The sequence below is a fragment of the Diadema antillarum genome, unplaced genomic scaffold (assembly GCF_040938485.1).
Source record: "Diadema antillarum isolate AM-2024a unplaced genomic scaffold, OU_Dant_1.0 seq00000263_RagTag, whole genome shotgun sequence".
NCBI lineage: Eukaryota > Metazoa > Echinodermata > Echinoidea > Diadematoida > Diadematidae > Diadema > Diadema antillarum.
The window spans coordinates 1,516,232-1,652,847 of NW_027271301.1; the positions used below are offsets into that span (position 1 = coordinate 1,516,232).

The 136,616-nt window shown below is 38.0% G+C and overlaps 3 protein-coding genes and 1 pseudogene across 3 annotated transcripts; 1 reads left to right on the forward strand and 3 right to left on the reverse strand.

Moving 5' to 3' along the window:
• Positions 1-368: 368 nt before the first annotated feature.
• LOC139729786 (b(0,+)-type amino acid transporter 1-like) lies at positions 369-21,388 on the reverse strand (annotated as a pseudogene).
• A 3,495-nt stretch (positions 21,389-24,883) lies between these two features.
• On the reverse strand, positions 24,884-51,896 carry LOC139729787 (b(0,+)-type amino acid transporter 1-like). Its single transcript, XM_071640719.1, has 12 exons — positions 51,515-51,896; positions 50,703-50,960; positions 42,633-42,758; positions 42,106-42,211; positions 38,155-38,199; positions 37,085-37,208; positions 36,311-36,414; positions 35,526-35,622; positions 34,594-34,746; positions 31,794-31,962; positions 31,213-31,359; positions 24,884-25,092 (listed from the first exon to the last, which is right to left on the reverse strand). Exons 1-12 carry the CDS (start codon positions 51,894-51,896, stop codon positions 24,884-24,886), a joined length of 1,920 nt encoding a protein of 639 aa, XP_071496820.1.
• Positions 51,897-74,217: 22,321 nt separating this feature from the next.
• Positions 74,218-113,303, reverse strand: LOC139729788 (b(0,+)-type amino acid transporter 1-like). The gene is made up of 13 exons (XM_071640720.1): positions 113,283-113,303; positions 110,641-110,782; positions 109,973-110,138; positions 102,377-102,622; positions 97,206-97,331; positions 93,031-93,136; positions 92,423-92,467; positions 90,933-91,056; positions 89,196-89,299; positions 76,986-77,082; positions 76,174-76,323; positions 75,305-75,473; positions 74,218-74,333 (listed from the first exon to the last, which is right to left on the reverse strand). The coding sequence occupies exons 2-13, from the start codon at positions 110,743-110,745 to the stop codon at positions 74,218-74,220; spliced, it is 1,554 nt and encodes a 517-aa protein (XP_071496821.1). The 5' UTR covers positions 110,746-110,782; positions 113,283-113,303.
• Positions 113,304-119,227: 5,924 nt separating this feature from the next.
• Positions 119,228-130,195, forward strand: LOC139729753 (regulation of nuclear pre-mRNA domain-containing protein 1B-like). The gene is made up of 7 exons (XM_071640686.1): positions 119,228-119,378; positions 123,940-124,069; positions 126,041-126,153; positions 127,285-127,478; positions 127,831-127,957; positions 128,747-128,922; positions 129,682-130,195. The coding sequence occupies exons 1-7, from the start codon at positions 119,228-119,230 to the stop codon at positions 129,832-129,834; spliced, it is 1,044 nt and encodes a 347-aa protein (XP_071496787.1). The 3' UTR covers positions 129,835-130,195.
• The last annotated feature ends 6,421 nt before the right edge of the window (positions 130,196-136,616 follow it).

Consider the following 136,616-nt stretch of genomic DNA (forward strand, 5'->3'; position numbering starts at 1 on the left):
TGCTTTTGTGTTGCGTGGTATTGCTAACTTCACGTAGATTTCTTTGTTACTACATTGTATTGATATTGTGTTATTTTGTGTATGAAAATGTTTTGCATTGTTGGAAATGAAATGAGAGAAAAGAATGCAAAAAGATTATCGCGAATAATCTCCATTGGTTCTCTGAAGTTGTCGATTTGGTATAGGAGTCTTATTCCAGAATAAGACAATTGACTCTTACTGGACACGTTTTGTCATAATAATACTTACACGTACTTATATATACTTCCATACATAGCATCAGTTAAATCAAATATATGGGTACAGCCGCAGTGTGAGTGATTCCAAGTGAATGTAGCAAATAATAATCAAACCCCAGAACAAAGGTTTTATTTTGCTTCCTTCTCATCAAGTATCTTTTGTTTTTCTTCACTCATTCTTCTCGAGCCGTCAATGGTGACCTTTTCTTTAATCTCTTCTTTGTCGACCTGAGAGCCATCCGATGTAGCCATATCAGGTGGTGGTTGGTACTCGGATGGAATGACGTTGAAAAATAGCTGGCAATATATCGTAACGGTATCTGTGGACAATTTCAAAACGAAAGAATTTAGTTAAAGTTTATGTGAAAGACGGCAAGGCGTTTCATAAACCTTGAGTGCTTAATGTAAATTCCTTGTAAACTCGAATTTGACCGGATACATAATGCTCTTTTCGCCACTACGTCAGATTTTTGGTGATAGTTCCCTCCTTTTTTCAAGTTACAACATTTTCCATCATCTTGCATCTTTATTCTAAAAGGGAAACGCCTTGCCAAATTACTCAGCTTTTTCTCCCACAACTCAAGCACTAACCATAACCTCAAAACTTATATTGATGGTCAATAAGACTAAAAGAAAAGTCAGATATTTAATAATTGTCATTGCTCTGTGTCTCATTCGTTTCAGCACTCTGAGCACGGTTGTATCCCTACTCAGCGGGACTCGGGCTAGAGCTGGAAATGCCAAATGTGTATGCTCTGCTCACCCATGAATGGTGGTCTGTATTCCCAGAAGATGAAGATGAAATAGGCCACCAGGCCGCTACCAATGACAATCACAACTCCCAAGACGTCCACCAGCCGAGATTCAACGAAGGGAGCGAGGATGAAGAAGATCCCAGCCACACACAACAGTACGGGGAGGGCTAGATTTACCTGCAGGGAATAGTATTAATAATTATTCAGATTCAATTCAGTGATACAAACATGATCCTTTTTACTCAGGGTAACCATAGCTCCGCCGTGCAAGCCCCTAGTGCACGATTCACTCAAGTCTTTATCATTACTCGAGCATTAGTCAGGTGGGGAAAACAAAAGATATATCGTACGAATATTTTTTGTACAGGCCTGTATACTATACTCACACATACATATTGGTGACAATATTCAAGCGCCTTAAACATTACCGTAAAGTTTGGAATACGTCGTATGAACGCATCAGTCCGAGGACCGTCTTCGCAAAGGGAATGGACATCCCATCGTCAAGAACACCCCTATAGCACGACAGTGAAGAACTTTTCTGCTATCTGATAAAATGTGTGAAAACTGAGCAGATCTCTGTTATTTAGAGCATTGCTTCGTTGTAGCGCAGATATTCAATTCATGACTTTAGATCATACTGATTTGCTGTGTTTTCACGTGACAGCCCAAGAAGCATTTCTTCTTTTTTTTTGCGAAAGGAGTAACTATGGGAAAGATAAAGGAAGGACTGTATCGCTTAATGAAATAAAAATCTTGTGAATTGACAAAAGAAAAACAAACATACAAACAGTCACAATTTATAATTGATGCAGCTCTGGTGTAATGATTGTGACAAATTACATTGTTCGTGTGTTGATCCCCTTTTTTAGCAGTTAAATTGTATCAACTGACTGCCTTTTTGTGTTCCGTTAGTAATAGGTAGAATGTTCTTACACAAGGCAAAGAAAAACAATCCCACTCGTCGAATCCGCTTTCGAATGAAAGCTTGACAGTTGCACAATGTGCAAAAGAATAGAAATTAGAAATGAAATGGAGCAATGCACATGTAATTCACAAATTTTACAAGCAATGCTTTTCGTGTGAATTCCTCTTTTCCATGTAGAGTTACAAAATAAGATTGTATTGTTTACTTGTTTATTTATCCAAACCAAAGTTGATATCAGTATAATTATTGTATTCACGTTCTGTTGAAGCTTATGAGATTCAAAGTTCCTTAAATATTATGTACTCATGTACGCGTTATGTATATTGCTTTTTATTACTTTAGATGGAAATAAAATCACTTGAATTGAATTGAATTGAATTGTATTGAATGCATTCGCACGGGATTCCATGAGCTGCGTAACTTTTACAACACTAAAATCTTCCATCATGCTTGTATTTTTGAACAACGCCCCCTCGAGCACTAGCTGTACAGTGATTCAGGAGGGAGTAACGTAATACCAAAGAAGTTCTATAATACTCAGTTCACTGGGCTATCGTTTTGAGTAAGCCACGTGGGACACACTCACCTTATACGGTCTAGGTATTTCTGGCTTGCGAACGCGAAGGACGATGACAGCCAGGGCGATGAGGGTGTACGAGATCCAAATGGCAAAGCTGAAGAATTCGATTTGGTGTTCGAGACTGAAAGGAAGCAGCAGCATGCCAAGGGACAGGGAGCACTGAGCCGGAAGTAAAGGGTCACAACGTGAACATGGGTCAGTAAAATATCACATAATCCAGGGATAATGGTGTAATCAATGTATATGAAGTCAGTTATCAAGTTGATTAGACGGTGTTTCCTATTTGAATAACATGCAAATTCTTACACATCTAATGCTTGTTATTCAAACAGAGCACACCATTTCCGCACTGAATTTACCCGACGACATATTCTACAATAACTGTAAGAGACGGAAGAAGGAACCGTAATAGGTCTATTTACCCATAGACTTGATCACAATCAACCTTTGCAATACGTAATTCTTATATAGAACATTGCATGTCTTTTAACAAAATTTACTGGAGGAAGGCTTACTACAAAAGAGATGAAATTTACGTCATCACGTCTCACAAACACGCGATGTCAACACGCCTAGAACGTTACTTCGGAGGTGAAACGTCAGTCGCGGTGCTTTTCTTTCCGATACATCTGTCTAGGCCCACTACATCATCACCGCCGTCAGTCACAATGATATATATTGTATGTGGAAGACAACTCTTCTTCATTCCTGTTACTTATGGCAAGCTTGGTACTCTACAAACAAAACAACATATACATATCTTCCTGACAGTGTGGAATTCGCTAATTCTTGCTCTTTAGAAGAGTTGGGGTGTTGCCAGCTAGCAGACGATGATGGGATCATGTAGGAAAATAGTTCGCAGACTAAAATGTGACCACGTCTTATAGTGGTGATCATTGCTATTTCATTTTATCATCATTATTCACATCATTCAAACATTTCTTACCATGAGAAAGAGCGCCGCATTAGGTGAGAGGGTGTCAGGACTCACCATACCCAACACTCCCGGCATGTGGCCTTCCCGTCCAAGGGCCACCGTCATCCTGTTTCAGAGTACCACACAATATCATTATCACGTGTGTTTTTGGCCCTTGTCTGGCCCCATTCGATTTTTAATGCTTCTAATTTTATTCATTATTGGATAACTTCATGACATCAAAATAATACAACTTATTGCCTTGGCCACACTACACAAGTCACATGTCATTGAATAGTCTTATTTTTTTTGAAAGGCGAATGTTAATACAGTAAATCTACGCAGTTTTGAGAAGAGTCCCGGCATTTTCATTAATAGGTTCGAATTCCCTTGCTTTTCATTTTGCTAGCATTGCTGATTGATCGTTACATAATACAACGTGTACAGATTGTTATCACATACTTTCAAGTGGAATGAGTGAGTAGTCTTATTGAGGAATGTCTGTAAGTAAGGTGTGTGACGACACCGTTGGAATTATGAAGCATGTGCATACTTCAAAATATACAAGGTATGCAACGCTCCGAGACAGATTCACTCCATGTACGTTCTGGCCACGTTCTCTGTCACTATCTCCAAGAGTCTTTTCACCTTCTATATACATCATGGTTCAGTCAGCATGAACTGGTTTCTATCCAGCTCCTTAATGTGATAACGTGATTACGGTGATGTCGAAACAAATATGAGGAGTGAGATGCCTGAGTGGGGTTAGGTAAGGCATGACCGGACAAAGACATACCTGGAAAATGTGTAGCATATCCCATTCGCCGTTCCAAAGGCTGCACAGCAAATGAGGAATGGTGTTAACCAGCCGAAGATCTGGCTGTGAAAGGCCGAGAAGCTCTGTTTGGAGAACGAGAAGGATTTCGAGTACACGTGAAATTTCAGGGACCTCTTTTTATATGACCACACTCCATCTCGACACTGGTAATCGTTCGGCTAGTAGGCCCATATCATAACCTTTTTGCAAAGGTCTTCACGCTGTCACTAGCACCGCTAGTCGAGAGCGTCCTTAGCCTCTGGACTATTGCTGGGTCTTGGCTTTAGCTAGGGCTTGACTAGTCTCAAGTAACTACCCTCTGCAACCACTAAAGCTGAAGGGCTTTGAAAAGGTTCGCGTCCCGTACTAGAGAAAAGGCTCTTCGCTTGGGTATAAAGGAGCCAGTGAAGCAGTAACAAAACAAACTGTCGAAAGCTGTTCAATTCTGTACTATACTTCACACGCCTAAAATGTGAAGTTGATGTAAATGTCCATACTTCGTGTACCTGGTTATCTGTACAATTTACCGAACACAAGGATTGGCAACATTAATAAACCCACCCAAAGTATTTGTTATTATCAAAGCTCATTTATTTGAGTCATTCATACTGCGATGACGTTCATGCACATCGAGGTACCAGTAATAGATGATACAAAAGATCTTGCAGTTAGACAAGATTCTAAAATCCCAACTGATTAAAAAGAAGCTCGTTCTCCGTTGCAGGCTCACCAGCGCCACAGCTTCTGACTGGAGGACAACATCTGGTGATAGCACACTATAGTAGGCGATGTTTGTCAGAATGTACAGAATCGTCACAGTCGGCATGGCGATAGCGATAGCACGAGGAAGGGTTCTGCAGATAATATTGGTTAGAATGGGTATATCAGTTTCGTTGCACAAATATGAAGCATCCTTCAACAAAGACAGTAATCTTCACGGTATTTCATAATTTCAAATAATTATGGCCGGAGTTTTAGCAGTCTATTGTGCTGTTAATTAAGCTGAACGTGTATGAATTTTAAAGAACGCTTAAACATAAACGTGTTTTATCTCTACTGAAATCTACATGGGATAGTTCTGGAATTGCAAAATTCGACATTTCTGGCGCAAAACGTCATTGTTAAAGAAGATGGCTAGTAACTGATCAGGGGGAATCAGTGGGAATGCAGGGGGATGATTGTACCAATCCTTGTGGGATTAATTTAAGAGTACATTATAGGTCTATTGTTGTGTGAAAATTATTTGCTTCAGAATGGTCTAATATTAAAGTAATGTGTAGTTTAATGTTTCCAGGTTAGCATTCCTGTACAGTGACGGGACATTGAACTGCACATTACTTGAAAATGAGACCGTTCTGAAGCAAATAATTTTCACAGAACAATAGATAAATAATGTACTCTTAAAGGGGATGGCTAGTAACTGATCAGTGGGAATCGGTGGGAATGCTGGGGGATGATTGTTCCAATCCTTGTGGTATTCATTTAAGAGTACATTATGTATCTATTGTTGTGTGAAAATTGTTTGCTTTAGAATGGTCTCATATTCAAGTAAAGTGCAGTTTAATGTTTCCATGTTGGCCTGCCTGTACAGTAACGGGGCATTAAACTGCACACTACTTGAATATGAGACCGTTCTGAAGCAAATAAAAGTTTCATACATCAATAGATATGTAATGTACTTGTACTCTTAAATGAATCCTACAAGGATTGGAACAATCATCCCCCTGCATTCCCACTGATTCCCACTGTTCAGTTACTATCCATCCCCTTTATAGGAAGCATTGATATATGTGCGGATAGGATGGTCACATTAATTACGTCTCTACTTCAACCTGCCTAAAATCTAAAAGCTACCTCAGATCCGTCGTATCGATTTTTATGGCGTGTATTGTAATGACCTCGCGATGATGACTTTAGTGGTAAGAGCTGTTTGTATAGTTGCTAGGTTAATGACAACTAACATGGTTTTAAAATCGTTTCTTTTTCCATAAACAATGGAACAGCTATGAGTTGATGACATGAACATCAGCTGAAATATTAAGCTGTAATAACAGTAATACCAAATCCGCACTTACGATATTTGAAGATAAACATGATAAATCAATCGTTTATTGCGTCCAATCGACACCACGAAATTTCAGTTCAGTGTGTTTCAATGAAATGTAGAAGAATAAAAGTTGGCATTACATGTACATCACGTCCTTTTTAAAAAAAAATTGTTTTAAACAAAAGTTAGATAAAGCCATAATGTTTATGTTACGAGAAAGCAACATCAGAACTCACTTAGCCGGCTCTTTCATCTCTTCCATTGAATAGGATAGAGTGTTCCTGAAAGAAACAAGGAATGACCGAGTAATTATTTCGTTAAGTTCTACTTATTGGATCGAAACATTTTGTATAGCTGTCCTGTATAGTGTCATGCTAAAGAAAAGTCAAAATAAGTTACTCTATATAGATTATCTTATAACTTTCATATATTGGTGTATGGTCTTCTCATATACGTCTTTGTAATTCAAAGGACTGTCTAACTGTGTCTGTTACCCAGTTTCTCGATACTGTCATGTTAGAATGAAAAACTGGAGATAGGAGTGAGAAATGAAAGAAAATGAATCATGATTGTATATCATCGTCAGCGTAATCATCACCGTCCTGGCGATTAACACCCTATCATTAAGCTAGCAATGCTTTGCTACGTATTATCAATCATCTCAAGGAATTAAACATGCAGCCACATTCGACACATTCCAAAGGAAACACACCAGCCAGGCTACCACTTCACAGCCGATACTAACTTGTTGACCCTCAAAGCAAAAGTGGTATTTGGCAATATCAATAGAAAGAAATGTTTATACATTTATTGAAAAATAATGAAATGGATACTTTCCCAAATGTTAATTGACGGATCATTTTTGTCATCTGGTCTACGAAAGTTCATTCTTTGTTTGATTTGAACAGGATTGATGAATCCCATAAACATACGTATGGCTTAAGGCCGTGTCACACCATTCCGGGCAAGCTACGCGGGCTTGTGGCGAGGAGGTAGTTTCCAGCACGTAGAAGATTTTCAGCGGGCGAACAAGAATGTTTGCAATTTTCATTCATGCCTTGTCATACCGTATCTGGGAAAGTTTTGCGGCTTGACTTGCGGGGAAACAAATTTACTCCCCGGAGCTCTCCGCAGTTGGTCCGCACTTGACAGTATCTAGCGCGTAGTTGCCCGGAGGTGCTCACCCAAGTCCAATTTAACCGCAGCCAAGTTTTGAGCATGACCAAAACTTTTTCCGGGTGAGTCGCGGGAATGCCCGTAGAGGTCCACGCAGAACGTCAGTAGGAGACCCTTAGCGGCAGCACTTCCCAGGCAATTCCCACGCAGGTACTTCGCAGTCCCGTATGCAGCCAAGATAATGAAATTCTGTGAGATTTCAGCCATTCCATTAGAGGAATTCCTTCACTAAGTTGTCAGCCCCCACGCGACTGGTACAAAGGTCACACAGTACACTCGCTAGTATAACGCGTCCAGCAAGAAAGACACATGCGCTGACTCGCACAACTCCTTTTCCGCCCTCAGGAATGTCCGGTATGCTAGAAAATCCCTACACGTAACAAGCCCGAGTAGCTTGCCCGGAAAGGTGTGACAGGGCCTAAACACGGTTGCGGGTAAAAAAAAAAAAAAAAGTATGCATGCGCACCTCCGGGCGACTACTTTTGAGATACATGCTAGGTACTGTCATGTGCGGATCATCTACGGGGACCTCCGGATAGTCAAAATTGTTCTTTGCAAGTCGCACGCAAGGTTGGTGTGACACGGCCTTTATGCATTACACGTATATCGCTCTGGAAACTAGTGAAGTGCCTCTAACCCACTTAGAAAAAAGAATGGTCATTTGTACCGATGTGCCCATGAGCTAACTCCAGATTGGCTTATTATGAAAATTGCCTGGACTTTCCCTTTATGAATTCATTAATGACATCAGAATAATCCCTTCATTTCCATACAAATGGCACTAGATATTATGCGGTACTGTACATGTTTGAGCACCGTATGACAATTAAAGTGACGACGAAAACATGAGTTTTGACAGTCATTGGCAAAAGCTCTATCATCCATGCTCTCTTTGCAAATAAAGAAATGAGATTGAGGAGTTTATAATTTAACTCGTGGAGAAATAAAAGAGGAAAACCGTTTAATGTATAGAGGGAATGATGTTTGCCATTTTGTTACAGGCATTGAAAAATTGGTGCTGTTCGTTATTCCGAAGGTTCGCTATTCAGAAGGATCGTTATTCCGCAGGGTCGTTAATCCGAAACAAACAAATTCCCTATACCTAGAGGTTCGTTAATCCGAAAATGAAAAAGGGTTCGTTAATCCTAACATTTGTGGAGTTATCCCGAAGGTTCGTTATTCCGAAGATTCGTTAATCCGAAAATGAAATTCGGAACAACGAACCTTCGGAATAACGAATCTTCGGACTAAAGAGCCTTCGGAATAACGAACCTTCGGAATAACGAGCTGTAACCGAAAAAATAATGAAAAGGAGATCAAAGTCCAAATACAAATATGTATTGAGCAAATAAAGCAATAACAGCGGAACATATCACTAACAGCTTGAGGAAAATCGGACAATCTGTTGGAAAGTTCCCAGCCCATGTAAGACCTTACAAATTCATAACTTATGAACCGAATGTCTGATTTTGTTCTTAAACTTCAATGATGTGTTCTGCCCAATCCAAACGTAGCCTACCTGTTTTGGGGGCAAGTTTCCATTTAACCTTGTTTGTTGGAAATGTTGTTGCTGTTGGGTTTTTTTTTTTGGGGGGGGGGGGTAGTATTCTTTTACTCAGTACTTGTAGGGTAATGAGATTGGTACTTGTGGTATATACACCGGTTATCATCTACTCTTCAAACTAACAGAAAGAAAGATTACGAGCAGTGCCGAGAGAAATCTATCACCCGCAGATCACTACGTTCGGCTGAGTTATTCACTGGTGGCGAGTTGCCTTGGCCGAGATCTTCACGTTAACCAAGGGTCAAAGGACAAGCCCACCCAAATAAACAACATGGATTGAGTGAATGCAGCAATATTAGTACAGTGTAGTACGCATTAGTGACACTTTGAGGGAAATTGGACAACCCGTTCAAAAGTTATGACGTTTTAAAGTTTTTGTGTTGCCATCGCTGGATGAGAAGACTATTGCAGTTTGTGACGTCACGTATTGAATGTGCGACTAGATAAAGAAATTATTCACGGAATTTACTACGACATACTAAAAGTATTGATTCACTTAATCCACATAAACAAGTGCATGTCTGTCAATACCAGTTCGTGTTGCCCGAGGTGTCTCATTGGTACCGTTTGCTAGTGACAACTGTCAGTAATTAGTTACCTGACAGAATTCACAACAGATGGGTATAATCAGAAGCCGATTTGCAAACAGCATCAAGAAGTTATGCCGCTTGACTGTTTACAAAACAAAAATGATACCAAGAATAATTCATTCAACTTGAAGTTCTGAATAAGGCTTCGAAACTTTGAACAGGTACATCGTGTCATTCCATTCCAGGTCAAAATGAAATGTAGTCTTTGCATTGATGACTTGGTGATGAGTTATTCATTACCATCCTTCAAAGGCAAACATTCCTTGATAGAAGGCCATCCCATACGAAAAGACATCAGTAGAAGATCCCTCAAAAGACTTATCGACAGCCAGATATCCCGGACCGTCTGCAAGATCAAAGCAGTGTGAAAATATCACAAAGATTATTCCAATCTCATAGGCGGGCGTCTGAAAGACAGAGTAATCTCTATACTATGAAAAACCGTCACCAAGACAAGGGTATCTGTAGTACATTACACAAAGACTTCACACAGATACATGATAGATCAGCTAGCTTATGCTTCATTTTTGCAATTAATATCTAAATTTTAGTAACTTTGATATTAATCACGCAATGCAAACCTGTATTTTGCTTTGTACTTTTTGTCTTTCATTTTTCTTAAAGCAGAAATTTCATTCTAGAATTTAAAAAAAAAATTGTCCTTGTGAATATTAGGCACAAAATTATGAGTGAAAAAAACACCCAGCACATCTTCCAAAACTTATACAACTGAACAGTGACTTCAAAAGCGAACTGATATAAAAACCTACCTACTGCAATGTCGTAAAGTCCCAAAGCTATGATGTGAAGGAGAGTCAGGATTTTGATGACGGTAGCGATATTTTGTGCCCTGGCTACCACTCGGAGATTAGAAGCTTGAAGAAGCATCACGAAAACTGGTAGAAAGAAAGGATTATTGAAAATGGACCTTGTTTATGTTTTATTACACTATTAGATAGGGTCCATGTAAGATAACAGGGTGTAACAGTAGTGAGAACATTAAATGCCTGTATTTTAACTAAAGAAAAACTGTAAACAGTAGGGAGTTCAGTAGTTATCTTGGCATCTTGCGATGGTTGGGTTCTTTCGTCTAGATCAGTAACTTCAATTTCCGCATTGGGTATAGATTTCTAGAGTACGGGGAAACAGAGGGGTCATCCCACGAGCTTGACACCCATGAGACATACAGTACACGAGAACAAGGTCTATGAGTCATAAAGCCCACGATCTTGACACTAGGCAAAATAAGATGTAATGTCGGGTTTGGTTTTTTGTTTGTTGTTGTTGTTTTTTTTTGGGGGGGGTGGGGCTGGTGTCAAGCTTGTGGACCTTGTTCTACTTATAATGTCGAGCTCATGGCCTTATTTGCCAATAGTGTCTGGATGGTTGACTGTACAACTCATGGGCTTATCTTACTTGATGACGAGCTCATGAGACTTGTTTACTTGGTGTCTAGCTCGTGGGCTGTATAACTCGTGGGCTGTATGACTCGTGGGCTGTATGACTCGTGGATGACATGCTCGTGACGGGTGTCTTAAACAGATCACTTTCGTCAGAAACGTAACAAAAATCCGAAACTTTCAGAATCTGCATTTTTTTTTTTCGTTTGTATACCCAATTTCGTTTATATACCCAATCATGTGTGTGTGTTGTGTGGTGAAGGTATGTATGGTGTTTATCCCTCCTTTCGTTCCTACTGTATCACTGTATCATTCTGTTTAGTATTTTCTGTGGTGTTCTTGTTTTGTCACGGGTCAATGAATCTCGACATGGCCGTCAGGGTGTCGGCAGTCTTCAGCCACTAACAGCCATGTCTGATAGCGTTCTGGACTTAGTTGCGACCATTCATTTACAACATGAATGATTCTTGCAATTTCCCATTAACCGCACTGGACGACAAGGATTTTATGCACCTTGTTTACAATCCTGAAACACATTTGACTGACCCCATAGATATAGCTGAAGTTCTTAATGATTTTTTTTGGTAAACATTGGGCCAAATCTGGCTGATAAACTTCCTGAAGCGCAGCGGGAATTTCACTCTTTCCTGGGTGGTAGGAATATGGAATCTTTATTTTTTGTCCCGATTGTCGAAGATGAAATAATAAAGATTGTTGATAAGTTAAACAATAAAAAAGTTCGGAATATGATGGAATCACAAACTTCTTGGTAAAAAATGTGATTCATGAAATAATTTCGCCTCTTACTTATATTTTCAATCAATCTTTATCTACTGGTAAAGTTCCTCAAAAAATGAAAGTAGCAAGAGTTGTTCCCGTTTTTAAAAAAGGGCGAAAAGACCTTGTCAATAATTATTGCCCCATTTCTCTTTTAACTTCCTTTTCAAAGATACTCGAAAGACTTGTGTATAAACGCACCCTTAGTTTTCTTCTTCAGTCAAAAATATTTACTGAATCTCAATTTGGATTTCGGAAAAAAACATAGTACAACTCACGCATTACTCAAGTTTATTGATAAGATAGCTCATGCTATAGATGATGTTTCTCACACTGTCGGTGTTTTCCTTGACTTCTCCAAGGCGTTTGATACAATAGACCATGACATTTTACTTTATAAGTTAAATCATTACGGAATTCGGGGAAGGGCGCTACAATGGTTCACTGAAATTTGTAAGTATCCACGGTCACGAGTCCCAACCAAAATGGATTTCTTGTGGTGTTCCACAGGGTTCCTTGTTAGGCCCACTTCTCTTTATTTTATATATTAACGATATCCAGAACTCCTCTCAGATTCTTTCCTTCGTTTGTTTTGCAGATGATACAAATTTGTTCTTCTCTCATCAAAATCCTGATGCGCTTATAAACATAATAAATAAAGAACTTGTTTCTCTTCAATCTTGGATTTTTGCGAACAAATTATCCTTAAACATCGATAAAACTCAGTATAAAATTATGTTATTCAGTAATTCGCCACCTGTGTTACCTCTCTCTGTCAAGATAAACAACATTGATCTGTCACAGGTCAACAGTACAAAATTTTTGGGTCTTTATATCGATAGTGATTTGTCTTGGAGAACCCATGTTAATTATGTAAGCAGAATTATTGCTAGAAATGCCGGGGTTCTTAACAAACTTAGCTATCATTTTCCATGTAATATTCTACAGAGCATATATTCAACTTTGATATTTCCCTATCTCAACTATGGGATTCCGGCGTGGAAATGCTTCTAAAAACCTTATTGATTCGTTATTTCTTGTACAAAAACGCGCTGTTAGATTATTGTTAACCACACTGGATATTTATCCCACACGAACGAACTTTTTGTTAGTAACAAAATTTTGAAAATTCCCGAGTTATTTTGTTACAACGTTGGCCTGTTTATGTTTCAATTTTCAACTGGCCAATTACCAGACGTATTTTCCCAAATGTTTACAAGAAATTATACAGTCCATGATTATCCAACTCGTCAACGTTACGCATATCACCTTCCACGTACCCGAACAATTTTCGCGAAAAAATACATTTTGTTCACTGGGCCCAAATATTGGAACGAACTCCCTACGGAACTTGTAAGTTGTACCACTGTAACCTCATTCAAACGAAAACTGAAGCAATATCTTCTTAGCAGCTACATTGTACGGCATGCATAGTGTATAGTTCTTGTTGCTCTTTATGTTACCCCTTGTCTATCCCTTATTAGTAGTCCGGCAGGTCCTAACCATGAACACTATTTTTGATCAGTCTGCCTGTTGCGCTCTTCATGCACCTATTGTTCCACTCGGTTCTCGAAATTCTCGTGCGTGACAGCTGTCGGTTAAGGCCGTGTCACACCTTTCCGGGCAAGCCTTGCGTGCGACTTGCAAAGAACAATTTTGACTACCCGGAGGTCCTCGTAGACGATCCGCACATGACAGTACCTAGCTCGTATCTCAACCGTAGTCGCCCGGAGGTGCGCACGCATATTTTTTTTACCCGCAACCGTAATTAGGCCCTGTCACACCTTTCCGGGCAAGCTACCCGGGCTTGTTACGTGTAGGGATTTTCTAGCATACCGGACATTCCTGAGGGCGAGATAGGATTTGAGCGAGTCAACGCGTGTGTCTTACTTGCTGGACGCGTTCTTCTTAAATTATACTTGCGAGTATACTGTCTGACCTTTGTACCAGTCGCGTGGGGGCTGACAACTCAGTGAAGGAATTCCTCTAATGGAATGGCTGAAATCTCACAGAATTTCATTATCTTGGCTGCATACGGGACTGCGAAGTACCTGCGTGGGAGTTGCCTGGGAAGTGCTGCCGCTAAGGGCCTCTTACTGGCGTTCTGCGTGGACCTCTCCGGGCATTTTCGCGACTCACCCGGAAAAAGTTTTGGTCATGCTCAAAACTTGGTTGCGGTTAAATCGGACTTGCGTGAGCACCTCCGGGCAACTACAGGCGAGATACGCGCTAGATACTGTCAGGTGCGGACCAACTGCGGAGAGCTCCGGGGAGTAAATTTGTTTCCCCGCAAGTCAAGCCGCAAAACTTTCCCAGATACGGTAATGACAAGGCATGAATGAAAATTGCAAACATTCTTGTTCGCCCGCTGAAAATCTTCTACGTGCTGGAAACCTCCTCGCCAGAAGCCCGCGTAGCTTGCCCGGAATGGTGTGACACGGCCTTAACTATGGTCACACGGAATGCTTGGTTTAGGACCCATGCTCGAATGTTACTCCTGAGCTTTATTTCCCTAGTACACGGTATTCTTTACATTCACGACAAATCTCATCATCATTCCACCTTCTACTTATGTATTTATGTCATACAGTTACGCCATTTTCTATACTCTGCAACACACCCCTTGAATCTCTGCAACCCCAGTTGTTGTTCTACCAATGCCCTTACTAAGTAGTAGGTTATACTGCTGCAACATGTGACCTTTCTGTATTTTCATTTAGTGACATATATTTAATTGGATTTTCGTTTTTGTTTATTTTAATCGGTTTCCCCATTCCAGTTATAGTTGGTCTTAAAAAAACATCCGCATTTTAAACTTCCCCTAATCTGATTACTCGCGGGACCTGCGGCTGTACAAGCTAATGCTTTTACGCAGGCCCCATCATATTTTTTCGCATCATGACCACAGTTTAATTCGCATGCATACAGACCTTGTGTTTATACCAAATCAAACTTCTGTACATTCCGATGAAGTCTCATCTAAATTATTTTTTGTATAATTTTCGTATTTATATACTTTATTGTGATATATGTGAGAAATATGAAAATAAATTGAAATGAAAATGAAAAAAAAACATTGATAACCATTTGTACAACGAATCAGATGTGAAAGAGATGAAATGAAATCTAATTATGATGTCAATGTTTTTACCAATCGGTTAAAATCTTCCACGTATTTTACTCAGAGTACACTAAAGTCCTACACTGATTTGTATAGGAAGGATGAGCTGTGTTTTCTTCAATTAAACATTAGATGCGCCCATAGTAATTTTGATAAGTTTCACTTTTTATTAGAGGATGTTAATTTTCCTAAGAATTCTTTAATTGGTCTGACTGAAACCTGGCTGTCTGACTCACCTAATGATATGTATTTTTTGCCAGATCATCATTTAATTGTTAAAAATAGGCCGGTTAAAAAGGGGGGCTGTGTTGCACTATATATCCCCAAATTTCTTAAATATTCTATTTTACATGATGTATCCATCATAAACGGCACTGTAGAATCACTTTTTGTAGAATTGCGTATCCCGAAACGTAAAAATATGATTGTAAGGGGTAATATACAGACCACCACAATCGAATTTTCATGAATTCAACGAAATAATTCAGAATATGTTGTTGAAGACAGGTACAGCATATAAAGACTGTGTGATAATGGGAGATTTCAATATCAACTTAATCGCATGTGATAAGAATAAGTTGGCACAAGAATTTTTAGATGTTTTTTGGTCTTCATTTTTAGTGCCCGTGGTAACAAAGCCCACAAGAATAACCGATTAATTTATGACACCTATTGATAATATTTTTACTAATTTACCATTGTCAGATATTAAAACAGATATTGTAATATCAGACATCTCTGATCATTATCCGATCTTTGCTCATTTGTCGACAGGTCAATTTTTTTTGGAAGTTTTAGAAATTATTATGTTTCTAAGTACAAATTCACTTATGATGATAACATTAATATTTTGAAAGATACCCTAAGTGATGTGGATTGGTCTCCGGTATATTTAAGCGCAGATATTAATTTGTCTTATGATATTTTCATTTAAAAACTGAAGTCATCTATTGATAGTATTATACCACGGAGGAAACAAAAGAGACCCCACCGTAAAATGGTCCCTAAATCCCCCTGGATTACGAAAACATTATTAAGACCTATAAACAGGAAAAATGATTTGTATTATAAATATATAATGGATACATTTAATATTGTATTAAAAAATAAACATATTAATTATAAGAACATCTTAACATCATTGTTGCATACTGGAAAGAAACAATATTATGCTGATCAGTTTATTTTATATGAAGGTGATATGAAAAATACATGGAAAGTAATTAATCATGCTTTGATTAAGAGTGAGAAATCTGCAATGATATCTCACTTGAAAGTTGCGGATGAGAATATGAGTGAACCCAGGCAAATGACTGAAACCTTTAATTCTTGCTTTTCTCAAATTTGTGAAGATTTAGCCCAATCTATCCCCGCCTCTAATAAATAGTTTTATGAGTTTTTACAGGATCCAAGTTCTATTTTTTTTCATACCAACAAACTCCAGTGAGGTACTAAGTAATTGATATCGTAAATGACTTGAAATTGCATAAAAGTTCTGACTTTGATGAAATAGATAATCATATTTTAAAGAATATCATTTATCAAATTGCTCTTGTTTATATTTTCAATTTGTCCTTAACAGCTGGCAAGTTTCCAGATGATATGAAGCTGGCTAAAGTTATTCCTATTTTTAAAAAAGATAACAATCAAATAGTGAGTAATTATAGGCCGATATCGTTACTTCTCTATCGAAAGTACTTGAAAAAATTGTATATAATAGGATTATCAATTTTCTTAATAAACATGGTATATTAAGTAATCAGCAGTTTGGTTTCCGCCAGAAACATAGTATATAGTACTTTTGACATTTATTGACCAAATTGCTCATTCAATTGACTCATCTCTGCATACTGTAGGAATCTTGCTGGACCTCTCCAAGACCTTCGATACCATAAACCATGAAATACTTCTCCACAAATTATGCCACTATGGGATTCGAGGAAGGGCCTTGGAGTGGTTCAGAAATTATCTATCAGACCGTAGGCAATATGTCAACGTAAACGGTTCCTCTTCTTCTATGCAGTTTATCTCTTGCGGTGTACTCCAAGGCAATTTACTTGGGCCACTCCTATTCCTTATTTACATCAACGATATTCAAATGTCCTCAAATGTATTGCAGATTATATTATTTGCTGATGACTCTAACATATTTATTTTACTCTCATTCTGACCCTTTTGAAATTTTTACCAAATTAAACAATGACCCAATTCATGTTATCGATTGGATGAAAGCTAACAAGTTATCCCTTAATTTGAAAAAGATTTCATATATGATTTTCAGTAACACTCTAACTGATCTTCCTAATCCTTTATTATTAGATGATATTCCAATAATGAAAGTTACTTCTACTAAATTTCTTGGTGTTTCTTTAGATAACAAACTTTCCTGGAATGTCCATATTGATACTATTTGCAAAGTGATTTTTCGTAATATAGGAATGATAGCTAAACTCAAATGTGTTTTGCCAACAGCAAATTTATTAATACTTTATTCTACGTTGATTTTTTCCGTATCTAAACTATGGTATTTTAGCCTAGGGAAATGCCTCATCAACATTACTCAACAGGATTTTATTATTGCAGAAAAAGGTTCTTAGAATAATTGACCATATGTCTATTTATGCACACACTCGTAATTTGTTCATTCAGAATAAAATCGTTAAAATCACTGATGTATATCAGATGCAACTTGGTCAATTCATGTACAAGCTCCATAACACTGATCCTCCATCAGTTTTTGATTCAATGTTTGTTCTTAATAACTCCGTACATAAGTATCCCACGAGACAATCTAGCTGTATCCATCTACCTTTAAAGCGAACATTCTTTGCCCAAAATACTTTTGTTTATTGTGGGCCCAAAATGTGGAAGTCCCTTCCTGCTGAAATGAAAAATTCAATCAGTATTGGCACATTTTAAATCAAATTAAAAAAAAACTTTTATTCAGTCGTTACTGAAATTTGATACAACAGACAACCTTCCTCTCAAATCAGTATTTGTTTCCAATTCTCATATGCCAATCTTATTACACAAGCTATACTGACATGCTGTATGCTCGCTGGCTTCCTCGTCTCGTGACCCTTTGTTGTTGTTTATTTGTTCGGGTTTGCATGGATGTTCCTGTATTAGCGTGTGTTTGTTTGAATGTGTGTGTGTGTCTGTGTGTGTCATCTGGTCCCATTGCTTTACTTGTACCTCTTCCTCTTATCTCTTCTGAATCGGAATGCCCACTCGTTTATTCTAATCTATACGCACATGTGCATAGACTCCCCCACCCTCTTTTTTTTACTCGGGAAACTTGCTAATTGTACAAGCTTTGCTTCATATGCAAGTTCCCTCCATATTCTTTACTAAAGCTAGTGCTGTTTCAAAAAAGTGATTTCATGAACATCAAATTATTTGAATAATACGTAGGTCATAATGTTTGTAGTTACAGGTGTGTATGTATCATACTTTTGTTACACTATTGTCTGTATTTGCTTTGTGACACTCCAACCTTGTACAAATTGTTAATGTCCTTACGTGACAATGAATTTGTATTATTTGCATACGGAATTAAATGAAATGAAATGAAATGAAAAATGAAATAGTACCGACGTAATACTTTCCAGGTCTTAGATCAGTGTCACATAATAAACCCAAGGAGACGTTAACGGTATGAGTGTACAACGCTTGAAGGCTTTGCACCCGTCTGATTTTCAATGTTTGGGAATGCGTGGTTTCATTAAAGACAAACTGACAGAACAAACCAATAACAAGAGTTGTATTTGGGTATGCTTTTTGGTAAAAGCACGAAAAATAAAGGAAGGGGTACAATGCACTATCTACCCGTGTTTGGAGCTTTCGGTAGAGCTATCATGGCGGAAAGTTTTGACCGACCCTGACGGTCATTATAGTAGGTCATGAACTTCTTATTCCTATAGGTTGCTTAAACACTCAGCATTCGACTTACTGATGAATGTGGCTGCGTGTAACTTGACTGCCGTTTCGTCTCGAAGGCACAAATGATCAGAGACCGAGTTGACATAAGGAAATATCATGTATTCTCCTACAACGATGCTGATGATGGCTAAACTCATTGGTCTAGCAATCAGCAAAGCGCCCCATCCGTGCAGAAAGGCCAAGACTTCACCATATCCCTCATGAAGGTAGGTGTGATCCCCACCAGCTTTAGGAAACATCAGGGCAAGCTCCATGAACACCACCGTCCCTGGAAAAAAACATGATAGAACAACACACTCAGTACAGCACATAGGTACTGAGTATTTACTCACTTTCAACCATTTATTTGACTTCTTGATCTTCTTCAACTGAGAAAAACATAGCTAGAATATTTTTTTCAGATTTCTATTGTTAGTCTTAGTCTTGATTTTTTGTCAAATCAAATCTTGGGTGAGCCATGATAACTAAGGATTTAAAACCATGGTGTATAAGTACACACTATTACACAGCAACCCAAGCACCCACGTATATAACCCCCCCCCCCCCCCCCCCCCATACACTTCATGAAGGCTACGTTCACAGCAACCAAAATCAGCCTGCTCGGCTACCGGTCGGTGAATTTTTAGCCAAAACCGGTCGGACAACGATCGGTGACCGATCAGTGACCGACCAGGCGCATCTGATTTAGGGCATCGGTCGGTCGCCGCTGAAGTTTTAACGCGGAGTTAAAATTTCAGCGGCGACCGACCAGTTTTCACTCGCTGTCCAAAATACGCTCGGTGTCCGAGCGGGAACCGCTCAGGCACTGACCTAATCGAGCGGTTGCTGCCGAGCGATTTAGGGAACAAAAATAAGAGAGACAAAAATGACAACAGCACAGAAGAAAACCAAGAGAATAGATCGAGCGGTCGCCGTCGAGCGATTTAGGGACTACAAAAAAAGTTAAGATAAAAATGACAGAAGCACTGAAGGAAACCAGGGACTAGATGGAGAAGATAATATAGCGCAATTTGGAAGAAGCAGGGGGAGGATAAGAGGCAAGGAAACCCCACCAACATCTCAGCATCTCAACATCTCGGCAACCAACATGAGGGACACGGAAGTCAGAGGCAACCACTTTAGGGCAAAAGAGATGAAAGCTAAAAGTTAGTGTTAATATGTTGACGTAGTAAAATATGGTTTGGTTACCTTATTATTCATTAAAGGCCTATTGATTGAAGAAGAAATAAATGACAAGAGATGGGGGAAATTAAAATATGAAATTAAAGAGGAATAGAAAAAAACTGTAAAATATAGAAAAAACAAGATATTTTGGAAAATTCAATCCATTCTAATCTTTGTTAAATCTTGGGTGTTCCTCCCTTTTGTTTTATTTCCTAATTTCTAGTTATCTGTGGTATCACATAGCTGAGGTTTGTTAGTTGATAATCTAACTCTTAGATCTTTTGCCTCGAGTTTTATCTTAATTAATTAGTTAATTAACACATACAAATCACATAGGTACATTAATAAACGCTGGTAGCTCGTGAGAAATTTCCTGCAGAGACCAGCGGGTGGCCGCCGTCGGTACGCCTACGGGTCACGGGTAGATGACCATTGATCACCCGTCGGTCGCTGAGCGATTTCGTAAAAATCGGCCGGTGGCCGTGGGAGATCGTCCAGTTGCCGATGGGGCATCGCTCGGTGACTGCTCGGACTCTGCGCGTTGCAGATCCCCATATTTCGCCAAAATTTTACTGAAAATCGATCGGTGACCGATGGGAAATCGACAGGGCACTGCTCGGCCATCGCTAGGGTTTTACAGCCTGCTCAGCATCTCCAAAAACTGCTGAGAGGTGCCAAAATTTCAGCAGCGACCGAGCAGACTACAAATCGGTCGGTCGCCGCTCTGAGTTGTGACCGTAGCCTAGCTCTGAATTCAGCTTCAAGGAGATAGTGTAGGTATTGTCAATTAAGTGTTGCCATCAGCTAAATTGATTGAATCGATAGATAGTCAAAATCGTTGCTAAACACAAATTTGTATCATTAATGTAGTATGATTTACCATGTGGTGGCTCCTTAACGTGAATCCAAAGATACATACATATACATATAATATTTACATGTACCGTGCATACAAGTATTAAAAGTGAGGAAAAGTTTTAGGAGTTTACCGATAAAAGAGATGACACCGCAGAAAAAACCAAACAAGTAGGCTGGCGCCGGGACTCCCGCTGTACCTCAATACCCCTCTCGGAGACACAAATATACCAGTCCCAATGACAACCCCAATCAGCAGCGAGACAGTTTCGACTATGCCGAGTTTTCGGCGTAGAACTACCGGTGAGTTTTGTGTGCTTTGGAAGGACAGGAGAGTGTCGGTGCGGCTTATATTTGACTTCATGCTGACCTTGCTCTCGGAGCGATCCAATCGGGGAGGTTGACCACCTTCCGGTCTGTCGACTGGATAGGAAGGTGCAGATTCATAGTTGCTGATGCCGCTGTCGTTGACCATCTTCTGAGAGTTATCCCCGCCTCTAGGAGTGGGAGGCGCCATTTAGCTTTCCGTGCTATGACCGCTGCAGGTAATACAATGTGTTTGTTGAACAATATATCGTCCAGCGTGGAGTAGGTCAGCCAAAGTGCTGCATAATATATTTATATTGAAAACAAAGAGGAAAACTATCACATAGATGCATGAAGGAGAAATCTAGTTGGGAGTCTCAAGCAATTAAATTTATGAAAAACAGACAAGTCTTGTTTGACATGCTATTGATCAAGCTGCATTCTTCAAACTGCCGTTATGAGCGGACTGGTGGTCTCTACATGTTGGGTCGCTCTACAGAATCCAAAGATCTGATGTTGATGTTTACTCTGTCTCTGAGAGATCATTAATTTATCTGATTGTGAATGTGGCCAGGCAGTGACTACCAGAAGTTCACTGAGATGACTTTTTTTGTGCGCTATTCGACCTCTCTCTCCCTCTCTCTCCCTCTCCTTCTCGCTCTCTCTCTCTCTCTTGACCGATAATGAAGTCTTGAAGGAAGATTAGTGCTTATCAGCTTAAGGAGAAATTCTACTCTATATCATGTTCCTTTGAATGAAAAAAGAAGCCTCAGAGAAGTTGATCAGTGAAAAATTGGGAAAAACAGATACATTAAAAGGTGTTGAGCATGTAAATATGACACATAAAGTCACCAATCTTTTCTCCGATATAAATTTCCCTCAGACCTGTTCTTGGTCTATGATAACAATATTTTTGTTTTTTTGCGTGTCTTCCTCAACGAATGATTTCTGTCATTGCCCATTTTTTTTTTTTTGGGGGGGGGGAGAATGAGAATTAGGCCTACTAACAAAAATTATTGTGTGTGTGTGTGTATGTATGTGTGTGTGTGTGTGTGTGCGTTTTGCTGTGCGTCCGAGTTTTGTCCCACACCTTCACTGACCTACTCTGATTTTTCTGCTTTCACACAAACAACACACTGTCAGGATAGAATTCCAAGTAAATTCAAAAAATGAAGTTCAAAACAAACCTACAGCTTGGCGGTAATAGGAAAATCCAACAAAAAAGGTAAGAAATATTCGTTTCTCCATTAAAACAATCAGCTACAATTCAAATGTTGCTTGCTCTGTTTTATCATATATTCCACTGTGTACTTGGTACCGTTACAGATAGGTGTAAACATTCTCTCCGTTGTCATTCTAATCATGATCCGAACCTGATACCGATATTTACCCAGTCATCTAGAAGTGGATATTTAACTAGCGATGATTAGAATGAAATGACTCGGGGTGATCACAATATCTATTCATATATGCTCTGCCACGCTAGTAAATAGTTCTTGTGAACCTATAATTGTATATTACAGGCTATTTTTTCTTATCAAAATGTCATCGTGTACATGACAACCAAAGGCGTAATGAGCAATCTCATCCCCCCCCCCCTTGTTGTTGGTGGGTTGTTTTTTTTCTTGGGGGGGGGGGGGGCAGAAAAATATGCATATAATGGTCAAGATGTGGGCCTACATAGGAATACTGTATTTGCTGTTCATTAGTCATGAATCTAGAGTAGCGTATATCTACCTACGAACAGTAAATAGATAAATGATAAAAAAAGAATACTCGACGGCATCCGTTAAAAAAGAAAAGAAAAGATGCCATGAGCAATGTCAGAGTACATCTAGGTGTAAGATTATGCGCGTCAGCGCAGAACAAGGAACGAAGTGACCGAGCGTGGCCATAGGGTGTGGGAGAGGAGTTTTCTCCATCCTTAGGCCCTAATGAGCCAAAATATTTCTAAGCTGTAAGTCATGCGATATGTTAGATATAATGTTTTGGCTTACTCTGATGAAAAATATTGTCTCAAAATGTGACTTTTTTGGTGGTTGGAAAGCCATGTTTGTTTGTTTGTTTGTTTGTTTGTTTGTTTGTTGTGATTATTTTTTAGAGGGGGATTCTGCATGTGAGGCGTGAAAAAAAAAGCTTGTCAGGATATGAGCGTGAGAAAGACCCCGAGACATGAGTCCCACATGAAATTTGGTAGGTCTGACATGAACGTTATTTACATTTTTTGTATTGAGATTTCCATTCCATCAGTTCGTCATTGTTCATTGATCAAAATTTAAAAGACAAAAGAAAAGACTACATTAACATGCGAACTAGGAAATCATTCTGTCATATCTCGACATTTATAATTATGGTCAACCAAACCGTGGTTAGCTTAAAACCTCCAAAATAATCTCAAAGAGAAGAGTGATAATGATTACACAATGTTCTCTGTGTAATGTTTAAAAGGGATGCCTTTTGAGGGTACCATAAATCAACACAAATCAACATGCATTTGGATTTCAGGGGGGGGGGCTTTAAGATGAAGGTACAGTATTGGTGGAGATGAGAAAAGGGCTTTTAACTTTTTGCGAGATACCAAGAAAACACATATGGTATAGTACAGAGCATACCATGTTAAGAGGAATTCAAAGTTTATTTGATAAAAATCGGTTTGGAATGACTGAAACATCCAAAAACAAAGTAAAACAAAGCGATCGTAATAAAGTGTGGGTCCCACACTTTATTACAATCGCTCTTTTTTGGATAACTCAGCCATTTCATAACCAATTTTCTTCAAATAAACGTTGAATTCCTGGTAGAATTACATGCTCTTTCATATTTCATAAGTTGTTACTCATTATCCTACCAACTAATGTTAGAAACCTGAAATTAGGTCTCAACCAAAACTATACGATCCCTTTAAGGACTTAGCATTGAACGAAAGTTGGAACCCGTACTGTAGTTCAACTTCTTTGCCATCTGATACATGATTGGTTACATTAAATGTGATATTGATTTGGTGCAATTTATGCAAATGTTTAGGGTTACATAAGCATTCAACTGCTTGCGATGATTTTGGTTATACGTATGACACGATCTTAGTTTGCAGGATGCTATATCTATCTTCGTAAGATGTACAGAGAAGGTAAGCTCCTGTTGCAGTGAAATGTAAAAGTAAAGAAAAAAAAAGGCCCACGAGCTCGATATTATACCACGATTCTTAACGTAGTTAGCGTCGAATTCGTGGACTTTTTGCTTTCCTACAGTATCAAGCTCGTGGGGATTATTTACCTAGTGTCTAGCTAGTAGGCCCGTTTTACTTGGTGTCCAGCTCGTGTGATATGACTCATGGACCTCTGTGCTTCCTGAGGCTGCTACCTCGGCGTCAATACCAAATAGCGGCCAGGTAAGTGAGTGCCCGGAAGACAATAGACAACGCCATGTCACTGAGTTACCAGATGTTGTCATCGTAGGGGACTCTGTGATAAAGCACATCGACGGCCGTCTTCTGAGCCGAAGACGCAAAGTGTTCTGCCATCCACACCCGGGTGCGAAGGTGGCAGATATCTCCGCTACGAAGGTTACCGAGGGTGTAAAGGCGAAAGGAGACGTCATTCTACATATCGGGTCAAACAACGTTTCGCATGGCAATGGAAGTACATCCACCGCAGATGACATCATAGCCTCAGCAGACGAGATTTCAAATGAAGGATGTGAAGTTGCCTTATCTAGTATCGTGCATCGTGGATGGGAAACAGCTCATCAGAGGCGCCTCGTCGATGGGGTGAATGAGCGTCTGCATACCGCTGCCCGTGAACGGAGCTGGGGTTTCATTGACAACAGCAGCATCGGTGATAGGCATCTTGGGCGAGATGGGGTTCACATCAACAAGGCTGGGCAAGCTGTTCTTGCTTCGAATATGCGAAATTTCATCTGGCGACCCAGAGAGCAACCCACTACATCTTCTCAACAGAGATCGTATGCTGAAGTGGTGGGATCCTCAACACGGAATTTCAGGATGATTCCACCTCGAGGGCGGCTGAAATCGACCCCCACCCACCCGTGGCTTCCACTGACAAAAGCTCAACAGGGGTGGCACGAGCATCTACGTCTCGTAACGGCGACATGATGTTAACCTCCCGCTCTAACTTCGGTGAACACTGTGCGGGTTCTCGTTTATTGAAGTCAAAATCACAACCAATTTCTAACAGTGCTTTGAAAGTTTGTACCGGAAATTTGAATTGCAATGATAATGTTAACACTGGCGAAGCACAAAATGCTCTTCAGGAGCGACCACATGAACTATCAAAAGTAAAATTAATAACTTGATGAATGGTTCAATTCCTCCGCTCAGAAAGAGGGGTCTAAAATTTGCCCATTTGAATATTCGTAGTTTAATTTCTAAAATTGATGAACTTAGATTACTTCTGAGACATACATCACTTGATGTCATTGGTTTGAATGAGACATTTTGTGATTCCATGATTGATGATTCTGAATTGCATATCGATGATTATGTCCTATTACGTAGAGACCGTACAAGACATGGTGGCGGTGTGGCTGTATATATTTCCAAAAGATTCAACTATAAAATAAGAGACGATTTGAATTCATCTACTTTAGAATGCCTTTGGTTTGAATTGCATTATCCAAATAAGCCTTCCATCCTTGTGGGGAAATTTTACAGACCTCCGAATTCTCACGTCGATTTCTTTGACGAATTAGACAGGACTTTGGACTCTGCTCTCTCGGAACATATGAGTTGTATTATATTAGGAGATTTCAATTGTAATTATATGCCACACCAATATGATGTGAATGACGAAAAAGTTATGTTTTATACAAATATGTACGGACTAAGTCAGTTAATTGACACTGCCACAAGAGTTACAAATACTGCTTCTACTTTAATTGATTTGATATTTGTATCAGACAAAGAACTTTACAGTGAATGGGGAATATTGGAGACTAGCATTAGTGATCATTATTTGGTATATGCTATTCGGGACTTCAGTGCAAAGATCCATCAAAAATCTGAATGTGCGGAATTTCGCTCATTCGAAAATCTTAATGAGGAGGAATTTTATAGTGATTTGAGAAGTGCTCCGTGGCAGGTCATAAAAGATATAGACGACGTTGATGATGCGTGGGATATGTGGTTGACTCTTTTCAATGATGTTATCAACAAGCACATGCCTTTGCGCAAAAAGCGGATAAGAAAACATGCATGTCCATGGATATCTGATGAGATTGTTAAGCTCATGACGGAACGTGATAAAGTTCTCAAAGCTGCTAAAACTAACAATAGTGATGATCTTTGGAATACCTATAAATATCTAAAAAAAAACAAAGTTACTCATCTCATGAGAATAAGAAAAAAACAGTATAACACTGACCAAATTTTGCAAAATCGTAACAACAGTGAGAAAATGTGGAAGAGCTTGAGGGAACTTACGCCTAAATCATCACCCATTTCTCCCAATACCGTAAAGGTTGATGACGCAGAAGTATCGGACAACGCAAGTATTGCTGAATCATTCAACAATTTTGTTCATATCTAATGCTACTAAACTTACAAAAGACCTGCAGAGGAATGCTTCTCAAATGATATTAGATGAGGACAAAGGCTTTGGTCCGTCTCATTCTCAATTTGATTTAAGTATGATAACGAGAGATTTTGTATTGAGACAGATCGAGCTTCTTGGCATAGATAAAGCAACCGGAGAAGATCACATCGGCTGCAAACTTTTAAAGATGACAAAGAATGTTATTGCAGAATCTCTTTGCGATATTATCAACAAATCCCTGTCTACGGGAGTTGTTCCACGTGAATGGAAAAAGGCTCGGGTAGTACCAATATTTAAAGCAGGAGATATTTCTTCGTTGAATAACTACCGCCCCATCTCAATCTTACCAACAGTGAGTAAAATTATCGAAAGGACCGTACATCAACAACTGAGCGAATTCATGAATGCGAATGATTTACTACACCCTAATCAATCTGGTTTTAGACCATTTCATTCCACATCAACTGCTCTTGCAAAACTTGTGAATCAGTGGTCTTTGAATATAGATAATAATCAAATTTCTGGAATTGCCTTCATAGATCTTCGGAAGGCATTTGACACTGTAGATCATGACCTACTTTTACATAAATTAAAGTGTATAGGGTGTAGCAAGACGACTGTAGATTGGTTCAAATCCTATTTAAGTGACAGACAGCAAGTGACGCAATTCAAAGGAGCCAAGTCCCACCCTTCAACTATTAAATTGGGTGTACCTCAAGGGTCAATTCTTGGTCCCCTTTTATTTTTAATTTATGTCAACAGTCTACCCGAGTGCACTTCAGAAGGTGTTGTAGATATGTACGCTGACGATACGACCCTCACTGTCAGTGCTAATGACGCAACAGTTTTAGAAGAAAAGATAACTGTTGCACTAAATAAAGTAATGGGGTGGATTAAGAAAAATCGGCTCGTCCTTAACACTGAAAAAACTTCTGTCATGATTATCGGCTCCCGTGCTAATCTCGGGAAAATTGAAAATTTCAGTATTTCATTAGATGGTAGTCGGATGAAAAGAGTTCAGTTCACTAAATGTTTAGGTGTTCTAATAGATGAAGAACTGAAATGGTCTAAACAAATCGAAAATGTATGTAAACGTACCCAAAAAAGTGTCTGCATGATAAAGAGAGCGAAGGCCTTTTTGCCCCAACAATCCCTAAAATTACTTTATAATAGTCTAGTGTTACCACAGTTTGATTACTGTTCTGTTGTTTGGTCAAACAGATTTCAATCCCATACAACTAAGCTAGAAAAAATTCAAAAGAGGGCAGCAAGAGTAATTTTGGACAAAACATATGACACACCGTCGGCTGATTTATTCAAAAGTCTTAAATGGATGACACTAGACAAACGTTTTGATTTCAGCCGCGTTATGATGATATATAAATGCGTCCATAACTTAGCACCTTCGTACCTTCAGGTGCACTTAGTTAAGCCTAGTGATGTGCATGAACATCATACAAGGCTAATAGACAGTGGAAATCTATGTGTGCCAAGATTTCGCTCTGATTGTCACAAGTGCAGCCCAATCGTATCCTCTGTACTTGAATGGAACAGGCTAGATCATTCAATTAGATCAGCTTCTTCCATATATTCATTTAAGAGATTGTTTAAGCAAAGTTGCTATTTGTAAGTAACACACGACATTCATTCTGGGCTTTATCATTCCTGTATAATAGCGTTTTAATTGTTATTTCGGCATTCTGCTGAACTCTTGCTGTGGCATGTACTTTTTTATGTTACTTTGCAATATACAGTATGCTGGTATGTATCTACACTGTATTATGTCATCTTCTGTATATATATACGTTTTGCTATTTAATGTACATATGTTCATCAATATTATTCAGGGCTCCATGGAAGACCACTATTTATTGGTGAATGGACTACCCTGACAAAAGATTGGAAATAAATAAATAAATAAATAAATGTAATTTCTAGCTCGTAGGCTGTATGACTCGTGGGTGTCGAGCTCGTGGGATGACCTCATGGTAGCTGTGGTCTTTGTCGGCCTCGTCAAAGTGGAATTCTGAAGTCTTCAGAATTCCTATACATCTGGAATTCATTTCATTTTTTTAATACTTTCAGTGTACTGTTTCACACTCAAAGTGCAAACAAACGAAGACAAACTCAATTCGAATGAAGACAATTTGTAATCTTCTGGTTACTACGACCTTGGGGTTCTGATGATTCCTAACTCGAATGATTTGAATGTTTCTATATAAATGCTGTTTCATCATCATTTTTACGTGGCGTTTGATATAATATGTTGAGGCATATCTCCGTCTTACCCTTTCTCTTTTCTCTCTCGGCCTTCTCTTTCTCTCTGTTCCTTTCTCTCTCCTCTTAACTATCTCCCTCTCCCTCTCTTTCTCTATCTCTCATTTACTCTGTTTCTGCCATTCGAAAAACTGTTGATCCAGGAAGGCGGATGGCTTTAGATTATACATTTTATTGAGTCTACCATCACCTGACCATACCAGTAGCAAGCGATGAAACACGCAAAAGAAGAAGACAAAAATAAAAAGCACAAAAAACCGTCTGGTAATATCAGTCTCTCCTTGTCTGAGTTGCTTGCATAACATACGCACATCAGCAAAACTTCACAAACTATGCAAACTTACACGTCAAAGTATCAACTCTATATAGGAGCACATGGTTATATGAATCGCAGTAACTCAGGACATAAATAGCACATCTCAAGAATACTAGTGCATTTTGTCATATACGGCGCACAGCATTTTCCGATGTTCGCTTCTATAATGATAATTATTCTTTGTTTCATATTCAGTACTTTCTTATTTTCTAAGACCTTAAGCTTGGCGAAGCGCTTTAACAAGCATTTTCCCCCTAAAAACCAATACATTAGCAAATACATTAAAGGGCCCCTGAAATCCAAATGCATGTTGATTTGTGTTGATTTATGATACCCTCAACATCACTTTTGCCGTGAAACTAATATCTAGAAATATCAAACATATTTTGAACGATTTTTTCTTCTATTTTTCTTCAGAGTACTTGGGAACGCCCGCAAAAAAAAATCCTTCCAAACCAATATTCCTCAGATGACCTCATCTGTTAATCATTGCTAAAGTACTGAAATGTTTAACAAAAGACATTGGAATGCACCTTCCCCTCGACTCAGCATAACTTGCATGTTTCTGTGATATTAATGTGACTAACAAAAGACATGGCGAGGGAATGCATGCATTTGGACTTCAGGGGCCCTTTAATGTATTTGCCGATGTATTGGTTTTTAGAAAAAAAAATGCTTGTTAAAGCGCTTGGCCAGTATTCCAACTTTAAAGGGCCCCTGCTTTTCATAAGCTAGAATGCGGGATGATAACGACAGAACTACTAATTTGACAAGAAAATATCTTACGAGAAAACTGATAAGAAAATATTGCTTCCGTAAAAAAAAAAAACATACACACATTACTTCAGTTAAGTTGTCGTATTTTTAGCTGGTCAATCTATCTCAAATATGAGGGGAATGTTTGCATAATAGGCCATCTGGTACATATTTAGACAGATTCATTCGAAGTATCGTCTGCAAAATAAAAACGCAAAGGAAGGATTAAACGGTCTGCACGTAAGAAATTGCACAGAAACAAATTACAAAATGTTGCTCTGACGTTCTATATAACAGTAAACTTCAAATCGAGATTACAGTCTTCTTCATGCATATGGCCTGTATCACATTTCTACACTATGTACAGCAGAGAGTAACACTAAAATGGTAAAATACACAATTCAAAAACTTCGTATGTTTTGAAGCTACTCCGATGTATGCTATTTCATACATTTTGATATTGCTACTCACGTTGGACAATGTTGGCATTACAGAAACGGTGAAATTCAAAAACGAACTTGAGAATAGATTAGTTATATTCTCATTATGTAGAACCAGCAGATATTCAGTTGGAAATTAAGTTGTCATGAAAACTACTACAAAACTTGTAACTTTTGGTTAGCCAGAATGCGGGATGGCAATACAGTGTTTATCAAATCCAGTTGACCATGTTCATCTCCAATCACTTGTTAGTTTGACCTCTGAATGGTCATCTTGAAGGGTCAAAGCGAATATGCAAATGGCATACAATTGTACTGAAATGTATTTGAACTGGATTAGCACTCTTTTTTATATAAAGAAAAGAAGCGACGACTAGGCCCGACGTAACATTTTCTCAGTGAGGCATAAAGTATGAAAGATTATCGTGACGAGAACAATCTCCATTGCTTTTCTGAAGCTGTTGATTTGGTACAAAGGAGTCTTATTCCAGAATAAGACATTCAACTGTTACAGTATTCGTTTTGTCATTATGCTTACGTATTTACATACTTACATATACATAGCATGACTTTAATCAAACATAATAATAACCGCAGTGCGAGTGATTTCAAATGAATACAGCAAATGATAACCAAACCCCTGAACAAAGGTTTTATTTTTCTTCCTTCTCATCAAGTATCTTTTGTTTTTCTTCACTCATTCTTCTCGAGCCGTCAATGGTGACCTTTTCTTTAATCTCTTCTTTGTCGACCTGAGAGCCATCCGATGTCGCCATATCAGGTGGTGGTTGGTACTCAGATGGAATGACGTTGAAAAATAGCTGGCAATATATCGTAACGGTATCTGTGGACAATTTCAAAACGAAAGAATTTAGTTAAAGTTTATGTGAAAGACGGCAAGGCGTTTCAAAAACCTTGAGTGCTTAATGTGAATTTCCTGTAAACTCGAATTTGACCGGAATACATAATGCTCTTTTCGCCACTACGTCAGATTTTTGATGATATTTCCCTCCTTTTTTTTTTCAAGTTACAACATTTTCTGTCATCTTGCATCTTTATTCTAAAAGGGAAACGCCTTGCCAAATTACTCAGCTTTTTCTTCCACTACTCAAGCAATTATAACCTCCAAACTTATATTGATGGTCGATATAATAAAATATAAATGATTGTCATTCATTGTTTTGCGTCTTATCCGTTTAAGCACAACATTCTCAGCACGGTTGAATCCCTACTCAGCGGGACTCGGGCTGGAAATGCCAAATGTGATGCTCTGCTCACCCATGAATGGCGGTCTGTATTCCCAGAAGATGAAGATGAAGTAGGCCGCCAGGCCGCTACCAATGAGAATCACAACTCCCAAGACGTCCACCAGCCGAGATTCAACGAAGGGAGCGAGGATGAAGAAGACCCCAGCCACACACAACAGTACGGGGAGGGCCAGATTTACCTGCAAGGAATATTATTAATAATGATTCAAATTCAATTCATTTCAAATTCATTTCAGTGATACAAACATGGCCCTATCTACGCAGGGTAACCTCCGTCGTAACGTGCAAGCCCCTATAGTGCAAGCACGATCCAAGGTCTTTACATTTACTCGAGCATTATAGTTAGGTGGGGAAAATAACAGATTGTATACTATACGTACACATACATATTGGTGACAATTCAAGTTTGGAATACGTCGTATGAACGCATCAGTCCGAAGCCCGTCTTCGCAAAGGAAATGGTCATCCCATCGCCCAGAACACCCCTATACAGTGGCGTATCTAGGGAAAACGGCGCCCGGGGCAAGCGCGAAAATTGCGCCCCTAATTTCTGAAAAAGACTAGTGTCCAACCCCAACCCGATCCCGGTAGGGACTTTAAGCAAACAATGATATGCTTTTCAAGCCCTTATTAAAAGGGGTCTTTTGAGGGTGATTTGAATGTAATGAATTTTGATAAATTTTGGCGAGCGAGCGCAGCGAGGGAGCCGAAAAGTTTTGTATTTCAGCTGACAAAACATGGAATTCTTGTCATTTTTTGCTTATCAAATCTTACAATAACTAATCAAGATAATGACGGCCTTATTAGATAACGATTTATCTATACCAAGAAACTGAGTACTTTAAAAAATATTCTAAATTAGGGGGGCATTTCAATGAAGCATTTCAGCCAATCAGAAGCAAGGATTTCAGTAGCTTTTAACAGTTTGTCAGACGAGATTTCTGACAAATTGCTTCATGAAATGCCCCCATATACGCGCGAGTGAGCCGAAATTTGTATATTTCCGCGTCATCATCACGTTTTGTTCTTATCTCCTTTTTATTTTGATAAATTTTGGCGAGCGAGCGCAGCGAGCGAGCCGAAAATTTTTGTATTTCAGCCTACAAAACATGGAACTCTTGTCAGTTTTTGCTTATCAAATCTTACAATTCTAATCAAGATATAGTGACGACCTTATAGATAACGATTTTTACCAACAAACTGAGGACTTGAAAAAATACTCTAAATTAGTACGAGCGAGTGAGCCGAAATTTGTATATTTCCGCGTCATCATCACGTTTTGTTCTTATCTCCTTTTTGTTTTGATAAATTTTGGCGAGCGAGCGCAGCGAGCGAGCTGAAAATTTTTGTATTTCAGCTTACAAAACATGGAACTCTTGTCATTTTTTGCCTATCAAATCTTACAATTCTAATCAAGATATAGTGACGGCCTTATAGATAACGATTTTTACCAACAAACTGAGGACTTGAAGAAATACTCTAAATTAGTACGTGCGATTGAGCCGAAATTTGTATATTTCCACGTCATCATCACGTTTTGTTCTTATCTTGTTTGATTTCTTTGGCGCCCCCCCCCCCCCCGTATTTTCGAAACCGTTGGCGCCTTGTTTTGATCCAATTGGCGATCGCTTCAGAACGAAAGAAATTGCAGCCGCTGCTCCGTGAAACATTTTGCCTGCTAAACATAAAATGAGACATGTGTGAACACAATAGACATTGTCATTTTGTCCGCGCCATCATCACATTTTGTTCTCACCTTCTTCTTCTATGTAAAATTTGGAGAGCGAGCGCAGCGAGCGAGCCGAAAATTTTTGTATTTCAGCTTACATAACATGGAATTCTTGTGTGAACACAATAAACATTGTCATTTTGTCCGAGTCATCATTATGTTTTGTTTTTATCTTTTTTGATTTGGTTTTCTGCCCCCCCCCCCCCAACCATTCTTCCTCCCCCCCCCCCCCCTTCGGTGAGTTATTTCTTCTTCTTCTTCTTCTTTCTTTCTTTTTTCCTTTTTTCTTTTGTTTTTTCTTCTTTTTTTTGCGCCCCCAAGGAGTGGCGCCCGGGGCACGTGCCCCCTTGCCCCCCCCCCCCCCCCCCTAGATACGCCACTGCCCCTATAGCACGTGAATAACGTTACTGTTATCTGATAAAATGTGTGAAAACTGAGCAGATCTCTGCCATTTAGAGCATCGCTTCGTTGTGGCGCAGATATTTTAACTGAGCATGATGGACTCGTGAAAGTGATTAGAAGTAGGTGGAATGTTTTTAGACAAGGCAAAGAAAAACAATCCCAGTCGTCAGATCCGCTTTCATGGAAGCTTGATAGTTGTACACTATGCAAAAGAATAGAAATTAGAAAATGTAATGTTGCAGTGCACATGTAATTCACAAATTTTACAAGCTATGTTGCGAATTCCTCTTTTCCATGAAGAGTTACAAAATAAGATTGCATTGCTTACTTGTTTATTTATCCAAACCAAAGTTGATATCAGTATAATTATTGTATTCATGTCTTGTTGAAACTTATGAGATTCAAAGATCCTTAAATATTATGTAGGGCCTACTCAAGTAAGCGTTATGTATATTGCTTTGTATTACTCTATGTGGAAATAAAATCGTTTGAATTGAATTAAATTGAATTGAATGCATTCGCACGGGATTCGATGAGCTGGATTTCACACCACTGAAATCTTCCCACCGTGCGTGTATTTTTGAACAGCGCCCTCTCTTAATAGTGATTCAGAACGGAGTAATGTAATACTCCGTACACTGGGCTATCGTTTTGTGTAAGCCACGTGGGACACACTCACCTTATACGGTCTAGGTATTTCTGGCTTGCGAACGCGAAGGACGATGACAGCCAGGGCGATGAGGGTGTACGAGATCCAAATGGCAAAGCTGAAGAATTCGATTTGGTGTTCGAGACTGAAAGGAAGCAGCAGCATGCCAAGGGACAGGGAGCACTAAGCCGGAAGTAAAGAGTCAAAACGTGAACATGGGTCAGGTAAAATATCACACAATCCCCGGAAATGGTGTAGTCATTGTATGAAGTCAATTAGCAAGTTAATTGCTGAGACGGTATTCTCTATTTGAATAACAAGCAAATTTCTACACATCTAGTGTTTGTTATTCAAACAGAGCACACCGTTCTCGGACTGAATTTACCCGAGGACATATTCGGCAATAACTGTAAGATATAGTACAAGGACCCGTAATAGGTCTACTGCGACAGTTATACCCATAAACCTGATCCCAATCAACCTTTGCAATATTAAACATTCTATTGCATGTCTTCTCACAAAATTTACTGGCGGAAGGCTTAAAATTTACGTCACCACGTCTCACAAACGTGCGATGTCCACACGCCTAGAACGTTATGTATATACTTCGGAGGTGAAACGTCAGCGATGCTTTTCTTTCCGATAGGCCTACTACGTCAGCACCACCGTCAGTCGCAATGAGATATATTGTATGTGGAAGACAAGTCATCTTCATTCCTGTTACTTATGGCAAGCTTGGTACTCTATAGAAACAAAACAACATCTGTTTAAATTATCTATATAATTTCCTAACAATGTGGAATTCGGTAATTCTTGCTCTTTACAAGGGTCTGGGTGTTGGTAGCAGACGATGCTGGGATCATGTAGGAAAATGGCGTACTAAAATGTGACCACGTCTTATACTGGTGATCGCTGTTACTTCATTTCATCATCATCACTCACATCATTCAAACATTTCTTACCATGAGAAAGAGCGCCGCATTAGGTGAGAGGGTGTCAGGACTCACCATGCCCAGCACTCCCGGCATGTGACCTTCCCGTCCAAGGGCTACCGTCATCCTATTCCAGAGTACCACACAATATCATTATCACCTGTGTTTTTGGCCCTTGTCTAACCCCATTCGATTTTTTTAACCCTTCTAATTTCATTCACTACGCAACTTATTACCTTTGCCACACCACACAAGTCACATGTCATTGAATAGTTTTCTTCTTTCTTTCTTTTTTTGAAAGGAAAATGTTAATGCAGTAAATCTACGCAGTTTTGAAGAAAAAAAAAACATGCAAAGAGTCCCGGTATTTTCATTAATAGCTTCGAATTTGCCTGCTTTTTATTTTGCTAGCATTGCTGATTGATCGTCACATAATACAATGATATACAAATTGTTATTTACTTTCAAGTGGAAAGAGTGAGTGTATAGTCTGATTGCGGGATGTCAGTAAGTAAGGTTTGTGACGATACCGTTGGAATTATGAAGCATGTGCATACTTCAAAATATACAAGGTATGCGACGCTCCCAGACAGATTCACTCCAGGTACGTTCTGGCCACATTCTCTGTCACTATCTCCTGAAGACTTTTCACATTCTATATATTTACATCATGGTTCAATCAGCATGAACTGGTTTCTATCCAGCTCCTTAATGTGATAACGTGATTACGGTGACGTCGAAACAACTATTAGGAGTGAGATGCCTGCAACCGCGTTGACTGGAGTTAGGTAAGGCATGGTCGAACTAAGACATACCTGGAGAATGTGTAGCATATCCCATTCGCCGTTCCAAAGGCTGCACAGCAAATGAGGAATGGTGTTAACCAGCCGAAGATCTGGCTGTGAAACGCCGAGAAGGTCTGTTTGGAGAACGAGAAGGATTTCGAGTACACGTGAAATTTCAGGGACCTCTTTTTCTACGGCCACACTCCATCTCGACACTGGTAATCGTTCGGCTAGTAGGCCCCTATATAACCTTTTTGCAAAGACCTTCACGCTGTCACTAGCACCGCTAGTCGAGAGCGAAGAGCTAGAGAGCATCTCGACTGTTGCTGGGTCTTGGCTTTCGCTTGGGCTTGACTAGTCTCAGGTATCCACCCTCTGCAACCACTAAAGCTGAAGGGCTTTGAAAAGGCTCGCGTCCCGTACTAGAGAAAAGGCTCTTCGCTTGGGTAAAGGAGCCAGTGAAGCAGTGACAAACAAACTGTCGAAAGCTGTTCAATTCTGTACTACACTTCACACGCCTAAAATGTGAAGTTGAAGTAATAATGTCCATACTTCATTTACCAGGTTATCTGACCGTGCGTCATCTGTACAACTTCCCCGAACACAATGATTGGCAACATGAATAAAGCCAACCCAAAATATTTGTGATTACTAAAGCTCATTTATTTGAGTTATTCATACTGCGATGACGTTCATGCACATCGAGGTATACCAGAAATAGATAATACAAAAGATCTTGCAGTTAGACAAGATTCTAAAATCCCAACTGATTAAAAAGAGGCTCGTTTTCCGTTGCAGACTCACAAGCGCCACAGCTTCTGACTGGAGGACAACATCTGGTGATAGCACACTATAGTAGGCGATGTTTGTCAGAATGTACAGAATCGTCACAGTCGGCATGGCGATAGCGATAGCACGAGGAAGCGTTCTGCAGATAGTATGGGGTAGAAGGGGCATATCAGTTTCGTTACACAATAGATGCTTCAATAAAGACAGTCATCTTCACGGTATTTTATATAACTTCAAATATGGCCGGAGTTTGTAGCGGTCTATTGTGCTGGGAATTAAGCTGAACATGTATGGATTTTTACGAACGCTTCAACACAACGGTGTTTTATCTCTACTGAAATCTACATGGGATAGTTCTGGAATTTCAAAATTCGACATTTGTGGCACAAAACGTCATTGTTAAAGAAAGCACTGACAATCAGATGGTCACATAGGTCTCTACTTCAACCTGGTTTAAATCTAAAAGCTAAACCTCCGATCCGTCGTATCGATTTTTATGGCATTGTAATGGCCTCGCGATGATGACTTTAGTGGTAAGAGCTGTTTGTATAGATGCTAAGTTGATGACAAACAGCATGGTTTTAAAATCGTTTCTTTTTGTTCACAAACAATGAAACAGCTGTGAGTTGATGACATCAACATCAGCTGAAGTAATTTACATATGCAATCTTGACCAATATCAATATTGAGAAAACGCGTGGAAACCTACAAATCCTTTACTTTTTCATTTGTACGATTTTAATGAATTTAATTTCTATCACTCAGTTCTTGTGGTTTCCCTAAATTCACTCTGTCTATAAATGTCAACTTGAAAAGGGATGAAATTCAGGAGGTTACCCGTATAAGTTTTAATAACAGTCATACCAAATCCACACTTACGATATTTGAAGATAAACATAACAAATCAATCGTTTATTGCGTCCAATCGACACCACGAAATTTCACTTCAGCAGGTTTCAATGAAATATTCAAGAATGAAAGTTGGCATTACATGAACAGTACTTACGGTTTTTTTAATTTGTTTAAAACAAAAGTTAGATAAAGCCATAATGTTTATGTTACGAGAAAGCAACATCAGAACTCACTTAGCCGGCTCTTTCATCTCTTCCATTGAATAGGATAGAGTGTTCCTGAAAGAAACAAGGAATGACCAAGTAATTATTTCATTAATTTCTATTTATTGAGTCAAAACATTTTGTAGCTGTCCTGTGTAGTGTTATGTGTATGAAGGTCAAAATGTCTTACTATAGATTATCTTATGATTTTCATATATTGGTTTATTGTCTTCTCCTGTACGTCTTTGTAATCCAAAGGACAGTCTAAGCGCATATAAGGGCAATTAACCCCAAGGGCAATTACCCCCCCCCCCCCCCCCCCCCCGCTTAATACTGGCTAGTGATAAGGTTAGAGTAAAGATTATGGTTAGGGTTAGTGTTACGGTACAGAGTTTGGGTTATTGTTAGGATTAGGTTCAGGATTAGGATTAGGATTAGGATTAGGGTCAGGGGAAGGGTCCGGGGGGTAATATGCCCTATAGACCCGTCTAAGCGTGTCTCTTACAATGTCTTAACCATATGTGTCTCGATACTGATATGAGAAAAAAAAAGTGAGAAATGGAAGAAACAGTAAAGGAATTCTAGTAACATCATTATAATCACAATCATCACCGTCCTGGCAATATTTACACCATATCTTGATGCTGGCAATGCTTTGCTATACGTATTATCAATCATCTCAAGACAATCAAACCTCCAGCCACATTACACATACTCCACACAAGCTATAGGCAACCACTTCACAGTCGACACTGTTGACCCTCACAGGGTACCTCCCTGAATTCCTAGTAAAAATTGTATATACACATGTTATCCATGGGACTGGATGAAATATTTCAAATTCACCTTGACAACGTTTGATACTCTTAGAGTACATCATTATTGCGATATCATTATTGCAATATTATAAAGGATGAGCGTCAAGAATGTATTATTATGTTACTGCAGGACTTCAATCATGCCACAAAACCCAAATGCCAACGGACTGGAATGACTGGTGTGAAACATGAATATCACTTAAGCTAATGAATCCGATTGCCCGTTGACACAGAAAAGAGTCATTAAGAACATATTTTTCTTCAAAATATCACCTGAGAAAAGTAATGTTAAAGGAGAACTCTGGCTGATCTTCAAACTTTTGCATTTGAACAACTATATATTAGTTATACCGGGTACAGAGTTTCAGAACTTACGGTGATTGGGATAAAGAATAGTAATAATTTCAAAATTTATAACAAATTACAATAAAAAAGGATGACGACATAGCAGCTTCACCATAAGAATACATGAGTGGAACCTCAAGAATACCTACCCAAAATATTTCACTCTTTATTTCACCATAACAGCAACGTACATAACTATCCCACGAGACAATCTAAAGAATATCATCTTCCTATAGTGAGAACTGCACACACTCAAATACATTTGTCTGTACATATAGTGGACCCAGATTTTGGAATAGCTTAGATAATAACTTTAAAGAATCTGTTAACTTAATACATTCCAGTATTTTTTTTTCTTTCCACATAATACCACTTAATTCTGTTTATAAAAAATCTCCCATGTTTCACTTGTCCTTGAGATTTTGTAGCGTGTCCACAGACCTTTTCCATTCTTTTCTTTTCTTTCTCCATTCTTCCCTGCTTCTCTTTCCTCGTTCTTCGCTGTCCAGTAACTGTGTACTGTATGTGCATTTTTCTTCATTTCTGTTATTACTGTGTTTTGTGTTGTTATTGTTGTTGTCTTATTGTTTTGTGTCGCCGCGTGTATATCTTCTCTTTTGGTCACATTTTCCTGGCAGGCACGGCCAAATTGTGTCTGTGCCATACATTTGCTGTGTTATATGTTTCATATGTTTGCATTCTAAAATAATAGCAAGTATTGTTTATAGTATCAGCATCATATGTCAAGGAGCAGATGTGCAATGGTATGAAGATGAAAATAATATGAATTTATTTTATTTGTACATAAAATTAATGCTGCCGTTGTTTTGTTTCCAGTGTTCCACGTCCTACAAGCTTTTTCCGTTGTTTTCCGTTGTTATGATTACTTACTTTTTTTGTTACCATGACAAAGTGTGCATTGTTTCTTTTTTGCGACACCATTCGTGCATATATCTTATATTGTATTCGAAAAAATGTCCTTGTCGGATGAATGAAAGACAAATCGACAACTTGTACCGCTTTGTTTTTTGTTGTTGTTTTTGATGATGGGAATAAACCGACTATTGAATTGAATTGAAAAAGAAAGTACGCATAAATTCAACAAAGGTGACCTTGTTAAGTAAGCTTTATTGCGATGTAATTACATCGCTAATTTTCTAAAATATAATGCGCCTCCTACTCATAACTGATGCATTTTTATGATGAGACCCCACTCAGCATTCTTATAAATTGGCGTCTCTGCTCAAGGACCACACTTAATTCCACAAATTTACACGTGGAGCTGTCGATTTAGGTACTACATCATGTGAAATTATGAAATCGCCTGGACTTTCCCTTCAAGAATTTATAACAGACATGAAAGATAATCCCTACCTTTCCATACGACAATCCATAGTTATTCTCCTGCAGTACTATCCGTTAATGTTCTGTTTGAGCGCAGTATGTCAATCAAAATGACGACGAAAACATGTGCATTGACAGTCATTGGCAAAAGCCATATCATTCACGCTCCCTTTCCAACTAAAGAAATGAGATTAAGGAGTTCATGATTTCAGTCGTGCAGAAATGAAAGTGGAAAAACATTTAATGTATATCTCATTACTAATGTCTTTAATGGAAATGATGTTTGCCATTTTGTCAGAGGCAATGAAAAAAAAAATAAAAGCAAACCAAAATCCAAATAAACACGTGGCCTGAAATAATGCAGCAATATTGGTATGACACATTACTGAAGTTTGCAGAAATCGGATGATCCGTTGAAAACTTATGTATTTTTAAACTTTTGGTGCCACCATCCTGGATGACAAGACTAACAACTGTTTCTGACAACACTGCAGAACAACGGTATAATGAAACTGTAAAGAAAATTCAACATCTTTCAATTTTCTAGCATAATGAAAGAGCAATTTTCTTACGTCTTTCAGAAAGTAAGATGAATTAAACTACCCTTAACATACATCAGTATCCATTCGAAGGAAGGTGTCATTTCCTTTAAAACACACACACACACACACACAAAATCTAATTTCGTGGAATTTTCTTTATGCTTTCTTTATGTCGTTGTTCTGCAGACTTTATAAAACTTCCTAACTTTTGGAAGGATTGTCCGATTTTCCGTAAACGTCAATGATGACATTGTGTTCAACCAATATAGCTGCCTTCACCCTTTCCAAGTAAATGGACCTATAATTTGGGAAAGTTTCCATTTAGCCTTGGGTCTTTTTTTTGGGGGGGGGGGGAGGCGGTGGTGGTATTCTTTTACTCAGTGTTTTCAAACAAATAATTCCTAAATCATGTAAGGCAACGAGATGGGTACTTGTGGTATATACACCAGTCATTATCTACTCAATCAGCCTACACACAGAGATGCGAGACACAGGAGAAATCACGGAATTACGATCAAATTTCTCTATCACCCGCAGCTCAATACGTTGTCCTGAGATATTCACCGGAGGCGAATTGCCTTGGCCAAGATGTTTGCATTCACAAAGGGTCAAAGAACAAGTTCACCCAAATATACAATGTGGATTGAGTGAATGCAGTGGAAGTTTGAGGATAATCGGACCATCCGTTCAAAAAGTGACAACTGTCTGTAGTTAGCAGACAGGAAATACAAAGGATCGGTTTAATCAGAAGACGATTTGCCAGCAGCATCAAGAAAGGAAAAAAGACAGAAGTTGATTCCAAGAAGACTTATTCAACGTGAAGTTCCGAATAAAGCTTTGAAACCTTTAACAGTTATACTGTGTCATTCCCTTCCCGTTTTAAATGACATGTAGTCTTTGAATTAATGACTTGGTGATGAGTTATTAATTACCATCCTTCGAAGGCAAACATTCCTTGATAGAAGGCCATCCCATACGAAAAGACATCAGTAGAAGATCCCTCAAAAGACTTATCGACAGCCAGATATCCCGGACCGTCTGCAAGATCAAAGCAGTGTGAAAATATCACAAAGATTATTGCAATCTCATAGGTGAGCGTCTGAAAGACAGAGTAATCTCTATACTATGAAAAACCGTCACCAAGACAAGGGTATCTGTAGTACATTACACAAAGACTCCACACAGATACATGATAGATCAGCCAGCTTAATATGCTTGATTTTTTTTTGCAATTCATCTAGATTTTAGTAACTTTGATATCAATTACGCAATGCCAACCTTTATTTTGTTTTTTATTTTGTGTCTTTCATTTTTCTTGAAGCAGAAATTTCATTAAAAAAAAAAAAAATGTTTTGCCTTCTGAATATTAGGAGCAAAAATCTGAGTGAGAAAAAAAAAACCAGCACAAACTTGCAGAACTGAACAGTAACTTCAAAAGCAAATTGGTATCAAAACCTACCTACTGCAATGTTGTAAAGTCCCAAAGCTATGATGTGGAGAAGAGTCAGGATTTTGATGATGGTAAAGAAATTTTGTACCCTGGCTACCACTCGGAGATTAGAAGCTTGAAGAAGCATCACGAAAACTGTGAGAAACATACAATCATTGAAAATGGACCTTGTTAATGTTTCTAATTATCAAATAGGTACATGTAGGGTAACAGAGGTAAAATGTCTGTATTTTAACTGAAGAAAAACTTGAAACAATTTCTGCAGTGGGGTAGATCCCTAGAAGGGACACGAGCTCGATATTGAAAAAAGGGTTTATGAGTTATAAAGCCCACGATCTCGACACTAGGCAAATAAGGCCCAAGAGACCGACACTGCGTACAATAAGCCCCATGATGACATGATAATGTCGTTTTCGTGGGCCTCTTTGGGCTGGTGTCAAGCTCTTGGGCTGTATGACTTGTGAACTTGTATGACTCGTGGGCTGTCGACTCGTGAGTTGTATGACTCGTGGATGTCGACTCGTGAGTTGTATGACGCGTGGATGTCGAGCTCATGACGAGGTGGACCTTAAACAGGTCACTTTCGTCGCCGGGAACGAAATAAAAACGCGAAACTGTCAGAATATACCCTTTTTCGTGTACCTGATAGTGCCGACATTATTTTAGAGGTTTTCCCGGCCAATTTTGCACTTTTGTCAATCCAATTCCTAATTGCTGCATTCAATTGAGCAAAATTTAGAGTAGATGACATGTTCGGTATTTCAATTTTATTATCTTTTCATTCAAATTCATTTTGGAGCATTCAAATTACCTTTAGCGTCATTCTAGTTAACACTTTTTCAATTGAAATTCGTAAAACAAGCACCATTTCGTTATTCGTTCATTCAATTTAGAATGATAAAGTTATATATGATCACGGACGTGCTGAACTCGTTCATTCGAATTCATTTTTTTTGCATCCAATTCAACATCTTTTGCAGTCAGTTTAGCATTTTGTTTAAGCTTTGGCTCTCTTTTTTTTTCAACATAGTTACTGTTTTGCAAGCGTCATTACATTTCATATTTTCGTATTCATTTTAGAGGTTTTGGCAGCATTTTTTTCTATGTGCTTATTGAGCCTTCCAGTCCGAAGATAGTGCATGTGGCCACAACTCTGGCCGTTGAGCGCTTAATTCCGAGTGTGTCGGCCAGTTCTAGGAAGTCAAGGTTATGATCATCAACTGTTCCTAAGAGGCCGAGACCACCTCCAGAGCGTGGCCAAATGCGCGGCCAATTTTGGCCCCGCATTTGGCCTTTTGCGCGTTTACACTGAAATGAAGGCGGGCTCGGCCGCGGCCGAGCCTCGCACTGTAAACGGGGTCTTCGTGAGAAATACGTCTGCATCTAACGTGTGCTCTCATGACTGTAAGAAGATATAAAGCCCCCTCACACCTGAGCGAATGTATAGGGGGACGAAGGGGGACGAATGGGAAAAACGCACGAAATGCGCGCGAATTCAACGATTTCAAATAAAATTGCCTTCAAATCATCCGATTATAAACTAAAGTCAAATATGATTAACGAACGGTAAGCGAAGGATAAATATGACATGCGAAGGATAGCGATTTTTCGGTTCACTTCTTTGAGTAAATTGCGGCCGAAGGCGAGCGAAGGGTTGATATGACCCGATAACACGAACGAACAATGAGCAATGGTTTGATATGGCTTGCGATTGGAAACGAAGACATAAGAATATAGATCAGGCGTTCTCGTACGTGTGTGTGCGCTCCTCGGGGAGTATAAAAGCGACCAGGTCAGTCCAGATTTCAGTGCGGCCAGAGAAATCATCTACGCAACATTAACATTTAAAGGACGTCAAAGTAAAATCAGCCGGAAGATTCCAATATTTTTGGCACTGTAAACATTAATGTTTTTTTTTTTCGCAAAAATTGTGCGAGTACGTGGAAGGTGATAGCCATCACGATGACGAGTTGGGTAGATATGAAAAGAGTTATTTCTTATGAACATAATATGTGCAATAATGTCAGGAAGCTCATCAATAAGTGGAAATGTATACATAAAAATACCAACATTATAATGAAACAAATTTTTATATAGTTTGTATTTTTTTTTTGCAAGAGATTCTAAAAAGTACAGTTATGAATATTTTATGATAATCAGTGGCACATAAAATCTTAAAGATTTTCGTGTTTTACAAGTGGACTTTGGTATTGATAGCAATGATTATCTGAGGTTACAAGGTATTTGGTCGGCTGTTAAAAAGAACACAGAATTACAGGTTTTATCAGTCGGTGCAGAATTTCACCAAGACGTAAAAGATATTGTCGTTCTTCCGAAACGCTTACGTCTGAGTGCCCGATTAAAGAGCAGACATTTTAATGATTTATTAGTAGAATTTAAATATGAAACGCCTGTTAGTACTTTTAGAATGCAGTCTAATTTTGATATGACAGAGCAGGATATAGGTAAAGCACGTAAACTTATAGTGCAAGCGTCAATTGATGCAAGAAGCAGAGAATTTCAGTTCAAGATACTTAATAACATATTACCATTAAACTATAAGTTATTTAAAATGAAGTTAGTATATTCCCCTTTGTGTTCATATAGATGTATTGAGAATGAAACGATTGAACATATTATGTGGAACTGTAAGGTGTCACAAACATTTTGGAGGGAAATAACATCTTTTCTTACGATTATAGATTCGTCATCCCTTAATATGAAGACGGTATTAATTGGAGTTATAGAGATTGACACAAACAAAACACTGGTAAACCATATTTTACTTATAGGAAAAAGATGTATCTATGCAAGCAGAAGTAACAACACTATTCCCTGTTTGTCCACTTTTAAGGCTATGTTATCAAAATCATATCGTGAAGAGTGTTATATTGCAAAGAGACAAGGAAAGATCAATGTGCATAACCGGAAATGGGAACCACTCAGCGGTGTAATCGAGCTGTAGATATTTTTTTTTCACTGAATGTTTACGCCATGGCACTTTTATGTTGTTTTTTTTTTCTCTCTCTCTGTCGATATGGCATAAATTTCAAATAATTAGACTGTGTATATGCGTTTACCACTCTGCATGTCGTTGGCAACCTTCCGGCTATGTCAGCTTTTAACATTCCTTTCCGTTATAAACTCACACAGACAATTAACATACCTCAAGAGAAAAATGTGCATGTATAATTAAGAAATTGAACAAAATGTATTTTTGTCATGTATCTCTCAGCTGCGATTGCCTCAAGAATGCTATATAATGAGTACCAAATAAAACAACACTTGGATATTAAAAAAAAAAGGGGGGCACATAAAATCTGTAACGCTGGATGCATCTGGAAGGGATATAGGTTAGGGCGGTCCGCCGACTACAGTTATTTAGTTAACTTGCCCAACGCCTGGCAGCCCTGTCAGGTGCATTCAGTGTTACGGTATTTTTGTGTTATTGTATTGATTGATTGTTTTGAGCTTTGTAATTGATTATGTATTGCATGTTTTCTGCCAAATGAAATAATAATAATAATGATAATAATTATGATAAAATCAATCGATCAGTTTCAGATTTTTGCTTCTACACAAAAGATCATTTGTGTGAAATAAATATCCAATATTATTAATTATTCTTAAAGCACGTTTTTGAAGAAGAAAAAGGGTATCAAGCAAAAACTGAAATGAATTGCCCCAATTGCTATCATTTTAGCAAAAAAAAATAAATATTGAAACAGTAACAATGGAGGTGAGGTGATAACAAATCTGACGTACCCCTAAATTGACTCGACCTACCCCCTTTCCCCTATTGTATCATACCTACCACCAACATCGCACCAGATAAATTTGTAGTCACTGTCCACTATAGCCAACAGGATTATACTAAAAAGCCCTTGTAGTTGCAGCATAGTGAGCCGGACAGAGGAGGCTTTCTGATGGCCACATGCTTGCCATCAATAGCTGCCACACAGTGGGGAAAATTCCACCGCTTGTAGAATCTACCTCCAGCAAGTTGTTTCCATCCATCAGGGGTTGAAGGGGCTGTCATGACTTCATCTGCATACTCGTCACATATGGCCTGACATACTTCCCTGGCCACTACAGATAGGGCGTTTTTCAGGCACCCTCCACCCATACTGCATGTCGGAGTACTTGGTGCCAGACACAAGATGACGGAGAGTAGCTGCCAACTTGAGACCTTCTTCCAGCGGCTCCCTGTACCAGGTGTACTGCCTCCTGATTCTTCCTCTGACCCTCTCCAGGATTTCATCGTAGAATTCAGGGGGCATGCAGAGAAATTTCTTGAAAGTCGAAGGGTCTTCTCTTCGGAGCTCAACCAACAGCTGGTCGTAGATTCCAAAAGCCCTTCTTCTGGCAGGGTTCAGCCACGTCCTTCTCCAGATACGACGTCGTCTGAAGCCTCGTCTCCATCTGAAGCGGCCTCTGATGAACTGGTGTAGGGTCAGCTGCTGATGTATAATATCATTCTTAGCCATTGCCAGTAAATACTGGACTCTGAGGCGGGCTGCATCTTCCATTTTTCTGAAGATACTTTGAAACTTTCAGGTGGAATGTTTATAAAGATATATGAGTTGCGTGGTGAGTGGCTGGTCACATAAAGCAGCTCAGCATTCGCCAATTTTTTCGTCAGGTCATTCGCTCGTATTCGTATCACTTCGCAATCCATAGTTTGTCATAGTATCTCTTAGACTTGCCTTCGTGTATGCATCGCCTTTCAAATTTAGTAAAAGTCAATCTTAGTTTCCCTTCGCATAGAAGATGGCAAGCGAAAATACGTTTGTCATAGTATCTTCGTTTCTATGCGCAAGTCATATTTAGTCGTCGTGTTGCTTCGTTAAAGGGGACCTCCGGATGATTTTCAGACTTCTACATTTGAACAACTATAAATTAGTCAAACTGAGTACGGAGTTTCAGAATTTATAGTGATTGGGATAAGTAATGAGAATGTTTCCAAAATTTATAATGAATTGCAATGAACAAGGAAGATGACATAGCAGCCTCACCATAAGAATTCATGAGTTGGGGCTCAAGGAAGCAGAACAAAAGAAAAAGGTATGCATGGATTTTTCACAGGTGAACTTGTTGAGCAAGCGGTATTGTAATGGAATTACACTGCTACATTTCTGAAATATATGAGGCTCTGATGTCATCATCACTGTTCAGTGTAATTTGTTTAAGATTTTCAATTTATTGGTTTCTCTGCTCAAGGACCACAATAAACTCCAAGGATCTATACATGGAACTGTTGATTTATGTACTACATGATGTGAAATTATGAAAATCGTCCGGAATGCCTCTTTAAGAGTTCTTTCGAGATCGGTCCACCTTGGCAAAAGCGCGATGAGGGACTATGCGTGACAATAGCACACGAACGATAAACGAACGATTACCGCAGACTAAATAAGAGATGCGAATGACAGATGATTTTTCAATTCGTCGGGAAATTTTAAACATGTTCAAAAATCCCGTGCGAATTTGAATAATCGCAACTGTTAGTTCAGAAGGTGTACGAACCCAAACACGAAGGGTAGATATGACTTACTATCAATTACCATTGAAAACGATTTTTCCAAAAATGCCTTTCGCCAGCCATCGCAAGTCATATTTCAGGCAATTCGCTCAGGTGTGAGGGGGCCTATAGGTAATCAGTATTATTGGTACATGTAGGCCTAAAATGACATATATGAAAGAAAAGGGGCGTTACAGAACAACAAACTCGAGTTACATGATAGGGTCAGAAATATGATACTTTTACTGCTTAACATTGCGTAGATGAAACAAAAAGTCACCAGCTGGTCACGTAGAAATATGCGTATAAATGTTCTCATCTTTTAAAAAAATAAAAGAAATAACATGACTTTAACTTGAATGAACATGTTTGGAATTGACTGCCCATACGCGAAATTGAATGACTGAAATACCTTTTCGACTAGTGCTGGCGAATTTGAATGACTGAAGAGCACGTGCCAATTTGAATGCCCGTTTTATGAATTCGAAAGGGACATGTGCAAATTTCATTGATCGAAATGCTTAATTGAAAGAAGAACTTGCAATTTTGAATGACAGAATGTGCAGTGACGAGGATTTTCGCTAATTTGAATGAACCTTCTATCAAATGGACTGACAAAAGAGCGAAATTGGCCGGGAAACCTATATTATCTAGCGAGGTCTTATATAATATCAGTGTAACATCTTAACACCAACGCTTGAAACCCGCGTGCCCGTCTGTTTCTCGATATTTGGGAGTGCGTGGCTTCCTTAAAGACAAACTGACAGGAGACAGAACAAACAAAAAAACAAGGAATTTTATTTGGGTATGCCTTTTCGGTAAAGGTGCGAGAATCAGCGGAAGGGATACAATGCACTACTTTTCGTGTTTGAAGCATTCGGTAAGGGTGGGATTTCACGGAGCACGCGAACGATGTGCGAAGGACGCGAATGACAAAATCTGGCATTTGTATTTTAGTCTGCAAAAGATCGCCAAACGAACGTGAGGGTTCGGAAGGGTCGTCAATTGTTCGCAAATGTCATTTTTACTTCGGCGAGAATTTCAAAAAAGTTTGAATTTTTTTGCGAACCTTTTCCGCACACTTGGTCGTGATTTGCTCGTGAATTGTTCTCGAAAGTGTCTTTAAAGCCTCGTCATATGCGCAAGACCTTCGCAAGACACGCGCGATGTTCGCAAAATGTTTGTGAAACCCTAAACAGACTCCGAAACTTTGGAGAATGTCTCGCGTATGTTAAGCGAAATCTGCGAAGTTTTTCCGATCATTTTACGACGTAATCGCAAACTGTTCGCGTACCTTCTGAGACATTCTTGCGAACGTTTAACACACATTTGGGGGATGTATGACCTATATGCTTTCTACAAATAAAAATCGTAGCTAAGCGTACATCTAAACATAAAATAATTATTAACAACTATAGTAACAAAAGAAATTAAAGACTAGCAAAGAGAAAAAAATGTTTAATAAACAAAAAAAAATTCGCAGAATACACTTAAAATAATTAATCTAAAGTATGTAAAATTTCATTTGAACTATAGAGATTATGTGTTAGAGGAACTGCAAAAAAAATCATATGCTTTACTAGTGGACATAGGTCCTAGGACAAAAAAAAAATCGACAAGCACACGATAGAGAAATGAGAGAAAAAGAAAGGAGAAATAGAGGATGTTCGCAAAATGTTCGTGAAACCCCAAACAGACTCCGAAACTTCGGAGAATGTCTCGCGTATGTTACGCGAAATCTGCGAAGTTTTTCCGATCATTTTACGACGTAATCGCAAACTGTTCGCGTACCTTTTGAGACATTCTCGCGAACGTTTACCGCACGTTTGGGGGATGTATGACCTATACGTTTTCTACTTATAAAAGTCTTACCATACATCTAAACATCAAACAATTATTAACAACTATAGTAACTAAAGAAATTAAAAACTAGCAAAGAGAAAGAAATGTTTGATATGATATACAAAAAAAAATAGCAGAATACACCTAAAATTATTCTCAAGTAGGTAAAATTTCGTTTGAACTATAGAGATTATGTGTTGGAGGAACTGCAAAAAAAAAATCAAATGCTTTACTAGCGGAGATAGGTCCTAGGGAAAAAAATATATGTAGGCACACCATAGACAAATGAGAGGAAAAGAAAGGAGAAATAGAGTAAAGAAAAAAATTCAACTCAAGACAGCTTCCACCTCTCCTTGGGTACATTTTCTCCCATGATTAATGAAAATTTTTCGTTGTTCGCATTTCCGTCGCGTGTTCTTCGTGTACGTAACATGCTGTACTTTAGCAATGATGCACACGACATTCGCACATACGTCGTGGAAACTTCGCACAAATTTCGCAAGAATAGTTTTCGGCTTCATTGTCGGAAAACATTCGGAGAAAAACTTTTCCGAATATTGGATTTTGTCATTCGCGTCCTTCGCAAATCGTTCGCGTGCTCCGTGAAATCCCACCCTAAAGCTAACATGGGTTACCCTGACGGTCCTTATAATAGTAAGTTATACTCAAGTTTATATTGCTAGGCTGCTTTAATATACACTTAACATTCGACGTACTGATGAATGTGGCGGCGTGTAACTTGACTGCCGTTTCGTCTCGAAGGCACAGCTGATCAGAGAACGAGTGGACATAAGGAAATACTATGTATTCTCCTACAACGATGCTGATGATGGCTAAACTCATTGGCCTAGCAATCAGCAAAGCGCCCCATCCATGCAAAAAGGCCAAGACTTCGCCATATCCCTCATGAAGGTAGGTGTGATCCCCACCAGCTTTAGGAAACATCAGGGCTAGTTCCATAAACACCATTGTCCCTGAAGAAAGCATGATAGAACAATACACTCAGTAGCCTACAGCATATAGGCATTTAATCATTTTCAACCATTTATATGACAACCGCAGAAAAAACATACACTGTCGTAGGTTAGAATGTCTTTCCAGATTTATGTTGTTACTCTTAATCTTAATTCTTTATGAAAGCAAATCTTGGGTTAGCCATAATAAATAAGGACTTAAAATTATGGTGTCTAAACATAGACAAATACACAGCAACCCAAGCACACACGTATACCCCCCCCCCCCCCAAACACACACACACTTATATTACATGTATTAACTCTGAATTCAGCTTGAAGGAGATAGTGTATGGAAATGTACATTAAGTGTTTTCATCAGGTACCTATTGATTGAATGGGATATAATACAGTCGAAATCGTCTCTAGACACAATTATTTGTCTCATTAATGTAGTAATAATTACCATGTAGTGGCTCCCTAACGTGAATCCAAAGATACATACATATACATATAATATTTACATGTACCGTGCATACAAATACTGCAAGTAAGGACATTTTTAATGAGTTTACCGATAAGGGCGATGACACCGCAGAAAAACCAAACAAGTAGACTGGCGCCGGGACTCCCGCTGTACCTCAATACCCCTCTCGGAGACACAAATATACCAGTCCCGATGACAACCCCAATCAGCAGCGAGACAGTTTCGACTATGCCGAGTTTTCGGCGTAGAACTACCGGTGAGTTTTGCGTGCTTTGGATGGAGAGGAGGGTGTCGGTGCGGCTGATATCGGACTTCATGCTGACCTTGCTCTGGGAGCGATCCAGTCTTGGAGGTTGACCACCTTCCGATCTGTAGACTGGATAGGAAGGTGCAGATTCATGGTTGCTGATGCTGCTGTCGTTGACCATCTTCTGAGAGTTATCCCCGCCTCTGGGAGTGGGAGGCGCCATTTAGCTTTTCCGTGCTATGACCGCTGCAGGTGACACAATGTGTTTGTTGAACAATTATCGTCCAGCGTGGAGTAGGTCAGCCAAAGTGCTGCATAATATATTTACATTGAAAACAAAGAGGAAAACTATCACATAGATGCATGAAGGAGAAATCTAGTTGGGAGTCTCAAGCAATCACAATCATGAAAACAGACAAATCTTGTTTTAAATGATATTGATCAAGCTGCCGTTATGAGCGGACTCGTGGTATCTACATGTTGGGTCGCTCTACAGAATCCAAAGATCTGATGTTGATATTTACTCTGTCTCTGAAGGTCGTTAATTTATCTGATTGTGACAGAGGTGCCGGGCAGTGACTACCAGAAGTTCACTGCGATGACTTTTGTTAACGTATTCGACCTCTCCCTCCCTCCCTCCCCTCTCTCTTTCTCTCTCTCTCTCTCCCTCTCTCTATCTATCTCTTGACCGATAATAAAGTCTTGGAGGAAGACCAGTGCTTATCACCTTTAAGGGAAATTCTATTCTATATCATGTTCCTTTGAATGAAAAAATAAAAAAGAAGCATTAACAAAGCTTTTTTTTTAGTTTTTGAGTATTTGATTTGAAATTTGGGATATGATATGATCTATGATATCATAGTTGTGTAGATTTTTGTTTCATGTTATACATTTTGTTACCATGGCAACAGCGTTTTCACTGACAAACACAGAAATTACCGATATATTTATTTTTCTCAGATTTTGGGCATTAGACAAGAGATATGATATACAGCTGTATATGTGAATGCCAGTGGGCATTGTATTCGTATTCTTATTCTATGTTGAGTAACATATTATCATGTTCATAAGTTTGTTATTAGTAAGAATATAATAAGATGGTTGCTGTTGGGTTCATTTCTTCCCGCTTTGGGTGGGGGTATTTATCACTCTCAGTGAAATTCTTAATGAAATTTATGGTTAATTGTTTGGTTATGATAGTTACGTAGGCCCATCAACACCATGTCATTATTGCTTGTTTGACTAGTAAGCGTGTAATTGTCAGTGTATATTTATTGTGTGACTATATGTAGGGGACTCAGTGGAAGAATTGTACCTGTCCACATACAGTGTGTTATATTTGATGTATATGTCTCTGTCTTGTCAACTGTAATGTTTGTTTGTGCAGGGCCCCCAGTAAGAACAGTACTTGCCTACTGATGGGGCTACCCTGTTGAAAAAAGACTGAATAAATAAATAAATAGATCAGGGAAAATTTGGGCGAAAACAGATACATGTACATTAAAATGTGTTGCACAGCTCTCCGTCATGTAGGTATGTACACACAAATTTACGAATTTTTTCCCTACAAAAATTTCCCTCAGACTTGTTCTTGGTTTATAATAAAGAGTATTATTGCTTTTGCGAGTCTTCCTCGAACAATTTCTGTTATTGCCCAATTTAAAAAAATTTCTATCAAAATCCGTTGTGTGTGTGTGTTTGTGTGAGTCCGAACATTTCCTCCACCTTCACTGACTTACTTCTCTGATTTTTCTGCTTTCACACAAACAACACACAAACAACACATTAATTTCCAAGTAAATTTTAACAAAATGAAATTACAAAATTCCAGTTTGGTAGTAAAAACAGAAAAAAATCCCAGAAATATTCGTCTCTCCGTCAAAGCAATCAGCTACAATGCTGTGGTTGCTCTGTTTTATCATATATTCCACCGTCTACTTGGCACCATTACAGCTGGGTGTAAACACTCCCTGCGTTTTCATTCTAATCACGATCCGAACCTGATACCGATATTTACTCAGTCATCTAAAAGTGGATATTTAACCAGCAATGATTAGAATGAAATGACTCGGATAATCACAATTTATAAATATACCAGTACTCTGCCACGATATATTAAACTGTTCTTGTGAACCTGTAATGGTATATTACAGGATATTTTTTCTTATCAAAATGTCATCATGTACATGACAACCAGAGGCGTAGTGAGCAATCTCATCCCCCCCTTTTTTTTTCGGGGTGGGGGGGAGCGCAGAAAAAAATATGCATATCACTTAGTGCCATAATGGGCAATTGTTTCACAGGGGGGGGGGCGAGGGAGTGAATGTTGATATTCACGATAATGGTCAAGATGTGGACCTACAACTATGTTTTATCTTAGGAATACTGTATTTGCTGTTATTAGCCACGAATCTAGAGTAGCGTGCACCTACCTACTAACAGTAAATAGATAAATAATAAAAAATCCACTCGACGGCGTCCGTTAAAAAAAGAAGAAAGATGTCAATGTCAGAGTATAGCTAGGTGTAAGATTTTGCGCGTCAGCGCAGAACGAGAAACGCAGCGACCGAACGTGGGTATAGGGTGTGGGAGAGGGGTTTTCTCCATCCTTTAACCCTAAAAGGGCCGGGGGGGGGAGGCGGAATCCGCCCCCCCCCCGACGGTTTCGCGCTATAAATCTGTAACGCGAGAAGGCCTCGTCGCGCGGCTTCTTGACTTTCTTCGTTCAAGTCTCGCGCAACTTTTGAGATCAAATTTGCAACGTCCGCGCATACTTTTGTGAAGCCACGCCCATTTTTGTACCGGAATGTCGCCCCAAAACGGGCACAATTTTGTGATTTTGTGTACATTTCCTATGGAAAACAGTGTTCTGTCATGAAAGTCATAAAAACTTGATTATTTTTACAATTATAATCACTCTCATTGATTAATTTTGTGCTAATTATGGTAGAAAAGTGGTCAGTGACAATTTCCAATGAAAAAACAAAGAAATACATAAGAAATTCTGAAAACAATACAATACATAAGAATTGAAATGAGTTTTGGAAGGTTTTTGTGATGTACAATTGTTGAATATGCTAAAACAGATTTGCAATTCAAAAATTAGACTCTCAATGCTTTTAATTAGGCTAGAATATCATCTTGAGCTTAATTTGCATAATTAATTAATTAAAATTAGAAATTGATAGTTTCAAAAAAATCTTATGACACAGTCTTGTAGATTATGACGTGGGTCTCACGCATGCAAAACTTCATCGCGATCGCACCACCGATGGCCGAGATCTCAGGGGGGAGGGGGGCGGAATCCACCCCCCCCCCCCGGTCTGAGCATTGGTATAGCCAAAAAAGCCCGGCCCCTTTAGGGTTAAGGGTATCTCATTGAGAGGCGAACGTTTGCGAACTTAGCGAATTTTGGATTTCGCCTGGGTTCGTAAAAGGTTGCAAAAGGTTCATTAACAGTTGCAAGAAAGTTTGCAAATGGTTTTTTAAAGCAGTTTCTTGTAGCAAAGAAATTTTGAACATGTTCAAAATGTCTTTGCGAATTTGTATTTTCGCTAACGGTTGCAAACATTCGCAAAATACTCGTAAGAATTCGCAAACGGTTGTTATACGGTGTCGCTAAACTTTTTTTTTAATGATTCGCCACTGCTAGCGAACAAGTATCAATATGGTTCCCATATAAGATTTACCAATTGAGAGAAATTTGTCGTATAGAAAGTTCTTGAAGCTCTTGACATCTCCATCATGTAATTGCTGCAAAAGCTTTTCGTATTGACCAAAGTTTTTCCTCTGCAACAACCACTCTCTGACCCAAAAAAATCTTTCTTTTCTTCTTCCTTTCTTGTTTTTCTTCATCTTCTTTCTTTCTCTTAAGCTGCACGATAGCAGTAGCAGCAGCCATGCAAAGCAACTCTTCGAGGATAGCAGCCTCTACTTGGCAGAAATTCATTTCCATATTCTGGAAATCTATCTTTGGTCACAAGAGATCTGATTCCAGTGGAAGGTTGTACGTTCGTTTTATGGGGCTGACTATACAATCATAATCGCCTAGTACTTTTCCAGGTCCCAAAACATTCGCAAACTGTCGCAAGGGATTGGTAAACAGTTGCTAATGTTTGCAAAACTGTCGCTAACATTTGCTAACAGTCACTAATAGTCACCACCTGTGTTTCGCAGACACTTTCGCAAATATTCGCTCAAGTGTTGCTAATCGTCGCTAAACATCGTTAAAAGTCGCTAACCGTCGGTAATGGCGGAAGCGAACCCTGACTTTTCGCAAACATTCGTCAGAAAAGTTGGCGAAGCTCAAATTCGGTACGTTCGCAAACGTTCGCCGCTCAGTGAGATACCTACTTAATGAGCCACAACATTTCTACGCTGCAAGTCATGCGATATACTAAATAGGCCTATAATGGTTTGGCTTATTCTGCTGAAAAATGCTGTCTCAAAATGTGGCTTTTTTGGTGGTTGGAAAGCCATGTTTGCTTGTTTGTTTGTCGTGATCTTTTTTGAGAGAGAGAGAGAGAGAGAGAGGGGGGGGGGATTCTGTGAGAGGTGAAAAAATAGTTTGTCAGGATATGAGCATGAGAAAGACCCCTAGGCCTGAGTCTCACGTGAAATTTGGTAGGTATGAAATTAACGTTATTTAAAGGGACATTCCAGACGAAATTCATAATTTCACATCATGTAGTACATAAATCGACAACTCCATGTATAGGTTAATGGAATTTATTGTGGTTCTTGAGCAGAGAAACAATACTTTAAAAATCTTAAACAAATTGCACTGAACAAGGATGATGACATAGGAGGTTCACATTATTTCAGAAATGTAGCACTGTAATTTCAGTACAATAACGTTTGCTTGCGAGTTCACCTGTGTATACTCTATGCATGCCTTCTTCTTTTGTTCTGCTTCCTTGAGCCCCAACTCATGCATTCTTATGGTGACTCTGCCATGTCATCATCCTTGTTCATTGCAATTTGTTCTAAATTTTGAAATATTCTTATTGTTCATCCCAATTATCACAAATTCTGAAACTCTGTCCTCAATATAACTAATTTATAGTTGTTCAAATGTATATCTGAAAATATCTGGAGGTCTCCTTTAAATTTTCTGTATTGAGAATACTATTCCATCAGTTCGTCATTGGTCATTGATCAAAATGTAAAAGACTAAAGAAAAGACTAAATTAACATGCAAACCAGGAAACTATTCCGGTTTATCTCGACATATTTTGTCAGCCAGACCGTGGTTTTCTTAAAGCCTCCAAAATAATCTCAAAGAGACGAGTGATAATGGTTACACTACGTTCTCTGTGTAGTTTAAAAGGGGTGACTTTCATAAGGCAATTCTTAAATTGATGATATTCGACATATTTACTATATTTTTCTATTTGTCCTCGAAAACAGAATAAAAAGCAATGGTACTTTTGTGATTCCTTTTAACAGCTCACTGATCCACCTCTGTAAGTAATAGTTGTATAGGTCTATCTTCAGACTCATCGTCTGAATTTGGCACAGGACCTTCGCTGTGATTTTCGGGTATATTGATGACTGCCCGACTAGCCTACAAAAAGTCGCAGATTAGAATTCCCTGTAATGGACTAAAACATGTAAAATTTGGGTTGACCGACTCATTTTTTTTTTAATGTTTGTCTTATCTGGGAGAGTAAATTCCCCCTACCTATTGTAAAAAATTAGCGAGTTTGATAAAACAAAAACGAGATCGAAATATTAGCAGTTCTTTCGAACCATCTTATATTTTTCTCTTTGATATGAAAGTAATTCTTCCTTATTTCAATCATTCTTTAAATGAGTTACGACCGTCGAGTTTTAACAAATTATACATTCCCACTTTTACTTTAGACCTACATATTTTTTCAAGCTATAATATAGAAGAGTGGAAATTAATTTTGGCTTACTTTTTGTGGGTTTTGAGTTGGACGGTGACATTGGGCGTCAGATTCAGGGGGTCAGAGATCCTCTGCCATTCACATTCTTCACTTTGTTTTGTCTCAATCTCTTTCATAAAGTAATGACGGTAGGCCTAACTTGCTGTTCATGGTGTTGTGCAGTTTTTGTCTGATCGGCTGATCCCTGGAAGTTTCCGCTTTTCGCCGAAATTCTAATCCGTTTGCCAGGTTCTGTTCTATAAAAACAGAAATTACCACTTTGCCACTGCCATCGCAATGCCGAACCTATATAAGCACAATATTTACGTCCTCATGGGCTCATGAGCGCTGTCATGATGCCAGAAAAGTCAAAATGATAAAGTGCTACTATAATCATAATAAAGTTTCTTTATATTGTTATCTTAGTGTGACATCACATATTTTTATGATTTTTTTAAAGATTTGATTTTCATGGTTTTTGGTCAAATTATCAAAATCCATAACTTCTGAAGGGATCCTCCGATTCCCACAAACTTCACTAAAATGTGTTCCAATTATTTCCCCATTCATTCAACACTCGTACATGCATATATTTATTGTAAATTTCCCTTAATTGAGACTAATACTATTACTTCGGTACCAATGAAGAAAAAGAAGACATACGAGGATATTCATTATTTTTACCGTTGTTACTATGATTTATGTAAGAACAGAAAACAAATCGTTTGAAAATAAATGAATACTGTTCATGCTTATCAAAACACTATAGAGTGACACCTCCATCTAAAGAAAAAATACATATTGGTAAATTAAAGATGCGAATGTTTCGAACAAAAAAAAGCAAAATAAACCAGGTAGCTTAGGCATGACTGGTTATTAGATATAATCACTGTTGTCTGAATCTAGCCACTTATTTTCTTCCATATTATGCGGCAACACCGAGTTAACATTTTTTCGACTTCAAAATGGTGATGCAATTCTTGAACTTAATACTCGTCATCCGACTTGACTGCCCACACCTTTTTGAACACGTGATTTGGTGCTTGCTCTCCTGTCTTCGCAGTTTTGTATAGATCCCGTTACAGTCTATGCCAGTGCCGTACAGTATATTTGGTATGTCCCCCCCCCCCCCCCCCCCAAAAAAAAGGCAATGAGATTTTCGCATTGACAACATCCAATATGATTAAACTGTCTAAATGCTACATCAGGGTCTTGAATTACAACGTCTTAGCTGTTATTTGCGGAAAACCCCATTCAATTTGGTTAAGCAGTCACAGAGAAATGTGGATTGTTGGAAAGCATGCCAGGCGTCTGATTCTACCAAGTTTAGCACCTCGATGCTCTCGTGTGTCGAAATAATGAACAGAACTTGGAGGGAAGCGATTCCTGACATGCTCTACAAATTTCCGTATTTCTTTTTGACCTTTGAATGGCTTTTCATTTACAGGGTAAAAATACAGAAAGTGTAATAGAGCTCATTATCAACAGATAGGTCTATTGTGTATAAACATATTGTTCAGTTCAACGACAATTTCATCTCACCTTTGCTTATAACAAATTAGAGAAACACTGTTAAAGTTGAAGGGAGTTATAATTGCATCATTGTTATGCAAGTTATTTTCTGTTCACATTTTCTGTTCACATTTAGTTGATTATTAAGCGTAATGGGCTTACCAGTACACACCCAGCAAACACATAAGGCTTTTAGAACGTTTCCTAAACGTTGTTGTTGTTTTTTTTTTTTTTGAGGTTCCGTACGTCTTCGTACAAAATGGACGTTTTTTACAAAACGTACATATGTCAAAGTTGGGACTTAGCATTTACCGCAAAGCACAAGTTTTTTGAAAACATTTTAAAAACGTCAATAGACGTTACAACACGTTTTTATTATGTCTGCTACGTCTTCGTCCTTTATAAACGTCCACAAAACGTTTTTAGGTGTGCTTCGTAAATTAATGAACGTTACAAAACGTTTTTATTTGGTCCGCTACGTGTTCGTCATTGGTTTCTTTATCATAGATATTAAAATAAGAAAATATAACATTTGAAAACCAGTGGAAATAGATAAAAGTACATTGAAATCTGAAGATATATGCTGTGTTCAAACAAATAAACATATCTACGTTATATGGTTCAGTTATTCACAATTTCAAATTGTGTTATGAAGAGGTATTTTCATATCAAGTGTTAATGGGCCTAATTAAGGTGTGTGTGATCTACTTTTAGTAACCATGTCTTCATGCATTACAACATTTTGCTGTTATACAAATGCATGTGATACAGATTCATCAATTGAGAATAAGTATAGGTATATGTATAGGTGGTAGGACATTAGGAACATGATAAGGGTAGGATTGTACAGGATTAGGTTACATCAATCCCAGATTGTGCCTGTATAATCTCATAACTATAATTTTCTTTTGAATACGGGCAATGAAAAAAAAAAATAGACGTCCTTAAAAGGTTTTCTGGACGTTCTAGACGGGTATGGAAAGTTCTCTAAACGTTCTGGAACGGGTCATAAGACTTTTAAGACGTTCTTAACACGATTCCTGAACGTTCTAGACGGTTTTCATTCTGGACGTCCGCAGAACGTCCACAGAACGTTTGGAATATTCTTAAAAGGTTTTACTGACGTCTATAACGTCCAAAAGGTTTTCTGCAGGTCCTTAAAAATTCTGAAAGGTTTTATTGTTTTTTTAATGTTTAAAAACTTTTTATAACGTCCATTTGAAACGTTTTAAATACGTCGAAAACGTTTTGACAAAACGTCCACATAACGAACTTGGAAAGTTTCAAGAACGTTCAGAAAACGTCCAAATGTTAGCTGGGTAGTGTCTATTTTCGAATCCCTGTTGTTGTTTGCCATCGCAGAAGTGTTCGAGTTCTAGACTAGTAGACTTTCCTCTGCCGATCGCATTAGGTCTGGGCGAGTACTCATGCATTCAATAAGGAAAAGTAAACTCACCAGTTGACAAGAGACAGTTTACATCATCTGTCAAGAGAAAACAAGAGAAGTCTGATGCACGATCTAACATTCGTGTGTGAGACGGGAAGAGAGACACGACCAACCTGGCACATGGACTGCTTTTTATACTGTGATCTGCGCACACTGCCCCATCTGGCACGAATGTTTCTTGCGGTCGTTGGGTCCCAACATGCGGCCCGTGTTGGACTATCTCCAAATCGCGGTCGACAACCTCGGGAGTGATAATGTATCAGGATCAATGTTTGAACATGTCTTTGATCAAATGAACCACACCTTAACAGCAAAAAGTGAATGTATGAACTTACAGTGATGTATTTCTAGTTATTGACTTCACTCATCAGGAAATGATATGTCTTGTCGATATGATACAAATATGTAAAAATAAAAGAAAATCAACCTTCCATACATGACGAAATGGAGGTTTTTGTTGGTCAATGGTTGTTTCGTGACGGAAGGATAAATCCTAATCAACAAATACATTTTCAACCAAAACATTTTTCCACAAAAACCGTAAATTCCTCGATTTGTCTTAATTTTTACAAGCATGTCATAATCCCTAATTTGATAGGAATGCAACGAAAAAAACTCAATACATGGTGTTTAGTTAGTAACAGCGAACATTTTTTTCTTCCTTTGTCACATTACTGTTTGTAGTATCATGCTACAACAACAAACTTCTTGAAAATGACCTTTCAAAGAAATCCTTCATTACTTGTTTGTATAATAATAATAATAATAGTGGCTGCTTGTATTATAGCGCACATGTCTACCTTTCAGTGTTCATGGCTCTTCTAAAATGAAAAGATAGATATACACATGTATTATACATGTTCAAACACGGCAACGGAGAAGAAAATGGCAAACAACAGGCAAACACATACCAGATAAAGAATACTATTGTAAGACTCAAAATTGTGTCCATCTCCCCACTCCTCACTTCCCCACTGTAGATGTCCTTGCAGTGCATTATAACGCATGACGCACTGATTTATTTGGAAACCTCCTCTCTGTGCCCCTTTGTTTAGACTTCTCCCTAAAACATTAGATTAGCACATTCCTTTGTGCTGACGACCACTACAACAGAGTAGTGAGTTCATTCATAAAATCTCATGACCAAATATGGTATAAGAACTTTCCCCTTCCCAAATTTGGTTTGCCTTCTAAGAAATATCCTGCATATGTATTAGTAAACAATAATCTCCCCTTTCATTTTATGTAAAGTATTAATAATAATGTGTTCACAAGTTTTAGTATAAATGTCCCTGCAAATCCATACTCTTGGTTCTTGTTCAGCCAAACTTACACTGGTTCGGCCAGGCCTCTTGCCACCCGGCAGAGGGTTATATTCGTGATACACTCCAGCCCCGATTGGGAGCATACCAGGGAGTGCCAAGTGTTCATATATTATTGAGATTGTACTTCACCAAAGTTCCTGTATTACAACAAATATTAAAAGTATACATTCTGGCTGAACTGTACTTTCCTTCGCGTCTCTTCGTCATCATTATCATTGTATCATCGTAAAGTCTACTGAACGGTTATACGTTTATAGTAACACTCAGTTATACAAGTGTTACAAGTGGTGACTTCGCATTATTGTCATCGTCGTGATACAACTAAATATATACTCCAGTGACACTCGCCTACAAGTCCACGCGTACCACAACAAACAAACTAAAAACATTAGAGTGTTACACTATTGTTCCGAACATTATAGACGGCAATTATGGTCCTCAGTGTGATAGGAACAGATACGTTTCAAGGATGACTTGCTTATGAAAGAGAATCAAACTTAAACATATTTTCCCACTCATACATTCTTCAAAATATTGTAGAGTTTTTAAATCTAAATGCCATATACTGATATCTGGGAAGATATCAGTAATTTTATTTTAAAGGGAATTATATATTCAATTGCTGACCCACTTTCATATATTTTCAAGAAATCCTTATCAAGTGGTGTTTTTCCTGATTTTATGAAAATAGCTAAGGTTTTCCCTTTATTCAAAAAAGGAGATGATTCTGATATATGTAATTATAGACCTATTTGCTTCCATCTTTATCTAAGATATTGGAAAAATTGATATTTACAAGAACAATTAATTTTCTGAATTTGCATAATGTTTTTTACAAATTCTCAATTTGGGTTCCGTCAGAAACATAGCACCATTCATGCTCTTTTAAAGTTTATTGACCACGCTGCGCACACTATTGATAATCATTCTCATCTTATTGGCATCTTCCTGGACTTCTCCAAGGCCTTCGATACAATTAATCATGAAATATTACTTTATAAACTGTCTCATTATGGAATACGCGGGAAGGCCTTGGAGTGGTTCAGGAGTTACCTACAAAACCGAAAACAATATGTATCTCTGAACGAGTACAACTCGAGTTTAGAATTCATTAAATGTGGCGTCCCAAAGGGTAGTTTATCAGGACCTTTACTTTTTATCATTTACATTAATGACTTTTGCAGATCATCTGACATACTCTCATTTATACTTTTTGCTGACGATTCTAATATTTTCTTTTCTCACCAAAATCCAAATACTCTTGTAAGAACTTGTACGCATCGTTAATTCCGAATTGAAAAAAGTAACTCTGTGGATAAGAGCTAATAAATTATCTCTTAATCTTCAGAAAACTAAGTATATGCTTTTTAGTAATTCTTTAGAAGATTTAGGCACAGGTATTGCTTTTGATGACACTTTGTTAGAACGAGTTTCTCATATAAAATTCCTTGATATCACAGTGGATGATAAACTTTCGTGGAGGCCGCATATTACAAACATTAGTACAATAATTTCCCGCAATATTGGTATTATTAATAGACTCAAGTTTCATATTCCATTGTCCTCTTTGTTGACGTTGTATTTTTCTCTGATTTTACCTTATCTTAATTACGGACTCCTAGCGTGGGGTAGTGCCCATCAAAACTTACTAGATAAATTACTTTTGTTACAAAAAAAAAGTTATTCGTATTATTTGTGGCGTCCCGCCACGTTCCCATACAGAGCCATTGTTTACTAAACATGAGATTTTGAAAATTAAAGATTTGTATTTTTTTTTCAACTTGGTCAGTTTATGTTTAATTACAATGTAAATGCACTTCCCAGTATTTTTAATTCAATGTTCCCACGGAACCAGTCTTTTCATGATTATCCCACTAGACAATCTAATGAGTTTCATTTACCCCTCCTGAGAACTTTAGTGACTCAGAATACATTTATACACACCGGTCCTAGATTTTGGAACTCACTGAGCTGTGAAATAAAAAATTCCCCATCTTTGTATTCTTTTAAGCGCAAGTTGAAACTTGTTTTTTATTAAATCCTCCCTGATATGTTTTTTTTCCTTAGCTATAAGTTTCGTTAACCTCATGATTCATCATCCACCCACCAATCATTCAATCACTGAATTCATTATTACGTAAAGAAGTAGCCATTACAATCCTTGCTCAGCTGCATGCAGTACCAACTCTATGAAGCACATTCTCTACCATCCCCTGTTCCATTTCCCTTGTTCAGCGTGTAGGCATTCTCTCATTCTCTCTTTTTTCTTTCTTTCCTTCCATACTTTTCATCTATTCTGGCAAGTTGTGTCATGTTGTTGTGTTTCTTCTGTTTTGTTCCGTCCTGTCGTATATCATATTTGTCACAAGTGTTTGTAAATAAGTAATTCATAAGTTTTATGAGTGGTTCACAATCTACAAGCTTTGCTTTTTAGTGGACCTCTCTATTCTTTCTTCCTTTTTTTTCAACTGAAGCATGACTTTGTATTATTTTTTTTTTGCCAGTATGCGCTCTTATGTTTATTGATACCATTTATTAATTACAAAGGCAAATGTTCTTTGTTTATGATGTAAAACCTGATTTATCTTGTGTTATGTTTTTGTTGAAAAAGAAAAAAAGAAGAATGAAAATAAATGAATTGAATTAAATTGAATTGAAAAGATATGCTAAAAATATTTGAAATCTGATGACGTCATAATAAACTTTCACATTTTCATTTCAGGCAGGAACTTAATAACATTAAATCATTTTGCCAGCCTTGAACACCCATTAACTGGCATTTATGACTCATCGGCTATCAGAATACGTCATTATGTAATACAATTTGAGGGTCATTATCCATCCTAACGATCTTAAACGGATTTAAAAATGCATTCTACGCATATTTAGGGCGGTGAATTAGCTCGGTCGGTAGCGCGTCTGCGTCACGATCCAAAGGACCCCGGTTCGATTCCCGGGTCCCGGTATCAATGGTCAGAATGAATTCTACAAAATGCATGGTACTATAGATTTACGTATAGGATTACATGATTTGAAATTATGGAAATCGTCTGGAATCCCTGTAAAAGGGTCCATTGACGAAACTATTCCATCTGCTACATGACGGTAACAACTTTGTATCTTTATCCACTAGCGTTTAGCCAGATGAGATTCAATTTGTTATGACAGTCTCCATTTTCCTCAACTACTCATTGCAATTAGTTTCAATGTTTGAATTGCATTTTGATGATGATGTAGGTGATTTGTATTGTGCAGTGATAGATAGCTTTTTATTTTATGGTGTACAATGTATTTTTTGATGTGAGAAACAAACTCAATTCAATTCAATTCTATCTCATTCACTATGCGAAAGTCAGTTTAATAGCACCCAAGAGCTGTATGGAAGGAAGACGATTTGTGCGCCATCTTCTCTGCGAAGTGACCTGCATTTTACAAAATAAAATCGAAACTCAGAAGCTTTTTTTTTTTGGTTGTTGTTTTTCCTCATTCGTTAGCCAGTTGTAGAGGAAGGAAGAGCTTGAAGCGGTATGATATCTGTGGCCTTTACTGGGTTTTTGTTTGCCCATAGTCTCTTTTTAATGACAATTTATATCATTTATCACTAATTCTTATTTCTTTTACGCCAGTTTCAATTCGTGATCTTTCGTGGATTGCACGTACATATATCAATAAACTGTTGGGTCACGCTTCCCATATAGATTTGAGCGACCTGTTCCGCGAAATGGTGCAAGACGTGACACATCTAACGTGACTGTTCGTTCCAAGCTGATCAAAACTCTATAAGGCTTCAGAGCACGAAAAGTTCTCCTCGTGGAAACTGCATTGACTATCTGTTCCACTGATATTTTCCCCGCCATCTATATTCATTTTTGGCTTGTAGAACTAAGCACCCCCATGCAGTATCACCCTATTTTCTTAGCCACGACAAGAGCGAATCTTGATGGACTGCTAAAAATAGCTATCTCTTCGATTATTACTACAATGGGCGCGCCTGATAGAGCTAATCAGTTTTCAAATGAATCAAGAGCCGCGACCTATATACGAGTGAACCAAATAATCGTCAAAAGGTTAAATCGATGCAGCAGGAATCGGCTTTCATACATTGAGTACATTACGAGCACTTATAAATATATAAGGTTTAACTTTCATGCCTATGCAACTTTTGCTAGGCTGTAGCTCGTCACATACTTTCATACTAACTGTAGCCCCTCTGTTTGACTGCAATTCTTCTCTTTGAGGAACATTTCATTTTGATATAGCCATGGAAACTATTATGTTTTTGTTGTTTCTTGTGTTTGTGATGGAATGTATTTTGTTAGGAAGCTCACCACAAGCTCTGCTTTTTGAGGTTCTGCCTTCCTTGTACAATCTTATGTATGTGATATAGAACATGAAAAATATGGAAAATAAATGTTTTACGAACTTGAACTTGAACTTGAGTGAATTCAAGATGATATTTCAAACAATGCTTAATGCTGATTTTATATCATGTCGGTTGTAAATTACAAGAACATAACATAAATCAAAACATAGTCCTTGAGGCTCCCAGCGCTGTTTCAAACAGACTAGATCAGTTTTAAGATCACATCAGCATGGTTACTATATCGCAGGTCTCAATGGTAAAACTACTCAAACTTGAATAACATTGCAATCATCGTCAAACTCTTTTAAACGTTTATTTCGTGTTAGATTAGTTGAACATCTGGTAAATTATTAACTTCATTTAAGTTATTGGGAATTTCCCGGAACAATTGCCATTCTCCACAGTTTTTTAAACATCGTAATGAATATAATGAGCTTTCACATACACGCACACATAAACACATACACTTAGTCTTAAGGAAGTTATCAGGCATAATGCTTTCAAACAGTTAAAGAGTGAAGAGTTCAATGGTAGACACGAGTTGTTGGCTATCGGTACAGTTTCAGGATGTGGTAATTCGGAAATGTTATCATGTTTGAAAAATATAAGTATTCATGAACTTATTGTTCTTGTTTTATATTTCTGAAGCAGCGAATTGCTGCGTGCTGAGTCATTCTCGCGCATGAATTGAACGAAGTTTAAATTTGAGGCTCTGAGAAACAAATACAGTCAAGTGGTGTTTGTTGTACGGGACCTTCTGTTGATATTTTTTTGTTTTACGTTACTCCTGTGAAAATGCACTATGGACTTTCGGCACGTGAGGTACTCAGTGCAACAGGCGAAGATTATGGCGATAAGCAAATATTATTATGATACAGAGATAAGACTATGAACACAAGACGTGATAACCCATAAACTTGCCTTTGGATAGTGCTTTCATCCATAGTGTGATTGCATAAGAAAGGTGTGTTGCGACGCTTCAATAAAAGAAATGATATGGAGCCTAATTATAGTAATCCTCCAGTAAGTTAACAAAAGATAAACCAAATAGTGGTCATCCACATGGGAATTGCAGTGAAGGGTAGTAGATTACTAATTACTAATTAAATTACCATTTTATTTTACCTTGGTTGTGTGCCGCTTCATGACATGTATAGTGATGTATTAAAGGGCATTTTGGACGAGTAACGTGGCATCTCCACATCTTGTTCCACGAATGTCTCTTCAATGTGTATAGGCCTGTTAAGTTTGAAATGGATAGGCCCTAGTGCTCTCTGGCAATGATAAAAAATAAGCGGCCTGAATGGAGCTGTGATGAATACTAGTCTTGTATACATGATATAATGTCATGAGTATTCTCACACTATAGGATAACAAACAGTTACTTGCATGCACGAGAAATGGCCAAACAATGTAATAACAACAAAATCCCACTGAATTGTGTGATTTTCTTCATTTACTGATCGAACGGTATACATTGTATATCCAAGTCTAAAGAACTAACAGCAATCGAGCTGTTCCCTATGTCGTCAGCCTACAATTAGCATGATTAGTGTAAAAATTTCAGGCAAATTTTGAATGTTACCCCCAATACAAACGACTATTTTGTCTCTCGTACTAGTTAAGAGCCCTGAGTTGGAAAGAATAATTTTTGCTACCCGGAGGTCCCCGCAGATGACCAGCACATGACAGTACCTAGCACGTCTCTAACCTGTAGTTACCCGGAGTTGCGCACGCAAGTCAAGTTTGAGGGGTATTACATTTCACAGATTCTTTATGTAATATGTAACGACGTGAATTAGTCATCATGGAAACAATAAATGCGTCTATCATGTCTGATAAAATGCAGAGGTGGATGGCGTAGAGCACATTTAATGCTCTCAACATTTCTTTACATGTATCGTGTTGGGTTCTCTCCACCCAAAAAGAATTTGTTTATGCAGGTGTCATGTTGCCTGCCCCGAAATGCAGCCAAGATAGGTACACGATAAGGGGAATGTTCAAATTCTGTTCTGATCGTATAAACTTTGGGCGATTCGTGAGGACATCACGATGGATTTCTCAGGCTTTGGCAACAAAATTTTTGGCAAGCCCCCAAATAGCGTGTGACCTCTGTAGGCATTGTATTTGCGTCGGCTGCCTCAAGCTAACATAAACATTTGAACACAATAATGTACTCTCTATCTATGTCCATACATAAGGCCTATCAGATAGTGTCATGCATATTATATTGTACTACGGATGCCGTCGCACTGTCCCGAAATAGCCTAAGATGGCCATACAAATATGGAATATCAATTTCGCACGAAATTACCCCCGAACTTGGCTAAAGCCAAAGCAGGTATACGATGTATAGTTGTTGTGTATGGTTATTTTTTTTAATCTTTCGAATAAAGACGTAATTACTCATGGGAATTAAGGATAGTAAAATTATGAAATTAAGTATGAAACAGAAAAGACAGTAAGCAGGTAGAAATATTTGGAACATATTCTAATCTGGAAGTGACGCCAAGGTTTCTACATCCTTTCTATTCGTTTGCCTATTTTGTTCTTAGTATTCATCTTTGATTTCAGAACCGAGGTTAACAGCTTGTAATTCAAGTCTTTAGTTTTGTTTATCTTTTCTCACTTTATGTATGTATATATATATATATATATATATATATATATATATATATGTATATATATATATGTATATATATATATATGTATATATATATATGTATATATATATACATATACATATAATTATATAAAGTGAGAAATATCAAAGAAAACTAAAGACTTAGATATATCTCTAAAGATATTTATCTTTATTACAAATTAGACTCTACTATACATTAAAAAATAAGGTTTAATGCAAGTTATTTGTTAATTCGCGTACAAGCTTTATTCACTTGATACATAATTTATGTCTTTCACATCTGAAAAACAAAATCTATTATACATGTACAAACACAAAAAAGATGTTCATCACAAAGTCCAGGCGATGCCTAACAAATGCCAGCGGAGGCCGAGCAGGCTGCAAATTTAGTCGAGCTTAAGACGCAATTTCAGCCTTATCATTCTTTGATCACCCGTCAGTAGATGGCGCGATCAGGATGAGAGCTGCTGGCTAGTGTAGTATGTCGAGGAAGAAACTGCGGTATAAAGGTGTAGAAAGACAGTAACCCGAAGTCAGATCTCGAAGTTTCATTGACTGAGCACCGATGTCAATCAAAAACAAATTGCAGAACCATCTAAGAAGTATACTGTATAGTCCATAAATTCCTGGGCCCGACGTATTTTGTTTTTCAACGAAAGTTTAGAAAAGTCCTTTCTGTTTCGCATGTTATTTTCGATAAACTTTGAGATGCACTTTGTCCCCTTTTCATTGATATCTTTATCAAGGAAAAACAAGAGAAAAGTAGAAAGAGAAATGCCTAGGATGGTGTAGTATTGGTTGAGGTGCGGGGGATTCAGCTTTTAACTTTTTGCGAAAATACTTTGAAACAACTCTATGAAATGTTAAAGAGCATACAATTCTAAGAAGAATTGAAAGTTTATTTGATGAAAATCGGTTTTGACATGGCTATGTTATCCAAAAACAAAGTTAAACAAAGCGACCCTAATAAAAGGTTGGTCCCACCTTTTAATACGATCGTTTTGTTTTGGATATCTTAGTCATTTCAAGACCCATTTTCATGAAATAAACTTTGAATTCCTCTTGGCTTTATATGCTCTTTCATATTTCTTAAGAGGTTTCTTATGATCTAAAATCACCATAGAAAAAAAAAAAACAACTGGAAACCTAAAGCCCCATCTCAACTGAAACTGTACCATCCCTTTAGCGTCTCCATTGCCGTTTTGCAGTCCCATAACTGCAGGAGCAAGACCCCATAGGCCTCTTTTCCGCTGCTATTTACAGATGTGAGAGGAAACCGCATTATGGCCTACAAACACAACTTGCCTTATCGGTGAGAAGACAGGCCTGTGATGGACACATACAATTTTGCCTTTGATCGATCTCACGAGCCATCTAAGCTTCATGTGAGAAAATTTGAGGAAAGACCAACAATTTTAACACTAATAAAAGCTGGGACAATGCTGTAATTGTTCGATCTACATCTCGACTCTCGATATATTGCAAAGGAAGTAACTGTTTTTGATGATCATCCAAATGCGGAACGATTTGGATTTCTCACAACGATGGCAGTACAATGTACATGTACAGCCTCCTCTCGTGATATGAAGTTCATCACTATCATTAAATACCATGACGATACGTTTAGCTCCTGTGAAGAGAGAAATCCATCTTCCTGACCGGTCTTGATCCTCTTTGCTTTGTTGTGTGTACGCCGAAAAAAAGGGGTCTTTATCGAAGACAGACTTGAAGATATCCCTTCTACTCGTTGATTCTACAATGTGTAACTTCCAGATTTCCCCGGTATCAGACTTAACGGTTATTGAGCGAGTGCAAGATGTTATGTGTGTTTTGTTTCTTTCTGTGCTTCCCACTTTCACTATTTTATAAGATTTATATTAGTGTTTTCCAGTACCTTTTTCTGATCGTGCAAACAGAACAGTTAAAAATTATCAGGGACTGCCAATCATACCTATTGGCGCCCATAATCACAATTTGGTAATCAAAGAAACATGAAGCAGTCTGCTTATGAGTTACGAGGTTAATGTATAAAATGTACTAGAAGTGGGGTTAAGTAATTCTACCAACCATACGAATGATGGGAGAGGGGTATCTGCCTTCCTCGTCACCCGTCGGTTCCAACATGCTTTCACAGCTTTCAAAATTTGTCACAACCTTCACCGCGAAGCCGATTATATACACTTACTTTTGCCTTAGAACATCTTGCATCGATCACTTTGCGAACATCATCGTCGACATACTCCTGATTTTATTTATGCATACAGGATGAATGCATCCTCTGAAAGTTCACTGATAATTGACCCCAAAATACGCTGAATAATCATTCTTCATGACAGCAGAGAGGGAATGCTTAACACTACAAGCGAGACATATAAACAAATGTATAACATAACGAAATAATGGTATGTTATAGGACAAGTTTAGAGTGACAAAACATGGCATATATCGCTCAGAACAATAATTCGCATGGAAGAGCAGCAGTGGCACATACTTGTATAACAACATCGTTAAAAGAAAGACAATCTCTATGATGGCAAAAAGTGATTATGATTCTAAATATATGACTGTGCAGCTATGTTTAGGTGTTGATACAAACACGATTACTTTTATCCACTCCGCATCGACGTGTGCTACAAACGCGATGGTAGGCAGGAATCTTGGATATGTGTTAAACTGTTGCTTGATTGTATACGTTTACATGTAATTGTACTTGACTTGAACATTGTATTTCACTGGTAGTGAAACCTAATCTGGCTGCTACACACACACACACACACACACACACACACACACACACACACACACACACACACACACACACACACACACACACACACACACACACACACACACACACACACAACAGTAACTTCAATTGTTTTCAACTAAAGTTGTTTTATCTGAAATGGCAAAACGAAGAAGCTGTTTGCAGAAATTAACATACCATATATACAATCTTACGTTTATTTGATTTCTATATACAGCTTCCTAGTTCTGCCTCCCCCCCCCCCCCCCAAAAAAAAAAATGGTTTTGTCGAAAGCAGCTTATGATCATCATTTTGAGGAGTCTTTGATGATACTGGTAAACTTCGTCATTATCTAGTACATACAATACCATGTTCTTTAAAGGGGAAGGCTAGTAACCGATCAGTGAGAATCAGTGGAAATGCTGGGAGATGATTGTTCCAATCCTTATGGGATTCATTCAAGAGTTCATTGTATATCTATTGTTGTGTGAAAATGATTTGCTTCAGAACGGTCTCATATTCACGTAATGTGCAGATTAATGCTCCGTCACTGACCAGGGACGCTAACCTGGAAGCATTAAACTGCACATTACTTGAATATGAGACCATTCTGAAGCAAATCATTTTCACACAACAATAGATATACAATGAACTCTTGAATGAATCCCATAAGGATTGGAACAATCATCTCCTAGCATTTCCACTGATTCCCACTCATCAGTTACTAGCCTTCCCCTTTAACACCGGATCTCTTTGAAAAAAAAAGTGCAATTATATACGTGAAGCCCAGTTCTTGAAAACGGTATGATAATCCACTCGAATCGATTTTCTTAATTTCAGTAGGTTCTATTCAGATGAGAAAATCATGACGTTAATGATGCGCACAAAGATCTGAACAGAAAAGACAAAACATCAGCTTTCTGAGTCATAAAATAACCTTTAATTTTTAAGAATATAGAATTTACAAAACATCTAATGAACATCATTTTTAGTCACTGCAGAGTGATATAATTCAGGAATCTGCAAATATAGATTTCTATGTATGCAAGAATACACAATATCAATTGGAGAGTTTTATCCCAAAATTGTCTAAGCGCCATTTTTAAACAGTTTAAAGTAAGTCCATCATTGCATAGAACAAAACTAAACTTTTCCAGTAATACCTCTTTTGTAATATAACAACGAATATTCTATACAGATAGAAGTTATGCTTACAAATATCCTGTTTTTTCTTATGGTTTTCTTTATTTTTTAGCAGCTTTAATCACAAATATCTCAATTCAACAAGAATGGACTTCGCTCATTTTGTGTTAAAACCCTTCAATTACAATCAAGTAGATACATAGATTGTAAGCACTCATTGCTACTTTCCCAAGTACGCCAATAGATATGCCCTTTGTTACCAAAACTACAAAATGGGGCAGGATCGATTCATACAGTATAAAATTGAAGGCAATTCCTGTGTAAATGACTGTTATTATGAATAAGACTGTAGAACATGACATACCGTGTAGTTACATAAATTATCGAGAGTTCCTGACGTAACCAGTAATTTGATGTCAAAGCCTTTCATCACATGAATTTATATGTTTGTTTTGGAGTTTGTTTTGTTTTTTCAACACAACAACAGCACAGACAAGAGCTGTCTGTTAAAGATAAGTCTTAATCCACATTACATCACCACACAGCCATACCAGGTGTAACATACATGTGCTGTCTAATTCGCAACAAATCAATCAAGGTAGATCTAGTTAGAGCAAAATCAAAAGCACTCTCGTGCTTTCATTAATGATGTGTATTGTTAAAAAAAAACCATCTAAGTTTTAAAGTGCAGTCTGATTCAGCTTGAAATGATGATAATGTGACACCACTATTAGAAAGACAACCAAGTATAATAGTGCCATCTCCTTCAGCTCATAATGATGATAATTCACATATCCCTTCACAGTTGTATACATTTCAAAGATAATACAATGTATGTAAAAGTAAGAAATCTGGTCAATGGCTACACAAAATTGATCATGGCATTGCTCATGTGCATTGACCAAAAAAACGTTTGTGCATTTACAGAATATTCCTTTATAACAAAAAAATGATGACCAAAAGGTGCTTAACCACAAAATGATGCTCACAGTGCCATATTTTAAGAGAGAAAATAGTTAAAGTGAAGTATGCATTGTGGTCGGACAGATTGCCTCACCTGATTGTGTGAAAATTTTGGTATAGTGTATGGCTGTACCATATACAGCTGATTTCAGACCAAAGAGAGAACAATGTTGCATGGTTTTATCAACATAATATTGTCATCTTTTTTTTTGGCAGACATCAGTTGTAGATCTAGTAGGGTCTAGACCTACAGAATTTCAAGTAGATTGAGTGGTCTATTTGTTATAACAATTTCTAATCGTGCATGTTTATTGATGCACCAGTACCAGACTATAGAACTCCACATAATAAATTATCCCTTGTGCAGTTCTGTTTCATCTCGACCTGCAGTGTAGGTGAAATAAATCGGCACTTGGGAAGATATCTTATTTGTCACTTTATAATCCAGTATGACGGATGATAGAGCATAACATGCATTTACTGTATAATAATGGATTCACTGTGCTATATTATGAAATGATAGCTTTCTCATCCTCCCTTGTAATCTCATTCTCATCCTCTTCAGGGGCAACATAGCGAGTTGGAGCAACCTCAAAGAGCATCTGGAAGAACACGGTGATGTGCTCTGGGGGAAAAAACAAAAACAAAGATTATAAAAATAAGTTTAAGCATGGGTGACCTCTCATTCTCAATCATTGCACATCAACTCATTTTTGTGTGCATGTTGGATTACTATATCAATTCAATTCATTGTTTTTAGCAGGTTTTGATAGATTGATAGATTTTTCAGGCAATATTTCAGGTTTGATCCAGGTGTCTAAGAGGAATATGTTGCAAATCTGCAGCAAATGTAAATCAATCTTCATCCATTTTAACATTCTTCTACTAATGCAAATCTGTAGGGCCTATATAAGCTTTGTATATGTGTACGTGTGGGGCCTTCTGTTAGCAAAACTGAACTGCAATATACAGAGTGTGAGTATGATCTCAGGATATTTCAGCAAACATCCATTCAAACTGACATGACAGTGACAAGCTGAATTCCTATGAATGTACGCTCTTCAAGACTTAAAACCCTTGCAAACACAGATTGCACAATACCATTTCATGAACAACTGAAAGCACATTATCTGATTTCAGTATAAAAGAAGTTGAAAGTAATTGTGTTGTTTTTGTTGAAATGTATGGTTAGAGTGGGAGATTGGACATAGGCCTAAATTACTGTCTATTATCAGAGATTATTTGCACTGCACTGCTAATGCAGGTAATGTTATGCAAAAATGTACTCATCAGCGTAATAAATATGATGTACGTTAACTCAGAAGGAGCCTCAGTAAATTGTTACAAGAGGAAGAAAGAAAGAAAGATAAAAAAAGAGAGAAATACAGACGTGGGTAATGAGTCAGAGTATACTGAAGAGATAAAAGGTGGGAAAAAATGTGAGAGAGGAAGAAAGCCTTGCTAAATCTGTATGAATATCACGACTGAAAACAAAAGGATTACATTCCTATAAAATCTATAAATGCAAGACATATAAACATGAAAATGTATCCTATTGTTTTGCACTAAGAAGCATACACTAAATTATACACTCACTCATGAAACTGAGTTCCTTCTTGTAGTACACAAAGGGAATATAAAAGATAAGACCCGACAAGATGAACAGAAAAGCGTAGAGAAATTCAAGGGCAGGTTCCTCAATGATGGGTGCGATGATCAGGTAGATCGAGGCAATCAGAACAATGATGGGTAGGATAAGAGGAACCTAAAAATCACACAAACAGGAAACATTCAACAAAATCAATGCAAATTTAGAATGTCAATCATGCACACGTTAAATTTTAGCATGTGTAGACTGGAAAATTCTCCAGAAAATTGTTTATTTTCTTGAAGCATATCTTCAACCATTCTACAAGGACAGAGATTTGGCATCTCCTCTATTTGGGAATGATAAATGATTATGATTGTAGTGCCAAAATGTTATTACATACTGAAAATAGAGTGTAGACAGTATTCACAAAGGACAGCCTCCTCCATATGCCTGCAACCACTGTTATACCAAATGGCCCTTTATCACTACCTCTGCACTGCCAGACAACATCTCATAAGCTTGCATAAAGAGAGATAGCATATGTCAATCAGTTTGTCCAAGACCAGATGCACTGAGCATCACTTAACCTCTCAAGAGTCAAGAACCTTTATATTGAAATGTTCTTCATGAAAGTGTCAAATTGAAATAGTCCATGATTTCTTCATGAATGCAACTCTTTATTCAAATGTAATATGGGTGCAGTATGGCCTGTGAATTTGACAGAAAGTGCACTAGACATAGTCAATATCATTTTGTTCTATGTCTCATCAACATTGTCAACTAAAACAACAAATACTAGATGAGCTCCCACATTACAAATGTGGCAAACCATAACCAGGTGATGGTGATTGCAAAACTGTGGTGAGAAGAGTACCTTGATAGGCCTCTTCCACTCGGGGTGCTTGTACCGGAGATAAAGCAAGGCAGAAACTGTCATCCCATAGAACATCCAGGCGGCAAAGCTGAAGTAGTTCACGAGGGTGTCAAAGTCACTTGGTATCAGCATGGCAATGGCCAGAATAGACTGAGGAATAACAAATGGCATGACACATAGTCTATTATCAGCAAAATATTGTGCGAGACAGACTTTTAGCCTTTCAAATGTCACCATACTTTGGTCCTAGAACTTTACTAGGACCTCAAAAACTGATAGCATATACACCTTTTATTGACAACAGCTACCATGGCAACAGATAGGCACCAAGTATTTCACTGAGAATGCTGAAGTTACTGCTGTGATAATGAAAAAGATTGCCAGTGTCTTTCTGAAACAGGTTCTAAATTGCCCTTTACCCATGCATATTACTTGAGTAATCAAATGAACAGCAGAACCATTTATGTTTGGTTTGTTACAAAACTGACTATATGATTTTTATGACTTTTAATATCTACTTACACCTAAATTAAAGTTTCTGCAATTCACGTCTGCTCTGATATTCTTAAACGTACTATACGAAGCATTCAAACAGTATAAGATGCAAGACAACAGAGATTCCAATTTTTGATTCACTACTGGTAGATTTGGCAGAAATACATACATAATAAAACAATAACAAAAACACTTATAAATAGATATGAGATCAGTTTCAAAATTTATGGACCCTAGAGAGAATGGGATTACAGCATCCAATGTGTAAATTGTTGTGGCCAGTCTGTGCAAAGAGGATCTAAGAGCAAGGTACTCACGGTGAATATCATTGCAGGAAATGGAGTCAAGCGCTTCACGTGTATCATGGACAGCACCTCTATCATGTGACCTTCTCTGGCAGCAACATACGTTAATCTGTCAAATAAATGGTCAGTGGTCATCATGAATGCATGTAGAAAATCTGTCTGAATATACAACAAAATGCCAATAGTTCTTAGGTACATGGGTGTAGCGATGCCATGCAGGCTATATGATAGCATTATTATAAACATAAATTTGCAGAGATCATATATACACCTTCCTACCTATGCAGATATATACATTCAGTACAAGTTTGCTGTCACTATTAATGCTAGTATAACTCTCTTCTATCTTATGTCACGATGATAATGATGATATCTCAGTAGCTGATGCCAACACAACCATGGCAGACTGAAAACCCTTTTCCACTAAAGATGATATCTACTGAGAAATCAGGTTGGTTTACTTTACTAACTTTGGAAATGATGTTTTATCATGCAAGCACACCATACGAATGCCAAACAGACTGACCATGTGATATTAAGTCGACGATGACACTTGGGATAGTTTTCAAGCACAAATTAGTACCATGAGTTCTTAAAACCAGGCCAATGTAAAATACTTATAGAGAGTTTTTATTGTCATATTCTGTAATGCATAGAAGACTTATGTAGGCCTTGTGACTCACTCTCACTAATGGAAACAAAAAAGGAATTGGTGTCCCTTCAGAATTCATTTACATTTTTGCAAAAGAACAAAATCACACTTACATTCCTCTTCGTGGTAAAGAGACTAAGAATAACATGCAATGCACACATCAGATAATGAATCTGGAGAAAAATGACCCAACTACAACGTGTTGGAAGCAATAATGTGAATGTATATTGCTTGAGCTAGCAAAGGACAGCTTTTTTCATTAATGTATAAAATGTAATGCATGACATGATTCCTTATCTTGTTTTGTTTTAAACTATTTCTTCCCTTTAATTTTTCTTCGGTAGAAACTTTACCTGCCAGCAGTGAAGACGGTGCCATTAGCAGACCCATAAGTGGAGCAACACACAAAGAATGGAATGAGCCATGACATGAAACCAAACTTTCGATCACCAAACGTCTGGGTGACATAGGTCACCATGCAATAGGGGATGAGAATGAAAATATGCATATATATATTTCATTCTAAATAAATACAGAATTGTGACTGATGACCACCAAAAACTGATATCTAAATTGCTTAAAGAACAGGAAAAGATGGAATGTCTATGCAGGTAAATGATAAAGGTATCGACATGATTCTCAAACTCATTTTCTTGGGTGGTGCATATACCCTGGCTTGCCATTTTCCATTTACTTTTTTGTCTTCATAAAGTTCGAAATTACATAAAATAAACAGACAGTCTCTTTCCTCACAAGGAAGTCTTATATATCACAGAACGTTCCCTACGATATAATATTATCAAATACATACATGCACACACAAAAACACACACACATTATATTATAGTGCTTTTGATGAAAGTTTGGGTGATGCAAAGAATGTTCACACAATTTGAGCAAAAGTATGATTTTATATGAAAAGTAAAATCAGTGGACATTCAAAGCTTTTACAGAAGCTATGACTTGCTTTATGCAATGACTAAAAGGCATGTTAGTGACTCAGGTCTAAAAACAAAAGAAACAGAAGTTGTGTTGGGTATTGAGATGTAAACATAAAGTTTAGTAGTATACTTGTGAGCATGTGGAAATGAGTGTTGAATAACATGCTAGGCAATATTTTCACCCACAGAGTGCAAAAGGGAATGCTGACATGAACTAACAAGGGAAAAAATTATATTCTTCCAAGCATTATGTTTGAAACATGATGATTGTAAATACAGGTAATGCATGTATACATGTGAATATATTCCAAAGATATATAATCATGCAAATGTATACGAATCATCAAACATATGTTAGTTATACTCATTTAGTTGCAGGCTGACATAAAGGAATCTAACTTCCCACATGGCTGTGATACATGAATGGTTATTTGATCTACAACCCTTTAGCTATGAATTATATACAGATAAATAAAACACAATGAAATGCATATGAATCGTAATAATACTTTACACTCTATTTCCTTACAAATCAATATTTTAAATGTAGCTTATCCTATCAATGTAGTGGTCAGAAAATGAGTTTTAGCTCATTTTTACAAGGCACTTAATAAGCAGGCCACTACGTCACTCACAGCAAATTTTGCAAAAATGCTATTATTAACTAAAAATATTATTAACTACTACAGACGCCCATTTGTCATGAGCAGACATATAAGTAAAAGAAAAGTGCTCAATAAAAGCAGAGCACAGATTCCATTCCATGGCAATTTCAAGATGCTAATAGTTAATTTACTCACAGATCATCTATTCATCATGTGGAAGAAATATTATCATCTAAACATCAACCATTTTCAAAATGAGTTGTATCTGAAATTGAATTGTTATTCAAAGTTATTTGAACAGTTCTCACACTGTTAGAAGCTCAACAAGTTCCATGTAGCAAAATATGTCATAACTAAGAATATTGCACATGTTACACAGCACCCTTGCAAAACCAACAACTTTGGAGTGTCAAAAAATATTTACAGCTTCTTTTGTGCAAGTATACCCATATAGGAAATCAGTGACTGCTTTGCCATGGAGAAAAGAAGAACATGAACCAAAAAAAAAATCACAATTTAATGATGAAAAGTTATCAACTGATACGATCCAAAAAGAATACAGAATAATACACAAGAGAGTATGCTACAAATGCCATATTGTCACAACCAAACACAAAAATCTAGAGTTTGAATCTGATTGGGACATCAACGTCTCTCAAAACGAGCACTTCATGTCTTTACTAAAATAACATGGGATGGAAGTTAATTGGATTTGTTACATAAAATATCACGAGCTCAATGTACATGAAATGTATAAGCTAAATTTTCTATTTGATAGAAGCACAGATTATGTAATGATACAACAGAGGGAAGAATGTTTGGAATATAAATGATAGCACAAACAACTCTCTGTCAAGGAACATAGTGAATTCACTACTCCTGCTGAAAAAGGAAAAAATGCTTAGGACTATTGCCAAATATGAAGAATGAAACTAGATTGCAGTTCAAATAATTGTAAGTATCTAAAATCATGCTTAGGGGCAAATTTAATTACAGCGTAAAGAAGTCTCAGAATTTAAGATAAGTTTTAAGGATACAAACCCTGAATTTGTATTTACTCCCTCCCAAGGGATTTATCATCAAATTTACATACAAATCATCAATATCAGACTAGTCCAGATCTCCTCCACTACACTATAACATCATTGAACATTATAGTGTGATTATGCTATAAGCATCCCCACTGGATTGAGGACTATCATATCCTTACTTCTAAACACTGAAAGTGTGCCATTTATCACATAATTGCATATAGGGGAGAGTTTAATTCACACCATGTGCAAGAAAACCTGGTAATGGTTATAATATAAGTAGTAGGCATTGGTTTTATGTAACATTTCACTCAATGTTCCAGTTCAAAAACTTTTGTTTTTTGTTGTGGTTGTTATTTTGCTACAGTAATTTTTTCAGTCTCAAGATTATTGCAAATTGTATTTCTGATCAGTTACATCTACGAGGACTCCCTCTGACCCGTCACAATTAAGACCCTTTATATAATATATAAAGATGGGTTTTAACCTTTGCAGGAATATTGGATATGATCATGCATACAAGGCAAAGTGTACGATGAAAAATATTGCTGCACAATACTTCTAATGTATACATCATAATACACCACTTCAAAATCAGGTGATACTATGGGAGAAAGACTTACTTTCAGTTTTATCCCCAATCAGAAAGATATGATTTGAATACAAACTCAGACAAATTCATAAATTTCAGTGAGGTCTGTTGATGATGGCTTGGTGAAAACTGAATCAGTGGATATGAAATAGGCATGAAATTGATTCTTTAACAATTTGGTTTGCTTTTCTTTTTCTTTTAGTTTAGACTTAAATTCTACCTTCCAGTGGCAAACAAACTCCCATTGGCTGCCCCAAATGTTGAGCAGGCTACAAAGAATGGTATGCACCATGCCATGACTCCCAATGTACGATCAGCAAAAGTCTACAAGCAAAAGCAAAGAGAAAGGCTTTTGACAGTGAGGCTAATTTTCTTAAATTTTTTCTGAAGGAAACAAAAATCCAAATGTACATGTGGATCAAATGAAAGCAGCAATATTAATTAAAGGTTCAGTTTACCTTTGGGAGTAGTGATTTCAAAAATGATCAAGATATCACATTTGATGCATATGTGTAGGTCTGATGTATCACAAAACATCCTACCATATAAAGTTTTCGCAATAAAGCCTAAAATATAAAGAAATACGAGTGTTTTTCTCAATAAACCGTAACTGTAGACGGCTTAGTCTGGAAACATTTTTATTATAACTATTGTTCACACTTTGTGTATTTAACAACACTAAACCCCGATTACATGGATTGAAATTTTTACAGTGGTTGTTTCTATCCCTAACTCACATTTTAGAACTATTTTAAAGCATTATTGCTGGTTTTTGTTTTGTCTGCAGATGGTAAATTATGCCTTTAAAAGTAAAACACATCAAAGAAAGTTTGAAGAAAACTGGACAATCAATAAAAAGTTATGAATTCTTAACATTCCAGTACCTTCATCGTTGGATAACAAGACTACCACAGTCCATGACATTATTATGGGCAACAATAAAGAAAATCTGCACTCCAGATACAGTCAGACCGCAGCACGTATGCTAATGAGCCGATCTGGCAAGATTTATTCAGCACTCTCGTTGACAATCTTTGCGTTCAAAAGATGTCTCGTCGTGCAAGATTTTGCGAGAGTTTGACAGGGCTATGGTTTTCACAGTGTAGCGACTTGTACATACATTCGTCATGGCTACAAGTCAGAATAAATTGTTCTGCAGACTTTGATCTTTATTTTGATACTAAATTTGTGTATAATATCAGATCTTATCATGACGAATTTGCGTGAATTTTACCTGCTTTTCATGGAAGATTTTGTCGTCTACAGTCATTTAAAAAACTGTTGTTTCTGACTTTGGCTTTTTCGTAGAGAGGAAGCTTAGATACTCACCATATATTGGAGTCAAGGAGACGCAAACATGATTTATACCCCTACTAGTTTTTCTATTTGAAATGTCTGTAAAATTCACTCCTAAGCCAGAATTATGCTCCACACAAAGCGTACAGTGGCGCGAAAGAGCTCTCTCATTGGACAATGCTTGCATCCAGCACTTGAACTAGGCTTGAACTACACGCGTGCCAAGAAACCGCAAGTGGCATCAAACCGTTATGTAGCAGCGTAATGACGTAATGCAAGCGCTGAATGCAAGCGCTGTCCAATGAGAGAGCTTACTCTTGAGATTGCACGGTTTCAAGCTGATCAGAACTGACATCGATGCATATTTTACTGGTGCCTGACCGGTTTAAGCAACAAATTGTCAAGATATTTACATGGATAGAAAGATTAAGAGATAGACTACCAAATAATGCATTTTCATTGAGATGCAAAGTGAATTTGGTATTCTTTTGACGTCTTGAACGTGTACTGCACGAATTACTTTTTTCATCAGTTTTCAAGGTCAAATTACGCTATGATATTTTCCATTTACAATAATTTGAGTAACATGTGATGATAGTTTACATACTTTCCTTGAATTTTATACCAAATTTGTGAATATAAGGTGTATTTTTGTTGCCGAAAGCCAAAGGACAAAATCCCCTTACTCAGCTCATTAGTATGCAAGCCTCGAGCGGGGCTTGCATACGAGTTGAATAAATACGAGCGAATTATCGGGTGCTGCGGTCTGACTGAGATAATTCCATAAATTTTATTGATCATAAAAAGTATACATTCCATCAACTTGTTACTGCAATATGTTAAGGTTCACATTAGTCCACCTGCTGTCTCAAAGAGGTAAGCAAAGTAGTGTTCTTTCACTATGATAGAAGAGTCACATAATGTTGTTTTCTAAAATATTTTCATTTAATTGTTGATCATAATGATGTTATGAACCTTAGTAGTCTTCTTATCCAGCAACAGCCCAAAAACTTGAGATATTCATGACTTTTGAATCAATTGTCCAATTTTCCTGAAACTTCCAATGATGTGTTCTACACCATTGCTGCTTTCACTCAATCCACATTTACGTTTGGATTTTAATTTCCCTTAATATGGCATTGACATTACCACAGCTACAAGGTTGGACAATAATTCTGCATCATAGCATTTTGAGACAGTGGTCCTGAAAGGGTCAAAGGGGAAACAGGAAGAGTTGTCCAGTTAGTAATGTCCATCGATAGCCAATCATATTTAATCACAGCTACATATGCCTCGAAACACTGAAGGGAAGGGAAAGAAGCATTTAGGAAAGGTTATGCATACCAGAAGGGAATCTACATAAGGCAACTACTTTCTATAAATTCTTAATTAGGACTGTTATGAGAACAGAAAGCTACAAGAGTTAGCAAAATACAAAACATAACAAAACAAAAAAGGTCTGATAAGCAAACCAAACCATATGTACTGAACTCTGTCAATCAGCTTTTAAAATTTTTCTTTCACTATCTCTCACACTAGCTAATATGGAAAAGCAGGTTTTGCTAACATTTTTGCAAATATTAAAAAAGCTGGTTAGAATACACTCACAAAAGATTAATAAATACTCTTAATAGATGTATACAATCAACAGTGACATGGCATTCATTGTCACAGACTGAACAAATCTAAAGAATTCTACATCCAGAAACAAGCAGCAGTACAAAGGTGTTTTGCTGTAGAAAAGACATTGCCATGGCAACACCATATATACCTTCCTGCTGTAAACATGGTACCATGATTGGAACCAAAGGTGGAACAGGCCACAGATAGAGGTACCAGCCACGACACACTGCCCAAGGTACGGTCTGCAAATGTCTTATCCCAAGCACATACAAATACATGTTAATTCATACTCGTGCTTGCAGCCGGTGCATACATTATAAGGAAAACGTAACTGCTAACTTGTGGGAAAAACACAAGCTAACAAATTCTCTATACCAGGCGTTACTAGCTATACCCTTAAAACAATGAAGAGTAAGGCTCGGAGGATGCAATTGAAGGATGAGTAAAGTAATTCCACTTTGATCTTGAATCAAAAAGCCAAAAGTTCTGCAATTAAGATTGGAATTATTAAGGCAGAATTTGATGGGAGGATATTATTGCTGTAAAATGACATATGAAACTCATCAAAACTGGGTGTTCCTACCATACTAATATAAGTGATAAACATCCCAGCCTTGAGATTATGACTTTAACAGAGAGAGGGAGAGAGAGGGGGGGGGGGGGGGGTGGTTGACGTCAGGGTCAATTGAAGTCCTGTGCCTGACTATCATGGGAACACAAAAAATTGATATCAAATCCATAAGAAAAATAACTGCTTTGAAAGAATTACAAGACTACCCTGATACATTGCATACTCCTAAATGATTACATTCTGTTCATAATCATTTACAAGTACCAATACTATACTGCTGACTATTCAGAAGAATTCCTCATAGTATTTGTTTTCTTGTCACATTTCCATGCACCTCATGACTTAAAAATGCAAAAAGACAGATTCTTATTCTTGAAACACAAAATCAGGCGATTACACAATATAAGGATGATCGATATCATCATCATCATGACAAGAGATTTAGTGTACTCTTTTTTTTATACAAGGAATACATACCGGTAATCTATTACAGGCTTAGCTTTGATTATGCAATTTTACCATTGACTTTAATTTTTGCATTATGGAAGAGAACAAAAGGGATCATAAATAATACACAAATACACTTTGCCCTGAGAGTTTCTGATTAAGACTATGGGCAGAGGTGACTCCAAAGTAGTACAGTACTCTCCGCATAATTGGGTATAGGCTCGGGCAGAGCGTTTCTTACCCGATTAAGCGGAGTACCCGATTACCAGAAGAACAGGTCTCATTCACAATTGACACACACAACGTGTATCTACATGCATTGTACACTGCACCAAACACCACTGTATGCTTAACACGTGTGCTTGCACTGCACATTATACATACCTTACATTTGCTCAGTCACGAGCACTAATTTACACTCTTTTTATGGACAAAAATATGTCTTCAGAAAACTTTGTCGTTTAACGTATAGACTCCTCGCTAACACGCAGGTGTTTTCCGAAATGAACACATCTCTTTGCGTGCACTAGTCACGTAGAACGTCGGGTTACTTTTTGAGAAGTGACTGGGGAAAAGCAAAATTATGCATGGAGCTGGTGCATGGCCTGATTTTTGTTTTAAACTTCTCTTATGATGAATGTTGTTGCGGAGCAAGGGAGGAGCGCAAGTGTGTTCAACTCCTGTCTGTCTATGCAATTGTGAGTGCCCAGCTACATGTGCAATGGCAAGTCGGTACGTGTTCATGTGTTTTCATGTTTAATCACTCCCCAAATGGTGGGTCTTCTTTGCAAATTAAGCAGAGAATGTGATTAGCCATGGAAAATTTGACATGCATGAATCCTTAAAGTGTTAGGCCAATATCTGCGATAAAATGTGGGTAAAAATGAGATTAGAAGAATATTATTTACCCATTTATGCGGAGAGGCAACCCGATTATCAGGTAATTTTATTGTGCATTGGAACTGACCTTGACATAACTACCCAATTAAACGGAGTACCCGTTTAAGCGATACCCAATTACGCGGAGAGTACTGTACTATTCAAGGATGGGTGCAGCCCCGAAGTAAATCTCCAGTACTTTTGGAGGCACTGAGGCCTGTGGTTGTAACCAGATACTCAAAATTAGGCAGAGCAAACTTGTTTCATAGTTGGGATAAAAAAAAATCAAACAAAAGAAAGGGAATCATGAGCTGAGGTCTGTGGTGGATGCGATGTTGTGAAGGATTCCTACAGTTACCATAAAGCAGGGCACAGTGCCACAATTGCGTTGTGCAATTTTACAAAGTGACTGTAGCAAGCAGCATGCAATGTCAGAATTGTCAGAATTTCTTTGTGATGTTACAATTGCTTTGTAACTTCATTACCTCCTCCAGGAGGTGAACCCTATGGGCGGTGGAGGTGATGTTTTTGGTTCTGTATGTTTGTTTGTTTGTCTGTCTGTGTACAATATAACTCAAGAACAAACGAATGAATTAAAAAAAAAAAAACCTGTTGGGTACCGTGTTCAAAATGAACTGAGAAAGAAACGATTGAATTTATGGGTCATGAGGACAATGATCTAAGGTCATAGGGGTCATTATCGCAAGAACATAAAAGAACTTTAAATTCCCAATTACTAAAGATTAGATGATTGGTTTTCACCAAACTTGCAGACTGGGTTCAAAATAAATTAAGAATTAAGAAACAAATTAATGTAGGGGTTGTGAGGTCAAAGGTCAAAGGTCAAAGGTCATAGGGTAAAAAATGACATCTATATAAGCTTGATCTCTCAACTCTAGAATGGATTATCAGATCTTTCACAAAACTTGCGGGACCTGTGTTTATAATAAAGTAAGAAAGAAATTATTTAATTTTGGGGTCATGAGTTTAAAGGTCAAAGTTCATAAGGGTTAACAAAAAATAAGCTTAGTCTCCTGATAACTCTAGAACAGACGATCAGATTTCCACCAAACTTGCAGGATGTCTTCATATCCAAATAAGAAAGTTAAACAATTAATTACTTTGGCATCATGAGGTCGAAGGTCAAAGGACCGTAAAAGACATAAAACAGGTTTACACAATGGCTGATCAGATTTTCACCAAATGTATGGTGTAGATGTCCCTATACCTCTGTGCTTGTGTTGAAGATACGTGTACTGCCTATGAAATGGCGATATTTAATCATGCAACTTTCACAATGACAGAAGCAACACATTAGCGTCATAATGAAGCCCATACCACAACCATGATTACAATGACAGTATGTGACAGATGACAGCATTTGAATAAGTACACTGCACATGGCAATTTAAATGTCTGTTGCTACAAATATGATTGTACCTTCCTCCAGTAAATAAAGTGCCATTAGCTGCCCCATATGTTGATAGTGCTACAGAAAAGGGCGTCAACCACGCCATTGGTCCCAAGGTTCTGTCCCCGAATGTCTTGTGAAAAATTCAGCACAAGAAAGTTGTAACTTTACAAACATCCACTTGGAACTTGCGTGCATGCATGGTTCTTTCATGTGAAAGCATGGCAAACGCCAAGTGTCTCACCTGCACATCGAATTTGTGAGCATAGTGTTGTACCTTTGACCTTTGACCTTGTTAGACTTCACCAATATTCAAACTTGACCGACATCTTTATGTTATGTACCTATGGTGTGAGCTTGGTGGTCATAGCTCATGAAAGGCTGTGGAGCATAATTTTGAGAGCACACCAAAATATTGTAAATAGGGCCAGTACATATATCAGGGAAAGTTCATTGACCTTTTGACCATTGACTATGTCAGATTTTACCAATATTTGAACTTGACTGGCACCTTTAGGTGATATACCCATAATGTGACTTTCGTGGTCATAGCTCAAAACTGTGAAAAATTTTTGAGTGTACACTACACTATATGAGTACATTGCTCATCAGATAAAATTAATTGGTCAACCTTTTGGGAGAATTTGTGACACATCAGGAAAGTTTTGAAAACCCCAGTAAAGGTTTGTTATCAAACATTATTTGGAGAACATGGCAAAATCAAGTTCTGACTATATGTGAAATGTTCTATAAAATACTTGATGAAAACGCATACAGAAAAAAAGAAACTAAAACTTCAACTGGCAAGAAAATTGAACATGAAAAAAAGCTCAAGTTTAATTGTTATAAGTCTGTGGGGATGGTACTCAACATTTTCAGAGAAATATACGGCAAGAAATGTATATCCTTAAAGCTTAATTTATGATGCAATACTAGATTCATTGCACACACATATGGTGACTTGAATATGTAATTATGAACAAAACAAAAAGTTAGTTTGACATTGTTCTTTCTTCCTGTTGATCTCCCCCCTATAAACAACAAAACAAAACAAAACAAATCAAAACAAAACAAAACAAAACAAAACAAAACAAAATAAAACAAAACAAAACAAAACCTGGGCTTCAAACGCAATGTATATCACAAGAGGAGTGTCATAAAGTATGCATGCTACTAAAGGGCTTTTTACACTTGTAAATTTTTGCTTAGCCCCGGACCAACGGTGGGGCTAAGGGGGGGCCTTAGCCCCACCGTTGGTACGGGACTATCCTTAGCCCACTTTCTGTTTACACTCATTTTTGCCAAAGTGGGCTAGCCCCACCGATAGTACGGTACTATCTGGCCCTGCAAAATAGCAGGGGTTAGCACCGCAATTGCGGTGCTAGCACCGCAATTGCGGTGCCAAGCAAGTGAGTGTAAACAGAACGAAAAAATAATCCTGGGCTAAGCGACGGAGACGAAGTCCGACCTTCACTGACCAATCAGAAACGAGGTAATCAAGTGCTGCCGGTGCGTGCGTGTACGTGTACAGTACACAGCGTAATTATGAATATTCATGTGGTTTGGAAAGTCCGGGGCTAAGAAATACAAGTGTAAAAAGGTCAGTTTTCTCCTTAGCCCCGGACAAGAGATAGTACGGGACTAATTGGCGAGTGTAAAAAGCTGAAAAAATTGGTACGGGACTAACGATAGTCCTGGGTCAGAGAAAGTCCGGGGTTAAGAAACACAAGTGTAAAAAGCCCTTAAGTTGATTTTGACTCTTTGGAAAAACTGGGGTTAATAGGGAAAAGACACAACCACCACAAAATACCTCTACTTACTGGTTTCTTGCACATGCAGATAATTGTGACCTACTAACACAGCTGTCTGCACTTTTTCTTGCAAAATTTCAAGTGACTTTATATCTGACGATTCATTTGACAGGGCATATTGTTACAGAATTTGCATAAGAGGAGTTTTTAGGGGCAAGTGGAACAATTTGTGAGCCACTTTCGTAGAGTGAGATTGAATGCAATTAATCAATTCACTGTCTTTGCAAACATAACACCACAAAATCAATGGTCAACAGTACACAACATGTCAGCAAAATGCAGACACTATATAGTGTTATCAGGGCACAAAATGCAAACAGTCACAAGTATGATATCCAGGCATCAAAACAGTCTTTGGACTACCTTCCAGCTGTAAAGAGTGTCCCATTGGCGGCCCCAAAGGTGGAGCTTGCTACAGCAGCCGGCATGATCCATGCCATTGCACCTAGTGTTCTCTCACTAAATGTCTGATATGACATTCATTTTTGATGTCATGATACAGTGACAGGAGAGAAGTATCCATCAAAATTGTTGGAGGCCATGGATTCACATAATTATCACCACGTGCAATGTTTATTTGTATCTCCCATTGAGTTCATATGTGTATTGGTGGAGCTCCTGGAAATCGGAACTTTACCAAACTCCACTACATTCGTTTCATCTTTGTGCACTCATGTTATAAGACATTCACATCTTCTTGATACATTTACTCCACGATAATTTCATATGTATAACATTCACTACATCAGGTTGAGTCAAGAAACTTCTTTCATATAAGTAACAAAGAAACACGCAGCTAGTGAGAGAAATTTGATTAACACAAATCCCATTATTTGGGGACATTTTGTGATCTGGCTCCAGGTAATGTCAAGCCCAGGGTAACATCATGCAAACGGGTCCTGTTATTAGGCACAAGGCACATTAAAGGTCCTGTTTACCTTTGGGAACAGCTATTTTAAAAAAAGTCTAGAAGCATTTTTACTATAACTATTGTTCACAATTTGTATATTTAACAATACTTAACATCAATTTTCTAGATTCAAATTTCTACAGTGGTCGTTTCTATCCCTAACTCGCATTTAGAACTATTTCAAAACACTGATACTGGGTTTTTGATTCATCTTCAAATGGTAGATTATGCCTTTAATACACCGAGTGCTGAGGGAATTTTGTTGCAGATATTGTAATTTCCTGATTGTCCAATATGCTACTCTGAATCTCACAGCATAACCTATCATGGAGAAAGATTAGGTGGGACTGTTGATATTTGCCATATCCCTAGAAACTCAGAAAGCAATTTAATAAAATTTGCCAGTTGTTAAAGAATTTAGAGATTAGGCATTCAGCAATAATGCAGTGAAACATATCAAACTACATATGATGACAGAGGGCTGGACAGAAAGAGAATGTGTCTATATTCTACCTTACAAACCACTATCAGTGAATAGTATATATCATAATAAAAGGACACAACACCAAATTATATACATTTTTGTCTCTGGGAGTTGATGAGTGAAGTAAACAAAGTGGGTGTGAATTAAACATAAGGTGGCCAGCATGTAACCATGGACAGGGGTTACCAATGCTACTTTCTCTTATCCCAACTCTGTTCAATAGAGATTGTTGATCAATAAGCATTCATATTTTTGTGTATGTTCATATTATATGTTCATATTATATGCTATGAGTATTTTGTGCTATTATAGGATTTTGTCAAGAACTGCTTTTCAGATGATCACAAAGACGGTTGTCAAAGATGACAAAATCAACCACGGGGAAAAAATTATCATCATTCACTACATCAATCTCATCTGTAAGATACTACAAGATAGTATAAAGGAGTAGCCGTAGCCAGCTATACGGTTTAGAGTACAAATACAGATTTTGCAGATGATGGACAGGCCCTACTGTCAACAAAGAGTCACAACAATGATGAAGTTCCTTTACTTATATTTCATCTTGCCACAAATGCAATCTCCTTACACCTTCAGTCAACTGAAAAACTTGTTTGATTTTTCCCGCAATTAAATTCTGGTGAATGATATGCTATGAATGTGCCGAAGAATGCTTTAATGTGTAAGAGAGGCAACCATGTCTTACCACTGCAACAGCTCCAGACTGAAGAAGTTCTTCTGGTGACATGACAGTGAAGTAAGAGATGTTTACCATCAAATACAGAATGGTTACCATGGGGATACCAATGATAATAGCCAGTGGAAGATTTCTGGGTAAAAATGTTAAGGAGAGGAGAAACAGATTATATTCATCAGTAGGAGTAATCATATCACATATAACATCCAAGCCACTAGATGCATGGCAGTTCGCCGTTAGGTTGAATGACTCAGCTTAATCATCACTTGAACAGAAACCATAAAAACTACTATGAAAAGACAGAAAATCTCAAAAGTTGGTCAGGAAGTCAACATTCATGAAGAAAAAAAAAATCTTGTTAGATTTGTTTAATGGCATGGCAGTGTTATTCTGTGACCTTGGATGGAATTGAATATTACTGAAGTACACTTCTCTATTTATAATGATCTGAAACACCAAGCCTTCAAAAATGTGATCTTTCATCCTAGCTTAATTACCTCCTTGTTCAATTATAGGAACATGCACATGAATGTCACGAACCATGCACAATAAACACATGAAAGGTATTTAAGGATTAAAGCATGCTCACACTGGCTTTCTCATTCAAAAAAGAAAAAGAAAAAAAGATGTGCATATCTTGATCCACATAACATACTTCTTTGATAAACAAGGCAGTTTCCCTCAGTTAATATACTTATTCGGGTATCTGAATAAATCAGATATATACAGTGTATCTATTTATTTGAATGACTGGCACCTTCAGCTCAGACAGATATCCTTTATACACTTGAAGAACAAATTTGGTTTATATTTTCTTATAAAATAATACACCGGTGTATAAATTGGTAAGCTCCAAAAGGAATCTACATAGGAAAATATGAGAGATAAATCATCATTCATGCAAATTAGCTAATTTCCTTTACAAAAGCAACTTGCAAACATTGATGCATTTGTAAACTCAATTATTCATTAAAATATATATGATATACAAAAAAAGAAAGAAAATATCCTGTTCATACTTTAATTTTTATTTCAACAAATATGAGCGAGAGCCAGATATCTCTTCGAGATGATGTTAAAGGCATACATTAACAAATTTTGGAAAGTGTATGATGCACATCCACATAATTATAATCATGACATCTTTAACTATCAGGTGTAATGAGCATATTTCTTTAAAGTATTCACTATCAATGATTTGCAATGATGGCCACAATCTTATGATACCATCATCTTTACCTTCACACAGCAATATAACCCTTCAAAAATATTGTCATCTATATCTTCACTACATTGACAGATTGGATGGAAACTGCAGCAGTTAATACTTCACAAAACTACCTGATATATGCACAGTTTATACACACTTCCCCTTTGAGCTATGTTGTAACTTGGTCCCATACATAGGATCTATTGTGAATGCAAAGGCCAGCTGATCTAGTAAAATTTCAATTTTCAAGCTGCAGAGAACACTTTCCAATGAACAATTCTCTTCATACCTGTATGGATTCACAAGTTCTTCTGTGACATAGTTTAGCTGATTCCTGCAGGGAACAAATTGAGAGAAGAAGTACAATGTTGAACCCGCATGATACCAATGATTTCCATCTACTATATGAAACATTTTGTTGCCCTATATTGAACTGATATGAAATATGCTGGTTCTCATGTAAAGTCATTAACCTGCTGAAGATTAGTTCTGGGTATCTCAGGCAGGTATCTATAAAAAATGCATGCTAAAGCATTATCACTCTGTCCTCAATGACTTAATGTAGCATTTTTGAACACAACCTTAAACAAAAATGAGGGAAGAGGTATACTTTGAGGAGTCTTGTGAAAATTAGTACCAAATATACTTGGGCAAGGATAGTGCAAGTTACAGCAAAATTAGCTTGTCTTGAGTTAAGAGTACTCCTGGAAGTGTCTGTCATAATATGTTACATGGCAAACTATATTCGAAGATACTTTTCAACGAAGAGATATTTGGTTTTAGGAATAGCCAAATTAATGTCGTTTACATAACTGCATAACTAAGTCTACTATGGAATACACTTGGTCAGAATATTCATAAGATGAAGTAAAGGCGTACGAAGATGTATATGCTTACCAGCCATCATAAGCCCAGAGCCCCTGGTAAAAGGCTATCCCATAGGCTGCTACATTGGTTGCAGAGCCTTGGAAGGAAACACGTGGGTCTAAGTACTGAGTGTTACCTGCAAGCCAAAAGAGTGGGACGTCAGGATACGCATAGTATGTAACATTTCTAGTTTATTTCAACGAGCATTTTATTCTTCATCAAGGACACAAGTTCCATGGCAGAATGTATAACTGTGGTCATTTTCATTTCAGACCACATTATCCAGACATGCTGGGGTCTGATGTAAACATTACTGGAGTTGTCTGATATAGCTGGAGACTGGGTAAATAGTCCATGGCGAAGGGAAAACATAGAATAAAATGGAACTTGTTGGTCTTGAGCTCTGTTGGTATAAAGTGGCATACTGTATAAAGGCGACTGCTGTTACAATGAAGTCCCAAGGACCAGCAATTTTCTTTCTCTATATCAAAATTTTGTTAAAGCTGAACAGCAAAGTATACAAAGATATGTAGATAATAATGTGGGGCCTGAATTTTTACTTTGTTGTATCGATTATTTCTTTATAACCTTGTTCATTATAACGGGAGTGCACTATATCAAGATGAATCATCATATGATTAAAATCACTATATTAAACCTATAAATTTGATTTTTTTTTCCTTTTATAGTTCTCAAAATTCAAAGAGAGGTTGGTCAGCTGGAAATCTGCACAAATGTCTTGGAAGTGAGGTACATTATGTCATCAAACATTATATTCAAATTCTTTGTGTATCTCTTTAATTGTTGTACTTTCATCCTCCACTCAGAGAAGTTGTGTGGTAATTTTCATCTTTATCAACCAAACTATGCACTTGGCATGATTTTTTCATTCTTTACCAAATCCAAAAGGCACATTATACATATAATATATATCTATTATACTTTATATATATACTATATTATATATATAGTATATGTGTGTGTGTGTGTGTGTGTGTGTGTGTGTGTGTGTGTGTGTGTGTGTTTGTGTGGCATAAAACATAGCATCTTGAGCATAATTTTGTTAAAGACCCACGATTCCTGACTTATAGTTACTGCACTAGCTGTAATAAGTTCAAAAACCACACAGGGAACTGTCAAGAGGGAGCAATATCAACCCGTTCCATACTTTAATTCTGAAATGCCCAAAAGACTTAATACACAGGCCACCAGGTTGATGGTAGATAACAATCATAGAGATGTATAATAATATACTAGAGCGCGGACTGCGTGTGGCGCGTACGCAGTGCTCGTGTGCCGAGATGAAGAGGCCGCGCGCCATCTTTGTCCGGGCAAAAACAAACATCGCGTCCGGGCAGCGCAGTAGTGGTGGACACGTGAACACGTATACAACAAGCGTTCAAACACGTATTGGCTTTCAGCAAGAAGATGAGGGGGTCGGAGATGAGAGAAGGAAACAACTCAAAAATTTAAGTTGCTAGCAATCTCTTATTATGAGTGGTAAGGAAAATGAAAATCAAACAAAATTTTACTTTATTCCCAACGAGGTAATACTTTCAAGCCGACCAACACGACCATGGTCCATGCAATAGTGAATACAAAGGGTTCTCTTGGTCTCTAGACAGCCGGATGCCCCTTGTGATACAGTATACTGCGTCATTTTTTTTTTATTTTTATTTTTTTGCAATTATATTTTTTCTGTATGAGGGGACTGCATTCGTATCTGTGTATACGAGTGTTTCATTGTATTTCATTTTTTTTTATAAGTACGTGTAGGCATATTGGTTCCATGACATATTATGTTCATACAATTCAATTCAGTTCAATTCAATTCAATTCAATTTATTTGTTCCAAGCTCGAAATGCTAATGTTGAAGCTTACATAAACCCTAACCCAAATCATAACACCTAACCCTAATCCTAATCCTCACCCTGCCTTGAACCAAACGCCCAATCAGACCCATGATGCTAAATTCTATAATCAGAAAGATATCAATGCCGGAGCATAATATGTCCTGTCACCAGGCATATATTACGTATTCTGAGCTTTTCTCACACTATCACCATCGTGAACTATAGCAAAGGGTGGAGGAACGATTTTCTTTTTTTCTTTTTTTTTTTTCTTTTTTTTTTTTGGGGGGGGCTCAAGGGCCAAATAGGGCACTTAGAAGGGGAGTTTTTTTATTTTGGAAATGGGGCAAATGCCCCCCCCCCCCCCCCCCCCCCCCCCCCGTTCCGCCGACCCGGTGGTGCATATAGTTATGTAGTGTAGTAGCTATCTACAACAGTATATAGTAGCAATAGATCGAGAATAGCTGAGGGAGGGCGGAGTGCCCCTGACGAAGAATTTTGCAAGACCTTTTCTTTTCTTTTTCTTTTTTTTTTGTCTTGAATCAATCTATTTAACACACACTATAAATGTAATTTTAGTTACTTGTGAAAGGAAACTCCGCTCCCCTTCTTTTCTCCTGTTTCTACATCCAAAAGCAGCGCATGAACCAGGCATTTTGCAACATAGATCTATGCTACTTTAAGTAGAATTTGCGAATTTAAGAACATTTTCGATTTCCAAACTCCGATGGAGACCTTGGCATAGATGCTAGCCTACTGCCGTTGCATCCCGTCGTCGATCTCCCTGCATGCTCCGCTAGCGCTACACGTTATCGGTACGGTCGCTAGTCGAAATTTGCCCGGACCAAAATGGCGAACGCCTCCTTCTATCGGTCACAGGGATTTTACGGAGTCCGCCCTCTAGTGTTCTTAGTATATATCTCTATGATAACAATCTACTTTTTACAACATGCCTGAAACAAATGTCCTTTGAATAGGGTCAAGCAAATAGAATTAGTGTAAAGAAGACCAATGTTCCCTGAGATTCTTGTGCAACTATGACCTAGGTTATCCTACCAAACTTATCCTTTCCCTCAAATGAAATTTGTGATATATTCAAGATCAACTTCTAAATGAGAAAGAGTTCCATGCTAAAAACAACATTCAGACATCTTGAGTCTTCCTCATATCTTAAGTGTTCATGTTGATGAAAAAAGGTAGAAGTAAGGATTAATACTCAGAAAAGTTAATTCTACAGCAGTCCCAGGTATGCAGAATTAAGGTTGAATCAAAGGCAAAAGCACAGGAGCCAGACTATCAGTAATTCAAATGTGTAAAACCCAATGCACTGTCCACTCTTTTACAGGACACAAAGGTCCAAAAGGTCCTGCAAGAGGTGTAACAGATGTTGACTGAGAGTAAATAAATGAAGACCTGATATCTCGCATTCTACATCTCATCTTATTCAAATAATGACAAGGAGGTCAAATTACGTTCAAAATTCTTTCCTGTGACATTTCAGTACAGGATAGTCATTTACACTTGAACTCACAAAGATTGCATAATACACTCAGGATTACTAACAAAAACTCCAATAAAACACACAACCCATTACCAAATGTGAAGCACAAAATCCAAGAACTTCAGATATGGCAATTGATCAAGAATGCCCTCATACTGCAGCAGTTTAATATAGCCAAGAATTTATAGGTTTACTCTGTCATCCCTGAATGGAATTATGTTATATACAGTAGAAAATGATATATCTGAGATAAGGAATATTCTGGACTACATGTTAATAACATGTACTTGTTTTATTATACATTTTATACATCTCCTGGAGATATATAAAATGTATAATAAAACAAGTACATGTTATTAACATGGCCTATTCACAAATGAGATCTATTTAAGCATGGGTTGACCACGCCTATCATTGTTAAAGTAAATAAGAAAAACTCATAAAATTATAATCATTGAGAATAACAGCTGGAATTGATTCAATTCAATTCAATTTTGCAAACAAAAGAAAGCATTGTAAACATATAACTGAAAAGCTCACCAATAGCCTGATAAGACTGGAAAAATTCCAGTTACATTACAGTATGGAAACAATTACCTAACACCATGCCGTCATGTGAATCAATACCAATGCATGTTGTGAACCAAGTTGGCAGGTTTGTTTGCACTTTGCTTTCATAACATGTAAAATCTACCATGATGTCTTGTCCGAGATCCTTAGTGTGTGTGCACTTGTGTGTGTGTCTGTCTGTATGGTTGTCTGTCTGTGATGTTTAAATCTAAGTTGGCCTAAGCATGAAAAAGCTGTTATGCACAAAGTGTACCTATTTCTAGTTTACTGCAGTTGTACCTACCTTTTCCAAGTTCTATGAATCCAACGACGATAATGATTGCCAAGGCCAGAAGTTTGGCTGCAGTGAAGACATTCTGCACATTTGTTGCCCACTTCACACTGGCACAGTTGATAAACACTATGAGTACTGCACATCAGATATGAGGGATGAAATCAGATAAGAGATTTTTTTTTAAAGTGCCAAGAGTAAAGGATCTTGGACCCATTCATATAAAGCTAACAAGAATACCTTTGTACTCAAGGCCTACTACAGGTTGATAGCAATTATCCCTGTTTATTGTTATACATGTACATTGGATAAATTGAATAGATCTGAAGAAGTTCACAAGCAATACAAGATAATCTGTGATGGGAACCAGAGAGACTGTAGATACTGAACCTGGTCCAAAAGACTGAACTCTCTATGCATCAAAACATACATACCATGTGTCTCTCTGTGAGTGTAAAGTTGTTTAAAATGATCGGTGACACAGTTTGAGAGTAACAATTCATTTTCTGACTGGTTAACACATATTTAAAATAAACTGACTGCTATCTTTATCTACTAGTATCTGATTCCAAAGATGAAAGGCTTAAATGTCAGAAATCAGAGGCTTCATTTGTTTTCACACTGAATAATATCCATCTCAACTCTAACTCTACTGTTTTTGAATCCTTATGAGAAATTTGACAAGCACCATTGATACTCGATTACGATCCTTTTTTGTAACTGTTTTATAGGGCAATAGCCTTAAATGAATTTTTATTCAAAATCAAGAGAAAAGATTCACCATTATGTTTCTTTTGTAATAAATTGCCTGCAACTTTTTTACATTTGTTTATTTTATGCCCCCATATATTACCTTTATGGCAAAAGATAATAAATATTATAAATCACAAGGAAAAGAAAAATTATATCTTTTCTAATTTTGAGAAAATGTTTGGTCTCTATGGAGACTCTTAAATATCATATATTTTTTTATCTGTAAAGTATTTCATATATGTCTGTAAATTCCAGAATAAAACCCCTACTTTGGTATCTTTCCAGGCTTACTTAAATAATAATAAAGAAATAAAATATAGAATTTCTAAAAAGAAAGGCAAACTTGGAATTCATTTTCAAAAATGGAGGTTTGACATTTAATTTGAACTGTATACTTTTTCTACTAGGTATTTTTGTCATATTTGTTATGTGATATTTTAAGTATCCACTTTGTTTTGCTGCACTTTTTTATTATGTGATTCTGTAATTCGATTGATTTTTTTTTTATTCTTTGCTGTAAATGGCATTTGCTTTTTACCAATAAATACTGAATGAAAAAAAAAAAACTCTACTGATTTTGAGTGTTTTCTGCACAAGGGTAAATATCAAAATGCAAACACACACAAAACACACACACACATGCATAAATATCAAAACTTGCACATCATCACAAATCAAGAAATGTCTTCAGCTGATGTTGGTAATGAAAAAGATTGATATTTTGACATGATGTAAAGACTGATGCGCTTGTACATGGATGAGCGTATAAAAAGAAAACATCTCAACATAAATTTTGTCTACTTAGAATGTCTTTTTTTATGACAGAAAGGATATGATATCCGTGTAAAATAAAATAGAAATGATAATGATTGCTTATGGCACTTAGGGAAATTATCAAATATATAAATTTTATTTGCGACTCTCGCTTGTTTGTGCACTTTAAAGATATGCATTTGTTAATTGCTATCACTTTTAAATCATCAGGTCCACTATAATGACTATAGCAAAGCATCAACTACATCTACGTACAGACAGTAGGTATATAGACTCGCTATGTCATCACATATGCTATACACAGTGGTGACTATACCAGGTGTCTGTGCTACCATATGAAATTATATTCCCCCATATTACATAGTTTGCATGAAGTAATGCATTGTCATTGAGCTTCAGCCTGGCAGAGACTGCTTAAATGCTTCTGAGGAGTCAATAGGAAGCTTTTATATGAAAAAAAAAAGAAGTTGTGATATACATTTATAAGCAGTATTCTTTAAAGCAGCAGGCATTTTACATGCACATCATATGCATATTAAATATGATAATTTTCCAGAAAATGTTTTATTTCACGAAATCTCTATATGAATATAGAAAAATGAATGAGCTTCTTCCAATTTGAATATTCACTAACAGTAATAAGCCAGACTTTTCATATCCATTGTGGCACATAAATCAACCAAATAATTCAGGAGAATTGATGAATATATAACAAGCACATCAAGGTAAAAGATTGAATGAAATACATACAATAAAAAAGTGACCAAAAAAAAACCCCTTATTCTCCCTAACCTCTAGCTCCCTCTACATCTTCCCTCTCCCTGCTTCAATCTATTACAAACTCTTATCTCATTATGTATTCCCTCCCCATCCTCAATTCCTATGGTTTCCTGCTCACATCAAAACCTGAAATACTAACAAAAACAACAAAAAGCTAATCAATGAATATATGGACATACTTAAAGATTACAATTCCTGACATTCTAACTATCTTTACTCTTCAAAAACCTTTAAAAAAATCACAATCTCAATTGTTAATAGTGCATTAATTTTTTTTTTTGGCCTAAAATAATTAATCCTATATCAAGTGTTCAGGGTTGCCAACATATCCCCATTTTGAAATGCAGCAGATAGAGTTTTTTTAAATCATCTTTATTGCATTAGAAATATCAATACTCTCAGTAAATCTATTTTTAAAACAAACAAACAATCGTTTCAACACATAAACTTTAATTTAATTTGATTGAACTTATATCAAATATGTCAATAGATTATTAGATATGATTGTGTTTATACATACTCCCTATACATTCCAACACTCTCTACATTTTCCACTGTTGCAGAATTTCCAAAGAAAATTGTGCAATATTCTACTTCACTTTAGAAATTAAGCATAATTCAATGCCACAAATGATACTACAGTATATCTTACCCCAATGACCTATAGAATCCTTATCAACTCTAGTTCTTGTTGCCATGTAACAAACACCTTAGCCAACTTAAATGTTGAGCTTTAATAAATAATCTATCATGAGTCATACTCATTGCCCTATTCTTAAAATCTTGAAAAATATCATTCCTTTTCCTTTACATTCCTTTTCACGTTCTTCAACAGCATCGATAATCACACAATAGTTTGAACTAAAATCAAAATAATACCTGCAATGATATAATGTAGACAAGCCAATAATTACTTTCCTTTTATCTTGAAAATGAAGCATTTTGTGCAAAACATACCTTCATCTGTTACTTATTCTCTGAGATTACATTCATTGCTTTGTTTTGTTTTGCTTTGCTTGTTTTTTGTTTTTGTTTTTTATTCTTATAAATTCTATAGCAAGTATTTATATAGCTTTGTGTCTTACTTGGTCTGTTTGCAGTCTTCTTTATCAGTTCACTCACATATTGCCAGGATAGCTGTAAGTTTTACAAGCACGTTGGGAGCTCCACATTCGACATCAAAGAATGGCTGAGTAGTGTATAGACCAAAGCTGAAAGCAATGGCCGAAACCTGAACTGGCTTGAGAATGATGGTGGATACATATGAAAACAAAAAGCCACAGACAGGGTGGAGGCCCTCTTTGAGGTAGACATACTCCGCGCCGGACTTTGGGATCATAGTGCCCAGTTCCGCATAGCACAGGCATCCTGCCATGTTTGCATGGTGCATGATGGGAAGGAGGGGTAAAGAGAGGATGATGGCGATGGTATCAAATATGCAAACATCATTGCACAGCAGGGAATTTACTCTTACCTTCAGCAGTCATATGAGATCTTGTACAGGAATGGGATTGGACAGAGTATAACATGTGATTAGTATACACAATATGCATGACCATGTCCAGCAGCATGACAGATTTTTTTTTGTTTTTGATCTAGGAACACTTCAATCTGCCTCAGTTAGTACATGAGATTTCATTTGGTATTTGAAGTTAATTGTTAATCAGATAGAAATGAGACTTGCATCTGTGATGAGCCTAAATGAAGAAGGAAAAAATGTAACATACCCAACATCGTGAGGACACACACACAGTACCCAAAGTGCCAGTAAATTTTATCTCAATCATTCATCAATGCAAAAAGAGTTGCTATGAACCACATTACAGGTTTGAATAGTATTGTGAAAATGACACAAACTCCATAACAAGCATAAAGAGAAGACTTCAAGACTACTATCACAGTAGCATTAGGGCTCTGCTTCAAAAAGCAACACAGTAAAGTAATATACAGAGGGAGAAAAAAAAAGAGGGAACTGCTCCTAATGCAGCCATGATGCGTCAATGGGCAATTCCGCAGTTAGGTGGACATGACATGGATAAAAGAAATGTGCCTCTTTATCTTACTCTTTAATCTAGGTATCAACTAATGTCATGGATGTTCACCAATCATTAAGGTCTTTCAAATTCAGTAGATTTTATCTTTTGTATTGATTGATTTCGCGAGATCTAAAACCATCATTTGAAATGTACATGTGGGACTGGGGATGCTGAAATTCACTTAAATGCAAATTACAGTGGGTTCCTTTGAAATTTTTTCCTCAAAGTTTTGCTAAAGGGTAAAAGATAAATACATTTAAATACTCCAGAAGTCATGTGACATTTTGTCAATTACAAAAGGGTGAAATGACCTGCGGAATTACTCCGGACAAATGTAACGTTACTAACCGTAACGTTACTAACCGTGCTTTTGGGGGTCTAGCTAAGAAATTACTGGTCGCACTGCTAAAAAACATTGTGTGAACATTTGTCATGATGCAATAATTGAAATAAATGCAACACTTTGTTTGAAGTAACTTGAATTTTTGCACACTTTTCGTTACAAGACATTGATTTTTTTGTCATGTCCTTTTTTCGTAACGTTACTAACCAGCCCTTTAAGTTGCCATAGCAATGCTATTATTTCTTGGATTGTATTCATTCTTTTCTGTTTCATAAACCTGGGAATGATGAACATGTTTTTGACATAATTTTGGCTTGAAATGAATAAATGGTAATTTAGTAGTAAAAACAAATATCTAAATTTGTTCAAATGTAACGTTACTAACCGCGGAATTGCCCCAATGCATGATTTTCATGAAAGCTTCAATCAAATGTATTGGCCTTATGAATGTGACATGAAATTGTCAAATGCAACTTGTACAAGAAGTGTGAACTTACTGACACAAACTGCACCAACTAATTTAATGGTTGCCTGCGGGGGTCCACACTCTCCATCAAAGAAAGGGACCACCACGTACTCAGCAAAGCTGAGACTAATGATGGCTACAGAAGAGGGTCGGACGAGCAAAGTGGAGACCCAGGCGAACAGAAACGCAAAGGGAGAACCAAATGTGTCCAGAAGGTAGGAGTACTCACCCCCAGACTTGGGGATGAGCGTGCCTAGCTCTGCATAGCACAAGGCACCTGCCATTGAAAATAATTCCTTCATGATTACAAGACTGTTTATATTCATGTAATGAGTCGGTCCTAAAACAAAAACTAGTTGTATTGCTCCCTACAGATGTGTAAAACATAATCAAGACAAGGCAATCGCCAAATTGTGTCTCGCCCATTCGCGTACAAGGAATTAATATCTTTTATAACTCCCAGAAGTTAATTGACCTGCTTATGACCTTTGACCTTGTGGTGACCTTCAACACCCTAAGGGACATTTACCATCCAAGTTTGGTCACAAACGGACAAAGGGATCAAAAGTACTAGTAATGAGCCATAATCGAAATGCGCCATAAAAACTTAACATTGGGCCCTAAAAATTTGTTGACCCCTTTCTGTGACCTTTGACCTTGTGATGACCTTTAACTGCCCAAGGGACATCTACCGTCCAAGTTTGGTCACAAACAGACATAGGGATCAAAAGTTATGAGCCACAATCAAAACGCGCCCTAAAAACATAACATTGAGCCTGAAAAGTTTGCTGACCCCTGTCTGTGACCTTTGACTTCCAACGGCACCATAACATGAAGGTACCCCTAGTGCATCTATGACCCAAGTTAGGTTGTAATCCAAGCAACTTATGTGAAGTTATTTCTCAAAAGAGAGTCTTGCAGGTAAACTTTAACATAGAAAAGAGAGTCTTGCACATACTCTTTAATATATGACCTTTGACATCATCACATGACCTCTGACAACACCATAACATGAAGATACCCCTAGAGCTTCTGTCACCCAAGTGTGGCTGCCATTGCTGTAACAGTTGCCAAGTTATGCATCATAAGAGAGTCTTGCAGGTAAACTTTAACATTTGTGACGGACGATGGACGACGGACAGACGGACGCCATTTGGATCCCCCCCCCCCCCCCGTGTCACAGGTCCCACCCAAAGAGAGACAAGCACTCGTATATGGTTTTGCAGTTTAACCCATTGGGGACTCGTCTCCAAGGGGTTAAGGTATTAATTTAAGTTTACATGGACATCTCTCCCAACAAATAATATATGTGATGCCTTCTTGCCATTCTTCTCATTCACTTAGGACTTAGAGCATATTAGAGCATATTAATAGTGATTGCAAAAAAAAAAGAACACAGAGATCCATATTTGCCATAATTCAAGTACTCAGAAAATCTCACCTACTAGTGATTCAGTAAATCAAAAGTCTGGGGGCACTCATTTGACTAGCAGAATTAAAGGTGCATATTGCATTACTTCTGGGTTTTGATAAAACACTAGTGCAAGTGAAAATACATCAAATAACAAAATCAGACAATCAACTGGGTGGTGTCAACAGAACACAAACAAGATTTGCAAATATTCTACTTCACAGCAAATGTGATATTCATGATCAACCAATAGTATTCAGGACACAAAAAAAAGGTAATAGGGTGTTTAGATTTAATACTGAAAAATGAATTATGTCTCGTTTTCATTTCAACTTTTCATTACACTGGTGCATGTAGAATTGAATCCTTCTAAGACATATTAGTGACCTTCACATACAAACATAGGTAGTCATGTAAGCTCATTTGCATAAAGGAGTGAATATCACTTATTTCATATAAGCACGGATCTAAACATAACATAAAGAAAGCACAGTGAAATTCTGAAGAAAAAAAATACTCTAGTTTGCAAGAAATTTAGTCAGTAAGGAATTTCATTTTAAAATTATGAGGCTAAAGTTCATTTCTAAAAACAAAAGAATTGAAATGATAACAAAACTCCTTTTTTGGGGGGGGGAGGTGGGAGGGCAATAATGTCAGGTTTCATCATCTCTTTATAATGAAATAAAAAGGATAAGGTCACTGTCATAGTTGAGACCATTCATCAACTTTTGCAGGTATACTGTACATCATTTGACATGAATTTTCATTTCCAATCTTCATGAAAGTCACTCCATCACTTTATCCAATTCTACGTAATTCTGTTCAAATTTCAATGAGCCTTCTTTACTCTGCTGCTTATCAGTATCACTGTTTTACTGCTTGTCTTTCCAAATAATTTTGTTCTCCCTGGAGTGCACTCTCTTTAAAACCCAAAGTGAAAGTCTGGGAAGCAATCAGAGGAAAATATCATATGTAGGCCTGTGGAACCTCACTTTTATTTCTGTTGAGTGAAAGGAGAAATGTGTATCATAAAGTGAACTTACATAGAGTATAGTCCAAATAAGTACAGCAAAACCGCATGGGTTTGTATCTTTTTGTCGAGCCATATTGCTTATATTTCATCAATTTCTTGTCTTTCAATGAATGAATGACTTCAACAGTGCTCTGAGTCAATAAAAGATCAAACCAGTTGAAAATGTTTGTCCACTAATTCACAGCAAAACTTGTCTATCATATAACTTTGCTTTATAGATTTTCCATACATTTTGGTAATACACACAATCTCAATAGTCATAGGCTTTGGCATCATCAAACTAACTGTACCACAAATTCAGACAAGTCTGCAGAACTACTGTTTCACTACCAAGACTACATCTGGGTCATTTAATGACCCATTAAACTTTACAGCCTATTTTTTTCTTCTAGTTACCACTGAATCAGCCATAGATACAAGGTTTCTCTTATCATCTTCGCTTACTGTAAGACTTCAAAGATCTGGTACCTCACTGTAACTAGCTCCTTTTTTCTGGGTTTCGCAAATATGAACTGTTCTGCAAGTATTAGCATGCAGCAGAAAAAAAAAAACTATGAGATCAAATCCCTTCATGCACAACAACTTACAAACAATAAAAGAAAAATAAGAAAGGAAGAGGGGAAAGACCTGGGGTGGGCAAACAAAGATCCGCCCACTGTCAATACACCTTTATGAGTATTGGAGAATCTTTGTTTATTTGAATTGTCCTGCCTTTGATACAAATATATATTGTCCTGCATGGTTAAGGATGTAAAGAGTGAAGAAGAGAATCTGAGAAAAGAACGGCTATTAAAGAACATCAAAGTCAGTTCTATATATCCAGTAAGGAATTTATCCCTGAAGAATTCACATTGACTTCTACTGTAATTTGATTGCTTCATATATAGCATATATATATAGGCATATCAATTTAGACTATAACATATCGACTGAATGTTGCACCACTGCAAATCAATGATATATACATAATGCAGTTAGTACGGTCTGCTATATCGAAATATTGGATCCCGTGAGATTTTCATGCCAAAATTGATTTTTTTTAGCTAACTTTGTCAATTTTGGGGTGCTGAATCCAAAAAACTTTGGTTCCATTTTTTTCGACCACGTCTTCAGCCGCCATTTTGAATTTCAAAATGGCCACCATAGCAAACTGTATTTTGACCCAGTTCTCATAATGTGAGCATCAATGAAGGTTCAAATTTGATGCAAAAAGCATGTTTATGATGTCAGAAATTCTGATACACCATTTCCTGATATTGTACAGTGTTTTGATACAATTTGAGGGCTGCCATCTTGAAATTTAAAATGGCCGCCATAACTAACTGTGTTTTTACCTGTATCTCAGGTTGTAAGCATTATGGAAAGTATAAATTTGAGGCAAAAAGCATGCTTATGATGTGACAAGTGACATGTGACATGATGTGACATGCTAATATATACATTTCTGTTTTAAATGATGGATCATTTTGGTTAGCAGCCATCTTGAAATTCAAAATGGCTACCATAGCATATGTAATTGGGCCTATATCTGGAGTCGTATGCAGTGTGTACGGTTCTAACTAGGGGCAAAGAGCATGCGTATGCTATCAGACTTTCTGAAACATCTTTTTCTGTCCATTTTGATATTATACTAGTAGGTGGCCATCTTGACATTCAAAATGGCCACCATACCAGAATGCATATTTTGACCAATATTTCACGTTGTAAACAATACAGAAAGTTCAAATTCCGGGCATAAACCGGGCTCATGATGTTGAACATTCAGATGCACTTTGATCCCCTCCGTAAAATTGCAGATCATTTTTTAGGCTGCCATTTTATCATTCAAAATGGCTGCTTTTCAGCTAATATCTATGGTTACAAGCAACTTTTAGGCATATCAGTGTTTATTGAGGTGTACATTGTACATTCTTTTACAAACATACACGCACATAATCATACATTCTGTAAAAATGGATTATTTGCATTGGCTGCCACTCTTGAAATTCAAGATGTGGATTTCGACCCATATTTGGTGCTGTAAGATCTTTACCCTGCAAACTCAAGCATGCTGGAGCACTTTCATGTAGGACCTACAAATATGTGGAAGTCAATCACTTCAATAAATAGTATTATCATTGCATAGACGGGACTGTTTCCTGTAGGTATACACTGCCACATTGAAATGCAAAATGGCTGCCATGGGAAACAATCCTTCAAGAGCATTGCATTTGGGCAAAACTTGTGAATGGGAAATCATGTGATTCTGGTGTCAAAGCAAATGACTTTCAAAAGTGCCTAAATAACTGTGTCTGAGTGACTAAATGCTCCCATTTAGACGATTTGGTTGTGGAGTTTAAATAAACAATATTAGCCGTGTGGGTATACTCGAAAATTTATCGGAAATTTACTTAATTAATGTCTTCTAGGCTCGTTCCCTGCATGCGTTTTTGAAGTCACAGCACTTGTATAGGGCTGTACACAGTGGAGCATTGGTTCTAAATTCTTCCAGAAACAATGACTTTTGCATTTCTTGCCATATGAACATGATAATGAATTCTGTGGCTACCATTGGTGTAGGGAGCTCAAAGCATTTAATTGCACAGTTTATGTATATCCGCTTGAAATAACGACAATGTACCATATTATATTCCCCTGAAGTAGAGGCACAAATTAGGTTGTGAAGGTTTACAAGGTTTGTTCTCTGGATGTGTTGTATCAAGATTCTACGAGAGCAAATTGTCCAGGTTGAAGTCATCTACGCCCAACTTATGGAAGGCATGGACTGTCTCATTGCACATTCTGCATGATTCAAGGCTTAGAGAATCCTTGATCCATCTGCTCTTTGAGACATCCTCAAATTCTCAACTTCAGCCTTTGCCATGAAAGGCATGACCAAGCAGACCTTTGTTTTTCGCAACAATTTGCAGAACATAATCTCTCAACAGTGTCAATTGTACTTTGTCATCTTCTTTTCCAGTGATGGAGCAGACAACGTGCGATGCAGTTGCAAAAGTAAAGTAAAGATCCATTAGGAGAATGAAAATGTCAGTGTCTATATGTAATAATCATCAATATCTCTGAAATTCTCTGTTGCTCTTGAAGTAGCATCTAATACATGCAATGGAATGAGGATATCAGCTTCCTCGTTGTGACAGGTGACAGCTCCCATGGCATCTTTGATGAACCCTTTGTTTCTTTTTTTCCCTGTTCTGTGTCAGATGGAAGAGAAGGCCATAATATTGTGAGATGAAGAGTGATTGTGGAATTACTTAGAACAGTAGAACTTATATAACTTCCGATAATTGTATCGTCCAGTAATGACTGGATAATGACAAGTCTATCAGATTGTTGTACTGGTAGAAGCGTTATAAGAAGGTTGTGGCCCTCTTAAGCTTACGACTTTTGATTCAATCTTACACAGTATATTTCAATTGCAAGAGCTGAATGTCTGGCCTTTCTCATATTATCCCAGACAGATCTTTTCTCATATTATCCCAGACAGGTTTTTTTTTTCATGGTTTAAATTCTTTCAGATACAAATTCTTAGTACAGAACATGAAAACTTTCTTTTTCATCCCTTTCTAGAATATCCTCCTTGAACGTTTCCGATATCTGATTGCCAAGCACCATATATATTCATAAGTTTCAATGCAGTGGCAATTTTTGAGATTGCCCTCGTGTGATGGTGTTCTAAATTGTTGCGGAATTCTGATGCATCCAAAGTGCCAAAGAACCGAGCTATACAGATTGCTCCTTTGTAGTTTTAGAATCATTGGCGGTACATCAGTAAGCATCTTGGAAGTCTTGATGATTAAGGATGACCCACACAAGGGCAGTCAGGTAAAATCTACTCATTGGCATTCCTTATTCATTTCGTGTTATTCCAGAAATACATCCAGCAATTATGAGCTCCCTGATGAGTTGTTTCATCTTGTGGTCAACAAACACGCCTGTGAATGGGATGCCTGGTAGGGTGACTATGGCATTTTTTGCCATTGCGAGACTTTTCCTTGTTTGTCTTTATTCTCACGAGGCAGTATCAAGTTTTTGAACCTCACCTTTAATCGCATCAATGCTTGCTTTTATAATGACTGGGATTAAAAATAACTATTAACGAGGTTCCATGACAACAAATAATGTCTTGCCTGAGAGTTAAAACAAATCACGTGTACGCCAACCACATACCCGCTTGGCTATTATGGGATGTGGGATGTAACGCTTACACGCTTGCCCACACTTATGGGAAGTGGTATGGGACCCTTCCCCTCCCTCCCCCCCCCCCCCCTTACGCAGTCTTTGCCCCTCAGGATGGCTTGATGACGTCATTGGAACCTCGTCCTTACAGTCTGAATTTATGGCGGCAATTTTGAATTAAGAGATGGCTGTCGTTCTGCGTGACCTGAAAATGAATTCGGTCTAACTAGGACAATTTTGGCAAATTCATCTATGGCTCTTACCACAGTATTACATTTATATGTTTTTCTTTGGTCACCATCTTGAATTTCAAGATGGTGGCCTATCTAAAGAGCTACAATAGGAAACAGCTGTACTGGAACGTTAGATACCACAAGCATGTGCATTACTGAAAATTTGATGCTCCTACAATAATTGCAACGTGAGATATGCGTAAAAACGCTACGGCAGCCATTTTGAATTTCAAGATGGCAGCCTAGTAATTGTATCAAAACAATCCACAATATCAGAAAATGATGTATCAGAGTGTCTGACATCACAACGATGCATTTTGCACCAAATATGAAGCTTCTACAATGCTCATTGTATGAGATATGGTTCAAAATACTGTTTGCTATGGTGGCCATTTTGAAATTCAAGATGGCAGCCTACAAATGGTATCAAAAAATCCACAATATCAGAAAAAGATATACCAGAGTGTCTGACATCACAACCATGCATTTTGCACCAAATTTGAAGCTTCTACAATGCTCACTTAATGAGATATGGATAAAAATACAGTTTGCTATGGCGGCCATTTTGAAATTCAAAATGGCGGCTGAAGACGTGGTCAGAAAAAATGGAACCAAAGTTTTTTGGATTCAGCACCCCCAAATTGACAAAGTTAGCCAAAAAAAATCAATTTTGGCACAAAAATCTCACGGGATTACATAGTAGCCTCTACTAAGTGTATTACACAGTCTTTTCTTTATGCCACCTATTTTCACAGGAAGACCAAACACTCTCACCTATCGTAGAGAGAACTCCACAAAGCATCCAGATAACGAGACTCATCCCAACACTCTCTGTCTGCCGTAGGACTCCTTTGGGGGAGACGAAAATGCCTGAACCTATCATGGTTCCAACAATGAGGGCGATGCCACTCACAAGACTCACTTGTCTTTTCATGTTAACCTGTTGGAAATGCGACCAAGAAAAACTCTGGTCAGCAAATGTATTGTGAATGCATGACTTACTCTTTGCCTTCTTTCACTTCGAATTCAGATTCTGAAGTCAATTTGAAAAGAATTCATTTCAGAGAATGTTTTAAACTGCATCATATAAGTAAGAAAGATAGTGGCATTCAGAATGGAGCAAACATGATCAAACATCAAGAAATGAACACATTGCCTCAATCCACTTCCCTCCCTCATGGATGTCATTTTGCAATAATCCCTTTTTCTGTCAGTACAAGACATCAAAAATTATGCTTGCAATAACAACAAAAATAAAAATAAAGGCAATGATAATTCATTAATATGATCACAGCCATCATCTTTACCATCATTATCATAATTATAAATTCATACTAAATCATACTAGGTCCAAGTATTTCCTACATCAAACAAACAAACTGATAATAAAGTTTTCTTCACATCACCAACACTGCAACTTCATATTCATTCTCAACATCTACCTTTCCATTTTGATCATCTGTTTGATGGACATCACCATTTCCTGTGCCATCTTTGCTCTCCATCATCTTCTCCTCCTTTGGAGGCAACCTCTCTCTCGTCTCCATAACAATGAGATGCTGTGTTATTTGACTAGGAGACAAACTTAGAGGAACAAAAGCCAAAGGTTGGTTTTAAGATAATGATTAAAGCTCACACATGCAACAAACATTTGCAATAATTGTCATATATCACTTAACCCATTTTAGTTGAGTTTGGCATTTCACAGCCAAGTTTTAACAGTTATTTGCACTAATAACCGATGTATGCTTGCCCCAGAAATAGATATTCCAGTTTTCAGAGAGATTCAAGAGGGCATCATGAATAAAACAGTAAGGCTAAATCAAAACTGTAACAACACTCAATATCATAAATATATCATATTTTCCCCAATTCATACCAATAATTCTATCCAAATCCTCTTTGCTTATAAACTACAAAAAAAAAAAAATTTAATCACCCATTACAGAAAACTAAAGGTTGATTTTACAAAACAATATTTAGACCTGCAAATCCCATTCTATATGGGCATCTAAAATTACTTTACATAAACATATCACACGCTACTGACGGTGTATCAAAGAAACTTGATTGTAGAGGATATTTCTTTGCAAAGCCAGGTATTGTGACATATACGTAAATAGGAACAATAAACTGAAAGTTTCTCATTGTCAGCTTCAAGGCTTGGCTGCTGATTAAAAGTTTTGATATCATTTATTCAATGTTTATTTTTTCATTTGATTATCTTTATTGTTATGATTGCAATGATTATCTAAAAGACATTCTTCATTCTTCATTGGACTTTGACCCAGCAAGAAGACGGCCCATGCTTTTGAGGCATGAAATTTGCCATTTATAAACCTTGTCTGAATTTTATCAACAATCTTATTTAATACTATTGTCATACCTGTGATCCATTAGCTGTTACTACCTTCCACACTGGGTTAGAGATCATAATTTGCTGTTTATTTTGTCTTTTTGTATCTACTTATCCAAACAGAATGACAGCGCAATTATCCTTGAGATTGTGAACAAACAAGTCCCTAGAATATGGAGGGTCCACAGTTTCAGGTTTAAGCTTTCAAGAGTTTTTGAATTGAACTGAATTGATTTCAAAAACTGAAGAGGTTTAATGACTGAATATAGCAGCCCAGAGCCGGATTATACATTGAGAAGATTAGACATTTCTTCTCTTCCTGCCTAGTAATGAACCATTTCAATCACCTGTTCCATGCAGGAACTCACTTAGCATTCACCAGTTGTCATTAGGTGGGGCAAGCCTTTCACAAACTTTGTGGTTGTTATGATAATCTTTTCACAACAAAGAATGCACTGAATTTGAATATAGACCATAAAAATGGTCTATCACACAACCCATTATGTGTGGAAGACTAGTAATTCACACCATATTCCTAGGACATAGAGCAGCAAATATTGATGTACAGACTTCTAAAGATAGCAATGCAAAGATATCAGTTCTCAATTGCTCAAAAGCTTACTTTACCAAGATGCTTGCTACATTAATACATAACTTACTGCAAAGAGTAGTTCCTACTGACTTATTTACACTGCCACACTATTTTGTTTTCAGAAAAGTACTGCAAAGATGTTTCAATCAGTCAAAACATAATTCATAACAATTTCGAGTTTAAATCGGTTTTGTGTAATAGTACTAATACCTATTTCTCAAAACCCTTTCTGTGATGACAGAAAAATCACAAAGACAAGACTTCCAAACATTCAAAGAACTAAGTGCTAGTGAAAGCAGCACTATTAGTATGACACACAAGTGAAAGTTTGAGGAAAACTTTGACAACCAATTAGAAAAATAATATTAATCAATATCTAAAGTTTTGGTGCCGTCACTGCTGGATAAGTAAACTACAATGCTTCACGACTTTGTCATGGACAATAATAAAAGGATACATAAAGAAAATTCAACATAATGATATTATTTTCACTTTTTTACCATACTGAAAAAAAAAACAACTTAACTACGCGGTAACCTCTTTCAGAAAGCTGGGGGAATAATATACCCTTAACATTGAGTCTGTGTCAGTAACAAGTCGATGGAATGTGTACTTTTCATTTAAAAAAAAAGATGAATTTTGTGGAATTCTTCTCATATCTTCTTCACATTGTTGTCCACAATGATGTCATGAAGTGTAGTAGTCTTCTTATCCATATGATAATAATGAAGTTTTCGCAGAGTGCAAACTGCATTTAAGTCTCTAAAGCGCTTTTTTAGAAATGAGAAAAGACAGACACATGAGTAGGAACACACAAAATCAAAAAGAAAAATTATATATCAACCTTTAAAAAAATCATCAAATAGTTTACATGACAAAATAGGCTTCAATAAAGTCTCTAAAGACTTGATCTAGTAACTTGTTAGTGATGGTACCAAAACTTTGAATATTCTTTTTTTTTTAATCGACTCAGTCAGATTTTCTTCAAACTTTTACTGATGCGCCCAGTACAATTTTCACTCCATCCACATCTTGTATTTGGGCATCGGTTTGCCCTCCTTTGGACGACTAATCAGATCAGGGAGGTGAGGTCACCTCCCTGATCAGATGAACCGCCTTATACACAGGTTACTCACCAGAACCAACAGTAACTTCCTTCTCCGGAGGAATCAGGGTAGAAACGGTGACAGGTAGCTCGTTTTGCCCAATAAATGAGAAGCTGTTTTGAGGATACCAGTGGAGTTATCCAAAACCACGGTCTAGGCAGAAATGAGGTCGAGATCTTTCAATAGCCCATCTACGTGTGGGTCAGTCCGCATGACTGCTCAGATGCTGTCAGTACTAGTAGTAGTATATAGCTCCCGAACAGCTCGTCAAGGAAGCGTATACGGGTATCATTTTATCCGGTATAGAGGGATGGACGTGTGCCAACAAACCTGCGTATCAATCGATTTGAAGTAGTACAGTTGTACAATGAACTGCCCGATGATTACACCTGCACGCGCCCCTCTGTATTGTAAATGTTTGGACCTTCGCGCCGCCACCTCGTCTTCGTGTTGTCCTCCACAAATGAGTGCATGACCTTCCTGATGAAGAGGTGGGGGGGGGGGGGGGGGGGGAGGGACGAACCGATCAAGACTAGGGAACGCATCACACAGAATGGCATTGCACACCCTCCCCGGACTATATAGTAGTCTGATCTAGAGATCCCTTCGGATGAATCGTCTGGGTCTAGCAATCGAAAGATCAAAGTTGTTGATGTTGTATGCTTTTTCAGTAAATATAAATTATCATGTCCAAGGTCTCTTCTGCAGGCTCTCAAGAAGTATGTGTGTTCACCACAAGTCTTGTCACAAAGAATTTCGAAAATTAATTTCCAGTAAATTAGATGACACCTAGGGCTCTACATGACTATTTTGGCCTAGATGGATGCTACAAAATAAGTTACATTAAAACATTGATGGCATTGGCTTTAGCTCATGTAACCAGTTGCGTTTGATCTTTTTTAAATTGAAGTGACAATTCTTTTGCACACCTTTGATGAAATATTCGGAATTTTGTAAATCTCGAAATGTACTTATGAAATAAGAAAGGGGCATGAGTGGGGAGGGTGAGGGGGTATCCCCCTCCCAAGCAAAGATTACGAGAGATTTCACACTTACAGAACTAAAATTAAACAATCTTCACCAATCTTGTGCATCACTTTGGGTAATATATTTAGATAATTTTCCATCAGAAAAACAAGAAATTTTCCACTTCTCAGGAATTATGGGGGCCAAGAACATGCTTGCCCCTCCCCACCCCCACCCCCCGTCGAAGCCCCTGACAATCCTGATAGGTTGTCGATCACTTTACATTATTTTGATCCACAAAGTGACGTGTACATTATACATATGAACCCTCGTGTATATAGGCTAACGGGTCTACGGCAATTTACCCCAGACCCTTCCTTTGACCCTAATACTAATCCTGATCCTGAACCTGATCCTAACCCTAACCCCAAATCTAACCCTTAACCTAATCCTATACCTCTAATCTTTACTCTTAGCCTTACCGGGGTTATTGCCCTGATACGAGGCTAACAATGCAGGTTCTGCCAAAACTTTTAACCTTAAATTGAGCGCCCCTTCACGTATTTTTTCTATCCAGAAAAGAAAAAGGAAACAAATGCTAAAAGAAGAAAAAGAAGGGAAGGTTGTCAGGTATTACTCATCCACAAGACTGGGCGATTTCATCTTGTATCTCAAATTTATTTAATCTTGCTGTGGAAAAGGTTGAAAGGCGGCGGCTTCTCATGCATATACTAGTACAAATTGTACACGCAACTGTATTGTATTTTTTTCTTTCTAACTGTTATCAAAGGGGATGGGGAGGCGATGGGGACGACCGCCCCCTCGCCCCCCCCCCCCCCCCGGCTGCGCCTTTTAACCTCAACAGAGGGCTCATTCCGATGAGTTGTCAGTCAGAGCCTTCAAATCGTCTTCTTCTTTAGCGTCGGGAAATTACAAGTGAACAATTTGATACCATGTGAATATGGAATCACAGACGTCAATCAACCTCAGATATTAATATACAGTGTACGTCGATTATCATCAAGATTACTCTTCCAAGCACTGATTATTTAGATCATACCAGTAGTGTATTCCGAAATAGTCGTTTATGATGTATCACTCCATTACGGGGCCCTCGGAAACGGGGGGGGGGGGGGGCTGAGCAGCCTCTCCCTTTTCTTTTTGCTCATCAAAAAATAATAATGAAGAACAAAATCAGAAACATATATGGGAAAAAATTGCAATTGAAATCACAAAAACTGAAATTCCAAAAGTTTCCTATTGTTCCCGTGGGGGGGGGGGGGGGGTACCATTGACCTTGCCCCACCCCCCCCCCCCCCAAAAAAAGCAAAAAAACAAAACAACAACAACACACATTTCGTGGCCCCTGAATGCAATAATGATTGCCGAAATGTATCAAACATTATCCTACCACCCGTCAGTTTATACGGTTATTGAACTGTATAGTTTAATCATCTTTAATGGGGAAAAAAAAGGTTCTATATGTCTATAGGTTCTTACGGGTCCGTTTTGTCATCCGGTTATTGCCCGTCTTACATACCCGAGGCCTTGGGTAAAACGGCCGATACCAAGAAAAAAATCTGTTCACATTATTAAGCATTTTGTTTCATGTAGTCAACATACAGATGGGTAGCAATATGCGGCCACAAAGTATACACCAAAGAAAATATCCAAATCCCTCTATGGGTTGAGAATGACGCGCCTCAAAAGCTATGGGGTCCCGCTTTATACCCCACTCCCCCCCCCCCCCCCCCCCCAAAAAAAAAAAAAAAAAAAAAAAAAAAAACACAACAACAACAACAACAACAAACAAACAAACAAACAAAAAAACACAACAACAACAACAACAACAAACAAACAAACAAACATAAATAATGGTAATGTGGTTGCTCCAAATTTTCAATCATAATCCTCCCTTTAGAGACCTTTCCCACAGGCTCCCACAGTTCGCCAAAGTATTACTTTCAATATGTTCCTTACTATCTATGTATATAGGCCTATAGCTCTTGCTTACCCAGCTCATAATAGCTCCATGCTCCTGTTTTTGAAAGTCAACGTTACAGAACTCGACGTAATCTCATAAAGCATAAAACAATCTTCCGAACTCACCTGGACGCTGTTTTGTTGAAAATTTATTTCATCACACGTAACAGACAGAAGCAGCACATATCCATTGCAGAGCAACATACTTAAAGGGACTCTACAGAACTGACTGAGATGAGGATTCAGCTTGTAACGTTTTGCGAGATATTTAGAAACCACTCTATGAAATGTTAAAAAAGCATTCATTTCTTTCATTTCCAAAAGAAACATATAAATATATTACAGAAATTGAATACATAGATTTCATCATAATACAATATACAGGATAGGTTTACAAAAAATTGTAAGCATACGCGTAATGTTGGAAATGGGGAGGAATGCTAAAAAGATGGGCTTGTAGGGTGCATTCCCCCGACACGTAATACAAGTAATTGTATGATCGATTGGCTGATATACATAAAAAATGGAAGAAACAAAGCATAGAATTCTAAGCGGAATCAAAAGTTTGTTTGATGAAAATTGGTTTTTGAATGACTGAAATGTATATCCAAAAACAAGGTACAACAAAGAGATTCTAGTAAAAGCTGTGGCCTGTCGATTTTACTAGGATTACTTTTTTGGATATCTCAGCCATTTCAAGACCAAATTTTATCAAATAAACGCTGAATCCTTCTTAATATTACATGCTCTTTCATATTTCATAAGAGGTTTATATATCATTATCTCACCAAACAATGTTCACCTGAAGATAAGTCTCGACCAAAATTACACGTTACCATTAACCTATACAAAAGATGTAACAAAATCAACATCCAAATAACTTAGGCATTTTAAACATTATACATCAAGACACATTTGGGGGGGGGGTCTATTAGATTGCATTACTTCTATTGTATTTTAGGAGCTTTTGCTCCATATTTCATAAAATATGTTTATCGCTTTAGTTTATTTTTAAACGTACGATAAAACTATTTCTCTTTTTTTTTTATCTGAAGTGACAGGCTGGTGCACACTTTTGATGAAATATTTGTTTGAAATCTAAAAGTGTACTAAGTGTACAGGAAAAGACCGGGAGGAGGAGGATGTGGGAGATTTTTCGTTTTCAGAATTGAAATTCAGCAATCTGTTGAACATTTTTGGGTGAAATATTTTGACAGTTTTTTTTTTACCAAAGAAAGCAAGAAATTGTCAACATCTCAGTGAAATCGATATAAGACTTCTGACGAGGATCGCTGGATCTGTTACGCCTTTTTGTCCTCTGTGTTGTCTTCCTGTCATGCTAGTCTTGTCTGACTCATTCTTTTAGTCTTCCTTTATTAGTTTCATTCTTGCTCCAGTCTCGCTTCATGTTCATTCGCGTGTGTGTATGTGTGTCTGTTTGTTACTCTGTCTTTTTAGTGGGCTTCCAGGCGTTTTTTCTTTGTGCATTAACTTATCTTTTAATCGATATTCTGTTCCCGAGGGGCCTACATCAGCTCTATCTTTTTAGTGGGTCTTTCCATTTTTCGAAGTTTGCGTATGATCGTGTCATATTCCCCACTTCATATTCCCCACTTTTCATAACAACTTATAATCACTATAAGGTTCCACAATTATTAATTGTATCCTCTTCTCGCAGTTTACTTTGTTTTGCTTAATACTTTGTTACCAAAGAAAGTGAAATGTCTACTTTTTTCGAAAAATGAAACGAAATTTTACTATTGAACTGAACTGAATTGAACTGAATTAAGAAATTGGGGGTTGGGCAAAGTGTTAATATTTTCATTGGTGGGTAACCTTCCATGCCCCCCCCCCCCCCCCCCACAACCGACGCCCCAAGGTTCGTTATTCCGAAGGTTCGTTTATCCAAAAACGGAGTACATATACATGTACCATTATTTGACATGCAAAATACAAAAAAACAAAAAACAAAGCTGAGATACAATCATGTAGGGCTCACACCTGTAAATAAAACGGAATGTCCCAGACCCCTTCACAAATTCATACCAAAGATACCAAAATAGATGAAGAAAAAATGATTAAAAATCAATAATAAATTTGGCATAAAACTGAATAGCTGCAGGTATTGAGTATGAATTCTTCTACAAACTGCATTTTGGTTTGAAAATGAAAACTTTTCTTATGGAATCTAAAGGGCTATATTTTATTGGGTGCATGTACAGAAAATATGTGATTTTTTTTTGTAGTGAAAAGAGTCTGGCTTTGCGGACCCTTGGACAGAGTTTGAGCTACAGAACCCGCCTTGAAAATTTGATGGATGACAGGGTATATAGCTCACTTATCCAGGATAGTGAAGATAAAATACCTCATTTCTCCCAGCTATTTTACAGAATTTTTTGAATTTTGAATTTTAACACAATATATGGGGAATTATTTACCCGTGTGCGCCCTATAGGCCTAGAGAATGCACGCAATGCACACAAGTCAGTGGGAAGTATTTATCCCACACAAGCTCTGCTGGTTAATGTTGATCTATTCTGTCAAATCCCTCCCTCCCCTTCCCCCTACTCTTTGTTTTCTTATTACGTTCTTGTGGTACTAGATCGTGGTACATAGTAGTCATCAGTATCACACAACTTTGAATGATTGTGTCATTCTAATGTATTTCTTTGTTTGGGCCACCACTGAAACAACTCAAAATACATCAAGTTAATCTGTTTGATAAATGAAAGTATTCTACAGTTATACTTTGTAGGCAATAAGGTGATGATGACCGCCCCCTTAAATTTTGAGAAATGACCGCTACTAACTGTACCAACCACTGAACTATGTACCATGACTCAGAGCCTTACTTTTTGACTAGCGCCAGCTACAGTTAACCAGCTTCATAATCATGCAGTCGTTTTACAATGTACCGTACATTTGCTGTTCATGTGAAACGTGTTTGTGTCCAGATGTAGACACAGATAGCTGTACTTTAATATTCATCCCGTGTTCATCTCAATGTGGTTACTGCGACTCGAATCATGAGTTCATTCACAGAAAAGGCACTGATCGAGAAGCTAAATTCGCTTACTAATACTCAGCAGAGTATTCAAACGATGTCTCTATGGCTGATCCATCATCGGAAACACGCAAAGAAAATTGTAACCGTGTGGTACACGTTGCTCGTGAAAGGTAGGTAAACAAATACTCCTAACCTGCGCGGAACGACCTCGGTCCCCGGAGCCCTGGCGAAGTCGTAGCACTAGCAGTAGGTAGCCATCGCATGGCCCATGGCTTGGTGTTCAGGCTCAGGCCAGGGTATTGCAGTAGAACTACGGCCAAGAAGCTAATAATAAGCACCTCAAATGTATACTAGCCGCAATCTTTACCTGCCCAGCATGTCCGCAGAGACTCCACCCTATGCAAGCACCTTACTGGTTAGCCCCGGAGACCCGCCGCTCTGCGTTGGGGCTGCTGGTCGCAGTTACTTACTGCCATACTGGTCTGGTCTGGACTACTGGAGATTCTCCCGCCCAATGCAATGATACCCCCTACTGAACCTGTGTGTCCTTAAACTAGTTAGCAAACGTGAGACTCCAACTTGATGTGCGCGAAGTGCGAAGTTCCTTGCGTCCGGGGTCCAGGGCCCGCTTAACTAGATGCTCTCTCGTGCTATCTCAGTCTTATTTTTTGACATACGAATATACAATGTCGATGACACTAAGTAAAGAGATCATATTTCAAGCTGGAGACACAGAGCCTGGGCGGAAGAAATTGCATCTCGAGCGGGAGAATGGGAGATTTTGCAAAAATGGGCTTTTGGCAGGAGATCTCCCGTCGACAACGGGAGAGTTGGAGTCTCGGAAAGAGTTCCTTATGTCCCCCCCCCTCCCCCCCCCCCCCACCAACTTGCACAAAATAAACAAACCATCATTCCCCCTTAATACTAATAATAAACTAAATAAAGGTTATGGGAAGTCTTCCCATAAATGGCATAACCTTTATTTAGTCCAGTATTAGTAAAAAAAAAATAGCAATCTATCCATTTTGCGCAAACTAGTGGGGGGGGGGGGACATAAGGAACTCTTTCTGGAGTCTCTGTGTCCGTTGCATTGGGAGGTACAGCAGTTAGGCCGACCAGACGGCACGGCGTCCCTGTGCGCCAGCACTGCCTGTCACGACACTTGTGTACAGAGCACACTGAGACGGGGCTGGGCCTGTGTATAGTTAGGTACAGCTCTATTTTTTCCAGTCTAAGTGTTTAGTGTTACACCTGTAAATTTACATTGTCTATACCTTTCGTGGGTATAATTGTGTAGGGCTATCATGAAATTACCTACTCACCGACTAAAGTATCCTTGATGGCAGATGGCCAGTAGTAGAACTTAGAAGCACAGCTGGCAGACGTGGCAGGTGTCAGGAAATAATGTGGTCAAACTCCGAATTCACTAGGGCACCAGAGGTGGACAGTGTCCTTATATTGCACTCCCGAAAATCATATGAAATGATATGGACGAACTCCGAAATAATCTGGGTGTCTTAAGATGACAGTGTCCCATAGAAATATACACAAAAGATCAAGCGACAGCGTGGAATAGCCTCCGAGTGTCGCGGCTAGCACAAGCGAGAGTAGTCCACCACTGGAGCGCTGGGTAGAATACTGCGAGGTACCTGGAAGAGTCTGCAACACCTAGTACAGCACGCTAACAGGACCAAGACAGCGATGTCGCGAGGCGTAGATCGCAGTAAAAGTAGCGATGAAAAGTCCCCGCATGGAGTATGGAAAGAAGCGTAACTCGCGATGCAGGATGCAGCGAAGGTCGCGACGTAGAAATCCGAGATCGGAGTAGTGTAAAAAATGCAATATTTGGTATGGTGTATATTCCAAAAGATGTATAATAATCCGTATGTATGACAGTCCACAGTGCGAGGTATCGTCCGTGAGAAAAGACGTGGGAAGAAATGTAATATACGGACGAAGTGACTCCAACGATTAGGACGTGCTATCTGGATGAAAGCTAAACTTGAAGTGAGGAAGCGTGGAATGTGTGACAGCGTGGTCAGAAGAAAATCGTCACGGACAGGAGCTTAGAGAGTTCTAATTGGCTGGTGAAATTGTGCAGCTCGCAACTAATTGGTAGTTCATGTCCATGACAACAAAACAAGAGGTGTGTGTGTACAGAAATCCGACCACAGTTGGAATGCAAGTTACGCGTACATCGGCTCGATGACAAAGGCGAAGAATGTAGTGCGCACCTGTCGTGTGCCGGCGCACAAAGAAAATTCGTGTGGATGTTGGCAAAATGACTGAGGTTGCCAGACAGCGTAATTTACAGCAGCCAGACAATATACATGAATATTGAAAACTGCTACACCTTCCTATCTGGCAATGTTTACTGTATTCTTATTAGGCACTATCTTCTCCTTCTTCCACTCCAGGTTAGCGACCACAACAAGTTGATTATTCTGTCAGTGTCACTTTTTGGAGAGGTCGGTAGTGAACTTTGCAAGATTTTTTAGTATGGAATTGTATTTAACTTTGATGATAGCTGATAGGTTCTAATTTTGCAAATGAGTTATAAGGGACTCAATTTCAGTAAATATGGAAAAAAAAGTAACAAAGTAGACTCTAGTTACAAGGCAGAAATAGATAAATTAATCATCTTAATAGGGCCTAAATGGCTTGCAGATGATCAGTTACTCTCGTCTTGAGGCCCTTGACACAAAAGTGTTGATGGAATTAGCCTCATCGACTTCCTGAGAGAGTCTGTTCCACTACTTGATGGTGCGTGGCAGGAATGAATTCAGATGCTAATGTGTGTGGCATTGTGGGATGACAAATTGTTGGTTGTGGCCCCTTCTTTGTCTTGATAGCAGTGGGTGGAGCTGTTCTTTGATATTTCCCATGCAGGCAAGGCTGTGATGGATCTTGTACAGCATGGTGAGGCGGGCAATACAGTGCAGAGTTGCTCCTCGAGTGATGGCCACTGCAGTTCATCAATCATGGCTGATACACTGGAGGTGTTAAGGTATCATCTCATGGTGAAGCAGGCTGCATGTCGTTGGACAGCCTCCAACATTTTGATGGCCTGCTGGTTGTGGGGGTCCCCAGATGGTGGTGGCATACTCATTGGTCCGACATAAGTCTTGTATGCTGTCTCTTTAATCCTCCTGGAAGAGATCTTTTAAGGTTGCATCTCACAAAGCCCAGGGTCTTGTTAGCTTTGAAACAGATGCCGGTGATGTGCTCTATCCAGTTGAGGTCTGTGCATCGCGTTACTCCTAAATATTTCACACTCTTGACAACCTCCTGTGTATGTCCTTGTAATTGATATTCGGGCTGGAGAACTTTATTCTTTCTGGTGACTGGAAGAATGACACATTTTGGGGGATGGAAGAGCATATCCCATCCTTTCTCCCACTCAGCAAGTTGGTCCAGATTACGTTGTGGGTACTTATGATCATCAACTCCTGATTGAACAGAAATGAACTTGGATCTTGCTCCACTGATCACTACAGCCTGCCATCTGCCATCCCGGAAAGTATCTGAGATCCATTGATTCAAAACACCCTGGATTACATAGAAGTTGAGTTGTGGACGAGGAGAGAGTGGTTGACGCGATCAAAAGCAAGTTACAAAATCCACTATCAGGATGTATGTCTGCTTTCCCCCAGCCATGTTTAAGAATTGCTTGTGGGTAAATTTTAAGAGTTGAGTCTCACGTGACCTCTTTCTTCTCAATCCGTGCTGTTCAGGACATAGGATATTATTGTGTTTCAGATGGTCCATAATAGTGCTGGTCAGGATGTGCTCCAGCACCTTGCAGCAGACACTGGTGAGAGATATGAGTCTGTAGTTGGAGGGTCATACTGCTCACCCTTTTTGAAAATTGCAGCTTTCAAGCAAGGAGATTGCAGAATTTTCTCTACCAGTTCCAAAATACATTTTGTACACATTACATGTGTACAGCTTAAAATTGTATTAAGTATCTGTGATAGTACACCTTCATGTATGGTTGGGTGGAGCATTCGGACTACTGTAGGGCTTACTTTTTCATAGTTATGTCACATTTCAAACCTTCCTGCTTCAATACTATCAGAAGTTTAAAGATTACCTGTTAGCCTATACTATGTACAAAATGCTTTAGTGATGCCATATAAACTTTGCTGATTGTGTTAGCATACTTGCTAGAGCCTTTATATTTGATGTGTCAGGTTAGCAACACATAAATGTACCCATTAGATGAAATCTTGTCAATAGAAGAGAAAATAGCAACAGTTCAAGATTGAGCAAAATCTATTAAAACTACAACTGCTTCTCTAGAAGTATTTATTGGCCATTGAAATCACATTTCCACCCCTACCCCCCCCCCCCCAATAAAAAGGAGGGATCTTCCATGATTGTCTAAAGTTGTGTGAGAGCATAGTGATCTGATCATTTATTCAACAATTCAGAAGCAAGTATATTCTATGACATTTCAAGAAAATCCTATCTTTTTAGGTATGTTTGCACAAAGCAAAGACATAGCAAAGTTTTGCAGTAATTGACAATGTATGTCATCATTATGTCTTGCTTGATGATTTTCTGACATTCAAGTATCTTTGTGTCCTCTCTAATAATGTGTACATTTGTGGTTTAATTCTTTTCAACTTGCTGTGTACTCTTTAAAAGTAACAATTTATTGAATGAGATTCACTCAGAATTTATTTTTCAACAAAGGTCATGATTTTGCCTCATCTGTCTCTTCCCCAGCAAAGCCTTCACGAAAGCTGGGATTTGTTTACCTAGCCAATGATGTCGTGCAGAACAGCAAGAAGAAAGGACCAGAGTTCAACCGAGAGTTTGCTGTGGTCATGCCAGCATCGTTTGGACACATTTATGAGTAAGCTTCATTCCATGAAAAGCCATACCAATGTAAACATAAAGCTGAAGAAATGATCTTTCACACATTTTTTTATTGTTTTGTTATTTTTACTTTTGCCTTTACTTACATTTTGTAAAAACAATAATCTGTTGACAATTTTTTTTGGGGGGGGGGCTCACATGTTTCGTAAAAAGATGTATGTGTTTATACATGAATTTTTTTTTCTTTCTTTTAGAGTCACAACAAAATTGCCTGCTGGTGTGTTATATGCATTCAAATCAAGACATTTATTTACTTTTGTACTAAATTATAACTGTATTCTTGATTTTATAAGGTACTTATTAGCTCACCTGAGCCAAAGGCTCAAGTGAGCTATTGCGATCGCCCTTCGTCCGGCGTCCGTCGTGCGTCGTGCGTCGTGCGTCGTGCGTCGTGCGTCGTCCGTCGTCCGTCGTCCGTCGTCCGTCGTGCGTCGTGCGTAAACTTTTTACATTTTCATCTTCTTCTTGAAAACCCCAAGACCGATTTTCATCAAACTTGGCAGGTAGCATCCCTAGGGGGTTAGGAACTCAATTTGTTAAAATGGGCACCATGCCCCACCCAGGGGGCCCCCAGGGGGCCCAAACCCCCCAAAATTAAGGAATCTGTAAAAATCTTCTTCTCTAGAACCAGAAGTGATAGAGCTAAGTTAATACTATGAGTTAGTACATTGATGACTGTAGTTTCAAGTTTGTTCATGGCAGAATCAGGGGTGCCCCCCTTGGGACCCAGGGGAGGGGGGTGGGGAAGGGTTCTAATGGGGCCTAAATTGTACATTTTCATCTTCTTCTTGAGAACCCCATGACCCATTTTCACCAAACTTGGCAGGTAGCATCCCTAGGGGGTTAGGAACTCCATTTGTTACAATGGGCACCATGACCCACCCAGGGGGCCCCCAGGGGGCCCCCAGGGGGCCCAAACCCCCCAAAATTAAGGAATCCGCAAAAATCTTCTTCTCTAGAACCAGAAGTGATAGAGCTAGGTTAATACTATGAGTTAGCACATTGATGACTGTAGTTTCAAGTTTGTTCATGGCAGAATCAGGGGTGCCCCCCTTGGGACCCAGGGGGGGGGGGGGGGTGAGGAGGGGTCCTAATGGGGCCTAAATTGTACATTTTTATCTTCTTCTTGAGAACCCCATGACCCATTTTCACCAAACTTGGCAGGTAGCATCCCTAGGGGGTTAGGATCTCAATTTGTTAAAATGGGCACCATGCCCCGCCCAGGGGGCCCCCAGGGGGCCCAAACCCCCCAAATGAAGGAATCTTTAAAAATCTTCTCTAGAATCAGAAGTTATAGAGCTGAGATAATACTATGAGTGAGTGCATTAATGACTGTAGTTTCAAGTTTGTTCATAGGAGATCCAGGGGTGCCCCTCTTGGGGGTAAGGGGGGGGGGGGGGTGGTTGGAAGGGTCCAAATGGGGGCCTGAATTGTACATTTTCATCTTCTTCCTGAAAACCTCATGATGGATTTTTGTCAAACTTGGCAGGTAGCATCCCTAGGTGGTCAGGATCTCAATTTATCAAACTGGGCACCATGCCCCACCCAGAGGGCCCCAGGGGGCCCCAATTCCCCCAAATTAAGGAATCTTGAAAAAATTGGGCCCTTATTGTACATTTTCATCTTCCACTTGAGAATGCCTCGTCAAATTTTGGTAGAGCTGTGAATAATTTAGATTAGTGACTGCGTGAAAGGTGAACTTGCGATACTCAGGTGAGCGCTAGACCCGCGGGTCTCTTGTTTTAAGTGTGATAGATCATTTTAGCCTTACTATAATGTATTGTCAAAACAGTCAGAGACCAACATTTTTGTTGACTGTAAATATTAGATTGAGTGAATTCATTGCACAATTTGATTTGCTTTCATTTGTCAAGAAAATTTGCCTTTGAATTCTTCAAAAATAATGATTGCCATTGATACTTTGGCCTTTTGTTATTGATAATCATAGTACCACAACTGACGAAAAGACGTACGCTGCATTGCAAAAGGTCTTAAAGGTCTGGAAAGACAGGAGTGTGTTCGATAAGGAGGTCCTGAAGAAAATTGAGTCAGAAAATACAGGTATGTTGGATATTACCAAGGATGGTACCATGGATTTTTAGATTACCAAAGGGTAAAAGTATATTCCTTTCCAGATTCATTTTTGCCATGCAAATGAGGAATTACTGGCTGTTTGAGTGTCCCGCAAGAGAAGTTCCTGCGTATATAACATTTATTAGTTGGATACAAGATGATCATTTTGGGCGTTTTCTACAAGGATGCTAACCAGGAAGTTCATTTTGTTATGTATTTATCATGTGTAATATCCCAACAGCTTATGTGGAAAAACTTGTCAACATTCATGGCACTTTTTGCATCTGGCCTTGTTTGAGTGCTGAACAAATGTTATGAATTGACTTGATGATTCTGTAATTTCTGTGAACTCCATTCAGTAAACAAAATTTATATGTAATTGCAGTAACTGGCTCCCCCATGATATCATCTTTAAGAAAGCACCTGGCCATTCATTGAGAACTTGAGAATTATCTATCACAACCAATTCTGTGCTGTTATCTGTATTATTTGTTTGTACAAAATGTGTTCACATATCAATCGTGTGACACACCCGATATACCTTAAATGCCATGTTTTCATGAATGCAAAGTTTGTTATATACGTTAAGCAAAGGCAAAAAAAAAAATTGTATTCTGCAGTTGCTGGGTGAAATGACTACAATATGCAGCAAGGTCCATTTTTAGCTCACCTGAGATGCGATCATTCATTGTCCAAAGTCAATCGTGGAGCATATGCAGACTTTTTACGTCAAATTTTCACTATGTCCCACCCCCCCCCCCCCAAGTTTGCTATGTTTCTAGTTAACAAAAGTGATTAAAAAATGTCTTGCAGCATTCAGAAAACCAGGCACAAGTCAATGACTTGTGAGAATGAAAGGCTTTGCTCACTGAAGCCTTTTGCACTAGTTAACTTAAATTGTAGGATCTCACACTTTAGTCTGTACACACACTTTAGTTTGTACTCAACAAGTGCTATGGACAAGTCTTATAATCACTTGTAAAACATGGCAGGGTATTATCTGTTCTGGAAATTAATAGCTATTGCCTCTATAAGTGTTGATGCTCTTTTTTGCTTTGAAATTATTATTCTAACCCATTGTGTGTATTTAACTATTGATGTGTCTTGGTCTCCTCTCAGAGAACGATGAAGATGTCCCAGAGCAGGATGTGGCAGAAGATGCCTCCACGACCCCACCCCAGCGACCTAACAACTCTGAAACAGAGAAGGAAGATGTAGTCCCTTCAAAGAAACCCAAGATGGAAGTGGAGGACATGCAGCGCATTCTGGAAGAAGAAGATGACCAGCTGGTAGAGATTGATGATATACCAGAGGTAAAGAGACACCAATTCACTTCTAGACATCAGGGCTGGTGTTTCCCCACATTGGTACTCATTCACCCCTTTGATTATAAGCAATTCCAAGTGCCATGGGAATGGTATAGAAGAGTCAAATACATCAAACTACATATCAAAATGCCACTCATATTTGCAATGACTGTGTGTCTACACCATATTGTCTTTCAATCAACCAAAGTTCAAAATTTGTTGTTGTTTTGCTTTGTGTTTTTGTTTTGAGTAGACATCCAAGTAGACATCCAAGTCTAGAGTGACTACCTCAATAATCCCATGATCATAGTAATCACAATATGTGTAAACAAGCCTATCATGACTACTTTACTCGTAGCCAGAGGAGCTAGCACAGGCCTTGAGGGAACTGGAGAATTCAGCATCCAGTGATGCTGCTGTGAGAGAGAAGATCGCCAAGCTTCCACCGGAAGTACAGGACATAAGCTTACTAGAAAAAATCAAAGGTATTACCATGCTCATTGGTTTGGACATTTAAACACTCTCTTGTCTGAAGTGGGCATTACGTTCCCTTTTCTCTTTGCTTGTTTTTGCTTATTTTATGATATATTGAAGATTCAAAGACTGATTCAAAAGCAACAGCAAGCCATTACAATAAGAGGCTAATGCCAGTTCTGATAATGATGCATCACATACTGAGATAGAAATCATGTTAGTGATTTTGATGGCATTACAATGATGGCGATATGTGATAATGAATGTTTTAAAGATATTTTACAACTTGCATTTGAATGTACTGTATATGTACATTATTGCATGTGACGATAGATAGATATATGGGTGTCAGGGTTGTTTGAAATTTATCTTCAGAGTACCCCTTTTTTTGCTGACTATTTTGAGTCAGGGAGCACTTTGTCATAGTGATTGCTAGGATGCATTCATGACATTTCTAGTGCCTATGGCAGGTCATGAACTGTTCACGCCATGTATTTCGTGTTTTTTTGTGTTTTTTTTGTGAATTTTGTTAGCCAGATGCCTTTCATGAATTTTACAACACATAAAAATAATAACCCTGACCCCAACATGAATGCGACACGCACGCTTCCATTTGCCGTCCACTACTGTACTCTATAATCGCTGCTAATTTTGCCATGAGTGAAATTGTCAGGAAGCCTCAATTAAAGAAAAATTTAACTTGCTAACTATATGGCGTGTACAGTACATGATTGATTTGACCAAGGAAGGGATTTTGTCTGTACATATAACAGGAATATTTGTCATTGTCATCTACACAGATAAGGAAGCTGCTGAAGAGTTATCCTCGGTTGTCAATGAAGCGGTATCCATGCTGTCAGAGTATAATAGCAGGTTGTCGGCTGAGATGATTCAGAGAGAGGCAGTGATGAAGATGCTGAAGAACTACCGGCTTGGACAGCAGATGCACCTGAAAACATCCCTGCAGAAACTGGAGGTGAGGAGGAGGATCAATCCAATCCAGTGCCTCCCATTTTCCCGTACAGTGGACTCCTGTTATAACGAAGTTCTCAGGACCGGCAGTTTTCTTTCGTTTATATCAAAAAAATTTTATAACTGAACAAATAAACAATGAAGAACATAGAATGGATAATGTTGCGGCTTGAAGTTTTATTTCGTTGTAAGCAGAATTTTACAGGAGTACACTGTACTTGTATCACTGTGGTCGCCTTAGCTGAAGACAGATTTCTGTAGATGTAGATCAATTCACAACCTTTGTGGTAGTAAATCGTATTACAACATTGAAATAGTAGCTAGTTGATAACATTACTCCTGACACATTCCTTAGAGATTACATGTGAGTTTAATTGTTTATTATATGTTGGCAATACTAAAGATATAGAGCTGATATATAGAGAAGATGTGAGAACTAAACCCCATTAAAACAGAAATGAATGAAATGTTATATAACATGAATGGTTGGTAATTTTCTAATTTCATTTGCAGCAAAAATTTCTCTCCTATATGTCTGGTCTTTGACAAAACTAACAAGAATCCTATCTGTACTGACATGAGAATGCAGTCCAATGATACGCTATTATATACTATACTATGTGAAAGTAAAAACTTTACCTAAATACCAAAATAGTGTAACTTGTCAACAGACAACACTCTATTCATAAGCTGTAATCTGCATAAGGAGAAACTGGTCTGACATTTGTATGCATGTATTTGCATGCATTTTTCTGTCCTGCAGGAATACAAGGACCGCCTAACTAGGGTGACCACAGTGAGAAAGGAACTCACCTCCCACATACAGAACCTGCCAGACTTGTCCCTCTTGCCAGACGTCACGGGAGGGCTGGCACCACTCCCCTCTGCAGGGGATCTCTTCTCCATTGACAGCTGAGCTCACTCATGTATGCCGGCAGCTCTGAGAAGCTAGATGGCTCTGCAAGATCAGTGGGTTTTCTCAGGCCGCAGGACTTCCATTGAGTTCTAAGACGTGGCTTTGATTCTGAAAACTCTACATAACTTTGTGCCTTCGTTCTCATAGTGATGGATTCAGGGAGAAAGCCCCTTCACCTCTCTCAGACACTTGACACTTATTTTGTGGTGTTTTTTGTGTGCACTTTGCCTATGCCAAAGTCTGTGTATGAAGTGAGGATTTATGAAAGACTTGCAGCATGCAGAGTATGAAATCCAGCCATTTCAGAAAGTATCAAATTATTTGAGACATGTCTACATGAGACCAGGTAAGGGGGAAGGAAAAATGGTCAAATTTTCAGAACCTTGGTGTTGCCATGCTGTATACACCCAAGATGCTCAAAACACTCTCCCTGCCCTGTATGATATATTGTTGTCCATTCTACTGCATCTTTCTGTCTAAATGTTGTCACTTGTATTTTTGACAGTGCACGACTCTCCCTAAGCAAGACATCAGGTTGATATGGAGTTGATGAACCATGGAACTTGCAGACAATCTTGACTTAGGTCTATGTGCTTGAGTCAGATGTATGGTTAAGGATGATGACCAAGGTAGTTATGCTGGCTGTGAATGGAACAGGGTTAACTAAAGGTTGAAAACTCACAGTGAAATATCAGTTAGAGCCACTGTGTTGACAGCACTTTAGGCAGTGTGGTTGTATGCTGGACAGGATGCTTAGGACATTTTATTTTCCACCAGAGATTGATGAAAATTTGTTCAACATGTAATAATGTGATCCCTCAGGAACCTCAAGAGGGTCATCTTTGACTGTTTTGCTGGTGGCATGGGGATTCATGGGTGACCCAATTGAATTATCTGCATTTGTTGCCCACCAGGGAACATTCAAAAAAACAAATAGCACCAATCAGTGAATATGTGCTTCAAAGTGTACACTCATTAGTAATGGTCAACTCCAGCCGAGATTTTATGGCTTTCTGTGTAAATGTGATTATATAGCGATCAGTGATAAAGCTGTACGCAAGTCATTATGGAGATTCTCAGATATATCCAAGCCAGACCAGCCTTCCCACTCCATGGTATCCCTATGCTGCCAGGTTTTTAAAGAAAGATTATTATTATCATTGTTATTATTATTGTTATTATTATTGTTTGTTCGTTTGTTTTTGTTTTTGTTTTTGTTTTTTTAATAAAGAAGTTGTGTGTCACAGCATTACATGCCATGCACTTCTCAGCTTGCAGTTGAAAGATGCTGCTCTGGAGTTCCTTTGTGCTTTTAATACATCAGTTCAGGGTAAAAGAAAATACTGTCGTGATATTGTGTTTTCATCATGTACATTGCATTAAATGCTGTTGTCCCAGTCGTAAGAGGAATTATGTAGTCGGTTGCTGTACTTTGTCCTTCAGCAGACACTTCATTACACTTTCTGGTAGTATCAGCGCTGCCACGTCTACCTGTTCTTTGCAGGAGGTGCCCTGATAAGTTAAGATAACTTCTTCTTGATCAGACTAAAGGATATGAAAGCCTCCATAAATACAGGATATGTCTTCACCCATTGTGATGCATGTATCACACTAGTATCCATGTGATTGCTCTTGGTTTTGAGTTGTTAATGTTGGCAGGCAAGCAGCTTGTAACCATTCGGTGAAGTTAATGCCTTTCCCATTCTGTTTTCTCACAGTATCATACCAATCACTTCACTTTGGAACTACCAAATGATTAAGAAATGAATGTTTAATTTCAAATGAGTTACTTCATTTATTTCTGAGGTCCCAATTACAAGTTGTCCCTCTAAAATGTACTTTATAGCAAACTGTTTGTAGATAGAGCTCTCATCAGCAGTTCTATATTCACACACACGAGCAATTAAAAAAAAATACTGTAGATATTTGCAACAGGATGAGAAAACTATTAATTCTTGTGTGGACACACACTTGGAATTGTTAACTCTCGCAGTGCACATTGTGATACAAAAATCTTGTCCGGGTTGAATTTTCTCTAAATCCTCCTCATAATTTCCCCTGCGTGATATGTGTGCACAGAAACTAAATTTTATGATTCCATAATGCAACTTGCTACACAAGGTGTGCACGTTCCAGCACCCCGGGGTCACCGTCTGGTCATTGTTTAGGCATGCACAGTCTGGAAATTCAAAGCACTTCATGTAAGATTAAGTTAAAATTATCATTGTTACTATTTTTTTATTTTTTTTTTTTGCCTTTGCCTTTGCTAGAGCAGTAACAAATGAACTTGATTTTTGTATTGCAATGCAAAAACTCATAATTCCTGTGAGTAAGTGCGGCTGAACATAGACCCCCACACTCCCTCCCCCCCCCCCCCAAAAAAAAAAAAAAAGAGAAAAAACTCTTTGAAAGTTTTCACACATCAGATATGACTTGCCCTCGCAAAGACTATTTCATTTATTTTGAATATGGATGGGGAAATTTACCGGCTTTCATGTATGTGGACTTTCTTGATGACAAATTTCAGTAACAAATGTACAACTCATTTGGGTGCATTACATGTACGTCTATTCTCCACACCATATATGAGAAGAAATCAAGACTTTGCAAAAAGATTTGCTCTGTTGTGGTAATGATTCAAGAATCTTGCAACTGAAAAAGAGATGATGCTTGTACTGAGACAACTACGAGAAGTAAGTATTGCAAGGACATTTGTTCAGATTAAATAAAGTTCACCCTTTGAATCTGGTACTATTTGTGTGATAAGTTATTTTGGGTGTTGAAGATACTAATTTTTGCTGTATTTTATGTGTATCTTGTAATTTATATTTGTCAATATATGCTTGCATGTATGTAATTACATGTAAATTGCACATTTATGTACATAAATATGTGTGTGTGTATGTGTGTGTGCATGTGTATGTGTGAGTATGTGTGTGTGTGTAGGTGGATGTGACATTGCAAACACATAATTGAACAGTACTGCAAACATTAATAGATATGCTTTTACCACTTGTCACTGATAAAAGTTAAAGGAGATTTCCACACAACGTAAAAGTTAGAAAAGAAACTAAAATTTCATAGGCAAAATGTTAAATGTTGGATCAGAATCGGATGAATATTACGGTCTAGTAATTAGATTGTGAAGTTTTGCAAATTTATGCAAAAGAGTTGATATGAATATGCTAATGAATGAGCTGATGATGTCACTACCTCAATTTTCCACTTATCGTGTACAAACATTGAAGAAACTTCAATTTACCTGCAAGGAAAGTGTAAAACATGATGTTCTTCCCGACTGAAGAACAATCAGTTACAGGAGCATGATTGCACCTGAACAAAAGTAGAGCCTACAATCATGTACCTCAAAATTATTTAAGACTTTGTGCACAAAGTAGGCCTATATAGCAGGTTGTAAGTGAACGACATCAACTCACTCATTTGCAAATTCATATTGACTGTTCCAGAACAATTAACAATATATAAAATCAATTCACAATTTCATAGTGTCCCCAATTTAGATCCGATTGTGATCAAAATTTCACTGTTTTTTCAGTTTTTGCTTGAAAATTCGTTCATATCAGACTAACTTGTAACTGGACCGGAATTTCCTGAATGGACTTAGATGCATCCTCCAGAGGATATGTTTGTCCGAATAATGTTATCTTCCTCTTCTAGTGGGGAAAGGGGTGGGGGGAAAATGTGACCTTGATTGTCTGTTTGTTCATTTTCCATCTGAGAAGATGGCTGGATAGCCCATATTCGGCTACACTAAGCTGGTTTTCCATAGGGTCCAGTTGGATGTGAGGCGGGATCACTTCACCCTGCTCTTAGCGATGAATGAATGAAGCGGGATCTTTTACGTGCGCGAGTTGTGGCTCTCTCAAACACGGGACCTCCATTTTATGTCCTATCCGAGGGACAGAGTGTTTTGCCTCTTGCTAGAGGGGACGGTATGATTACACGCAACATTGCTCAGTCCAGACTCGGGTATCGAACCCGGGTCGCTTGGGTCGGAGGCAGACGCGCTACCAACTGAGCTAACTCACCGCCCTAATGTACCTTATTGTACGTATTTTGCAGCTGTAATTGTGAAAGACGCTACTATGATTAATTTAGAACTCGAGATCAAGATTTAAGAAGTCAATACAAAAGTTTAGAATTTCTCGAGTATATCTATAGATCCTACAAAAGTTTGGAATTTTTCAGGTATATCTGGTTAATACAAAAGTCCTCAGGGGAGATTAGAAAATAGTCAAACTGTTACGCAGTTTCAAACATCGAACATTAAAGGACAAGTTCACCTTCATATACATGTGGATTGAGTGAAGGCAACAATATTAGTAGAACACATCAGTGAAAGTTTGGGGAAAATCGGACAATCCGTTCAAAAGAGCGGAGCGAGCGAGGGGGGGGGGGGGGCGGGAGGGTGTGTGAGGGGGGTGTCCCCCCTCCCACGGTAAGAACTTTTTGCATTTGGATGTTGTAAATGGTGCCATTTGATGCATGTTTTTGCGCGTTTTATCGACGTGAAACAGTCCCACTTGTTTATGGTAGCAGTTTATTTTGATGTAGATTATCATTGAACAATTTGCCTATAAAATGGTATAATTTAGATACACTTCTTGTATTAATTCTTTTCACTGAATATCATGAACGCGACTGAACCCGAGCGAGCGGAGCGAGAGAGGGGGTAGGGGAGGGAGTGGGAGGGGGCTGTCCCCCCTCCCACAGTAAGAACTTATTGCATTTTGATGTTGCAAATGGTGCAATTTGATGCATGTTTTTGCGCGTTTTATCGACGTGAAACAGTCCCACTTGTTTAAGGTAGGAGTATATTTTAGTGTAGATTATTATTGAACAATTTGCCTATAAAATGGTATAATTTAAATACACTTCTTGTATTAATTCTGTTCACTGAATATCATGAACGCGACTGAACCCGAGCGAGCGGAGCGAGCGAGGGGGAGGGGAGGGTGTGGGAGGGGGTGTTCCCCTCCCACGGTAAGAACTTTTTGCATTTTGATTTTGCAAATGGTGCAATTTGAAGCATGTTTTTGCGCGTTTTATCGACGTGAAACAGTCCCACTTGTTGAAGGTTGCAGTATATTTTAGTGTAGATTATTATTGAACAGTTTGCCTATAAAATGGTATAATTTAGATACACTTCTTGTATTAATCCTTTTCACTGAATATCATGAACGCGACTTAACCCGAGCGAGTGGAGCGAACGAGGGGGTAGGGGAGGGTGTGGGAGGGGGAGGGTCCCCCTCCCACGGTGAGACCTTTTTGCATTTTGATGTTGCAAATGGTGCAATTAGATGCATGTTTTTGCGTGTTTTAACGAGTTGAAACAGTCCCACTTGTTTAAGGTTGCAGTATATTTTAGTGTAGATTATTATTGAACAATTTGCCTATAAAATGGTATAATTTAAATTCACTAGTCTTCTTGTATCAATTCTTACACTGAATATCATGAACGCTGTCTGTTCAGCAATCAAACAGAAAAAGCATGCACACGAGGGTGTAGATAGGGGCATATCGCCTCCCACACGAAGGTGATTTTGCGTTTTCAGACCTGAAATTCAGCGATCTGGTGCAAATTTTTGGTGCAATACTTTTTCATCGAAGTGTTAAAATCACGGAATTTAGCTCTTATTCCGAATGTGCACCATCTGTGCGTATGTATAAAGCGAGGTAGAGCTTAGGGGAAGGGGGATTCCCCCTCCCGCTCGCGGAGCTTTTGCGTTTTTAGAATTGAAATAAAGCGATCTGGGTATAGCCACAGTCTACTTCTTTGCATGGCGGGGGGGGGGGGGGGGAGCAGGGAGAAGGCGTGGGCGAGTGTTATCTCCACCCTTCCCTTCCGATGGAGCTTTTATCTTTTTAAGGTTGAAATTGAGATATCTCGCATACGCATATTTGATGGAAGCAACATTTGGGAAATCACACACACACACACACAAAAAAAACAACTGATGGGGGGGGGGGCTGAGGGAGGAAAGGGTCGATTAAAAGGGGAAATTCCCCTTATACATGAGGGAACCTTCATTTTTCGGAATATAAGTCTTGTGCACCCAGAATTATTCAGAATTTTTTGTAAATCTAAAAAGTGTACTTAGCTAGGGAAAGAGGCACAGAGGGGGAGGGTTTGGGAGGGGGATGCCCCCTCCCAAGCACGAGAGATTTTGCATATTTTGAATTGAAATTCAACGATCTGGTGCACACTTTGAGTGAAATATTGAAAAAAAAAATATCCTATTTGATGAAAGGTTGCAAAGGAGACCCGCTTCATGTGCATGCATACAGTATACACGCATTTTTTTTTCCGCCTCCCAAATCCCCGGTCCAAATCTTAGGGGGGGGGGGGGGCGACCGCCCCCATCGCCCCCCTCTGGCTACGCCAGTGTTATAGACGACATAGTGACGCCGGATGATATAGAAATATTTCTAATCAATGTTTTAAACTCAGAAACTCAATGCATGCAGATCGACATATTTCATTTATGCAGTATCATGTTTGCACTGAAGTGACATTAAACTATAGCTACAGTCATGTATTAAACAATGAAGAGTCACGTGAATGAATAACGTTACGGGTTTTGTTTTTTCTTCCGTTTAAATTGATAACGTGATATCATCACAAGGACAGGTGAATGGAGGTGAAGAAAAATGGATACCTCGCAGTGACGAGAAAGGTGCATGAACCGTCTTCTAATACTCTTCTCTTGTCGGAATAAGGAAGACAACGTGCGAAATAAACTTTCGTCCTGAGACAGCAA

Coding starts and splice junctions, on each gene's coding strand:
- LOC139729788 (XM_071640720.1), bottom strand. CDS start 110,745: ATGGAGACGAGAGAGAGGTTGCCTCCAAAGGAGGAGAAGATGATGGAG. Junction 92,468..93,030: donor CTCTGGGCTTATGATGGCTG/GTAAGCATATAC, acceptor TGTTCCCTGCAG/GAATCAGCTAAACTATGTCA. Junction 89,300..90,932: donor AGTCTGGAGCTGTTGCAGTG/GTAAGACATGGT, acceptor ATGTCATATCAG/ACATTTAGTGAGAGAACACT.
- LOC139729787 (XM_071640719.1), bottom strand. CDS start 51,896: ATGGCGCCTCCCACTCCCAGAGGCGGGGATAACTCTCAGAAGATGGTC. Junction 37,209..38,154: donor GAGATGAAAGAGCCGGCTAA/GTGAGTTCTGAT, acceptor TACTATCTGCAG/AACGCTTCCTCGTGCTATCG. Junction 31,360..31,793: donor ATACAGACCGCCATTCATGG/GTGAGCAGAGCA, acceptor AATTGTCCACAG/ATACCGTTACGATATATTGC.
- LOC139729753 (XM_071640686.1), top strand. CDS start 119,228: ATGAGTTCATTCACAGAAAAGGCACTGATCGAGAAGCTAAATTCGCTT. Junction 119,379..123,939: donor GTACACGTTGCTCGTGAAAG/GTAGGTAAACAA, acceptor TCTCTTCCCCAG/CAAAGCCTTCACGAAAGCTG. Junction 124,070..126,040: donor TCGTTTGGACACATTTATGA/GTAAGCTTCATT, acceptor TGATAATCATAG/TACCACAACTGACGAAAAGA.